The sequence below is a fragment of the Plectropomus leopardus genome, chromosome 22 (genome assembly GCF_008729295.1).
Source record: "Plectropomus leopardus isolate mb chromosome 22, YSFRI_Pleo_2.0, whole genome shotgun sequence".
NCBI classification, from domain to species: Eukaryota; Metazoa; Chordata; class Actinopteri; order Perciformes; family Serranidae; genus Plectropomus; species Plectropomus leopardus.
In genome coordinates this window covers 7289813-7415486 of record NC_056484.1, presented here as the reverse complement: position 1 = coordinate 7415486, position 125674 = coordinate 7289813, and the positions used below count along the sequence as shown (strand labels likewise).

At 38.4% G+C, this 125674-nt stretch overlaps 11 protein-coding genes across 14 annotated transcripts in view; 8 read left to right on the top strand and 3 right to left on the bottom strand.

Annotated features, from left to right (window-relative positions):
• Window positions 1–9032: 9032 nt before the first annotated feature.
• Window positions 9033–12600, top strand: lum (lumican). The gene is made up of 3 exons (XM_042511309.1): window positions 9033–9111; window positions 10073–10951; window positions 11214–12600. The coding sequence occupies exons 2-3, from the start codon at window positions 10078–10080 to the stop codon at window positions 11366–11368; spliced, it is 1029 nt and encodes a 342-aa protein (XP_042367243.1). The 5' UTR covers window positions 9033–9111; window positions 10073–10077; the 3' UTR covers window positions 11369–12600.
• A 5295-nt stretch (window positions 12601–17895) lies between these two features.
• On the top strand, window positions 17896–26016 carry kera (keratocan). Its single transcript, XM_042511758.1, has 4 exons — window positions 17896–17899; window positions 18979–19210; window positions 24804–25678; window positions 25812–26016. The coding sequence occupies exons 1-4, from the start codon at window positions 17896–17898 to the stop codon at window positions 25979–25981; spliced, it is 1281 nt and encodes a 426-aa protein (XP_042367692.1). The 3' UTR covers window positions 25982–26016.
• Window positions 26017–32856: 6840 nt separating this feature from the next.
• Window positions 32857–48457, top strand: epyc (epiphycan). The gene is made up of 9 exons (XM_042511721.1): window positions 32857–33042; window positions 41891–42080; window positions 42448–42885; window positions 43194–43388; window positions 44926–45042; window positions 45238–45396; window positions 45498–45700; window positions 46356–46451; window positions 48242–48457. The coding sequence occupies exons 1-9, from the start codon at window positions 32857–32859 to the stop codon at window positions 48410–48412; spliced, it is 1755 nt and encodes a 584-aa protein (XP_042367655.1). The 3' UTR covers window positions 48413–48457.
• Window positions 48458–48912: 455 nt separating this feature from the next.
• On the bottom strand, window positions 48913–53253 carry si:dkeyp-38g8.5 (uncharacterized protein LOC568385 homolog). The gene is made up of 6 exons (XM_042511757.1): window positions 53148–53253; window positions 52078–52171; window positions 51593–51680; window positions 51484–51514; window positions 51237–51361; window positions 48913–51195 (listed from the first exon to the last, which is right to left on the bottom strand). The coding sequence occupies exons 1-6, from the start codon at window positions 53218–53220 to the stop codon at window positions 50824–50826; spliced, it is 783 nt and encodes a 260-aa protein (XP_042367691.1). The 5' UTR covers window positions 53221–53253; the 3' UTR covers window positions 48913–50823.
• Window positions 53254–56651: 3398 nt separating this feature from the next.
• si:ch211-244b2.4 (uncharacterized protein LOC541512 homolog) lies at window positions 56652–59999 on the top strand. The gene is made up of 7 exons (XM_042511431.1): window positions 56652–56768; window positions 57518–57650; window positions 57734–57854; window positions 57961–58039; window positions 58136–58238; window positions 58724–58847; window positions 59197–59999. The coding sequence occupies exons 2-7, from the start codon at window positions 57543–57545 to the stop codon at window positions 59256–59258; spliced, it is 597 nt and encodes a 198-aa protein (XP_042367365.1). The 5' UTR covers window positions 56652–56768; window positions 57518–57542; the 3' UTR covers window positions 59259–59999.
• An 831-nt stretch (window positions 60000–60830) lies between these two features.
• si:ch211-244b2.3 (uncharacterized protein LOC557230 homolog) lies at window positions 60831–68076 on the top strand. Of its 2 annotated transcripts, XM_042511631.1 has the most exons (12): window positions 60831–60983; window positions 61067–61106; window positions 61993–62122; window positions 62551–62695; window positions 62770–62890; window positions 62979–63057; window positions 63533–63646; window positions 63908–64007; window positions 64271–64376; window positions 64476–64557; window positions 65211–65383; window positions 65466–68076. In XM_042511631.1, exons 1-12 carry the CDS (start codon window positions 60981–60983, stop codon window positions 65525–65527), a joined length of 1155 nt encoding a protein of 384 aa, XP_042367565.1. In that variant the 5' UTR covers window positions 60831–60980; the 3' UTR covers window positions 65528–68076. The 2 variants fall into 2 exon arrangements, with proteins under 2 accessions (XP_042367565.1, XP_042367566.1); XM_042511632.1 differs by lacking the exon at window positions 63533–63646.
• Window positions 68077–70172: 2096 nt separating this feature from the next.
• Window positions 70173–83140, bottom strand: scyl2 (SCY1 like pseudokinase 2). Of its 2 annotated transcripts, XM_042511468.1 has the most exons (19): window positions 83007–83140; window positions 80079–80275; window positions 79506–79663; window positions 78949–79093; window positions 78044–78193; window positions 77717–77938; window positions 77170–77286; window positions 76283–76408; window positions 75588–75764; window positions 75302–75313; window positions 74980–75102; window positions 74595–74708; window positions 74248–74380; window positions 72961–73079; window positions 72673–72773; window positions 72360–72429; window positions 72136–72213; window positions 71613–71735; window positions 70173–71525 (listed from the first exon to the last, which is right to left on the bottom strand). In XM_042511468.1, exons 2-19 carry the CDS (start codon window positions 80253–80255, stop codon window positions 70887–70889), a joined length of 2784 nt encoding a protein of 927 aa, XP_042367402.1. In that variant the 5' UTR covers window positions 80256–80275; window positions 83007–83140; the 3' UTR covers window positions 70173–70886. The 2 variants fall into 2 exon arrangements, with proteins under 2 accessions (XP_042367402.1, XP_042367403.1); XM_042511469.1 differs by lacking the exon at window positions 75302–75313.
• A 2853-nt stretch (window positions 83141–85993) lies between these two features.
• On the bottom strand, window positions 85994–90807 carry depdc4 (DEP domain containing 4). Its single transcript, XM_042511545.1, has 9 exons — window positions 90705–90807; window positions 88807–89230; window positions 88193–88347; window positions 87894–88089; window positions 87440–87690; window positions 87107–87249; window positions 86811–86936; window positions 86410–86488; window positions 85994–86260 (listed from the first exon to the last, which is right to left on the bottom strand). The coding sequence occupies exons 1-9, from the start codon at window positions 90805–90807 to the stop codon at window positions 86061–86063; spliced, it is 1677 nt and encodes a 558-aa protein (XP_042367479.1). The 3' UTR covers window positions 85994–86060.
• Window positions 90808–96472: 5665 nt separating this feature from the next.
• On the top strand, window positions 96473–102894 carry LOC121961113 (4-galactosyl-N-acetylglucosaminide 3-alpha-L-fucosyltransferase 9-like). The gene is made up of 2 exons (XM_042510977.1): window positions 96473–96620; window positions 99927–102894. The coding sequence occupies exon 2, from the start codon at window positions 99935–99937 to the stop codon at window positions 101045–101047; it is 1113 nt and encodes a 370-aa protein (XP_042366911.1). The 5' UTR covers window positions 96473–96620; window positions 99927–99934; the 3' UTR covers window positions 101048–102894.
• Window positions 102895–103801: 907 nt separating this feature from the next.
• tcp11l2 (t-complex 11, testis-specific-like 2) lies at window positions 103802–113697 on the top strand. Its single transcript, XM_042511788.1, has 10 exons — window positions 103802–103898; window positions 107012–107192; window positions 107496–107628; window positions 108234–108354; window positions 108570–108793; window positions 108942–109078; window positions 110341–110516; window positions 110671–110852; window positions 112043–112215; window positions 112366–113697. Exons 2-10 carry the CDS (start codon window positions 107024–107026, stop codon window positions 112626–112628), a joined length of 1578 nt encoding a protein of 525 aa, XP_042367722.1. The 5' UTR covers window positions 103802–103898; window positions 107012–107023; the 3' UTR covers window positions 112629–113697.
• A 1524-nt stretch (window positions 113698–115221) lies between these two features.
• Window positions 115222–125674, top strand: part of apaf1 (apoptotic peptidase activating factor 1) — a 50803-nt gene continuing 40350 nt past the window's right edge. The window contains exons 1-14 of one of the 2 annotated variants that reach the window (XM_042511054.1): window positions 115222–115340; window positions 116716–116896; window positions 117425–117614; window positions 117906–118103; window positions 118908–119100; window positions 120302–120414; window positions 120572–120697; window positions 121517–121755; window positions 121898–122065; window positions 122179–122310; window positions 123350–123463; window positions 124321–124505; window positions 124886–125012; window positions 125646–125674. The exon at window positions 125646–125674 is cut by the window's right edge and continues 97 nt beyond it. In XM_042511054.1, coding sequence (XP_042366988.1) covers window positions 116753–116896; window positions 117425–117614; window positions 117906–118103; window positions 118908–119100; window positions 120302–120414; window positions 120572–120697; window positions 121517–121755; window positions 121898–122065; window positions 122179–122310; window positions 123350–123463; window positions 124321–124505; window positions 124886–125012; window positions 125646–125674 — 1958 coding nt within the window. In that variant the 5' untranslated portion in view covers window positions 115222–115340; window positions 116716–116752. Of the gene's footprint in view, window positions 115341–116715; window positions 116897–117424; window positions 117615–117905; window positions 118104–118907; window positions 119101–120301; window positions 120415–120571; window positions 120704–121516; window positions 121756–121897; window positions 122066–122178; window positions 122311–123349; window positions 123464–124320; window positions 124506–124885; window positions 125013–125645 lie in introns of both variants that reach the window. The other variant, XM_042511053.1, reaches the window with a different exon arrangement.

The window sequence follows — 125674 nt, the reverse complement described above, 5'->3', positions numbered from 1 at the left end:
ATTTTTATAATCTATGACACAATAATTTTTTTAAATCACCTTTCAGGACTTTAGGGCCTCTGTATGACACTTAATGTGTGTGTGTGTGTGTGTGTGTTTTGTTTTTTATTATTATTTTTATTTCTTTTTTCATTTTTTAACAAAGTGATGGTTTTTCATCATCTGGCAACAATAAGTCACATTACAGATGTTAAAGCGCACTATTGAGACTCCTGTCATAGGTTGATTCTTCTTCTACATATGTAACATGGGACCAATTCATCAAGTTCATTCACCCCAGACATTAAGCAATCAGTCTTGTAGGAATAGGTGTGTCATAGCTACTTTTTTGGCTTTGATTAAAACAGTATTGTAAATTAGATCAATGACTGTTTCCTATTATAGACCAAAGATTTGCAAAATACACTGAAAAATAAAGCCTTTTAACAGTTAATTTAGTCCCATTGAGCCTTGAGAGCTATTTTTTATATAAAAGAATAAATAATATTGCCAGTAGGTGACAAAATACATTACTTTTTCCAAGTGCAGCCTCCTTATTTCTTTTCTGTATTCCCTAATCCTGTACAGGGCTCAGGGGGGTGGAGTCATTCCCAGCATGCACTGGCCAAGAGTCAGGGTACATCACAGAATGTACTGTATACATTTACAGGACATATATGCATCTATATATACAAATAGACAGACAACGCATTCAATTTAGAGTCTCCGGTCCACCGTGTCCATGGTTTGTGGGGGGGAAACTGGAGCTCCCTGAGGAAATCAAACTGACAGAATATGTACACAGGTTTGAGAGGCTAATAGACTTACTTGCTGTGGGGAGACAATGTGGATCACTGAGCAATCTTATCAACAACTCCAGGTCTCCTGGGAGGTGAAAACAGCTGGGTGGAAGGTCTAGAGAAAGTTTAAAAATCAAACTTTTGGTGGAATAATTTGCTAAACTGCCTCTGCAGCCTCTAACTCATGTTGATGGGTTTTGTGGTCTGAGGTATAAAATAAAAATATTTGCACATGGGCCATTTCTGGCCTCTGAGTCACCAGTGATTTATAATCCTTCAGTCATTTAAGAGACTGCAATGGGAATATTTAGGTTAAAGAAAAGAAATGGAACTCCCTTGAGATGTGGTGGTTGAGACTGCCGCCACTCAGGTTGTATGGTGTCAAATGATCAATGCTCAGTTTGCGATTATTAAGTAACCAATTTTTCATTGTAGTGCATCACTTTTGTGGAGTCCCAAAAGTGACAATAACATTTATTTTCAATTTAACCTGAAAAAAACAACATTTTTTTAATTCAGCAGTTGGTAGAAAAAGTGTCAGTACATTCTTGCCAAAAACTGTTTATTTTCAACACATTTTTTTTCCTTTTTCCTGTTTTATCATTCCCAGCTAATCTGCGGCACACACCCAGACTAATCAATTCTCATTATCATACAAGGAACAACAAAAATATAAAGTTTGAGATAAGTTTGAGAGAGTTTCAGAGAAAAATGCATACTTAAATAGAATACTTTGAGGTGAAATAAAGTATAATAATAATAATAGTAATAATATAATTTGATTTATTTTACCAACAAAAATAATAAAACAAACTGTGGAAAGTTGTCACCTTTAGGCCTCCACAGAAAATGTCTTCCCTCACTCAAAATGCTAGCTGTATGGCAAACAGCCATACCTCAAAAAAGAAGCTATTAAAAAACAACAAGTAAAACAATTCTTATTATCTTATAAGCAATGACTAAAATGAAAATTTGTTTTATAAACTTTATTGATTTTTTTTTATTGAAAACTTTTTGGCCTCCGTAGTAACATAGCAATAATAAAATTTAATAATAATAATTACTTAACATAATACACTGTAGCTGTATGTTTTTCATTTATGTTATCAACTTTACTGATTAAACGATTAAACAATCAAATTAAATTAAATTAAATTAAATAGTGTGAGTAGAAGTAAATATATGATCAAATGTGTGTTAGTACATATACAATTTAATAATAATAATTAGTTATAATAATACAGTTTTCCCTTTCACAACTTTACTGAAAAATAAACAGTTAATATTGTCATTTTTGGGCCTCCATACAAACCACCTCCCTTACTTAAAATGCAAACTGTGGGGCATTAAATTACAAATAATGCAAACAGCCTTCCCCCAAAATAAGAAGCTATGAAAATGGTATGCTATGATTGGCCCCACTGATACGACTTTTTTTTTTTTTTCAGACAAGGACAGACTGAAAAGCATCAGTGTTTGAGTGCTGGCTCTCATCCCAGCACCTCAGAGTCAGTTTTAAATAGCAACGTGAATCAATCTGTTGCCCCCATGTGGTGGATATTAGCACAGCATTTTCTCGTCTTTGTCTCTCCTCCAGTAAAACACACACATGCAGTGCAACTTGATCTTCTCAACAGACGTCTATCTTCTCGACCATAAGAACTTAGACTTATTGCTTTAGGCCCGTTGCCAGTATTTATATGTGCTGTGGACTGAGTTATCTGCGAGGTTTCAGTTCATTTGTAAAAAGCTTGAGAAGAAGTGCTTTGGAGAAACTCAGTTGTGTTCAAATATGTTTCCATTGACTTAATTCAGAGCATATTTGCGCATACCGCACACTCATTGCTTAGTGTTTTCACATGCACATGTGAGTGTGTGTAGGTGAAGTGCCTGTCTTGTGGCGCTTATGCAACCAAAGTAAGCTGAGCTGCTTCACCGTGTGGAAAGCAAAGAGAAGCAAGATCCTGCCAGAGAGCAGATGTGTCACAGATTTATACAGAGGGTTGTTTCAATCTGCAAGCTACATTAATCAATTGTAGGCTGGGTTTATACCTGTCTGACCTGCAATATGATACTAAATTCCTCAATCAAATCTTGCTATCAACACCACATCAATGTCTTAAACCCTATTATTACAGTGCATGAGATTTTAAATGAAAACAATAGCTATATCCCTTAATTTTGGGGCTGTAAGAGAATGGGATTTGTGTGATACAGGTAATTTAAACACAAAAATACAGAGGTGTGTTGTGTAAAGCAGATTTTCGATTTTACTCCTGCAGCACATGTGAGTCCATGAGAGACTAAGGTGAGAGAATCACTTGGCCTGCCTCGGGATGAGTGTCTCTGGTTTTAAGCGCAGCGCTTATACCACGAGGACACATGGTAGGAACAGAAGGTGGTGTCTGGGCGCTGTCTGAGATTTTATTAGCCTCTGTGTGTCTGTGCCAAGAAGTCCAAGAATATCCCTGTTTGCTAATATGCTTGCTTGGATCTCCATCTGTGTACCTCTGTCTGAATGTGTGTGTGTGTATCTTAGTTGTAAAGTTTTTTGTTTACTCATGTGCTTGTGTGCATGAATCTGTGAATGTGTCTGTGTGAGGTGTTGACAAGGAAGACAAATTCAGAGAAGGTATTTTGCAGTGCACTTTAACACGTGCCAGATTTTTTTAATTAACATCTCAGTTTTTATCTGTTATGTTTTATCTATATATAAATCCAGTGCTGATTTGTGAGATCTGCAAATCAATCATGCAAAGAGGCGGACGTTTTTTTACACAAAAAGATCAGGCCAAGTTAAAATTGTAGAGTAACATTATTTAACCCTTTGAAACCTGGAGCAACATTGTTTTTCTTGTGCTGCTTTCAGATGTCTTTCACAAGTATTTAAACCTTTGAACCCTGAACAAATTGGTGCAGTTTTTTACGACAAACATGGAGGCAATGGCAATGAGCAACTTGGTAAGAAATGCTCCATAAATTGTAAGAAATTAGTAGATGTATAAAATTATTCTTAAAAGGTTAGGGGAAAATGTCAAGTTAAAAGAAAACCTGGAGAAAAAACTATATTTATAATTGTCATAATTACAAAATTAAAATAACGTTTTCAAATATTAATTTTTCAAGCATTTTTTCTGCTCTTTTGTTAAGCTCTATTCCTTCTTTTATTTTTGTTTTATTTTAAGATTTTTTAAAACTTTTTATTAATTTCTTACTAATTTTTAGCTTTTTTCATCTCTCGTTGCTGCTTGCCTTCTGCACATGATTTTGAAAGACATCAAGCCAATTAGCTCTGTTTTCAAAGTGTTAAAGAATCCCTCCTAACAGAAAAGATGAAGGTGCATGCTGACATAGAGCTGTATTCCTTATGACTTAAGATTGATCAGATAAGATGATAGGTTTGCAAATATTTATTGGAGAATAACAAAACTGTATTACTGTTCACACAACTCAATATTTGTGCAGAAAGGAGAGCAATAATCAGAGGTTTGGGGTTTGTGAAGTTTTAGACCCACTCATGTTTCAAGCCTCTTATGTTTTTGTTCAAGGGTGTCATCCATACTTGGCGTTATTACAAGGAACTCTTCAAAATTACTATAACGGGATGAATAAATTTTGCGAAAAACAGTGAGAAAAACTTAGTCAAACGGGATGACTAAGCGAGATGTCAGAGTGTGTTTTCCAGCTTCCAATAAGATCAGTTTGGAACAGCTTCACTCTGGTTCACAAAAACACTGCCAGGAACACAGTTAAAGGCCACCAACCCTCAGAGAAACAAACACTCTGGGCAAGTTACAGATGAAGGGCACAATGTGGACTGTGTGTACATGAGTGGAAAGAACTCTCTTTTCTTTGTTATCTGAGGGTTTTGCTACAGTTTACCTTTTTTTTAAAAGAACTACAGAAACAACTCTACAGATAAGCATTTACAAAAACAAGACAATACATGGAAAAAATGTTTTTTTTTTATAATTTTAGACCAGAAAATTATGACTGAAAGCAGTCAAAAGCTGCACAATGCTGCAGATTGAGATGTGGATTCTCAGTCTCTTTTTGCTGTTACTGGAAGTAAATTAATTCTATATGGAAAATATTATTTAACGTATCTTAAAATGATGTCAGTAACATAGCAAGGCCTTTATTTTACTTACAATTGCAACTTAACAATAAACATGTTAAAGTTTAAAGAAAGTGCAAATGAGGCAATGATGATTAACTGATTTTAGTGAATATTACTTTACTTCTTTGACTTTTAAAAGACAAAATACAAATTATTTTTAAACAAAAATCTGGTTCAGCCTCTCAAATTTTTCATGGGTGGCAGTTGTATCAATGTTATGTTGTTGCATGAATTTATGTTCTAACACAATTCATTACTTGGCATTACTGCAGGGAAATTAAACAAGTTACAGTTGAGTACATACAAAAGTATTAGGAAAACAGCACTGGAAGCCAATGTCTGCCATCTGGCCTAATGGAAAGGATATGAGAGCATAAAGCAGACATCAATACAGTGGAGGAGAAGAAGCACAGTGACTAAGCAAAATGACAAAATGTCTGTTTTCCAGCTTCCACTCTGCGAACAGTCTGGAACAACTTAAGTCTGGGCTCACACAAAAACACTGCCAGTAACACCAGCCTCAAAGAAATAAATATTTTGAGCAATTTCCCGATGAAGGGCACAAATACGAACTGTGTCTTCTGTGTCTTTATTCAGTGAGAGGGGGTTTGTCTATTCTTTGCTGTACCAAGTATCAAGGGTTAGTTTTTGATCATGTGTGCACATGAAGTAGTGATTTCTGTACTTCTGTACTGATTTCTGGCTCAAATCAATGGTTTTGTGGAAATAAATATTTAATGTAAAAGGTGATGCTTATAGTGTGAAATGGGCTAAACATGTTGTAGTGCATGGGGAGAAAAGAGAGAGAGAATCATTAGGAACGTTAAAGATGCACCTGGGTTTTGTGGGCCTGTGACACCAGGTGCAGCTCGTTACCCACAATGTAAAAGACCAGCACACTTCACTTGGCCTTCTGTTCTGCACTGGGTAGGCAGCACGTTGTAGGTGTGTGTCAGGAGTTGAATCTTTGAAAGAGCAGCCTTATTTTTCCTGAATTTAGAGGAAATAAATTAAACAACAATGCATCCTTTGCAGCCCTCTGCATCCCACAGTTCACTGCGCACCTATTGGTTGTTTAAACTCCTTGAAACCTACGCAAACCTGTTTGATTTCTTTTAAGAGCTTGGGAAGATGTCAGGGAGCAACTCAAGAGCAAATGACCCAAATATTTGCTTAAAACTTAGTAATCCATTATTTGTTCTTGACATACAAACACAGCATTGGTTTTGGGTCCAGAACTACAGGAAAGCCTAACTTCCAGTTTCCAGCTTATGGTTTTATCGGCCTTTTTTTTTACAGGAGACATTTTTACATGTCACTTTTGGTGTAATTAATCATATTAATGCTGAAAATCCACTTAGCTTCTTTGATTTCAGGATCTTTGTATTCTGCATGCTGGCTCACTGAATGCATTTACAAAGTAGTCGTACAAAGTAGACAAAACAGTCCACTTTTTGCCCTTATTCCAAAAAAGAAAATTATCCCACTAAGCTGTTTACATGGCTAATGAAAAAGGACATTCCACTCATACTCCCATTTACATGCAGGTGTGCATACTTTGATTAACATATCCTAACTTGCCATTTATCATGTAAAAATCAGAAAAATGGAATGACTGGAGTCCTTTTGCTTCTTTCCTTAGCTTTCAAAATGGCTTTTATTTTGTGCATGCATTCTACCCCACAGCCTTGCACACTGTTGGCAAGTTGGTTTGCGTAAAATAGACAGAGCTGGCCATAAAGAAGCAGAGGCCTTGTACCACACACTGCAGTAAAAACCCTAATTGAGATGTATATTCCAAATGCACTGTATATTTGCCCAAGTATTGCTGTTAAAACCCAAATAATATCAACATATCCCTTGTTTAAATCAGAAAATGCTAAAGTTGTAAAAAGTAGTATGTAATACACTGACTGTGGATGAACACTTCATACAACCCCACTTCAAAAAATCCAAACTATACCTTAAGAGACTTTAAGGACTCTGGCTGCGTGTAGGTTTGTTGTTAGGTTTGGTTTAATTTGTTCAAATGAAACCAGAAAACAATTCAAGAATATGATAATACAACACACTCACTGGTTCGCAGCTGATTGTGCATACATGTGTTAATTGCCCTTAAGGGGGTTTGAACTGTTGACCCAACAACACTAATGACTTGCTCACATGGCGTTTGAGGCATTTACTGTGACTCTAAAGTCATCTATCACTAAATGTCAATGGAGACACACAAGAGAGAATAAAAAGAGGGATTTTTTCTTCAGAAACAAAGAGGCAAATGAGTCAGATGAGGAGAAATTCACATAGATTAAAAGAAAGAAAAAACTGAAATGTAACGTTCGCTGAATGGGTCAAAATTGGCTACAGAGAGAGGAAATGCTTATAGGTCATTTTTCACCAAACAGCAAAAATCTGAGATGCATTAAGTTTGCTTAGATGACTAACTGTTGCAAATTACTTCTTGCTTTCTCATTGTGCAAGTTTTGAAATGCTTTGTGTACTTAAATGACAAACTGTTTGTTTTGGTCTTCATACAGTTTCCATTCACTTTTCCCATGTTTGAAAAGCACGGCGTCTACTTAAAGTAACTTTGCATTCTTTCTCAACCTCACAGTTTGTGCAACGTTACTCATTGATGCATGAACAGTCTGCAAAAGCATCCATTGGGCCAACCAACACAAGCCTAACCCTTCCCTTCATGCCTCATTCTTCTTTCCTTTTGCTGAACTTTATCTGCGTATTCAAGTTAAAGTAAGTGTGGGAGGCGATGAAAACGAGATGACTCACATAGTTCCTTGCAGTGCTGTATTAGATTATGAACCACTGCTCCACTTTTACTAAGATTTCAAACTTGTAGACCCAATTGTAGAACTAGTATGTACTAGTAAATTAGTACTAGTATACACTAGTATTAGTGTATTAGTACTAGTAAAAAAGTAGTACTAACATGTTTTTCAAAGCCAATACTATCAAAAACTTTATTTCTTCTAAATAAACATCTCAAAATGGTGTTTTCAACATCAATGAGAATGAGGGTGTAATTTCTTATGACTGCACGAGTCAATAAAAAAGATGATTTATTGGGTCAAACAGGGCTCCAGATGCAACCGAAGACAAAAGGATTTATAAAATTTTGTTAAACTGATTTACTGGTGGGGGAGAAATATCTTGGGAAATCAGATATGTTGAGCTAGAATTTGAAGTATGAAAGTTTTCCACACACGAGCAATGCGTCCAAGATGGATTGTGAGTAGAGTAACAGACCGCACTGCGACCAATTAAATCCAGGCGTCAATTCCCGGCATGTTGTGATGGACGTCCACCAACAAATGGGAGAAACATTTGGCCATTTATCTCCTCCACCCCCCAACCTCAATTGCACCTATCAGGTGATCTACTGTGGTCGTATGTATAGCAATACAGATTGGAGGGCTGGTGGAGAAGAAAAATGTTGAGCTAAAGGAATGAAAATAATTTATAGCAAAGACATATGGGATGAATTTGATCCTACTTTACCTACCCTCACCCCTTACAGAACCATGCCATTGGTCAAAAACAAAGGCAGGAGAAGAAATGTTTGCGTCAAGTGTTATGCAAGTCCTCTCTGGCCGTCTCATAACCTTTTTGTCAGATTTTCCAAAGCCTTATTCACAGCTTGAGAGGTACGGCTGAATTTATTCCTCTTCACAAGCGGCGTCTGGGTTAAATGGCTGCCAGAGATCGTTTTCACATTTTTCCACCCATAGCGTCTCCTACTCTTTTCCACAAACAGACTCCCCAACTTTGAGTTTCTGCTTGCACACATTTGGGTTTTGTTTTGTTTGCAAGATAATTACCAAAACTCTGTAAAGCTGATTAACGTTGGAAAAGGTGGAGGTAATATTAAAAACATCCTACATTTTTTAGCTTTTTTTGAGGTGTATTTGCACCTGCTGTTGGTTAGTTTACCACAGTTTTTGGATGATGCTCCTCTAGACATTCAAACGAATGACACCTTGAATTTATATGACGACCTGACTCCATCCAGTTTGCTAAAGAAGCCTCCCCTCCTCCCTCTTTGTCTCTCCTTCTACCCCCTCTCTCTCTCTCTCTCTCCTCCCCCTCTCTCCTTCTTTCTCCTCTGTGTTTTTCTCCAGAGACCTCCAGTTTTTGAACACCACACTGTTCTTACCTACTGGCCCTCTACCCCACGCACACGAGGAGAGAGAACCACAGGTAAGCCTTGCATGTGGAGGCATGGATTTGTGATTTCCTGTTTGATTATTCCTCTTTAATTTCTGTTTTCCGGATGGGATTATCAGCTGTCACTGCAAGGCTTTTGGGCAGTGGCTAGTGCTGCAGAGAGAAGACAAGAATACCAGGACAAAGAACAAAAAATAGTGATAGAACTTTGATGTTCTAAGGAAATCCTTGTATTAGCCTAAATCTTACATGTTTATGCAGATCTGCAGTGCCTTTTTGAGACTGTTTCGTAGATTTCGGGGATTTAGGACTATGGAAATAATAGTGTTGCATTTGGATCCAGCTTCTGTCTGCATTTTTCATGTGTCTGGAATTAATTATTGTGGTTTTGCATTGTCTGCAGGGTTGATGTTGTACAGTCATGATCCTAAACTGACTGGTTTTAGTTATTTGGTCAATGTGCTTGCTTAATCATTTTAACAAAAGACGAAATAACACTTTTTTAGGGTTTCAAACACATGTTAAAAATTGGTGTAACACTGACGTACCGGTATGTATACATAAACTATTGTGTACTCTTGGAACATCTGTGTTGCATTATGGCTCCCATTGCTGGTTTATGTAGGAATGAAGCTGATAGATTAAGTGGGAGTTTGTTTGAAGCAACAGCTGTATTGATGTGGCTTGACACAGATTTAGAATCAAGAGTTGAATCAAGGAATCTAGGACTCATGGGTCTCCATTCGGTTGACGTGAACTCTTGACCGATTATATAATACTCTGGGGAGTGGGTGTGGTGATATGGTGCATGTATGAGAGCGGCAATAGTGAGTAAGATTGACATCTTTTGAGCATAATAGCTCAAAAAAGTTGTTTTATAGTTATTTTTCCCTTCAGTTTTCTTTATTTTAGAATTAAATTACATTTTTGTTGCTCTTGACCCCTCTAAACTTATTTTTTGCCTCCTCTCCTTTCTTGTCTGTTGGATCTCCAGAAGTCATGTTCCCTCTTCGTCTACCCTTGCTGGCCGTATTGGTCAGTATGGCCCTGTGCCAATATTATGACTACGACTACCAGCCCGTATCCATGCTAGGACCCTCAGGGCCAAACTGTAATCAAGAGTGCGATTGCCCAGTCCTGTTCCCCACCGCCATGTACTGCGACAACCGCAAGCTCAAGTCTGTTCCCTTTGTCCCAACGGGAATCAAGTACCTGTACCTCCAAAACAACCAGATAGAAGAGATCAAGGCCGGAGTGTTTGATAATGTTACCGATGGACTTCGTTGGCTGGTCCTTGACAACAATCAGATCACCAGTGGTAAGATAGCAAAGGGTACAATCGACAAACTCACAGCTCTTGAGAAGCTATTCTTTAGCAACAACAACCTAACAGAGCCAGTCATCCCTCCCTCAAAGTCTCTCGAAGAGCTGAAGATGATGCACAACCAGTTGTCCAAGTTTCCCTCTGGGCTTTTGAACGACAAGGAGAACTTGACCTCCATCAGCCTTCAGCACAATCAGCTGAGCTCAGACGGTATCAGCGGTGCATTCAAAGGGCTGAAGAAGCTGCTGTCCCTGGATGTCAGCCACAACAAGCTGAAGAAGCTGCCAGCCGGAGTCCCCAGTTCACTGGAGATCCTCTATGCTGACTACAACGACATCGACAGTGTCTCAGCGGGATACCTGAATAAGGTGCCTGCACTGCAGTACCTGAGGATCTCCCACAACAAACTGGTGGACTCTGGACTCCCTGCAGGAGTGTTCAACGTGTCATCGCTGGTGGAGCTGGACCTGTCTTTCAACAAACTGCAGTCCATCCCCGAGATCAACCAGCAGCTGGAGCAACTCTACCTCCAGGCCAACGAGATCAACAGTGAGTGGTCACCAGGACTCTTTATTCTCTTAGAAGCATTTACAAAGCTTACTTTTTAAAATTTTTCAAATCATGCTTTGTTTCCATCCATATTTGCTAGCTTGAAGTCTAGTCTATTGAAGTACTACACTTCTTTGTGCATTATTGCTAGAAAGTTTTGTACATAGAATAACGTGAAACCACAGAAATGTGTATCACATGCATCCTTCTACCAGTGGTCAAACACTTCACTTACTTTGTCTCCATTTTTGATTCTCCGCAGAGTTCAACCTGGAAAGCCTCTGCAAGTACGTTGATGTCCTCCACTTCTCTCACCTGAAGCACCTGCGTCTGGACGCCAACAACGTCACACACACCGACATGCCCCCTGAATACACCAACTGCCTGCGCCAAGCTTCAGATATCATGTTTGAATAAGGACCTCCCTCATTACTTCCATGACACAGCTCAGCCCAAAGCCTTCAGGAATTAAAGGGCAAAATATCCCTCCTGTCATAGCGGTCACATGTCCATGCACATAATCAGTATGCAAATCTGAAGTACTGAGATGGCATCTTCATCAATTAAAGATATATCTTAAATAAATCACGAGCTGTGCAAATTTGAGACAAAAATGGATGGCAAGACAACAATTTCACCAAACATGCAATCAGAAATAACAGATTCTCTAAAGATTCTCATTGCTCAAATATATATGAAGGCAAAAATGGGGGGAAACTCTAAAAAAACATATATAAAAAGGACCAAAAGCAATATGAATAGAAATGAATTCATATGCTTTGATTAACAACACACACTTTAAACATTCCAAACTTGCATTTGATGGCATTGATTATAGACACAATGGAGTAAACAGCGGCTCCAATGTCTCAATTCAGTTGTCTTTTTGTTGTCTGTCTTGTTTGTCCCAATGTTTAGCATGTATAATAATTAATCCATTGCTGTGCAAAGGACCAGCAAATAAGGACTGCGTAGTCCGATGTCAGTGTAAAATGCCTAATGTGAGAAATGTAAAGTAGCAGTTACATAGCAGTCATATTTTTCAACATCTTGGTCAAAGTAGTATCAAAGTGGTTTTATGGTAAATACCAATGCCTACAAAACACCAAATTGTGCCTTGATTGACTTGAAAAATAATAATACTGAGAGAATAACTTCCCAGTACTTTCCAGTACTTATTTTTAGAGAGTAACAGAAACAATACATGATTAAAAGACATTGGTATTCTCCTTTAAACTACTTTCAATTAAGCCTTGAGATGATATGATGTTTTCCAGAAATCACGAGTCAAATTGTTTCTTTTCCTAATTCCTAGCTGTCATGCGCATTGCTGATTTGTATACATTTGCATTACTTGCATGCAACCAATGGTACCATTCTTTGATAATAAACTACAGCTTTTGCAGTTAAGGTGCTCTCATTGTTACGTTGTTGTTCACCATGTTTGATGAATGCTTCTCACCGGTACAAAGTCAGTGTGGCAGCAGTGCCATGTTGACTGAAGTTTTGTTATTAGAATATCACATATTGTTCAGGTAATTTTTTTTTATTATATCGTGATTTCTTTTGTGGCCTTTGACTCGGTAACTGCTCTTGGATTTGCTGTGAGGAAACTAAACACAGTTGAATAAACTAATGTTTCCAACTTATTTGTATGATATCGCTTTTTAAGCCTGCTGCAATTAATTTTGAGCGTAAATGTAATCAAAGGGGACCTATTAAGCTTTTCTATATAATGTTGCAGTATTGGATGTTCGTGTCAATTATGGCCAAAGCTTTAAATAACGAAGGAAACGGATGTAAAAGTAATCCTGATGTGAAAAAAATCTCAGGCTTCAGACCGTTCAATAATCTGTGTGAAAGGTTGGTTTTTTTTCTACTTTTCTGCTTTTTCTACAAGTTGACATATTTCTTTATATGGTCATCTGCTCCAGGCACGCTACCCCAAGTGTTTACATACAGCGCTACATGTAGCTACATGCTAACGTCAGGAATACATTTAAACTTAGTTGCCAATGTTGATCATTTCTCCCCATTTTCAGATCATATTCCTGTTGGAACATGTCTGGTTCTGAAGATTTTGATTAATACACTTTTTTTTAAAAATTTCTTTTAGTGTTTTGGGGTTTGTTTGTTTTTTGGGTTTGTTTGTTGGTTTTTTTTGCAGTAGAAAGTGCAGCTGTAGTCCTTTCCAGTTATTCCCCAGCTACAATGACGGTGCAGATGGAAGACCAGGATACACTGACACAAAGGGGGCTTGAGGAGACAAGCGCTAAAACTGAGTGTTTCAGACAGAGGGTGAATGCAAGTGTTCCAGTACAGACAGTATGAGAAAATAATGTAATTTTTTAACACTAAAGCATGTCAACATGTTTTAGTAAATATAAGTTTGAACCTAGCATAATAGGTCCCCTTGAAGGATGGCCTTGTATACTGAATTTATATGCTGACAGAGACTTTGTGCTATACCACTTGTTGGAGGAGAATCCTATAATAATTCTATATACATTCATAACTAATAAAGACAACTTTGGGGTTGGAAAAATAATACATTTAGCTGATACACTGTATACAGTTTTATAAAGCATGCATTATTGAGACATATCTGTAAAGGTATGCTGTCAAAGAAACAATCAAATTTGGGTGTTATCTTCCAATCTCTGAAGTTAATACTTAAATACAAATACAAATAAGAATCTAATCAATCTCAACCCTCATAGTCTGGTTTTATTAACAAGTTAAAGCCAAGTAAAAGGACCCAAAAAATAAAACAACACAATCTACAGTCAGTCCTGTCCCAAAAGATAATACAGTATAACAAGCCGTTAAGAAGTGCTGTATCAGATTTAAACTGAACATTCAGACAGAGCATGATTAGTTGCAGATTACTTCTTATTCTGTGGAGTTATGCTGTCATTTTTGGCTGTTACCGTCCTCCTTTTTGGCCTAAATCTTCAGAATGAAGTCACCATGATTTACAAAAGGGGGAAAAAGGGTTGTTTTTTTGTTTTAAGATTGCTGTAAGATGCCTGTATTTATTCTCCAAAGGCTTTTTAGTATGTTTCAGATATACTGTTTACATTCATGGCCCAGATGTTTTCAAGGAGCCGTACATTGTGGTCTCCATCTGTATCTTGAATTCCCCAGGTTTCACTTTGTGTCTCTCCAGTCATTAATCTACCGTAGTTACATACAGAACCTATCATCTTTGCTCAATGTTTCAATGTAGCTGTAGAGTCAAACAAAAAACTGCTGGTCCTGGAGGGATGCAGGGGTTGTAGGGTTTTGTTTAACACCACAGCTTTAAGATATTTTCAGTGTAAAAATACTCTTCCAGCTCTCTCAGACAGAAACCACAACTATCCCATGATGATTTCAAAGTGCTTTATTTTTTTTTTTAGGAATGCTTCCCCGTGGAGCTTCAATACAAACAGTTAATGTATTCTTAAAAGAGGACTTTCCTGGTGTATTGTTTCCAGTAGTCTGCATATTCGGCTTTTTAGGCTTGTTGCCACCACTTGTGGTTAAAAGTGATTTAATGTTATCATTTCTCAAAAAGTCTCTGCCTCAAGTTTTCTTGTACAGCCCATACTGAATCATTTTTAGAGGTATACTATGCAGGACGTCCCTAAAGATCAATATATATAGTAGGGCTGTCAAACGATTACTTTTTTTAATTGCTGAATATCAGAAGTTAATTGCAATTAATCACGTTCCATTATTTTGGATTTCAAAACAGTTTTGAAGTTCTTATCACAAGGTGAAGCAGTTCTTGACAGCATTTGCACTTTTCAGGACTTCGAGCTTAGTTGCTTTCTCTGACTCATACAGGTCCTGTATGCATCAAACTATTGTTCCCCATGACGGTAAGACACATGACTGGTTACAACATGCCGACCTACCTGAAGATGTCACTTAGACCTGGAGTCTTCCATGCCAGCATGTGCGTTTGACGACAGTCTAGCATTAGCTGCCACATGCTCCTGTTGTCTAAGCATAACCAAATGCTGCATCATCCCACCATGTGCATTTGTTTTCATCACAGTAGCGGCATCCTAGGGCATAAACAGCAGATGCAAAAGGATACCTTGAGCGTGATAAATAGACACGGAAGTCCACTGACTAAGCAGAAACATATGACGAGTTGGGATGAAAATGTGTTGGTATTTATCTGCAGAGACCCCACCCTCTGCGTGTATTTTCTTAAATTCTCTTCATTTTGCCATGACTTTTATGGGCATGCACCCTCAGCTAATACAAGTGTGCAGGTGAAGTCAGGTAAAACAGATATATGTTCAGTTACATTGTGCAAGTAGACAGAAAAAGACAAGAACAATAACTGTCATCACTGAAGTGACAAAGAAAAATATGCTCTTTTGAAACTATTACAATACGCTTTTAAATGTCCCTTGTGATATATGAATGCACCGACACTGTGGACAATAAATCAGGAGCAAAGATTCATTGTCACTGTCTTTTTTTTTTTACTTGACATTCACTTGTCATTCCTCTTTACAGTATCAATGGCGCCTTTGCAGAGCTCTGCACTAACAGCACCACTAATCCTGGCTGATGTGAACCACATGTGCTGGAACCACTGGTTTCTTCTGAAAGTATTAGTCAAGAGTTCCTTATTAGAGCAGACACCATTAAAAGTTGGTAGGTTAGTTGATTAGAATCGTGGCATTTACAGTTATTATGTAAATAGCTTCCAGATGTCCCATTTGATTCCTGCTAGGTGTTTGTAATTATATCCATCTGCCAAGTCCAGTTAGATTCACAGTTTGACCCACTTATGTAAATGATTGTCAGGAGCCTGTCTCTCACTAGCTGCTGGGACTTTATATACCAAGCAGTCGATTGTAATTAAGTACATTTACTATTACACTACTACAACTACTTACTACTAGATTTAGTACTGTACTTGGGTATGAATTCAAAGTACTTGTGCTTTACTTGTGTATTTTATTTTCATGCTATTTAATACTTTTACTCAATTATATTTCAGAGGGAAATAATATACTTTTTACTCCACTACATTCATCTGACAGCTTTAGTTGCTTTACAATTTGAGATTTTTGCACAAAGAAACAAACTTAACAGTTTATATAAATACAGCTGCAACAGTTAGTTGATAAATCATTTGATTCATGGAATATTAATCGCAAATTATTTTTGATAAACATTTAAGCCTATCTGGGTTTTTTTTTTATTTGATTTGAGGTTTGGGGGATGTTTTTTTCTTCTTCTTTTTATGTTTTTAAATTTTTTGTTTTTTGGTGGATGGATTTTTTCTTTTTTATAACTCTGAGCTTTTTGGTAGGTTTTTTTAAAATGTGTATATATATATAAATGTATATATAATTTGGAGGTTTGGGTTTTGTTTATATATTTTGAGTTGTTTAGATCTGACTTTTTTCTTGAAAAGTTTTATGTATTGGGTACTTTTACCTCTGGACCTTTAAATAGTTTTTCCTGATTTTACTTACTTACTTTTACGTAAGTATTATTTTCATTTCAGGACTGTTACCCAGCACTTCTTTGTGCCATCCAATAAAAGTGAGGAGGTAAAAACATTAGCGGTCTACTCACTACCACTGCCATTACAATGTCTTACATGTTTGTTTTAACAGCTTTTTTCACATTCTGCATGTTTTCATACGATCATTTGTACCAATTCCCAATCTAGGACAATTTCCTCCTCTTCCTCCTGGGTCGCTCTTATTTAAATCCTGAGTGGAGCTCCTGCTGCCCGTGTCTAGACAATAAAGTCCTTTTATAAAGCCTTAAGCTTCACATCCTCCTGCTGGAGACGGTGAGTGAAAGTATAATCAGCTGTTGCAGCCTGGCGGCCCAACTCCAAAGATCACCCCGCTGACCAGACCGTCTCCAGCTGCTCTACCTCCTTATCTCTGTTGTTTTTCCTGTTCTGTGTCTCTGACTTTTCTCTACAGATTGTAGTTCAACTGACACTTTTCAGTTCTCTCCTATTTGCTGCTGAATAGCTCCTGACTTTCTTTTATTTTATTGTCTTTCCTCATTTCTCTTTTTCTCAACCTTGTCTCCCAAAGTGTAGACATGGCCTCCAGATGTCCCATCTGTGGCCTTAACGTAGACATGCACACGGCTGAAATAAGAAAGAGGGCAAGAAGATGGGGAGGGTTGACAGCAGGAAAGACTGCAGCATTAACCCAATCCACCTTCAAAGGTTTGTCTTTGGATGTTGTGAAAGTAAATCTGTGTCGAGGCTCTTTACATCAACTAATATTTTAAGATTTTCCAAACCAGTGGTTCCCAACTGGTGGTTCATGGCTCCGCTCTAAAAAAACGGCCGCAAGTGACTCATGAACAAGATAAGTTTGTAAAAAAAACATGCTCTATTTAGAAGTACAGTGAATCCCAGCACAGAGCTATGATTTTGAAGTGCCATGTGTGTTTATTCATGCAATATGTTTTATTTCTTTGTGTTCTTCGCCAACGTGTTGTTCATATTTTGTGAAATAAAATTGAATATGTGGTAAGTTATATAATGTCTGGACCCTGAACTAATGACCAAGGAGAAATCTGGACCCCGTGACTGGAACCGCTGTTCTAAACAAAACCCCATTCACATATTTTTGGAGCAGTAATGGCTGAGTTAAACCGACTTTAATATTTATAATCATACATCTGCATATGTTAGCACAATCTGTAGGCAATGGGACAAGATTTTGGTATTGGAAGCGTTCTGGTTTCCGTTTGTAGTGGCATTGACCAATCATGTTCGAGCAGACTTTAGTTGCATGCCGTTAAACTGTGGATCCAGAACTTTGAATTTGACCACTCCACTGAGTTTGAGTTTTGATTCAGGTTTAGCATCATGAAATGAAAAAGCAGTTTCTCGGTTAAAATAAAAAACAGCCAATGAGCACCGCAGAGGGATTAACAATAATCCAACCAGCACCATGGGTAGGACTACTGCTTATGTTAAATTGTTGTCAGACAACACATTCTCATCCCAAATCGTCACATGTTGCCGCTTTGTCACTGAACTTCCTCATTACATTTACTTTTGAGGTATCCTTCTACATGTGCTATTCATGGTCTGGGATGCCGTTACCATGACGTCAACAAATGCACATGTTGGGATGACGCTGTACATGCTTATGTTTAGGCAGCAACAGCACATGATGGAATGTCAACAAATGCTGGCACAGATACTTAAGATTGGGCTAAAGAGGCATATGGTAAGGTGCAGAAAATAAACATATTACATTCAGACAGGAAGTGAACACCGGACGCTGCATGAAGGTCCGAGATTTGTTCACTACCATCCCACCTGGACAGCGTCTCTTCACTTTCGGTTTGGATGTATTTGGATAAAAATGAACAAACATCAAACAAGATGCACAAAATTACTTTTTTTAGTTGGATAAAAGGTTATTCACAGAGCAAGATTTACTAGAATTACAATTTTCCATTATTTTTCCATGAGTGAGCCACTTTAATTCCCATAAACTTTAACTTTTACCTCCAAGTCTTTAAAAGTGGTCTGGGGCTCCTGTTCTACCACAACAGACGGTGTTATACAGAAAAGCTGCTTCTAGCAATAACCAGGTGTAAAAATTCTCTACAGTGACGTCAGTGAGTAATATATTACCCCTAATAGCCATGATGGGAAAAACTACAAAAAGAAGACTTGGTTTGTAGTAAAAGTGGGAATTTTCCTGTAAAAGGTTGGGTGTGAACGTCTGGGTGCAAACCCCTCTAAGCTCCCCTCTAACCTCACCTGGCAGGAACACACCCCAGGCCTGTGAGCTGAAATGAGCCATTAAATGGTCGAGCACCCATCCCCCATGAGTAATGGGTGAAGAGCAAATCCTGTATTGCAGACCAAATGGTTAAGTTGGGTGGAGTGACAGCCGTTTCACCCTTAACACCAAGCTGATGACTTAAATTTCAACAAAAAAAAAAAGAGGAGACAAAACGAAAAAGAGGCGGAAAAAAGTGCTGGGCTGGCAAAAAGTAGGCAACACAAACTCTCAAAGGACATCCCAACTCACACACAATCGTCCTCCCACCATCAACACATGCTCCATCCCCTCGGTTCAACCGGTGTCCAAGGTGCAGCCCTTGGGAGACAAACCAACAACAACCGGGTTCAGCCACATCACAGTCTCTGACACTGTTGGACAATCATCAGAGTAATTCATTGGAGAAGAAGAAGAACCACACCACACCTGGCTGCATGCAAACTACTCTCGCCAGTTGGATGAGCAGGTAAACATGATCTTATATTTCTTTAGCAGCCTAATAAATCTACATGAGAGAGGGGGGAGTGAGAGGCTTGGACTGTGCATTTCTCAGGTGTTTTTCATCTGATTGTTTTCATCTTTCCCTTTGATGTTGTGCACCTTGCCAATATCTGTTTCAGATCTTGCAAGCGTGAAGTAACCTTGTAATTAAAAAGAGGCTTTAAAAGTATTGCATGTATTTTTATTTCATGAATTAGGATGCTTAACATCAGGAAGATAAATGGATTTTATGCACTTTTGCAATCAATCAATTTACAATCAAGCCTGGAAGTAAATGAGCAAGAGAGAAACAACTGCAAATGACATCTTGGAAAGTCACTTCTACTGCCAAACCTGTTTTTTCCACGTTATAATTATCCATAAACACGGTTACTTTCTCAGCTCTGGATGCAGTAAGCCATGCAAACTCTTCCAAATGTTTCAAAGTCATGAAGTGGATTTTCGGCAAAGCCATCAACTGGAACTGATCCCGCAAAAACCAATGCAGTGCAAATACAACCCGTTGTATAATTAACATAGCTGGCTCTGACACAAAGCCCCTGGCAGGAAATGAGCATTATCATATTCCTCTGCATGTGTTTCTCCTTAGTCTGTCAGGCAGATTGTAGCCAGCATTTGTTTTCAGTAATATATGTTCCATTTTGCAGAGATCTGTGAAGCCCTGCATCCCCATTTTTAACATTTTGGGGTATTCAATTGTAAATCTTGACACACATTATTACTATTACTATTGTAATTAGTAATGAGACTGGATGGTCAAACAGTTTCTATCAAATCACACCCAGTGTCAGTTACATTTGGAGGGAAAAAAGGCTATTTACACCTCATTAATTGTATTTTAAAACTTTATTGACATTTCTGTTAGCTTGAATAAGTGTTTAATCACTCAGTTTTAAAATGGCTGTAAAAAGACAGATGTGTCCAACTTTGGTCTGTTGAATGAAATACTTATCAAATGGACTGATTATTGATTTAATCCCAAACCATTTTATAAGGCTGCTGGTCGGCCATTGTAGTAGGAAGCCTGAGTGGAAGCACATTTGGGTTGTTACCAGCTGGCTGTCCTGTTGCTGAATAGACTGAGTTGCATGCCAAGTAACTTTAAGGGCTCTTTTATGCTCAGCGTTAGATACAGAGACAGATGAAGCCTTCTGTCTGTATTGACTGCATTTACTTTGTCCATATTTATGCACGATTTCTGAAAACTTACAGATACAGATAAAACAAAGCATACCATGGGGCAATGTAGCGTGAAAAAAGTGAACTTAGGAAACGAAGACATTTCGCAGAACGGAACAAGTCATTAATATGTGAAAAGAATTTTATACCAACATGTCACAATGTATTTAAGGACAGCACAGCCTCCATTAAAAGGTACATTATGACGACCTCCTCCACAGTCGCCTTGTTTGTTATTGTCTGAAACTTCTGACTCCGCCCCTATAGTGCCATCTATTGGCTGTATCTATCTCGTCATATAGGACGCATGGAAGTATGAGGGCCATGGCTACAGATAATTTAGTCAACTGAACAGATACAAATAATAGTTTTCTTGCTCATCCCTACTCATTTTATTTATTTTATATGCTACTGGGTAGCTTAACCTATAATAATACATCATAATTAAAAAGCTGATTCATAATTTTAATTAAATATGTAATTTTGAAAAATAACTAGTAACTAAAATTGTAAATGTAGTGGCGTAAAAAGTATTATATAGTGTAAAGTATAAGTATAAAGAAGCATGAGATGGAAATACTCAACTAAAGTACAAGTACCTCAGTACTTGAGTAAATGAACTTGGTAACATTTCACCACTGGTCAGCCGCCTCTGCAGCCTGACTGCAAACTGCCTCATGCTCAGAGATATGCAAGGACATTTGTCTTCTTTAATCTATAAGCTTAAAAACCCATTATATGCCTTTTACTTTAAGAAGAAGGATTAGGCATATCTGTAAATAGCTACACACGCTTTCATTAAAAGATAAAGCTATAGAGAATGGCGTGCAAATAAGTAAATTCACTTCAGGCTAACCAGCCAAGCTTCTTAAGACCGTACAGTGACTCAGCTAACATGTGTCCATTCATGTAGATTGTAATTTGTCTTTGACGCACTGTACCTATACCTGTCCTGATGTCTGGATGTTATCTGATCAAGATTACAAACATTTGGAGAGGAATAATCACCGTCCCCAAGCACACCTCGGCAAACAGAGGAGGAGCTCTGATGGGATTGCATGGCTGATCATGGATAAGTGTTGCCCCTATCCTCACACAACTCAGCTGGGATTATCCTGCTGCATTCAAGCCTCTGCCGTCATCACTGGAAATTAGCGCAATCTCACGCTGGCATGTTGAAAGGTCACCAAGCCTCACGCTGGCTAGTCTGTACAAAAACAATTTGCCTGACCAGCGTGCTGTAAAATCCCCCCCCAGATTAAGCTTGACCTCCCTCCCATAACAACATCACTTATCATGTCTGCAGCCGATGTTAAAGCACAGTGCGTCATCTGCGTCCTGTAGCAGTATAGCCTGAACACTGCAGCCAGTATATAATCAATGTAAGCTAAGGTATTTGTCAAAAACCTTATGATTTGTCATAAAACAGAAATACATTGAATTTAATAGGCAATTACACTTACTGCACAGCACTTAATTTCCTTTGTCCGGCACAGAATTCCCACGAGGACTACCTTGAAAACTGCATCAATGCTCTATGCCAACTTCACAGCATCTTGCAGTTACTGTAGGTTTTTTGGTCCATGTTAGTGACGCATCTCAAATGTGTTTTGGAGTCAGTTGAAGCTACTGAGTCCATCAAGCTGCCTCCAACCTGCTTCATGACATAGTAAGTATTCAAGTAAGTTTATCCAGGGGCATGATGAGACACACGCCCAGATATAAGACTTAAGGCCAAGACACACCAAACCGACATCAATGAACTAGCTGCGACAAAGGCAGACTGTTGTGCGTCTTCATGTCGCTTGTATCTCGGCCAAAAAGTTGCTCTTAAACACACCGGAAAGACTACATCCAACAGTTAACAAGCATGTACATTCTGTGCCTGCGTGAGAGGACATAACTCTCTATAGCAGCAGGCGGCAGCAGTCTTTGTTCGTCATTCAAAAAAGGGGAAATGGGACGGATTCAAGACGCTATTTAGCCAGTTAGCACAATAATAACATGATCGGATTTTTAAAGAGCAAGCATGAAATTTACCGTTTGCTACTTATATAAATATCACAAAGAATTACGAATCATTTCTTCTAAGGAGCTTAATGGCATACCTTATGGAACTTTTTTTTCCAATCTCATGTCCTCTTGACTTAAGTTGTTAGTTAGCTTTTCTCACTTCCGTCTCTCTTCTCATGCACTGAGCTGAACTGCGGACGCTGATTCAACCTTCTGAACTGGCCGGAAAACAGCTAACAAGGGCTGACTACCTTAGTAGTAGTGGCATCCTTATGGGACACACTGCAAAAACCAGGGTGACAAACACTCCCCAATGGTGTCAGGGCCCTTAAATATACTGTGGCATTCAAATTATGGTCAGTATAATGTTTGTTAAGACAACACAAAGTTTCTCCACCTCCACTAGTCTGTCCATTTGGTGTGAGACAGGATGGTGATTGTATACATTTATAGCAAATCCCAAGATTTATCAGACTAAAGCCACATCCTGCCACATAAAAATAGTCGAATTTAGTGATCATGTGTTTACAGTCTTCGTAGACAGGCTTGATGACCTCCTGCTGGTATTTTGAGATCATCTGTACATTACAATTACAGTGATCTGTTCTTTTGGACATTGTGTTTATCCTATATTCTCTGTTGACTGCAAACACTGTAAGGCTGTATAATTTGAATAAAGAAGATTAATGTATCCCGATCGCACCTTGGACAGCAGCCGCACAAAATCAGCGCAAAAGGTCGGCAAAAGGACTCTTAGGGATTTGTGAGTGGAGTTAAAAAGAGATCAAGCATGTGAACCAAGGGAGGACGGATTGTACATGGGGAAGCCAGCAAACAAAGAACAGGTAGGCTTGTATTAGCCTGTTTGTAAGTGGGCCATGTCTCAAGCGCTGAGAAGGTTTAGCACACTACACCAACATAGGATTATGACCTTTGATCCTGGGAGAATCTCATTGGACAAGAGAGGCTTAGTTGTCATCTTGAGTGACAGATTGGCACGGGTTGAATGAAAAAACTAGTAGTACAAATACAGGGAAGTGAGAGGTACAGCATCACCATTTGGGACTACGCTTGGTAACTTGCTAACGAAGGACATCAGCAAGAAGGAACTCTGAGAGTTTAAGGTAAGATGCATTTCTGAAGGCAAAGACATTGATACGAAGGCAAAGACATTGATACGATGACAGCGTTGGTAGTTCGGTAGATGTTTGTCTTTAGTGAATTGGGTTATATCTTTGTAGAAGCAGGATCATGCTTTTATCATCTGGGCCATGCCTGATATTCCAAAGATGGGTCAAGAAGCTTTGACCCCTGTACAGCGAAAGCAGGAGCACATCTTTTAAAACAGGTGTGCCTGCTTTGCCTTTGAAGTGCATCCATCCGTGGAAAAGCGTGGCCTACCCAAAATGAGTTCCAGACAAATGTGGAGTGCATCAAGAATTTAAACAAGCACCATATGGCAGCTGAGCAGAAGTTATGTTAAGTCAAGTTAAGGCTTAGGAGATGAGCGGATAGAAAGTGGTCCAGCTGTCTTCAGATTTTGGTCACTTCTCTTCTCTTTTTTGTTTCTGTGCTTCTTCGTTACATAGCATTCTTCGTTACATAGCATTTCCCTGATGAGAGAAAATTGTGAATATGTACAGTGCTTGCATATGTGGGTATTGCATGCATCATTCTGTTGCCTTTACAAACCAAAGCAAGGAGATGTAGAGATGTGTGGCGGGCTTTGCCATATGTGTTGCAAACTAAGTCTGCTGAACAGTGCATATCACAGCTGGCATGCAAAGTCTTCAAGTCTAAGCTTCAAGATTGTCCTAATGCAATTTAAGTTGACCTGGCCCGGCATCCTGCCTTGGAGCTTTCCGTGTCATTGGCAGTAAAGAAATGACCCGGAAAGAGCAGGTTACCCTTCTCCGTTGGCAGCTGCCATTGGAATTTAATGATAATGACATTAGTGGTATAGTAGGTGACATACGCTGGTGGTAGCTAATTTGGGCCAGAGTTTAAACGAGCGTACATTTGTGAACACTTAGTTGAGTGGTATGTGATGGTAGCCACATGATTTGCAGTATTTAAAGTGACGGTTTGATGTGGGAAAGACCAAAAATGTTGTTTATCTAGGATCACGAAACAGAAACAGGTTCTCAAATGCAGCCATTTATTAAACTAATAAGTTACATTGTAGTCCTAATTCCTCAAAGTACCAAATAATGTGCAGTTAAAACATCTTTTCAGATCCTCTTTACGTTGGATATATAGTTCATTTAGATGTCTTTTTGCCTTATTCTCTCTTAAAGCCTATATAACACTGTGTAGCACATTATTCTACTCCTTATAATATTGTTTTGTCTTCTTCTCCATCACAGGTTGGGAAGCAAAATGGCACTTCTCCTGAGCTTTCTCTGCACCTTGTGTCTGGTTGGGCAAGTTCTCAGCCAGGACATGCCTTACGAGGATTTTTTGGCCCAGATTCAGGCCTGCCCTAAAGAGTGTCGCTGCCCCTCCAACTTCCCTCGTGCTGTCTACTGCGACAATAAAGGCCTGAAGAGCGTCCCAAACATCCCTCCTCACACATGGTATCTTTACCTGCAGAATAATCTAATCGAAGTCCTGTCAGCAGATGCCCTGCGTAACGCCACTCAGTTGCGCTGGCTGAATCTAAACCACAACAAAATCACCAGTGAGGGACTGGAAGCAGGTGTCCTAAGTGGAATGGCTCACCTGGCGCACCTCTACATGGATGACAACCTCTTGTCCTCTGTGCCATCTTCCTTGCCACCCACCCTGGAGCATCTACGTCTTTCTCGTAATCGCATCTCTAAGATCCCTGCTGGTGTCTTCATTGGTCTAGATAAACTCAACCTCTTGGACCTCCAGGGGAACAAGCTGATGGATGATGCTGTGACTGAAGTGAGCCTGAAGGGACTGAACAATTTGGTGCAGATCAACCTAGCCAAGAACCAGCTGAGTAACATGCCTCTCGGCTTACCACCCACCACTACCCAGCTTTACCTTGATGGCAACAACATTGAGAAGATCCCAGCCGGCTACTTCAAAGGTTTACCAAAAGTGGCATTTCTGAGGCTCAACCACAACAAGCTTGGCAGCAGCGGTGTTCCCAAAAATGTGTTTAATGTCTCCAGCATTTTGGACTTGCAGCTGTCCCACAACCAGCTGACCGAGGTTCCCCTCATCCCTTCAGGCCTTGAACAACTTCACCTCGACCACAACAATATCAAAAGTAAGTCTGGAACATTTTCCCAAAGCAGCTAAAGATAAATCTTTCTGCTATGCATCAATTAAAAAGCATTGTTTATCAGAGATGTATAATAGATAGCTTTTGTAAGTCATGTATGTCCTTTGTGTATTTACAGCTGTAAGTGGCTCCAATGTCTGTCCTGTTGCCGTCGAATCCGTGGACGACTCCGTCAACGACAGCGTTCCTCGACTGCGCTACCTCAGATTGGACGGCAACGATATTAAGCCACCAATTCCCAGGGATGTCATTCTGTGCTTCCGTCTCCTGAGATCCATTGTCATATAAAAAATAGAAACATCATCAGCATGTTGAAGACGAATTTCCCACAACTGAAGATGATCTGTGAATGTATGCAACAAATGGTGACATGAGTACTATTTGCATGTTTCTGAAGCTAAAATATTGACACTAGTTGGCATCGACTTGTTTGATTGCTTTGATTTAAGGATTTAAAGTTCCTTTCTAAAGAAAACTAAATTGACACGGAACTGACAAGTTAGAGGTTGATTTTTTTTAACGCTTTATTGATTGTATTGACCACAAGTTGTGCCTTATGTTTGTGTAAACATTTGCATGTACAATTCAGAGTGAAAACCTGAATATAATTTAGCATAACAGTGATTTAGACAGATAGGTGATCAAAATGTGTTAATGGTATGTTTAGGACTCATTGTCATCATGCTTCTTGGAGCAGGAGGCAAAGCTTATGTATGCGTAGGCAGAAAATCCCTTTTTTCTATTATTTCAGGAAAACCTTTGCTTTACACTTGTAGACTTGAAGCCAAATGAATGGTCTTGTGCTGTAGGTTTGTGGTCTTATTTACTTCTGAAAATTACTCTATTCTACAAATATACATATTTACTGTAGGTAATTTATTTTTATTTAATACTGGAGGGCAAATAAGTAGAATCATGTGAATATTCATGGCCAATATTCCTTAATGTTTTGTATACAAAAGAAATGTGAGAACTGTTTTTAAAGAATGCCAACACACTTTTTAATCCTGGTCATTATTTTTCTGAATAAACTGAGCAAGAGATTTCATTTTAATTGTCTTCAATTTGAATAAAACACCTAAAAAATTAACATGTGCCCCCTTGTGTATTTTTGTCTTTCTTTATTTCTTTTTTTTACAACTCCAGCATTTAGATTGCATTTTAATGCAACCTAAATTTAAACGTACATACACAAATAACAATTATACTACTTGTGGTATATAGCAGATGAAGTGAACATTCAGTAGATCATCATCTGCATAATGTTTGCAATCAATCAACCAAGTAACAATAGCCCTACATTAAGCGAACAGTGTAGCCAGGGCTGCCAACGAGGGGGAACACCGGGTCAGTTGTCCTGAGACTTGAGTCAAGAGAGGGCCCAAAGTGGGTCAGGCAGGCTTTGAAGATCATATTGTCCTGGGCACGTACAAGACACACGGTAATATAACATAAACCTTTTGTGCGTCAGTCTCAAAAGACTCAATGCCCTGAAATTACATTACTGTGAAATAACATTCATGGATCAGTGCTTCCTACTCGCAGTCATTTGTTGCCCTCCCCAAACATTTGAAGGCTCCACATAGAGCTTGGTGATTTGGCAAACATGTACCATCTAATTTTCTGGGCAAAATGAATATTTTCCTGTATATTTTGGCTTTTCATCCACATGCAAACAGAGTTTTAGGTAACTAAAATGGAGATTTTTTAAAATGCCTTCTATGGTGCAAATACAACATTTCAAAACTCTGATGAGACAATAAATTATGCCCCTGTATGCCCCATGTTGCTTTGTCTAATCAGCATGCACTAAAACAATAAAAAAGCACTGCCTGGTCTAATGACAGTTTAAAGTCCGGCAGAAACAGTGGTTTTGGATCAGGCCAGAATATGGTAGGACAGTTTTGAGAGATTGTTATCGATGAGGAATGGTAGTAAAACTTTCATCTGTCAAAAGCTTCTTCTTCCTTAAACTGAAGGGGAAATCAGCGTTGTTGATATTTCCAATTGGTGTTTTGCTATCATGAATAATTTATCTGTGTCAGACCGCTGAAGACTGCTGGTGAGGGTTTTTGTTTTTTGCATTCTAGTTAGGATAGAAATATTTTGCAAAACAAAAGTCACATGGACAGATTTTTTTTTTTAATGTAGGGGGAAAATATCAGTTTTCTGCATACATGTTGACATGCACTGGTCATAGTTTGCAGCTGTTGTAACTTAGACAGCTATCATGTATGTACAATTTTGAAAAAAAAATATTATAAATATTATAAATAAATATTTTCTACACATTTTAATAACTTCATTTTCACAATGTAAACATTTTTCATGACATCGTACAAAATTTTTTAAAAAATCTGATTCAAGTAGTTATTTGATACATGTCTGACTCTGTGGCTCCAGAATTAACGCTCAGCGTAAATAATCCATGTTTTTTTGCATAAAATATTCACCTCACTGTCAATTACTCTAAGAATGATTGAACAGAGTGAACCAGCTCTGCGGGACTTCCCAGACTCTTTACAATGAACTGTGTCATACACTATGGACATCAATCATTGTGTCAGGATATTTTGGGTAATATTTCATTCAGTTTGAGAATACTTGGCAGCACAGAAGCCCTGAATATAAATCCTTGCCTATATGGCAGGTGCGGAAGGATTTCTGGCATTGACGCTACGTCCTTTTCCCCTCACTCATCAAACGGTCTAGAGTTACCATGGGAGTGAGAGAGACAGGGGGGCAGCTTGAGACAAAACTGTGGCCAAATAAAGCTGAAAGAGTAGCCAGAAGCTTCCTGTGTGTGTCTTATTTTGTAAGACAGTCGAAGAGTGTATGTAGCATCAGTACAGAGCAGCAAAGAACCACTTCCCCTTGGTGTCTTCGGCGCTCACCTCAGATCAGCTCACTCTCCGTCATGTCATATCATCCCACGACTGGACTCAAATCTGTAGTTAAAGGCGGGAGGTTTAGCGAGCGACGGTGCAAAGAGAAAGCAACCAAAAAGGGAGGGCAGAGGCCTTCCTCCAAGCAGGGACTTCCTCTCAGCACCATGCTAACAGGGGCTCCTCACAGAGCTCCCATTGTGTACAAGGACCCCGTAGATCCCCCCCATACATGAAAGCAACACATGCCAGAGTTTCACCTCAGGAAAAGGCGGACAAATATTTCAGTCTGATTGAGCCACACTCTTAGAAAAATAAAGGATACTCATGTAGAGGATAAAAAGCTACTTTAGCCATTGGGGGGCCTTTTGCTCTCTCTTTCTGTGTGTGTGTGTGTGTGTGTTTGAGAGGGTCCTGCATGAGGGTGTACGGTGTGGGGTGGGTGCACTACGACTGACCAAAAGCAATCTGCTCTTGTCCAATCAGTCTCAGTGCCTACCTTCACACATAAGCGGCAGGGCACTCAGGTCTGCCAGAGCGCACAGACCTTACACATACACACACACTCTTGTCACATACACACACACACATACCTTTTCACACACTCCACACACCCTCCCCTCTTCAAGGCACCCTGCACGACCTCTCACCATTGGCCAAGTCCCGGAGCCCTCAGCATCTCCATCACGGCTGAAGGGACCATTCGGGAAAGCAGGAGACAGAGGTAAGCGTTCTTGGTGCTATCTTCATGGCTGGCTCAATGGCTCTTTGGTGCGGGGGGGATTAGGCTCAACTTGCACATCCAAAAACACTGCTATTCAGGGTTTGCATAAGAGATGCTTTGGCTAATTGGTTGGTGGTGCAGCTGCTTTATTTCCAATCAGGGATTTGTTTTAGTGAATGATATGTTGAGGTCTTTTGGCAATCTAAGGGGCTGTTGGCTGGTAGTTTTTTAATCTTCAGTAGATGTGATTCAGGTGTCTGACAGGTGTTTTTTGGATTTGTGACAACCTTGATGTAATAATTTATTTTGCAGATTTGACAGCAGTGTTTTCTTTGGATGCAATATTTAATCATGCAAGATGAATTTTGCCACGAAAGATTAAACAAATCTTGAACTTTTTTGTCAATTGTTTTTGCAAAAAAAGCCCCCCAAAACTTTCAAATAATCTTATATGTTGCTGATATCATTTCTACGCATTCTAAACTATGTGCATATATAATTTTTCTTACATTTTGGTCAAATTCCAAAACACAAAGTTGCAAGTTTGTTGTCCAGCCTGCAGCAAAGGGACGTCTGTCGAGTTTGTTTAAACGCAAAGATGCTAGAATCACTGGATATCAGGAATGCCCAACACGGAGCCAAACATAACACGGAGGTAGTCTGGAGGCTACACACATACACAGTTTCCACACACTGTACACTGTGATGGCCTGTATAAGCACACCTCTGTCTCTAGTATAGTCCCTCTTTCAGTGTGACCATGCAGGATTTCTTAGCCTCGTGACACAAAGTCTATTTCTGTGAGGATGCTGACCCTCACCTTTTCTGCACAGGGTGCACTCAGTTCATTTATCCGAGAGATAATGAGGGATTTATTTGCATAATAATCCTTCTGATATCAACAAAGGTTTGATTCATGGCTTAAATAACCCGTGAAGGTGTTTTGTTTTATATCTGTCCTCAAACCAAAAATAGCAGCAGAGGTTTCTCAATTTTCTCTCTCTGAGAAATTAAGACAGAGCGTGCATCTGTGAGAGGATGTGTCTCTCCAAGTGTGTGTGTGCATAAATGTGTGTTGGTGTGTGTGTGTGTTTGTGTGTGCGCGTGTGTGTGTGTGTTTGTGTGTGTGTGTGTGTGTGTGTGTTTGAGCACCCTGAATGAAGCTTTTCCTTGCAGCTGTAACTCGCTGCCATCCTGTCCACAAACCTCGGTGGAATTTGGAGTTTGAGTGCTGAGACAGGCAGCGAGCGGGCCTCATAAAGGCCCTCTGTAAAGGGCGAGGGGTCGAGTTAGCTTAGAAACCTGTCTCTCTCTCTCTCTCTCTCTCTCTCTCTCTCTCTCTCTCACTCTCTCCATCTAACCCTGAGGGCCAACATCTTGTCCACGTCTCTCTCCCTTCTCTTCTTCCCTCGCTCTCCATTTCTCTGCCCCGGCCTTGAGGACTCTCTTCAAACTCTTTTCTCTGATTTCACGTCATCTGTCTCCGGCCTGCTGACATGTGGCTACACCTGCTATTAGTGTGCTATGAAATTACTTCCACTGACATATGATTAATTCCTACACCTAATGTCTGCGGTGCAATTAAGCGGTGATTAACGTAATCTTATTAGGACTTCCCACCTAGAATTCACATTTATGATATTAACCAACCTCATTAAGTTTCGCAATCTGTGCTGTGAAGGAAATGAATGAGATTATGAACAGCAGGTATCTGGGTCAAGGCAGCGCATCATGGATCTTCACCCAAAATCATACATGCTAATTTTATATTCAGATAGAAAAGAGCCTCTTGTCTGCAAACTCATTTCAAGTTTGAAGCCAAGAATTTTTGCAACAAGCCTTTTTGGATGTGAATGGAGAAACTAATTCAAGTCAAAAACAGAAAATGCAGCTTTAATAGTTTTTTATTGGAAAAGAAGCAACCCAGAATCTGCTTTAACTACATTTAAATCCAAAAATCCTTCAAGCGGAAACTAGATTTCTCAGAAGTGTTCAACATTGCAGACTGATGAAAACTTACCCATGGTTCCTTATCAGATCAACTCTGACTTCTGACCTTTGACACGCCACAGACGAGCACTGATTTGAGCCAAGATGGCTGCTTCCTTTAACGGTGAGCCTCTGGCCGCAGCGAGGCAAGGGGCCCTCATATTTCGGTCCCTCGAGCTGTCTGCACCTCAGTAATGAAATCACTGACCTTAGTGATGTGACACAATGTCAAACCCTGGTCGCTACTACTGTATGCTCATTATACAGCCGATATCATGAAGACATGCCTTGTTGAACTGCACCTACAGTATGCTGAACTATGTATTAACACATAGCTGGTCCTAAATTCTGGCCCATAGATGCACAATTATAACTAGATACCGGGTGACAGGATGCTGCCTGTTCATTCGAATGGATTTGCTCGCTTGGCACATACGCCAAAAAAGTCTCTTTGGGGCTCACATCACGTTATGCGACCTACTGAATATGCACAGTGGTGTTTCTCCCGCTGGCCCATTGATTGCCCGCTCGGCTTATAGACTTTAAATTGTGATGACGTCATTTTATTTTTTTTTTAATTGCTTTTTTTTGTTTTTCAGCCTAGGAAAGTTTTAGAAATATAAAACCTCTATGCATTAAAAAGCAATAACTGACCTAGTTTCGAGGTGTCCTGTTGACAGTTTTACAGACACATCTTTTACAACGATGGCCTATAGAGATTTTTTTTTCTGCAACACTACAAGTGTCCACCGTAAAAAATAAAATTGGAAGCGAGGCATTTGAGGACACTGTGGGCAAAGCCTGGACCTCTGTCTTTCCGCGAGTTCACTTTTTTGATGAACAAGCTCTAATTTGATGTTTTTCACCCTCTTTATTCACATTAAAGGTACACATCTTAATCATCAAAAAGTACTAAGTAAAAGTACAAAAACTGTTTTCTAACTTTTCAGATTAACTATCAGTTGTGATGTTAAAAATATTAGTGGTTTTGAGTAATTAACAACATATGCATTGGCACTGGAGTAGTATAATAATTCAACTTTATCTTTATCGCACCTCTCATACTAACATGCAGCACAGTTCTTCGCATAGCAAAATTGAAACAACACAGACACAATTTAAAGGATAACATAAACAATTATACATAAGTTTTGCAAGACTCAAAAAAATACAATTAAAAAAATTAAGAAAAGTCAGTAGAATATTTTTTTAAAAAGCAGGAAATAAATAAGGTAAAAGCAGTGATTAAAACTCAAAATTAAGACTGAGATATCTCAAAATTAAAAACCAGATTAAAAAGATTGGTCTTTAATGTATTTTTAAAATACCGAGAGAACTTGCCATGCTAAAAACAAAAACAAAAATGCCCATGTCTAAATGTTCCTTTTTCATTTTAGCATTTTATTTGTTACATGGGACAAACAACAATAAAATACACAATAAAAAACGACAGAGAACAAGTGAAAACTTACCTTACGGAGGATTAGCTTTCATGCAATGTCCTGTACTACATCTCTGACTGAACGTCTCTGTGTGTCCGTGTCAAGGTGGACGACAGTATGAGGATGCTCGTGCGGCTCATGTTGGGACTCTTCGTCCTCAAAGCGGTGGTGGCGAGCCCCAGGTTTTCCCGACAAGCGGAATTGGACACATACGACAGCGCCAATTATGATGTGGATCTAGACAATTTAACCTTGGAGAACCAGGATATGTATGACTATGAAGACGGGCTGACGATTGATGATCCTCAGGTAAGAAACTGCATCGGTCAAAAAAAAACAAGTTTCGCCAAAACATTCACATACCCTGGCCTTTAATCGTACAACTCCAACTGTCATTACAAAGGAAAGCCTAATATAGTATGACATTTTGATTATTATTATTATTATTATCATTATTACAGTTATTTAAATACTTAAACCAATGATTTAGAGATCTAGATCATAATGATTCAGTTTGTATTTGGTCACCTTTAATTGACAGTTCAGGTAAATCAGGCGGATCATGCCAATGTGATTGATATAGAACATTTACTTTTATCAGTGTGCTGGTGTAATATAGTCTATTGTATAAAACACTTGTTTCAACCATTAGAAGTTGGGTGATCGCTGAAAAAAGACTAAAATATTGGTAAATGTTATGTTACATTCGTGCTTTTCATACATATGACATAATTCAGATTACATATATTTGAGCTGGGTTTCTCATCATTTGGAGGAGGGGATGTTGGATGCCGTAACACCTAGGTGAGACAGCGTCCAAGCAGCAGACAGCAGCTGACCACTGTTCAAACCCAACAAATGGGATTTTTTAAAGAGAGTTTGGGAAATGTCCAGCCATTTTTGTTGCTGCCAAACTGGGTATTTCAAGCCAAAAAAAATAGATTTTTCTAACCCTAACCGAGTAGTTTTTGTGCCTAAACATAACAAATTTAAAATTGAAACAAAAAGAAACATAAAGTTTTTATATATTCGCAGTATAAAGCATACCAATGTTACATATCTGTGGTTTTTGGAAACATACAGTGCAACATTTATTCTGGCCACTGGGTTGGGAAAACTTGCAGAGACAGACCAAAAAATATATAAATAATATGACATCTACGTGATATTCAACTCGCATTTTAAAACGTGCTGGCTGACACAATTCTCAGAAGTCCATCTTTTCTTCTGAATAAACAAATCACAACCACTACGGTGTAATATTGTCCAATCTGCTTGTTTTGAACTGAGGTCACCAGGTTTATGGAGCACACAGGCATCCTGCTGATACCAGCGCCGCCAATTTGGAAAATGGACAAACAGCTTTCCAGCTTGTGCTCTGTTGTGGCCAAAATATTTTATTTTATACCTTGGCCAGTGACCATTTAAGTTAGATGGAGCAGAGTCTTCACAGGCCTAAATCTTCCGCATCTGGAGATGTTTTTATTCTTGAAATCAAACAATATTTATGCCCCAATGATGGATATGTTTTCATATACGTGCAAAATAGAAGGAGCGACTGAACATTTAGTTTTTTCCATGATATCATCTTGACCTTACATTCAGTCAAAGACAATATATGTATCAGTAACAGGTAAAAAGGAAAAATAAAAGAAGCACTGATGGAGAATCAAATGTTAAAATGTAGCATGGACAGATCTGTTTGTTGCCTTTTTTCCCTTTGTGTATTCAACGTTGGAATTATATGAACTTTGGTTCTGCACCACAAACGAGTACTTATCTTTATGTGCTCAAACTCAAGGACTGCTGTGCCCTCTGTGACTTAAAGGTCCATGTGTGGGATTTGGGGGGATATCTTGGCAGAGATTAAATATAATATAATAACTATGTTTTTTTTTAGTGTATAATCACCTGAAAATAAGAATCATTGTGCTTTTGTTACCTTAGAATGAGCCAGGGACAAGGCCTTTGTCCATGCAGTCCGCCATGTTGCACTGTCATGTTTCTACAGTAGACACTGGCTCACCATAGTTACCAGTCCCTCTGCGACAAGCTGTGTTGGAAAAACACTGACTTTTTCAACATGAAACTGCTTTATTAAGTGTTTTACCGGCTTTAATCTGGGTCTGTTTGTTTTGGAGAGGACCTCGACGAATAATTCATCTCCAGGTAAAAACCTCCTGAATGTCTAGATCTTGAGTTACTGGAGAAAAAAGGTTAGCACACATTAGCAGGTGCTGAGCGAGCAGCCCGTCTCCAGTGTGCCAAACAGTGCAGGAGAAACATTGATTTGTCATGTGAAACTGCTTTATTCATTGTTTTTACCCGAGAGCAATAAATCTCTGCAGATAATTCGGCTTCAGAAAAAATACCACTGGGACTCACAAGACTTAACTTATTTATTTAAGGCAAACGTGGACGAGAGCACATTTAAGCTAACAAGCCATCTTCAGCATGACAAACCAAAAAGAAAGACAGATAATATTATGATAATACAATAATAATATAATTTACTTTAACCTCCACCGTGCATCTTTTTGATGCTGTCATATATACTTTGCAGTTGTGTGCACTGCTGTTTTTTCTGATAAAATACCTCCTGAACATTGAAGAAATTTTAACCTAGAGATGTTTCCACTGGTTGCAATCTGCAATTATCACCACTAGTTGCCACTAAATCCCCTTAAATCTTAAAAACTGCTCCTTTAATACTTTTCTTATTCTGCTCAAACTTTGCAAAGAAGCAAAGCTCTTAAAAGATGACTGGAGAACAGAAGCAGAAAGGGTTACTTGCTGCATGATGGGTTCCAGAAGTGCCCTTTAAATCAGCTCAAGTTGAGTGTGATGTGGCAAGTCTGCAGGGCACACTGGGATGGTAGGCTTTAGTCGTATTTCATGTTCCCGTTTAAACCTCTTTGTAACACGGAAATTAGGCCAAGGCAATGTCAAGATGGCACGACCATCCACATCTGATGCTCAAAAGCTGTCTTCTGAGCCCGATTTAACTTGAAACTGATGTGGATTACGCTCACACCGCTGCAGTTATTTCAGACCAATCCCACAATCCAACACAGATTTAGCAAATATGACAAGATGTAGTAGAACGAACGATATAAGGCAGTTAATTATTTCCATGCACCACTGCAAAAAGGTACATTTTGCCTTAACAGGATTTAATTCTGTTGTGCAAACTTTTACAGCAGAGTGTGACATGTGACAGTGTTCAGTGTGGGAAAGTTTGCAGGGGAATGGCTTTGATGATGTTTAACAAGCCCGGATATGACACAGCACATTGCATAAGTTTTTGTGGGAGTCTATGAAACTGTACAGTTACAATCTTTTCCATCTTGTTGTTCATACTGCAAAGAAAAAAATGGAAAGTTTTGATTCATAATTGCAGCATTGCATGTTGATATATTTTGTTTTGTCGACGACACAGTTAAAGGTGAGAGGGCAGCTCCTCACATAGTCTGGTTACTTAAGAAGAGCGAGGATTAAATGGATTTTATTCACACACACATCAGATGTCAAGGGAGAAATGAAGCGATGATGAGCTCCATGCCTCTGGAATGCTGACTCTTTAGTTTCCACATCCAGCTCTCTGTCGGTATTTCTCCCTTTTCTCCTCAGGGCTTGTCTCTTTTGAGAGGAGCGAAGGCTCATCTATGATGTTATCCAAGCAAATCGTCCTCAGTCTGCTGCGTTCAAAAGTTTCTGCAGATGCTTTAATCACCCATTTTAGATTCATTTAGGCGTCCTCTCAGTTTCACCAGGACCCTAAATCTGTCTTTTGGCATTTTGAACCAAAGACATACATCAGATATTAAACTCAGAGGTATCTTCTGAAGCTGTCTTTTGTGCTGTGGCAGATTTGGATTGTATTATGGAACATAGTAAGTAGATGTTGTGTAAGTCATATCGTCCCTTGAAAATTTAGGGAATTATTTTCCTGTATTTGTCTTTCTGTGAGCTTAATGAGAAGATTTATACCTCTGTCCGCAATGTCTGGGCATTAAATATAAATCTATAGTTAGCTTAGCTTAGTGTAAAGGCTTGAAACAGGGAAAACGATTAGCCGTTCTCTATCCAAAGCATTGGTGCCAACAAGAGGTGGGTGGCCATGTGGGGCCACGGCCACCCTGATACAATGTTGTCACCTTTAAAGAGTTTCTTAAAGGTGTCAAGTTCTTTCGACTTACAGCATTTTTTTAGGGTAGTGGTTGATTCAAATTTCTGACATCAGGTTTGTACCCACTCAAAGGAAACATCCTCCCACTGAGCAGCAAGGTCCTAAAACTAATTTCGCCATTTCCCACAGTGTGTATTACAGTTCAGGAAGACTAAAGTTCAGTATATCATATGTTGTTTATGTGCAGTAGTGGCTGGATTGGATGTCTACATGGAGCAACAAAGTTGTTTCTTAGCCATCAAAAGATGCCTTAAAACAGTTTATATCAGTATGTCATTCCTTAACTCTAATACTGAAAAGTTTTCAACTAGGCTTTACACTACAACCAAATGACAGGATTCCTGAATTTCAGTTATGGCTTTTAGTTTTGGTGTGAAAAAATAGAGATCTGCACACCAGTGGAGCTCACCTTAAAGGATTTTATTTTGCGAAAATAAGTGACGTTTGGCTCAAAACGTCTGAGGAAGAGCGTTTTGGCTCGAAACGTCACTTATTTTCAAGGAATAAAATCCTTTAAGAGGAGCTCCCCGGTGTGCAGACCTCTATTTTTTCACATTTTGGTTTATTTTGGATCCAGCACCCACTAAAGGATGTGCGTGTCTTTTTTTGAATCTCTTTAGTTTTGGTGTGCCATACTTTAGATTTTCAGTGGACCTATCTGGCCACCTCTATGAAAATTTTCTGGGTACACTACTGGCCCAAAGGTAACAAAATCTGTCAATGAGCACCTCTAAATTTCACTAATTAACAGGATATATCTTGTTTGTTTAATCCGTACAAAAAACAAAGTGTAAAACCAACACGGTGGACAAACAGACTTTGGGAAGTTCCTCTGGCTTGTGCATGGATGTATAAAGAAAACTGGAGGTGGGGCCCAATTCACTCTTATGACAGTTTACCTAGCACGTATAAAATTGCCTGGATTATTGGCATTTCTTCCACACTGTTGGTCCCATAAAATAAGACCACTAGTGACTTCCAACGGCTATCTCCCAGTTTGGGGCTCCGTTAACCTGAATGGGGATAAAATGATTCAACACTTTCCAAATATTATCATAATAAACTAATCAAATCCTAATAGTAAAACAAGTAATTTCACAGGGTTTGTCAGTATTAAAAAATGTATCCACTGATTTACAGACGTCTCTTTCACCATGTAAGTCAATGGGCATTTCCTAAGAGCCTGCGCCCACGTTTTTCTTCACTGTACAGACTTAAGTGTTATCAATCTTCTCATCTAACTATTCGCAAGAAAGCAAACAACTGAATTTCTCAAAGTGTTGAACTAAGGGTTAAGTTAGGTGCGGGTTAGGTTTGGGTTAAAACGTTAGGGTTAGGGTTAAAGGGCAGAGATTTTGTTGGCATTCACTCTAACCAGACGTGACTCAAAATTTTTTCACTGGACTTTATGAATTAACTTGATATTGTGCATGCTGTGCAGTATCTGGAGATGAATCATAAGATAGGTGATCAATACTTTAGCAAATAACTCTGTCATTTTGTTTGTTAAGATGCAGCTGGGGAACCACTATAAGGATTTTTTGTAAAGATTTAGTCTGAGACTTTACTGTGCTGAATGCACCTACTGATTGATACACTATATGCTACAGCAGCAACATAACATTTGGCATCGGCTTGATGCTCACATTCAGCGTCTCTCCCTGTGCATTCTGTATTCCCATGCCGTTTCCAGAGCTTTTTTTTCTTCAGTATTTCGGTTGCCAGCCTTTCGCCTCTTCTTTCCCCTCGGGTGTATATGTTTGCTTTGGGGAAAGGGGGAAATGAAGGAAAAAGCTGCAGCGAGCAAACTCTACGTGCAAGACTTTTCAAAGGCCGACCTTGTTGTATCCCAAACTCTGTCTCTGCCAGGCTTTAAAATGTGACTGGGCAGTTCTTCTTTGCTGCATTTTAAGTTTCTGCATGACCTTTGCTCAGTTACAGTTCTTCTAACTAACTTAAAGCCTTTTGACTTGATTTATTGTGCTGGAAAATGTTCATTTCTGATACCTCTTTGACATCAGGTTACTGTAGCTGAAAGAAGCTGAAAGTATAGATTCTTGCAGCTACCATGTGTGTCTTGGTTCCACAAGGACCATTCCCTTTTTGGAGGGTTGAGTCAGCCGTGTTGGGCGTGAGAGGGTGTCAGGTATTACCTGTGGCAGTGTGTGGAGGTTCATTGCCCTCGTCTGGAGAATGACAGAACTGCACGTTTGATCAAACATGAAACAGCAACTGCAGCAGCTGTATATGCAATTATAATCCCAGATGGATATACCTGAAGCTTTTAATGAAGGAACCACAAAGCACTGTAATTTTTAGTTGGTTTGGCGGAGATTTCTTTTAATTTATTTCCCAACATAAACCTTAAATGCTGCTAAGCCATTGTTTTGAAAGTAATTTGATATTATGAAATGAGGTAGAGAAGTTAGAGTGGTTGTGAGCTTTAGTCCTTGCATGTACCCTCTACATTTTGTCAAAGGCCACAAAACTGAGTACAAACAAGTTGATAACACCATGCAATGTGCTGCAGAAAATATGTAAATTATAAAATGCTATACAATGCAAGTTGGGTTAAAGTTTTTGGAGATTCTCTATAATGTTTTGTTTCAGGTTGGGTTTTTTTATTTCTATTTTTCTGAATCTTCATCACGAATTATGCAAAAATATTGATACCCGATAGACGCAAAAGTATGATTCATACCTAATTCACTTTTATGAAGATACGAGCATCCAACTTTTCTTGTCATTTTACAGTTGTTATTGCTCTTTATTCTTGACAGACATCACTGCCAGTTATTGATTTATTCTTATGGATTTTTTCATTGTAATATTGTGGTTGTTATCAAATATTATCTATCCTTCTAGCCTGTTTGAATATAAATTCAGGGAATTGCTGTAAAGGACCTCAAGGCTCTGTTTTCCCTGAAGAAACAATGGTTAATGATGATGATGATGATGTGCAGACATTAAGCAAGTAGGCCAGCATGTTTGCAGCTGTGAATGTTTCTTTGCAAAACGTCACTGATAGTCCTCTATTGCTCCCTCTAAAGCAATGAGATTAAGAGAGCTCCTTACAGGGTCCATATAAAGTCAAAAAGGAAAGTTACTTTACTTTTGGCACATTAGATGGCACAATTTCTGTCGATTTGTTATGGCAAACACATTTCATATACAGATGTACATTCAGAGAGTGCTAATGGTTGGAGGCAAGTGAAAAAAAAGTTCATCACAGTTATCACTGTGGTCACCAGCAGGCGTCTGCACCACAGAAATGGTTGCATCTGAGTGGTGATTGCTGCCTTTTCTGGATATTTAAATCTGTGCATTTTGCTGTCATCTAGTGGTAGAGATGCTGATTGTCACTATGGCTCTTGCTTTGATCTTTGATCTATGTGGCAGTCGAACCGCGTCACCCTCTCCTGTTGTTGGATTTTCTTTATTCTGTGTTTACCTTTTGACAGTTTTGCATCTGTCACAGTAGAGAGACAAAAAGAAGAACTGGGAAGTGATGATAAACGTTTTGTCTGTGTTAGGTCCATCAATCCGTTCTCTATTTTCTGAATCCAAATGTACTCAACTCACCGGATAACAATGCCAAATTCTACAACTGTAATTCAGGTCTTTTGTTTTCGTTTTTTTACTTAGCACTTAAAATGTCTTGTCCTGCACATCCTTGGCGATTAGACATGTAGACAGAATAGATGAAAGTTGCATAACGGACACGTTTAATACTTTTGCCTGTGATGGACTAAATGGTAAATGGGATATAAAAAGACATTGGTGCTGGTGTTGTGTTATTGTACTTACACAAGCTTTAATTTATTAATGTTTCTGTTGATATGATAGTTGTAACAATAAGATTTGCAGTATTTTTCAGAGTCAGGACTCTGGTTGTTCATTAATGAAATCTGTCATTGCCGTGCTGTTTTGGGCAAATTGCTACTCTCCACACACTCTGTTAAATTACCTGAAAAATATTTGAGTGTGCATCTTGGAGTTAACCAAGCATTGAAATGTCTAGGTTAACTATTTTATTTTGAAAGACCAAAAGGTCTTGGCCTTTACTTTCCGTGTGTCAGGATAAAGGCAGCTTTCATCTTGGAAAATTAGCAATCAGGTTTAGCAAAAAATAATGCCTACATACAGTAAAGTGCTTATTTTGACTAGTTTTGGGTTTTACACAGACTAATACAGACCTTACACTGTGGTTGATGTTTTAATATTTCTTGTAAAATACAGTGTGTTTTTCCGCGACACTTATAGTGCATGCATGTTTGACAGCTAGTGACACCTCAAAACTTATCGTCAATTCATAACCAGTCATGTATACGTGTTTATTAATAAATATGGATTGGCCTTTCAAGCATAGATTCAACGTCCTTCTTTTTTATAGGAAAGTTATGTAAGTTTAATACAATGTTAGAGAAATGTCACTAACCAACGTTGTGTCGTTCTATGAGGGGCAAGACACCCCACTTACTGCCGCAGCCTTGTGCTGGTGTTGGAATAATCTGGGAAAAGAGCTCCAAGTCATGTTTCCTGACTCACCTGATCTATTTTCTTTGATCCTCCTTATCAACATGTTGTATGAGCGCTTCCTCTTTGTAGCATTCATTATGTTTCAACATTACAACTTAAAGTACATGAACACACTGAGGTTGGAAGAATGACAATCCAAGGAGTAAATTAATTCACCATTTTTCTTGGAGGTCTCGTCTCAAATACAATTTAATCACTTCTCATTCACTCAACGTAGCAGGCAGCATAAGAAGTACCCAATGAGTCAGGGATTTAAGTCAAGTTAGGGATTCATGGGCACTTATTGCCCGCCCTGGTACATACCAGACACTTAAAGGAGTCGTTTAATAAGATGTGTTCATTCAGTTTTAACCATCATTATTTTCTGATGCTCAATCTCAATTCAAACTGTCAAAGATTTTTCACTGACTGCTGCTGTCTTTCCCTCAGATAGAGATTGGAACACTGGCCCCACCTGACTACAGCTACCCTGTACCCGAGGCCTCGCTGGAAGAACAAGTAGAAGAAGAGGAGGAGGAGGAAGAAGAGGGAGAAGAGGAAGAGTTGCCCCTAACACCGCAGCTCATCCCTCAGGGTTCAGGGGGATCTGGGGTTCTCATGGGCCCAGACACACAGAAAGGTCTGAAAAAGCACACACCCATAAACATAGAGTCACCTCATATCCAAAGTTCTTTGGGTTTAAGGGAAGGCCTTGCTCTTCTTGGGGCCCGTGGAGCGAGAAAAGCAGCCAAAAAGACGAAAACCATCCTAAACAAAGATAGACTAATCTACTCTCTAAACGTATTGTCTCTAACTTAAACAATCATCTTTTACATGTGCATGTGTTCCATTTAACTCGCTGTTAATGGTTAAATGTGTACTTTTCAACCACTGTGTCCATTTGTCATCGACTACTTAACCCAATCATCACTGTGAGCTCCAAACCAATCAGGTTTTGATCCATTTCATGTGTCTGTTTATTAATACCTAATCTTGTCTCTAACAAGAGGTGGAGCTGCGTCTGACGCCCATTGACATCCTTCATGTGTCCGGGGATTTTGGGGGCTCCGTTGAGTCTGGGGCCTCGGGAGCTTCTGGGGCTTCTGGGTCTGGAGGATCAGGGGACATACTGGTCTCTGGTGGCTCTGGGGGTTCTGGTGATATCATCCTGATCTCTGGAGCCTCTGAGGAGCTCCTCAGCTCTGGGGGATCTGGGGAGTTCTTGTTATCTGGGGATCTCTTGATATCTGGGGATCTCTCGGGATCCGGGGATATTTCTGGAGCCTCCGGGGACATTGGCTCCGGAATTGCTATTGAATTCCCCCTGGGCTCTGGGGACCAGTCTGGTTCTGGGTTCTCTGGAGATCTCTTGATCTCAGGAGCCTCTGGGCTTTCTGGGGACTCTGGTGAGTCCGGTGACTCAGGGATAACATTGATATCTGGAGGTTAGTACAGATGCCACTCTGTGTCTTGGTCTGTGCAGAAATAATCTTATTCTATGTGATTTATGTTGATTCATTGTCTTAATTCCATTTAACTGCATCCTTTTTAAAGTAGTTAAATGTTGATTTTGCTTATAATCTTTGTCCTATTCTGTGCCATTGTATTGTGTTACTCATGATCAATGTTCTCCTAACTTCCTGTCTAATCTAAAATGTGTGAGTGTGATATATTAATGGGTTGACTGATTGTCCATTTCACCCCTCCACCTTCCTAATCTTGTCTCCTAACCTCAACCCTTGGCTCTAACAAGAGGAGGAACTGCCCCTTATTCCCGAGCCTACCCCTAGCGAGGCATCGGGTGCTTCAGGGGAGTTCTCAGGAGCTTCAGGAACCTCAGGGGCCTCTGGAGACTTAGGGTTCTCTGGATCCTCTGGGGCTTCTGGTGTCTCTGGCTCTGGAGACACAGAGGTCCCTGAGGTAACTCTGGTCCCTGACACTGAAGAAGGTCAGTATCTAATCCAGACTTGTGTGAGATATGTTAAAGGCCAAGTAACAAACCAAAGCCCATACCTCACACGTCAAAAAGTATACCAAAAACAAGGTGCCAGTGCCAAAGCTGGGCCAATGAATCTTTTTAGGCTTTTAGCACCCAAGTGTCTATATCCAACAATGCTATTTGCACCCTGGTGTAAATAGCCAATGTGGCAATTTACACTCAAGTGGATATTCCTGAGCGTCCCAGCAACGTTGAAATACGACGTTTCTGTTCACAGTCTGCATTCTTTATCTTTATGCATCCTAAAACTAAGAATAAGTCAACTAAGTTTTAAAATATAAAGCCAATATGAGGCAGGCTTCCATTAACCCTCAAATTGCGCAAATTGAAATTGCAAATATAAAATACGTCTAATGGAAACACATGAGGTGGTATTACAGGTGATTAAAAAAAGGCAAATTTCACAAAACTCCAATGGAAAAAGTTTTTTTGCTTTTATAGGTCACATGATGCTATGGCTATGCGCTTGTTGCTGGCTCCTTTGGGTATGATGCAGCAGGCGCTGCAAGAGGTGTTATTGCATTGCATAACCCCTAAAAGTTGAGCAGATCATCCAGAAGTTTTGATTCCACAATTCCTCTGTAAAATCATGGACTATCACCTCCCAGAAATCCCTCATACGTAACCGCTCCCACGTATAAGGGGCGCCTACGTCACCTTCAATTGGAAATAATGACGGCTAATGCATGGCTGCAATAGAAATAAACCTGCTGATGTTTTGAACATCCATCGCCATGCTTCTTGGAACGTTACCGTGAGAGGAGAAGTTGCCGAACACCTCTCAATGGAAACACAGTCATCTCGCAATTGTGTTTTATCAACATTTCAGAAATATCGCTTAATTTTTGCACAAATCTGTAATGGAAACCCACCTTTTCACTCACACAAGATTTAAACTCAAGTCACCTGTGCGTCAGTCCTGTGCTTAATCTATTTATCCATCATGTTACTCACTCCGTGGACTGTATCCCTCCTTATATTACCTCACCTGACATTTTGCCAGTACATTTTTCCTCATAATTTACCATGGAAGGATCGGTCAAGCAAACACAGGAATCTGACCCAAGAGACCACTGTTTGTGTCTTGTGTGAAATTGAATGTCAGCGTTGAGTTATTTTAGTTATTGTAGTTATTTTTATATGCAGTCCACTGTTGATATTTAGCCTTGAAGCCCACTATTGATAGAACTGAAACCAATTTGAACTGGCTTCCCCAAAAACTGTTTTTTTTTTTTGTTCTTTCCTAACAAGCATATCATTGTGACCCTTCAGCAGCTCACATTTTGTGTTATTAACCACCAAAAAGCCATTTTCATTTAACTCTCATTCATCAGTTAAATGCCATAAACACTTTAGTTAACACTGCTAATATACTGTGTGTGACTTATAACTGCGGCAAACAGTGGCTACTGATTGCCAGACTTTGTGTTCTTCGTCCATGCTGATCTAACCTGTTTCTTTAACACCTAATCTTGTCTCTAACAAGAGGAGGGGCTGCTTCCGACTACACCAGAAACCCCTCAGGAGGGTACTGGCGGTGTAGAAGGGTCAGTGAGCTCTGGCGAACCTGACGAGCCCGATGAGCCTGTGATTGACAGGACAGGTCAGTATTTAATATTCAGAGAGGGGAGTAAGAAATTTCAACAAACCCCAATATCCCCAATCCTGATTTGATAGAACACTGTGGATTTCTAGAGGCTGATTCCATTAACTACCAGCTGTCCTCTGAAGTACTTTGTACCGCTTCCTTTTTATACTTTATTCCCTTCGTCTCCTTCTTCTTATCCATGTGCTCCAGGTATGCCCACTTGCTTGCTGTGCACGTGCCTCGGTGGTTCGGTCTACTGTGACGACTTGAAGCTGGATAGTGTTCCACCTCTTCCCAAAGACACCACTCACTTCTACGCTCGCTACAACAGAATCACCAAGATCAACAAGTCTGACTTCGCAAACATGAGTATGTTTGAATGAAAATGTATAATTATTGGTCCAGAGATATTCGGAGCCAAACAAAAAGTTTTGGTGTTTGATTTTTTTGTTGTTGTTGCTTCCTTCAAGGCAAGCTGAAGAGGATCGACTTAACCGCCAATGAGATAAGGTCCATCGACGACAAAGCATTTATGGGTCTACCTGAGCTGGAGGAGCTGGTGATTCGAGAAAACCATATCTCACAGCTGCCTGCTCTCCCAGAGACCATGAGTCTGATCGATGCCAGCCATAACAACATCGGCACCAAGGGCATTCACAACGAGGCGTTCAAAGTACGTACTGTTACGCACCCAAACCCAACCCAGCTGGCTCCAGATGTCAGTGTGATGTCAGAAGTGTATCTAATGATTGTTTTTTCAATTAGTGGATGAATCTATGACTAAGTTATCGATTATTCTAAAGATTATTAACATTATGATGTAGACGTTGGGTTTTGTTCTCCATATCTTACAACTAAATGTCATTATTTATCATCTAGATGACTTTGGTATGAGACATTAGGAAGACAGTGAATTTTGTTCCCCATACCTTATGACTAAATATTGGTATCCAACGTCAAGATGAAATCAGCATGAGACATTTGGTAGACAATGGATTTTGATACTTAACAACACAACTTCAAACCAACAAAATTATCTGTTGTCAGTAACTGGTTGTTGAGTCTCATTCCCAATATCATCAAAAACACTTTGAGTTGGTAGACAGACCAGACCACCACTACCTTTAATATGAGATTTTTCTTGACAAAATTGTCAAAATGAGCGATTAATTTTGAAATATGATGGATTATCTATCTATCTGTTTTATGTCTAAATGTGGCAAAAGCTTTGACTTTTCAGATTACCATAACATTTAAAATATGTGCCTTAATGTGTTTCCTCAGGCCTGAGCTAATCATAATTTTTATATTCTCTTTTTTTTGTACAGGATATGACGGACCTGCTGTACCTGTACCTAACAGACAACCATATTGACTACATCCCCGTGCCTCTACCAGACAGCCTGCGATCTCTACACCTACAGGTACATCTGCTCTGGCCTCATGTCCTATCACTACACTGGTCAACAGGAAATTGCCCTTTATGGTTTTAATTTGATCCATTGAAAATATATATATAAAAAATAAGGCAACTGAGAGGGAAATCGGGAATAATAAACTGCAGGTGCTGTTCACCACATAGGTGTTTCAACTTTGGTCTGATTAGACCTTTGCTCATGTTGCTCATGTCACCAAACATTGGTGCAACACAGTCAGCACACACACACACACACACACACACACACACACACCAGCAGGCTAATCAGGCCAAGTGATTGATGACACCTGTGTGAGAGGATCATGGGAGTGTGCTCAGCCTTTAAGTAGCTGACTTAGACAGAGAAATCCTTTCTGGTGTTTGCTTGACACAGAAGCTGCACGCTCTCATCACTGAACAGCTCAAGAAACAAAATATATTTATTTATTTCCCCCAAAAAGACACAAATGGGAGTCACCTCTAGCTCATGTGTTAGATTGTATGTCCAATGTAGGGCAAATCATTGGTCGCAGCGTGGTCTGATTCCAGATGGCCCTCTGCTGCGTGCCTCTATGAGCACGCTTTAGCAGCTTTCTTATAAAAACCCTTTAAAGCTTTTAAAAAACACACACTCACAGAAAACACTGAAACCTTATAAAATAGGGTCAGGATTTGTTTTTGCTGACACAGGTTTTCAAACCTATTGATATTGAAGCCCTTCAAAATATACTTTACCTCCTCAGACTTTTGCTTTACTCCATGCACTTTAGAAGTAGATGAATTTCTGCTGGAAATCCCTCAAGAAAAATAAATAAATGTTTCAAATAACAATTGAGAATTAAGACCAGAAGATTCACATTCAGAAATATATCTGATGTACCTATATGCTCTTTTTCACTGGTCCCCAACCTGACGTCCTGACCCCCATGAGGAGTCATCAAAGCTTCAAAGCTTCTGCTTCACAAGAAAAAAGTGGCTGTTTTTTTTTACAGCGACATTGCTGCATTTCTAGGCAGAATTGTGCCCCCAAAAAGGAGCATTTCAAGTCAAAACATGGTCTTTTCCTCATCATAACCAAGTGGTTTTGTGCCACCATCTGCAACATAATAATGTGCAATTGTTACATATCTGATGTGCAGGAATGTACAATGCCAACATTTGGACATTTTAATTTATATAAGAAAACTTTAAAAATCTATACAGTAGGCCCATTTCTCAGCATTTGATTCATTTCTGTGAAGAAAACTAAATGAAATTGTTATTTTTAAGATATAGATATTATATACTATTTAAGATATAGACTTATAAATCTCAGAGGATAAACATAGAGTGAAGACCTGAACAGAAACTACATTCACAGAGCCCTCAGATCTGCTGAACAGCCTCACCTTGCCATTTAAAACAACCAAACAGCTGATAAAAAAGAAAAATGACCAGGTGTCAGGGAAAATAAAACACTCAAGTGGTCAAAAATAGAAGCCTATTAGGTATGATTTATATAAGTATGATCATTGAAATTGAAATAATCTGCTTGGAATTCATCCAAAAGCTAATTTTGCACAAACTTCCTGCAGTTATTGCGTTCACTATTCGGGTTAATTGTAAAGTTTATCAATTGTTCAGTACTGTTATTTTCATATAACAAAGATGGCATTAAAATCCAAAACACATATCACTTATTCAGGGGTCATCAGTTTGTTCAATCCCTTGATTCAGTTTCTCCATTATGATTCATTTTATCAAAGCATATTATGCATGGAGATTTAATTTTGTGTCCTGCTCTATCTCCGGCTGCAGCGTAACAATATTCAAATGATGCACGAGGACACGTTCTGCAACCTGAAAGATTTCAACTACATCAGGAACGCACTGGAGGACATCCGTCTGGACGGCAACCCCATCAACCTCAGCAGGACCCCACAGGCTTACATCTGCCTGCCCCGTATACCCATCGGGGATCTCGTTTAACCACACAGACACATACCTACACTCTTGCACACTGACTCCCACAAATACAACCACATGCACACATCTTTGTACATATTGACACACAAAAGCCACACACGCAGACATGCATACCGTTTATCACAAAACTCTATAAATTACAAACTATCATACATGCTGCTGACATTTACTACGGATCATTAAAACGCTGTGAATGTTTATGTTTCATAAACATCCGCAAACAATTAACTTTCCTAGTCAGATTCTGGTGTTCAAGCACATATACACTGCTAGCTCTACTTCTTCCTGTTTTCTAGATTCTTATGCCAGGTGCAACATGCATACACACTCAAACTGTCACTCTCTTACCTACATAAATGCATGTGCACACACATACAAACACACACACACACACTCACACACTCACACACTCACACACACACACACACACACACACACACACACACTCTCACAAAAGCCAAACTGTTCCGCAACTTGATTGAGAGTAAACAATCGATGGCATTCGGAGAAATCAGTTTATTAAAAACCCTCACATGGCATGCATGTGTCTGTTTAGTGTCTGTTCACAACTGGCAGAGAAATAACAACCAGTAACATTGTTTAAATATGTTTGTTTTGTAAAAATAATAATATTAATTTTAATGACAAATCTAACACTTTTTTTGGAAATGTATACTAGCATAAACTTATTGAAGCTGGAGCTTAATGAAAGGTAAATTGAGTATCTAATGCAATAAAAGACGCATTTTAAACACAATCATTTGTTGTAAAGTCTGTACTGTAATATAAAAAATATATATTCTGAAAAAAAAGATTTTTTACATGAACTGCAATATTTGGTATATTACATTTCACAAGGTGATGTTTTAACCGTGCACAATAGCAAAGACTCTAATGTCTGGAGTCGATCAAATAAAGACTTTTGTTTGATTTGGGAGGGGTGGGTTGTTGATTTTGATTGTGGATGGGGTTAAGAATAATGCTAATAGCTTGCTATTGTCTGCTCTGTATGGAATAACCACAAGTGAATAAAGTTGTTTTGAAGACCTCTCCGAACCCGGAGTGGCTCAACGTTTTCATTGACAACTAATAGGTGAAGCTTAATGTGCATTTTGATATAAATGATAGGCAGTAGAGGTCAACAGATTATACATTTTTTAAGGCCGATATCATAGCAATAGTTTGGAAGGGGGAAAAGCCTATTAATTTGTAGTATTTCTGTTTCATTTTGTGTTTTTGAAATACTTAAAAATACTTTCTCAGTCACTCAATTTATTATATGCTCAAAATACTAGGGTTTATTTATATCAAGCTGTTTACATGGCTAATTAAAACAACTTTTCTACTAATATTCCCCTTTACAGTCAGTCAAGCATAGTCCTGATAAATGTCCCTTTATGCGTCATTTATCATGTCAAAATATGAAACGGTAGAATGGCAAGAGTGACTTTATATTTTTGGAGTTGAAATGTCTATTCGGAGTGATATTGGATACTGTTTTAATATTCATTGCACCATACTTTCGGAGCACAGAGCATAATCTGGGCACAGATGGAGCAGCAGAACATCAGGCACGGTGAAAGTGAAACTTTCTGCAGCAGATGTTCCTCTCATCCATCGATCTGATCTGATCAGCTCTGATTGGATCAAGTGATCAACTATTCAACCCATAACCCAGACTCCTCAAACTGCTGCAGAGGGGGAAAAAACTCATCTACACTGCATTCAGGTCTGAATTTAGAGAGGGGACACAGAATGATATGAATGGGACACACACACAATATTCAAAAATGGTTAGTCTGCTGAACTTTGTCTCCTTTTGACCAAAAATGTGGGATTTTCTTTCGATCATACATCTCTACCGCAGTGCTGCAAACTGTCGCCTAGTTGATCTGTGTACAACATTTCCATGACAACACACAGAGCTGATTGTAAACAGGTGAAAGGCTAAGTGTTGCAAACCGCAGTAAAAACCCAAATTGAGACGCATATTCTGAATGCGCTGTATGCAAGTCCAGATAATACCAATAATAGCAGCTAATTCCTCGTCTTAATGAGAAAATGCTAAATTCAGAAAAGGGCCTAATCTGGAAGACCAAAGTGGAATACACTGTATTAAGAATATTGTCGGATCTTAAAAACAGGATTAGGTCAAAACCTAGTACATGGCTGAACAGTGTATGAAACAGTAGAGGTCTTTATTTTGAAATGGCAGCTTTTAATTTGAAAAAGAAATTGAACTGAACAGCCATAACCCACTTTCGGAGGCTAGTTCTGCGGATAACATCAGTTTGTACAGCGTCCTATCGGCAGAAAATAATCGGTCGACCTCTAATATGCAGATGCAACCAAGCTGGAAACTGCAAAGAACTCTGTTTCTTTGGGGAAGATTTTGTGCAGAAAGAGACAATTAATCAAAAATTTTCAACAAGTTTTTCAAACATAATGAGGAATCGCTCCTTCCTGTCCACTATGTCTGTGTCGCTGTCGTTGTTGCCGTCCTCTGTGACCTCCTCAGTCCTTTCTTTAGGTGCACAAATTCTCTCCAGTCTGGCTCTCTCTCGCTCCAGAGCCAGCCGCTCCCTGTTCACAGCTTCTTTGTCCTTCTCCATCACCGCCCTCTCCCTCTCCATCACCGCCCTTTCTCTCTCTAACATCGCCCGCTCTCTTTCCAGCGGGGCTCGGTCTCGGTCCAGAGCGGCAACCTCTCGATCCAGCACCGCTCTCTCCCTCTGTATCACCAGCCGCTCCCTCTCCATCACCTGTTTCTCCCTCTCCATCACAGTCTTTCGCTGTCAGTCATCCTCCCGTGCTCCTTCTCAAGAACGGTGCGGCCTATTTCCTGGCCTTCCTCCTCGTCCTCATCTTCATTCAGGGAAATCTCAACTTCCGGCCCACCTGCTAACGAAGGCCAGGGCAGTTTATCTCCATGGACACCTTCCTCCTCTTGGGCTGGGAGATGGATGAGATATCGCCGTTGTTGGGGATGGCCTTAAGGATGGGGCGTTGCCTTCCAGCCGACCCGCCATGGCGTCATCCATCAGATTGAAATAAGGCCACACATCAGGGAACACCTTCATCCCATTCTGGAGGGTTCTTTAGGTCCTGATGAAGAAGAGAGAAAACAATGAATCAAGAATGAAAATGTCAAAATGCTTAATAAATGGGATTGATTAAACTGACCTTGTATCTCTTCTTCATGTTTTCCCACTTTTTGGATGCTTGAATATGAGTCATCTTGTGTTGCAAGCCCATATGTTTCAAGATGGCCCTAAAAAAACATAATTATTAAAAGCACACAAAAACATTAAGGTTTAAGTTTTGATTTATTAAGTTAAAGCTGATGTAGGCAGTTTTATTTTGGCGTCATTGGACAAAAATCCCAAATAAATGTCAAGCATATTGTAATTCAAGTGGACTGAAAGCTGCACTACACACACAAACTACACAACTATAAACTACACATTTCAGAGAGAGGCCGTTTCTTTTGACTGCTCTATAAACGCAGACGCACGTGCATGCCCCTCAGACTTGGAAATATGTATATTTATAGCTCTGAGTGCATTATTTTCCAGTATGATACTTCCTATTCATGTACCTGCATATGTAAACATTTTTCTATATTTTCACACAGTAATTTCTCTCAGAGCTTTAACTTGCTGGCATACCTCCATGCACACATGGAAGTATTTCTTTTTCCAGAGAAGAGGTAATTATTTGAAACCCTCAGCTTCACAAACTCTTTAATCTCGCTTGCAGACACTAAAAGAAAACAGGGAGAGAAAAATAATTAGAAAAGAATGCATGGAGGCTGGAGATGACAGTCCACAATTCTCAACATGAATGACATTGCATTTGTCTGCATTTAGTTATTTTTATTGTTGATTTATATGTTGTATACTTTCTCAATTAATCGGTAGTTGTTTGGGTTTTAAAAAGTCTGAAAATGGTGAAAAATATCAATCAGTATTTCCAAAAGCTCAGAATAACATTCTCAAATGTCTTGTTTTGTCCACAACCAAAGATACTCAGTTTAATGTCACAAAGGAGAAAAAAAAAAAACTCATGATTTGATTAATTGCATTGCATTAACAGATTACTTGGTGATTCATTTTGGCTTATTTTTATGAAATAAAAAAATATTTGACGATAATATATTAATAAAAAAAATATATATTATGAATTTCACTACTTCTGAGATGTTGTAAAAGAACTGTAATGGAACATATTACATATTATATCAACTTTTTTCTCTTTCTGTTTTACAAATACCATGAAGAGTGACAACTCAACTATTTGGTACAAGCTTATATTAAAAAAAAAAAACAAAAAAAAAAAAACAAAAACTATGGGGTCTGTTAAACAAATAAATAACTTTAAAATAAATAAATAAATAAATATCAAAAACATTGACCTTCTGCATTATTGCCCCAAGGGAAGAAATGCAACAAAGTTGTCAGTTGTTTTGGTTTGTCACCTGTTGTTGGTTAGTCTGCTCTCATTTAAACAAACACCACACAACAAATATAATCTAACATTTAGTACCAGTGGTGGACGGCTGGAAAAATGTGAGTTAAATAACCTTAAATTGACTTTGTATTGCTGAAAGAAAGTGCTCTTTTTAAGTACTCTCTCTATGGAGTGAAGCCCACTTGCTAGCTTGCTAAGTGTCCAAGCTAACTCCTCTTAATACGTTAGCTAGTTAAATAAAATGGCATTTCTTGCCGCCTATACTTACTTTTATATGTGAACTCAACGGGGCTGACTTTATCATAAGTAGTGCTGGTGTAAGCGTGATCCTCAAAGTCCATTTTTTTTTCGTATTTCCCGTTCTTCTTTTTAGTTTTTTTTATCAAGTGCCCTTCGTTAGAAAAGGCTACTTCCTCCTTCAGAAGGACCCTATATTCTTCTTCGCTTGTTTTTTTTTTTTTTTTTACAGAAGGCGCTTAACAGTGACCTGTGGGCAGGGAGGCGAAAAACGGCTGAATCAGCTCATCATCGCCCTCCAGCGCTGTGGATGTTTAAGCGCATTACAATATATTAGTTGTGTTTTGTTTTGTTTTGTTTTAATATTTTATTAACCGTTTTAAAACTAGTACATTCAATGGCTAATACACAAAATTACAAAAATAATGAAGACAAGTAGGTACAAACCAGACAGACTAAAACATACAAAATAACAAAAATAAAGTAAAAATAAATATATAAAAAATAGAAAATAAAATAGAAGTATGAAACAGACTGGGAGTTTCCTCAAATTAGTTATACAAACAAAGCTGAAAGATTTGTATAAACTAATAGTTGGAAAACTTTTTTTATCATGTATAGGTATCTTGATCTGTTGGTATATGATGGCAGTTTCTTTAAAAAACTTAGTTCTTTATTATAGATTTGTTTTATTATAGATTTGCTTGTTTGTTAAAAGCTTCATATAGATACAATGTGTCACTTTTGTTTTTTGTTTTTGTTTTTTTTTTTAAAGAAATTAATTAATTCTGGGTTGGATTTTGGAGATTGAAGATTCATCTATACACATCTAAATCTGTGCGTTCTGGTGCCTTCATGATATATAACTCATTTTATAATTTATCCGTTGCCTTCACATAAAGCTGACAGTTTGTGGGCAGATGACTTGATATGAATCAGTTCATCACCAGCCTCTTGGCAAAAAAAAAAGATGTGGGTGTGGCTAAATATGAAAAGTGTGGTAATGAAAACGAAACTATTGCAGACCTCAGAATGGCGACTGCCCATGGTAAGAACCCTTTAAACATCAGCTTAATTTATGCAGCCTATTTGTGATTATCTGTGGTTTTAAATGTGTCATTAACTACATGTAGCCACTTTTTATGCCCTCGTGAAACAGCTGTAACCTGTATGGCCACTGCTTGTTTATGGTTATATATATCTATAAATATGAGACATTTTTTAGGTCTTTATCAGACCAAAACCCAATGTGATTACTGGTAAATGCCATTTTATGGTAGATATTTTGGAAAGAAACAAGTATAAACGTTCAGTCGGTGCACAGATTTTATCTAAAGTTGCGTTTATGTTGAAATGGATAGTTTCAGTTTCGTTTTTTGTTATTTTGTGGTTCTTTATGGAGCTTCTTTATTGGGTTTATGTGCAACCGTAGCCCAAATCTTTATAATAAAAATAATGCTTTATATTAATTTCTCAAATAAAAGGCGTTTAATTGAGGCTGGGTTAATTATCTAACTTTAATCCATAAACAGTTTTCCAACGTGTAGATAAAGACCACAGAGCTTTTAATTTTATTTTCCAGCAGGGGGCAGCAGATGAACAACTGTGTGTGTGTGTGTGTGTGTGTGTGTGTGTGTGTGAATTGTAGATTTACACTTAATTTTTTAACTGTTTCCAAATGTATCAAAATAAAAAGAAAATACTCTGTTATTATTTAAAGTATTGTTTGATGTTTGATTTGATTTATTTCAAACACGTAGAAAAGGAAATAGAGAAACAATTATACAAAAGCAGACAGACAAAAAAAAGTAATATTTACAGACAATGAAAAAACATAAAGCAAAAGAAATGGTCAAACACACAATGACTTGGTTTACTTATTCAAAAAGGTGTGAGAAGAGATCAGAAGTTGTTTAATCCCACCCCTTCTCCGTATATCACTGATTTTAATGAAGTTGTTCATGAGAGCTAATAGACAAATAACAAGACAAATAATCAAACATCTACTCAAAAAATGATTGCAACTTTATGTAATAACTTAAAGTGACACCCCAGATAACACCCCTTTAAAACATATTTTTCTTTATTACACTTACGGTTTTGAGCAGTCAAGATTTGTAACACAAACTGTTTTCTTAATGGACCTTGCTTACACACAGGGTCATCGTCATGTAGAAACAGGAAAGGGTCTTCTCTAAACTGCTGCCATAAAATTCAAAGTTAATGATTCATGATGACATATAAATGAATCTTAAATATCACTGTGTGTTGTAACATTAAGAATCTAAATTAAAATGAGTTGGAATAGTTGGAAAAAGCGTGTGTCCTTATACTTTTGGCCATATCATGCATACTCAGACTGTATCTCCACCATGTTCAGCCTTCATCACTGAGCATTATAAATCAGTGTTTGTCAAACGTGTTTTTTCCAGAGTCTGACGAGGAGAATCTGTCAAAAAGTGAGAGTGAATCTGACGTCAGCGACGAGTCGGGCAGTGAAGGATATTCAGATGTGGAAAACGATTGTCAGGTTTGTTTCCGCAACATGTTGGAGTCTTTTCGTTTCTCTAAATACACATAAAGCTGTGAGAAGTGATCCGTTAACCTCAGGGATGTCCCCGTCATGTTGTTTTGGGTTTTTTTTCATGTGATACTGAGTATCTGCTGATACCGAGCCCCAATCCAATACTTGTATTTACCTGGATAACACAGCTGCACAATTCACACGTCAAGTACTTTAAAGTTAATAAAACCAATCCAGTGTTTGTGCTTAAGAGTTCAGCAGCTCTGCAACACAATACAACAAAAAATGTCTGCATCCAAACATTGTCCAAATGTTTTTTTTTTTATTTTATTTTTCTGAAATAACAAAGTAAAACAAATTAAAAATATTTTTTCTATGGCTCTTATCACAATCCCACTTAGAGCAGTGTTTCTTTTTTCAACAAAATAACAAAGTAAACAAACTAAAATGTGTCTTCAGAAATTACTCTCAAATCCATTTAGTGTAGCATTTTGATAAAAGTACAGAACATTATAAATGAGTAATATAATCCCATCCCCAGTTAACCACTTTAAACCCACATATTTAAATGCTGGTGAGAGTTTACTGCCATAACTATACACAACATAACTCGATTCACCTCTCAGCGATGACAAATCTTCTATACTTTAATTTTCAGTTTTATGGGAAAGAGCCCTGCAGGTATTACAACAGCAGCAGCGGCTGTAAGGACGGTGACAGGTGCTCTTATTTGCACTTCTGCAAGTACGCCCTGACCGGACGCTGTCGCAACGGGTCGAAGTGTAAACTCAAACACCCCGAAGGTGGAGGAGAGTCCTCTGGTGCAAGAAACAGAGCCTCGGACCAATCAGCATCCAGCAGTGAGGAGGAGAGAAAAGGTTGCCACAACCTCATTTCATACTTTTTATCCTGTATGCTTAAAGGGATAGTTCAGATATTTTGAAGTGGGGTAAAAGTTGATGTTTTTGTCTTTTATTGAACCAGAGCCAAAGCTCACTGATGGCCGTTCTACCAGTGGCAGCTGAAGGATGGAAACGGCTGGCTGGATGTTGCTAATGATCACATCCTGGAGGCTCAGTACTCGCTGCCACACACCAAGAGTATTAAAATCTACAACACACCATACGGGTAAGAGCTAAACACGGTGCTTAACCCTTTGAAACCTGGAACAGCATCACTTTTTTTACCTTTCACAAGTATATAAACATTTGAAGCCTGAGGAAATTGGTGCAGAATTGTTCAAAACATGAAAAAAGGCAATAAGCAAGCTGGTGAGAAAAATGAACCACTGGTCAGCCTTCTTAATGTTTTTGCCTATTTCATAATAGATGGTGGGTTTTTTTTATTCATTTAAGTAATGATTGACATTTCTTTGTTGGTTTTGTCTTTTTTGTAGTCTAAACTGTTTTTGAGAATGTGAGGAGCACTGTGCTGTTAATTTAAAAATCAATAAAAATGTACTTAAAAAAAAAAGAAATGTTCCACTAATTACAAGAAATTAGTGGATTTATAGAAAAATATTTTTAAAAAGGAAAAAATATTTAGGGACAAAAAGCTAGTGAAAAGCTATGTTTATATTTATCATAATTATATATTTAAAATTATTATAATTTGTAAAGCGCTTTTTCTAGGTCATTTCCTGTTTTTTTTCCATTTTGCTGCTTATTTTTTTAAAGTAATTTTCAGGTCATTTTCTTGCACTTTTTACTAATGTCTTGCTATTTTTTGGGATATTTTTTTCTTTTGTTGCCCATTGCATTCTTCCTATGTTTTTGAAAGAAATCAAGCCAGTTTGCTCAGATTTTTAAAGGGTTAAATATCTTCTAAGCGCAGACACACAGAGCTGGCTCTTGTTTAATCTGTGTGTCTCTCCGCAGGGCCGTCAGTATTGACTTTAAGAGGATGAGAGTGTATGGAAAGAGTCTGAGAGTGAGACGTCTGGATGATGGAAACACTGAGTGGCTCTGGTACTGCATGCTGGGCCACAAGTGGATCAAATATGGAGACAAGGTAGATGGAATTAAACTATTGCATTGATGATTTTTTTTCTTCCTGTTCAGTTCGGTAATAGTTATTGATTATTTTCTGGATAGGATTCAAAGGGAAACCCCAGCCCTGTGAAGAGTGCCGACATAGAGGCGAAGTTCCAGAGTAACCCAGCGAGCTCTTATACTTTCACCATCGGTGCTGATACCTTTGAGATTAGATTCAGAGGTGAAGTAAACTCACGAAACCTTCACAGGATACTAAAAATCCACAAGTAGCACATTGTCAGTCCATTCTCAGATACAATTTTTATTTTCTTTTTGTTGTTTGGTAGGAATGCAACAGGTGACTTCGAAAAGAAAGAGGAAAGTCACTCGTCGACCGCTGTACAGACAACAGACAGCAGGAGCAGCGTGAGTTTGTTTTTTGTTTTCTTTTTATTTACCAGAATGTTAAATTGTACCTTTAAATGTTGTGACAGAATCCAGAATTCCATGTTCTCGTTACAGAGTTTCAGACGTGGCCTCGGATCTGCAGAATCTCTCCGTGGGAACGAAACCTCAGTGGCAGTTTCAGGGGGACAGCGGAGCGTGGCACGTGTTCAAACAAAGGGTGAGTTATTGGGATGCAGTTAGCTAAAAATCTTATCTGTGTTTTTTACAGTACAGTTCAAGCTGCTCCATCATCATTACATCTTTGCACTGTTATTTAAATCTGTTTTAAAATCATTGGAGTGAAACCTTAATGATTACTGTCACCAGTGAATCCTACAGAAGGCACTAACAAGGTCCTTACAGGTGAATTTTCTCTGTTTCCATCAGAGTGTCTTTATGCATTACCTGCCTGCAAAACAAACTGCCATTCAAATGTTTTATCCCACAGGCAGTCAGAATTTTAAATTCCCTGCAGGTGCATGATTTATATTGTATTTTGTGCATTATATCATCTTCTGGAACTTATTCTTATCCTGGTTCTCCGGCTCCTGGTGCACTTGTCTGGTTGTATTTTTTCAACAATGTGTGTTTTGTAGCCTAAACACACATAGTAGTAGTTGAGTTCACTGAATTGTATATGAGTTTGAATTTGAATTGTTTCAGCAGAGCGGCACTCAAACTGAATGCTCAGTAACCAGCGATGACATTGAGAGGAAGTACAAGCAAAACCCCAACGACAGCATGACTTTCAAAGTGAAGGGACACTCCTACAAGCTGGACTTTGGAGGTGAAGTTATGTTTATATACTGTGATGGAAGAAAATGTTAACGCTTTATTTTACAGCTTTACTGTTTCCATAAATTCTTGAAGATTTTCCAAAAAGTTTGGGATAATTTCATGATATATAGAGAATAGAGTTTAGCTTTATGTTGAGTTTATAAGCAGGAATATTTGTGAAAGAACTGCTCCATTTAAACCCAGAAAACTTTAAGAACTTGGGAACAGTCCTGTAGATTAAAGTAATACAGAGAAAATATATCTCTCTCAGCTAAAATACGCTGTAATGTCTTTGAATAGTATTCCTGAAACATGACAGGGCATTTATTTATTTGTTTTATTTCATTTTCTCTCTGCAGCGATGATCCAAACTAACCTCAAAACCAAGCGCACACGCAAGATCAGACGTGTGCTGGTGTGAGAATCAAAGGTGGTTTTCAAGACCACAAGAAGAAAACAACAAGCTACCGTGCAATAATATATTTATACAATCATTCGTCATCATCTGACATATATACATGGCCTCATAATGGGATCTTTAACATTGTGTTACATTAGAAATGAATTCAGGGTAAGATTTAATTATATTTAGGGTGGTTGTGACTTTTTTTGGCTGCCAGAGGGGATTGTTTACCAACACACATCTAAATACAGCCTAATGAACTTGCACTCAGATTGTATACTGTACCAATGTGCCTTTTAAAAAAAATATATATATATTCACAAATGGTTTCCCAATCTGAAGTCAAAAATAACCGACACTCCTGGGATTATCAGAAAAAAAAGTATTTTATGTTGCATTCATGCTGCCATTTATCTTACATACACACTGCCTCTTCTGATATAGACAAACCTAGAGCCAAATCTGATGCAAATGTATGCAAATACTGCCTCTGCAGATTACCTTTTAGGTGTTTTACATGACAAAGGTGGTTACATTATGCAATAAAAATCATTTTGGTGTCTTTTGTTTGTTTTTTGTTTAAGGATGTTATTAATAGTTCTCATAAATGCAGGTAATATTGAATTGTCTGTAATGGTAATTTGGGAATTATTGCAATGATAAAGTGCATCCAGTGTCATTGGTTTTTTTGTTTCAGTGTTTCTTTTTGTTTGTCTCGGTGTCTGTTTTTGAGGCAATAAAACATATCAGTACCTGAAATTCCATTTATCTCTGCCAGTTATTTTAATATTTTGAATATTAACTGATAAACTTGGCACTCAGATTATGTACTGTACCAACTTGCCTTTTACAACAACAAAAAATGACACAGTAGATGCTGCCACACCAGGAGATGCAAGTATAGGACAAACACTCCTGAAATCATATGTTTCATACTTCATTCATGCAGCCACGTCCGTGCACTGCCTCTTCTGATATTATAGAGTCGACTAATTTAAAACCAAATCTAATGCAAATTCATGCAAATCCTTTTGTTATTCTTCATGACAGGTTACATTATGCAACAAAAAAGTAGTTTTTCACTTCAGATCATTATTTTTGCTCAAGATTGGAAATCCAGTCTTGAGGTTTATTCTTTCATACGCATTATACTAATACAGATTGTATTAAATAGTCTGTAATGGTAATTTGGTAATGATTGCATGTAAAAAAAATAATAATAAAATAAAAAGAAATGCCTCCAATGCTGTTTTTTTAGGGGGGAGGGGTTGTTTTGTTTTGTTTTTGTTTGTTTGTTGTCAGTTATACATTTTGAATTACAGGGAATATCCAGATCCCTGTTATCCTAAACAAATCAATAAAAGAACTGAGACAATGACAATAAATATAAACATAAGTCAAGGCAGATAGCCCCCCAAAAATCACAGATTTTCAAATATACTACAAAAACAAATAACTTCCCCAAAAACTTAGCTGCGTGTATCATTATATAACTATTTTAATGACCCATATCCCTGGCTTTGTTGCGTGAGTGATGAACGTGCAGCCCGTGCGTGCTCGCGCCCTGAACCGAAAGTGAAAGAAGAGATTCTCGTGAAATGAAACCTTCACATCGGTGTCTGAGTAAGAGCGAATAAAGGGGATTTAATTCAACTAGAAAGTTCATATAAGTAGATTTTTCGGTGTCTGTACGATTGTTGAACTGCCTTTTCGTCATTATCAGTGTGTTTTCCTCTCAACATGGTGAGTCTTCATCACGGAATCACTTTGGACCAAAAGTTTCTGGGACGTTTAACGTTACTGTGTTTTTATTTATCGTTTAACAGGATACTGAAGAGTCGATGCGCTTTTGTCCTGAGACTCCAGGTCTGTGTGCCTCCACATTTTAAATTCCTGCAGTGCATGTAGGCTATGATTAAATTATGACTTTTTTACTTGAATGTCTGCATTTTAGCCCTTTTGGCTGACTAAGGAAGTTCTCAAGCAACTGAAACTCCGCAGAGAATTAGCCTTAATTTTATTTATTTATTTTAAATAAGTGACAAAGTGTGACTTCAGAAAAGCGTTGTGACATCTGTTTATTGTATACAGTAGCATAGTGGTAATTAGTGTAGCTGTAATTTATTTCGGTCCTTGTTAACAATTTTCCTTAAGGAATGCACATAGGGAAGAAATATAACAAGGTACTGAATTAAAGGGAAAAAACCAAAACCATAAAACCAAAAAATATATAGGCCTTATGCTTATGACCCATTTTACTGAGCGTATTCTCATAAGTAGGTCAAATTCATTTACTAAAAAATAATTAAATAAATGTGATTTAACAAAAAAAACAGAAACAATAAAATCACAGTTGCTAAATTGTATCTGGTATTTTCTTCTTTTTTCTGCTTTATTCATAACTATATTATACAAAGTCATTTTTATTGTCAGTTTTTCAAGTTTCCTTGTTTTGAATTATGTTGCAAGCATGCTTCATTTTTATTGAGAGTTACTACCTCATAATAATTAATCAGTTATTTTTATATTTGTTTTCTGCCTCTTGTGTTGTATAAAGTCAGACATTACAAAAACATCCTTTGACCGCAGGCCAGCAGTGCACCTGGACTAACTTTATTAGCTCCGCACCTGTTTCAGGCAGTAAAGAGATAAACAGTCAGACATTAACCTCGCTTTAACTGGCTTCTGCCTCTGGAATATTTCAGAGAATACACAATTGCATGATAAGGTCACATTTAATTTTGTTTTACAGTTAAAAGGAAACATTATGAGTGGCAGCTGTCAAACGGACATCAGTGGCAGCCGATTGAAAACGACCACGTGATCGAGACCCACTACTGTCAACCCGGAGCTAAAGGAATCACCCTCAACTTTAACCAGTGGTCAGTGTTGTGATTTTCACTGGTCTCATTTTCAGCCCGAAAGAGGGCATCAAACTTTTCTTTAAAGTTTATAATTTGTCTGACAATCACAGAAAAATTGAAGTTCATGTATTTTATTTAGGAATCTAATCTGGAGATTTTTGAATGGAAAGTGGCAAATATTGTTTGACCAATAATGGATTTTGAGACTTGTAGTGAAAGTATGTTAATTTTTTTCATGCCATTAAAAGTTTGGCCTTTGAAACAGCAGTTCGATAATTCTGAGAATAAAATTGTCCATTGAAAGTATGATGACAGAAATGATAATATTAATGAGATAAACAACATCTTTACACAGTACTTGAATGGATGTGTTTTGTTTCTGTGCAATCAAAACAAAATGTCTTGTCAAAGAAGTATATCAAAATGAATCATTTGTGTCTCCACAGGAAGGTTTACATTGACTTTGACAAGTTAGAGACTCTGACTGCAGGTCTGAAGGTGCAGAGAATAAGCTTCTTACTGCCGGGCCAGACAGAGGATGTAGGCTGGTACTTCAGAGATGACCAGCTTTGGTGTGAATATGGATCCCAAGTGAGGAAAATCTCAACCCGAGTTCAATTTATTCTCAAGGTTTTCACACATTAAATTCACGTCCTCTTCCTCAGAGCTCCAGCACGGTGTCCTCTTCAATCAGCAGTGGAGATATCGAGCATCAGTTCCATCAAAACCCTCGAGGAACCTTCAGTTTCACCGTGGGCTCGACGGCATACACACTCAACTTCTCCAGTACGTCATTTTGCATGTGCAAGCTTTTTAATTTCAGTAAATGTGTCTTCATACAGGGAAGTGTAACTGATTTTATTTTTCTCTGCAGCCATGACACAAACAAACTGTGTCACAGGCCTGCAGAGGAATGTAAGAAGGCGTCCAAAATTCACTTCCAACACAGAGAGGTGAGACTTTTCATCTGCTGGATTCCTTTTTTTGTATAGAAGTGTTTATTTCCTGCATTCAGACAGACACATGTTTGTAATGCACAAGTTATTTGGTGTAGTTCTAAACAGTTTTTTCTTTTATTGATCAAACCAGAATTTTTTAAAATCCATTGGTCACAGTCTGTATCCACACTTGCTCTTTTAACCTGTGGGGTACCTCAGGGGTCTATTCTTGGACCTATTTCATTTTCATAGTCAGTGCACCACAAAGGGAACCAGTTCCTAACCTTTTCTTTTTCTGCTTCAGCCAACCTGGTTGCAGTTATTCACAACTCTGCAGCAAGACAATTCGCTAAGACCTCATATTGCTCACACATCACAAACTTTGGATTCAATTCAGGACGCTCCTCTCCATCTATAAAGCTTTGAATGGTCTTGCTCCAGAGTATCTTAGTGAACTACTATCCCCTTATACCTTTGCTCGGCCCCGCAGGTCCACCAAACAATGTCAGCTAGTTGTACCTCGTTTGAGAAAGAAAAATCGTCGGGACAGGACGTTTGCTGTCCTGAGTCGCAGGCTGTGGAACAGTCTCCCTTCAGGAGACAGGTCAGCAAACTGTCTTTGGTGTTTCTTTGGTGTCTTTGGTGTCTCAACTGCAGATCAAATCTTTTTGTGCATGAGCCGTACTCTATTTTGAGTTGGGATCCTTTTTCCTTTCCTTTGTTTTTACTGTGCTATTTTCTCTCATAATGTTTGTGTTGTACTCATCTTCTGTTGAATCCTTAACTGGATTTTTGTTACTTAAGGGCAACTTGAGAGAGAATTTTAGCGCTAAATCCCTGTAAAAAAGTTTGTCTCTCTCTGCAGTGCTGTTTTCCCCGCGGCCTCCTCCTCTCAGCTCACTGATGGAGGCTACAAGTGGGAGTTCATGGGAGAAGAGGAGCAATGGACAGAATACAAAGCACATGTAAGTAGGGCAAGCAGCTATTTCAGGTAGTTGCAGCAAAAGCTTATAATGGAAACCTACCCGAAAAGTTTTCAGTTAAGGTTAAACTCAAAACTTTAACTTCTGATATATTTTTGTTTTTAAAGATATTTAATTTTCATTCTCCAATATTTTTTTCTGGTAAATAATGTCTGAGAGTCATCAGTGGTATCTGGTGGTCAAATTGAAATACATCAAATATGCATTCCTCTTAAAGGTGGGCTTGTTTTTGTATTTCTGTGCAGATATGTTCATTTGACAGCGCTGCCATTGAAAGACAATACCAGCTGAATCCACAGGGCCAGCTGCACTTCAGGATCAAGAGATACTCATATACGCTGGATTTTTCAAGTAACAAACGCATGTGCAGCTACAAAGTCACACTTTGCTTTTGTTGAGGACAGCAGTTTAAATCTGCACTTAAACTCTGTGTACTCTGGTTTATCACAGGAATGTGTCAAGTCAACGACAATATCGGAACTACGAGAGCTGTGAGGAGGACTGCTGACGATGGGAGTCAACAGATCAGCAGGTCAAGACAAACGTTTCCCTTAAAATGCCACAAATGTATCCTTAAAACCCTGAAAACATACGTAACATCTGAATCGAATGGACCAAACCCACTTAATTTGAAAAGCCCTCTTAAATTACACATTCAATTTGAAATAATCTGCCAGCCTCATAATAACCACTTCTTAAAAGGCAAACTCCACGAAACACCTTAACTTAAAAGGCCTTAAATTAAAAACATCTTATAAATCTTTGAAACCTGAGAACATTAGTTTTTTGGAAAACAGAAGAAGTTACCTGAAATTAGCCAAAAAACCTAACAAACTAACAAAAAATAAAAAAAGCTTAAAAAAAGCTATTTTTTTCACAGATAGCAGGACATTACTTCTCAAGTCGTTTATTGCCTTTTTCGAAAGCGATTTCTTTGCTCAGCGTTCACAGGCTTACATACTTGTGAAAGGCGTCCAAAAGCAGCAAAAGAAAAGTTTTGTTGTTCCACTTTTCAAAGGGTTAAATGTTAAGGTCTACATGACTTTGCCTTTATTCTCCTCCCATTTTAGACTAATGTTATTCTACTCTTTTTTGCACTAAATCTGCATTGCAACACCAGCTCAGTTCATTTGGCAGTGATGTGCTACTGTAAGTGTTATAAACTTATATCCTTCTGTTCTTCAGTTCGGGCACACAGCCACGATGGCAGTTTCAGGATATCAATGGGAGATGGAAAGATTATTCCAAAATGAGCAGCAGCGTTTCCAGTCAGGACATCGAGCTCCAGTACCAGCAAAACCCGTCGGGCATCGTGACGTTCACCACCATGCACTTTAGCTATGAGCTAAACTTCTCAGGTGAGCTGGAAACGTGGACACTAACTGCTGTGTAGAACTCCTCTCACACTTATGAAGTGGTAATGTTACATTTCTTTTGCAGCCATGACTCAGAGGAACCTTTCCACAAACACCACCAGATCAGTGCGACGACTGAACCAGTGACTGTGGGACTGAGAAAGATTTGGAGGTCAACAGTTAACTTAATGTTGATCCTCACAGTTTTTCACTGCCTGCTGGAGGTTGTCTCTCTACATTGGAATGATTCAGTACAGTTTTTCACAAGCTGCCTCATCTCTTTGCTGTTGGCGTTACTCAATTGTTATTTAAACATGGGATTTTTTTTAAAAAAAAGGTGTGTTTGGGTACAGTTTCTTATTTATTAATTTCATTTAATTTTAGGTTTAACTTTCCAGGCATCATAAAGATTAAGTTAAGTTAATGTTGGGTTGAAATTTAAGTAGTAGTAGCTCAGTTGATAGAGTGGACACCCCATGTAGATGCTACGTCCTCGCTGCAGTGTCCAACTTTGGCCCCTTTGCTGCATGTCATACCCTCTAAGTTGTCCTATTCAATAAAGAAAGTAATCTTTAAAAAAAGGTCTTAGGGAGTAATATTCTATGTAAAAAAATGTATAAAGTCTTTTGCGGCTCCAGAGGGAGCTGCGTAAAATCTGATAAATTGCCCAATTGACACTGACTCAAGTGATGTTGACATGAGTGACATCACTTGAGTCAGGAATAAAAAATAAAAAAAAACCCAAAACATACCTCTGGTTCTGCAGCATCAACTTTGATCCTTGAATTTAGGCTTAAGGGAGCTGTTAGCTGTTATCTAACATTTGGTCTACCTGGCCTTGCTCTGCAGCCGTGTCGGCTAATGGACATAACTCAGGGCTAAAAGTTGCTGATGTGATACATATTGAAATAAACAAAATAATTTTATAATGTTAGAATAAGTAATGTCTTCCAACTAAAGTTTAACCCCGGGCTCTTAGAAAGCAGGGTCAGTCCTACAGCCTTGGACTCAGGTTAACTGTGTGTGTGACAATAGGAGCTAAGTTAGCTACGGGCTAAGAGTATGCCGTGTCAAAGGCAAAATTATGTGGAAACAGACTCTGAAAAACCTCATTTAACCTTAAAATCAAAGACATGTTCACCAAAGTCTTAAATACCTGCCTGTTCTTGTGCCTATGCATGTTAAAATGTTCATGATTCACGAATACTGCCTTGTAGTCAGAGCACTTTATTATTACATTTTGATTAAAAATCTTTTATCCTAAAACCAAAGAAAGGTTAACTTCAATGTTTCATTTAACACTGCCGACTAGCTGACAATAAATCTTTTCATTAATACTGCCATGTAATCAGTGCGCTTTGTCTTGCTTTTTTAATTAAAGATGATTACCCTTCATTGTCTGATCTAGTGTTTAAAAACCATCACACAAATAATGACCACCCTCTGAGTGTATTAGATTGTGTACTTTCCTTTATATGTACAGATTTTCACTGAACCACCTCAGAGACCAGCACCTTCACACATAAAACAAGGGCCACACGACACATACATCGACAGCAGTGGTATACAAATAATCTTGTAGAAGAATAAGCTTTTAGTTTTCTGCTTTGGGGTTTCTGCCGGGATATGTGACGCAGGCTTCACAGATCACATCCACTTTGTGATGAAGTCGAACTGCACTCCACTGATGAAAAAAAGCTCCAATCACTGACACATTTGTGGTTTTGAGAGACAAAAATTGGGAAATGAACAGAACCTGAACAGTCAAAAAAAAAGCTCACCTCATACAGGCGGCCTTATTACACACAAAAAAATTAATCCGAAAACAGACATTACACTTCAGCATGTTAACAACAATCATTGTCAGCAGAAACACAGTGTGACCAAGGTGCATCTAAAAACCCTAAAACTGTGTAATTCTCTTTAAAAATGTAAGATTTGAATGAGTACAGGTTAATATTCAGCTGTTAAGAAAATCTGACAGATCCACGTAATTATTTTAGGTCAGCGGAGATGAAAGAAAAAGCACATCGACAGCTTCTTGAGCCACTCGATATGCAACCAAAATTGATTATTGCACATGACTCATCTAAGGCCTCTTCACCATTATCACGAGGACATAAAAAATGCCAAGGCCCTCACAGAGCAATCCATCTTTAAATAGCTTTGTATTTACACTTCATAATAACACGTCACCAGCACAGGTCCTCCGACAGCTGAAAAGTGCTGAAATCAAAATATATAGCGCTAATCTTCATCATTGTACAAATTGGTCGACAGAAATTTGCTTTTTGAGACCCTCAAAAACTTCATCCGAGCAAATTCAGCCGGATATGAGAAAAAAAAAGCAGCTGGAATCATCATTAGAAAAGATGCTAAAAGTTAGATCTTTTGTGGTCGAGTTCAGTAACATGCAACAAAGCATTTGAGAAGCCAGACAGCTGATTAAAAGGGAAAATATTAATACTTGAGTAACAGATGAGTGCTGGCTGTCTAGTCCTACACGTGTACCCATGTAAGGCACAATCGCCTACGCAGTGCATACACTCCTTGTTCATCGCTTTTAGCGTTAGCATTTTGTTAAAAGGACACTGCTGTAATAGCTACTCCACTCGTCCTATTCCTCTATAAGACACAGATAAATCATTCATACTGCATTTACAGAAATTGATACATTAGAAAAGGAGGTGAAACGGTCATTGACAAACTTTGACCAGACAAACTGACCCTGTCCTTTTCAACATGCTTGCTTTGATGACAAATTAAAGGGACAGTTCAGATTTTCTTTTTTGTACTTATCCATATTTAGTGTATTAGGCAACATACAGTAGATGTATGTCGATATGTCCTCAGTTTGGAGAAGCAGGCTGGAGTCTGACACGGAAGCTAAGCAATGTAGTGCTGAGGACGGGGGCAAAACACGTTTTTGCGAGCTAAAAAAAGTGTCCAAAAAAAATTAAATCATTAACCGTTTTCACTATATTGAGAGTATTTTTACTGCTTTTACTTTCTGTCAGAGAGCACATTACGATGGGAAACAGCAAAAAAAGCAAGAAATAATTAAAAAGTTACATGAAAACTGCCTGAAAATAAGCACAAATTAAAGCACATTGAAAAAAGGATATATGTGTAATTTTTTTTCTGTAACATAAATTTAAATATGTAATTATAATAAGTCTAAATATATTTTTGGGGATTTTTTGCAAATTTTTTAACTCTCTTTTTCAAAAGAAAAATTCAGGTCTTTTTCTCATCACCTTTTACTAATTTCTTGCAATGTGTGGGACATTTCTTGCTAATTTGCTCACTGCTTTTTCCCCCATGTTTTCGAAGCTAAACAAACAAGTCAGTGGTAGGCCAACAACTCCAGTGTGCTGTGAGGTAAAATTACTGTTTCTGTCAATGGAGTCTGGCTTTGAAGAGAGCGATATAACACGTAATTTTCCTGTGAAAACTGCTGCCTGGCATTAAGGTAAAGCAGTGGAAAAACTCTTAATGTAGCATACACCTAAAGTGATATTATTTTTTTTTTTCAAAGTGGGACTTTTGTGGCCAAAGTGCATTTGCTGCTGACTCCTGCATAGCAGTAGATTGCGTAGCTTCAATTTAGAAGTCCAGCCTGCTTCTCCAAAATGAGGGCATGCCGACTGACATCTACTGTATGTAATATACTCATACAACCCCAGTTAAAAAAAATCTAAACTATCTCTTTAAGCAACGGTTTAAAAAAAAGAAGCAAGCTTTTCAGCCTTGGAACCTGATGATGAAAGATTGAGACAAAATAGTAAAAATAATGACGACCAGAGTCCAATTTGTGCTCACAAAATGGGGGTTACTGGTGCTGCAGAGAAACCGTTACCATGGAGACGGACTGCAGAGGGGCTACTTGGTTTTCCCCCATCTGAGCCACGACTATCAATTTCCAGCACCCCCTTTTCATATACTCTCCACGGACGAGCCTCCTGGACGCAGATCAGTGACTGCAGGCTCATCGGTGCTACACTTCAAGCTGCCTCCCACTGGGCTCACACATTTTGGTGTTTTTGTTTTTAAGCCAACTCTCTGATCACTTTAGACATGCGGCACATCCTAAAATAGTCTGGAGAAGCAATAAAGATACAGAAGCCGATGTGAGGCCACTTTTTCTTTCCTTTTCTGCAAAATTTTAAAGGGAAAGTCTGGTATTTTTTAACCTAGGCCTTATTTTCTAATGTTTTTGTGTCAAAGTGACTAATGGAGACAACTGTATTTGAAATTGTTCCAGTATAGAGAGAGACCTATGCAGCCGCAGCAGTGAAACAAGCTGCGATGTAATCCCTATGGGCAACTGTGCACCATCAATTTACATTCATTTGAAGTGCTTGTTTTTACCACTCAGATTGTTATTAGACAACATTAGAAAAGACCCTGCAGAGAAATTCAACATTTTTCTTTATCTATTGCTGATCCAGTCTGTTTGTTTACCTTTTCCAATCAAAAAAGCATCGTTTTTTAAACTGCTTTCCCACGGCCAGTATTCAAGTGTGCCTATCTGTTATTTTATTCTGCTGTGTCACGTTCAACATCAAAAACAGGCCATAAAACAGGGCAGTAAACAAACTGCTCCATTTTTTGTGTAGAGCATTAGATTGGATTTACAGGTGCACCAAGGAGAAGTCCCATTCTGAAATTTCACTTTTCCACATTGTCAAAATCAGTTTAATATTTATGTATGACATTAAAAATCTTTAAGATAACTCTAAACTACACTGTCAGGACTGAGTGACGCATGGTTGCAATAACAAACAGTTCAGCAAAACGAAAGAAAAAATGTTTAATATCTATATAGTGTCTTTTTCGTAATGTTGTCAGACACCTATATTAACAATATGAGCCTTTCAGTGGCAAAAACCAGCCTGTTTAATGGACGTCAACTGACGGTGCACAGTTGCCCGTAGCGATTACACTGAAGCCTGTTTCGCCGCTGAGGCTGCAGTCTCTCTCAATACTGGACCAATGTCAAATTGACTCCATAAGTCACTTAGACATAAAAACATGGGAAAACAGGGTGCAAGTTGAAAAATACCGCAGTTTCTCTTTAAGGAGTGATTCTGATGCAGCTTGTTCAGGAAGTAAAATCCACTCCATCCGCTCAATCATTCATCATACGAACACAAAACCTTCCTGAATAAACTGAGTTGGGATTCATCGCAACCCACGACATTTGGACTCCCGAAGAATGTCAAGTACAAAACAGTAGGAAACCCCCAGCATTTAAAGAACACAGCATAGAAGAAGTTCCCGCCCCAACCGTTTGTCCTTCTGGTCGAGTAGAAATGGAATTCAGGTTAATTTGCCAGCTGAATGTGAATCAGACTTTATACCAGGTCAGATTAAAAATACAGACAGCAAGGATTTGAAATCTTCACATTCAATCAGCGTCTTGTTCTGTGAGAATTCTAGTCTCGTCTGTCCAGAATTAATAAAAGAATAAACTCAACCTGGCATCTTTTTTTTTTTTGTAAATTTAGCCGAATAAGTCTTTAAGGTCGTTGTTAACAGATGCACTTTGTTTAATTCCACTTTGGTTCATGCTAGCAGCAGCAGCAGGTTGAGAAAAGTTCTGCGGGCTGAAAAAAGGGTTTGCTTGCATCCCAAACCCGCTGGGCACTCCTCCCATGCCGACCGGTGCGCCCTGCATCTGAGTCTGAGCGTTCTGGGCTGAACCAAACTGGCTGATCCAAGGGGTGTTGGTGCCCGCTGTCGGCTTTGGACCCATTTGGTTGAGGGTGACTTTGGGCTGGCTGGGTGAGAAAAGACTGTCCAAGGCTGACATGTCGGGGGCTTTATTCGTCTGCCCGATGGGTCCTTGATTCTGTGTGAGGGCTCCAAAGTTTGGGGTGCTGGTGGTGGTGGCCATGCCGCCGTAGAGGCCGGGGCCTGCGGGCCGCATGCCCATCCCCATGCCCATGCCTCCTGTCTGAAAGCCCATGGTCGGGTTGAAGCCGTTGGAGACCGGAGCGCCCATGGAGCCCACCATGGGGCCAGATGAGGGGAAGGCAGACATGGTGGTGCCCTGCACTGGAGCCGGTCGTGCTGTGTTGGCCAACGACAGGCTGTTTAGAGATGTCATGTTGTTGAGCAGGCTGCTCGTCAGATCCTTAGTCTGCAACATAAGAGGCAATAAAATTACCATCACTGGCCAAAAGTGTGCCAGCATGTGTTTGTGTACAGAGACGTTCTCGGGCGTTACCTTTGTGTTGGTGGTGTTGGCCGGTTTGACGCTCTGTGGTGCTAAAGGCTGCTGGTTCCTCAGTTTGGCTGCCTGCTCCTGCTCCTTAGCCAATCGCTGTTTCTCCTCTAGAGTCAGAGACATCTAGAACGAGGCAAAGGAAGACAGACCATGAACAAATTGGACTGCATGCTACAGAGGAGTATTTAAGCCAAGCATAAAGGGAAAAAAAATTGGAGGATTTTTATTTATTTTGCATTACGAGCAAAGTCGAAATGGCACGAATAAACTCAAACTTTTAGTATTAATGACAGGTATAAGGAAAGAAAGCATTTTGAGAACATACATAGAGTATATGATAGTTTGTATCACAATATGATGCACCAGAGGAGTTGATTTCAAATTAAAATGCAAAAACAACAAAAAAATCTTCCTCCTCTAATGTATTTTTTCTAATGCCTGCTGGCACTAACACTCCTCTGTAAAATGCTAAAAGGACAAAGGTTAAGATTTGTGTAAATGAGGTTTGACGATGTTTCCTCACTCTGTTAGGTTGTGGGGCTGCTGCTGCAGATCCATTCTCTTTTCCATTAACCCCTGAGCTGCCAAAGATATCATCAATCTGAAAGAAAGACAAACGTAGATGGTATTACTCCAGCACAGCGACATAAAATACATTATTTTAAGTCTTTTTCAGGAACTTTTAAGGCAAATAAAAATATTTTTTGAACAGTGCTGTATATATACTCATGTTCTGTGACTTCCCACCTGGTTGCCACTGCTCGGTGGGCTCTTGGTTTCCTCTGCTTGGTGTCCAGGGTTTGAGATGTTTATACTCCTGTTAGAGAAGACATAAAGACCAACATTTAGGAAGCTGAGGGAATTTGAATCAAGGCATTTATACTTATCAGGTTAGTCATACAATTATCATATATATTCAGTATCAAATAGCTCTCTATGACAGATCCAATTACCATCTCTAATGTTCTGGCCAATCTGTATAAAATCCCCATTAATATGCAGAACCATTTAATATTTGATCATAGAGAATAAAAATGAGACAATGGTTCAAAATTGACACCTCTGCTGCTCCTGCATGATGTGCAGCTGCTCCAGCTTGGTCTTGTGTTCATTCTCCATGCGACTCAGCATGTCCCGTATAACCACCATGAACGAGTTAAACTGAAACATAAAAGATATCCGTTAAGATTTTATGTAAAAGAAACAGAGATAGCGTTAAATATAAATTGAGCAGATGCTACAAAATGTGCTATCCTCGAAATAAAAATTGAAAAATTTGATGTCTTTTTCATAGATTTACAATTAAATAATATTTAAACACATGCATGTGTGTTTGGGTGTGTGGTACCTGGTTAAGGTTGAGGTTGTTGTCTATACTAAGAGAGACGAGGTGGGGCAGGCTCTTGGTGGCAAGGTGCTCTTTGGGAATGCCCAACTTCTTGTGACTGAAGGTGCACTTATAAATTCCTAAAACATGGAATTAGAAAATGTCAACCAACCATTTATTGAGCAAACAGAGAGGTTGGCTCAGCTATTTCAGTAACACAAGTAGGACGTGAAGTGAAGTGCGTGTTTTCAAAAATCTTCGTATTTCACCCTCATTTGCGTCCTACATAATGTCAAGCATTGTGTTCCTGATTCGCATTCTAGTTGGCTTGCATGGAGTTGTGTCATTACCTTTTGTATGAGCTAGCAAAACCGTAACCAAAAAGTTGTTTATTAACTTAATCTTTGCGTTAAACCTAAAATTAAACCTACAGGAGACTTGTGCCAAACAGTGACTTCAAACAAAGATGACTTTAGTTTGTCATGATCATCAATTTACGAAGATACGTAAGATTTTGAGAGATTTTGGCTCCTTGTACTGCTGCAAGGATGCAACTGCGACTAGACTTCCCTGCAGATTTTCAAATGACTTTTACCTGACTGCTGATGAATTCTCGAATTGACCATCATAACATTATACTGGATAATATGTGGCACTAAGTAGTGCTAAAATGCATTGACATTCAGATGGCAGCATATAAACTCCTGTCATATATGACTATGTTATGGGTGAAAGTGGTTGTGCCCTTTTTTGTGCCTGTTTTCCTGTGCTGTTTTTTTGGTTGGGTTTTTTTGTGTGTGTGTGTGTGTGTGTGTGTGTGTGTGTGTGTGTGTGTGTGTGTGTGTGTGTGTGTGCCTCTCCAGGTGCCACCCTTCCCTCCTCCTCACCAAGCAAAGAGTGAATGAGCACACCTGTGAGCATACCTGTGCTCAATCTGCTGATCAGGAGCATGCAGTATAAAAACTGCAGAAGCCAAATGCTTGAGTGCCTGAGTTTGTGAGCCAGTGTGGCAGTGTGTGTGGCAGTGTGTGTGAGTGCTTTGTTTTTTAAAAGAAATCACAGCTTTTCTTCATACACTTACTCTGCTGGTCTTTTTACTTTTCCCAACTTAAATTTATTTTTTGTTACTCTGCTCATCCCCTGAACCTAATCAGAGAACCTGACAGTAAATTATTCAGTCAACTCATGAACGTGCACACACAGCACAGGCTGAAACAGTCCAGGTGCTCGCCAAAAGCGTGCACTGCTCTGTCTCGCAAAACAGTGCCCATCCAGGTGAAATACCAAGTTTCCATCCACTTTCTTTACCTAAAATTCCCATGAGCACTGCTGGTTCTCTGGAAGGGATCTGTTGTAGGAAGGGCAGGATCTCATCAATGACATACCACTTGTCGAGATATTCCAAAATTTTTCCTAGACACACCAGAGAGTTCACTCGAACCTACACAGAAACAAAGAAACAAAAATACATTTACACATTCAGACATCTAAGTTGGCTGTAGATTGTGATGAAAGTTAAAAGTATAACAGTGTTAGAGAAAGACAAGGGCAAACCTAAAAAGAAGCATCATTACATGCAGACACATTTTATTCATGCATAGTCAGATAGTCTGAGAGGCAAAAGCTGAGAGCAGAAATGACTGACAGAGACTCACAGCGAGTGAAGAGGTCTGCAGGCAGGCTGATTTGATTCGGGGGATGAGGGAGTTCTTCATGGACGGGTAGTCAATCAGGTTGGCAAACGTCGGGATGATGTTCAGGCACAGCTCCTGCTCGGCCACAGATAAGAGAGATGTTATGAAATGTGACAGCTTTATGATGCCAAGTGCGTTCAATCTGACTGTGCTCTCGAGGTAGCATAGAAAAAAGAACGAAGAGTGCAGCAAGTGGGGGAAAAAAATAAGAAGTTTTTTAAAGTGAAATGCTAAAAATATACTCCAATAAAGTAAAATAGTCACATATTATCACAATGTTTATAAATGTGAATTTATCTAGAAAGCACATTAAATAGGTAACATTTCATTATTCCTCCTCTTGTACCTGAATCTGTACAGAAGGAGCCTCCACAGCTCTGTAGACCATCGGCAGCACGCTGTTTTTGATGTCCTCCGCTGGTGTTTTAGTCAACAGTAGGTCCATCTTCTGCAGGAATATCAGCAGGATCTGCACAGCACATGGACCCAATTAAGAGACAAAAAAGAAAAAAAAATTCTCTGCTATTTCTCTGCCACATATGAGTGAGGTGGTTAGTAGAAGTTAAAAGTGACTGTGCTTTCAGTGGCTTTAGTTTAGGCAGTTAGTACTGCAGACAACATAAATTAGCTGACATGACTGGAGCATATTCACAGCAGAGACCACTCACCATATTACTAGCCTGAAGACGCATGGGAAGAAAAATACAGAAAGAGACAAGTCTTGATAAAGTCACAGATCAAACCCAAACGGAGCATGCTCTTTAGTTGGTTATATTAAACTGATTATTCAAACCTCAAACACAATTGTCAAAAAGGGAGAAAATATCATGCAAAGATTTTAAGAGGGAAAACACACTTTATCTGAGTGTACCAGCCAGTCAGCTTAACAACACATGCTTAGATATAGTGACCAACTTTTGGTTATGTGCATCAGAATACTGTATGTTTGTCTACCTGAACGGGTTCCTGCTGCTTGAAAACAGGCGAGAGGTCAGGCAAGATGAGTCGAACGTACTCCTCCTTGGTGCACTCCTCGGCGATCAGCAGCACGTTGGGCAGCACGAAAGGAACCATGTCCGGGTTTACGAACTCAGACGTCAGCGCCGGCAAGATCCGATACACCACAACTCTCTGGGACAAAGATGATGAACTGTTCATTTAGGGAACACTTTAAACAAATGAGATTATAAAAAAGTACAGAGAAAAAAAGAGTGCAAAATAGGAACAAAAGGAACAGGAAGACAAGAAGTTGTCTCACAATTGCTTGTCTGTGTGAGAGTTCAAACACAACTAAACAGACAGCATGTGAGAGATGTATTCTGATAGCTATGGAAGCGCTGAAAGGTTTTTTGGTCAAAAACATGAGCACTCTGTTATTGAAAAATGAGGACTATCGAAATATTTTACAGAACGTTTACATGTACACTTTATTTCTCTCAAATTGTAAAAAGTCCTAAAATTTTGGAAAATCTGAATAGTAGGGAGAATTTAACTGTCTGTCTTGATTTATATTCTGTACCATAAACTGCTGTCCAGAAAAACAAAAAACAAAAAGGAGGACTAACAAATTATACTAAATTTGCAGTACATATACTTTGACCCTACCTGATATACAGCACATTTCCTACTCAAAATATACGAGCAATTACCTTTGGCAGTTTGGGCAGCACTTTGGGGAGGCCTTTGTAGAACTGGGACTTCTGCAGATTGTCCCTCTGGAAGAGGGAGTCAAAGTACTGCAGGGTCACAGCACCCACGTCATCAAAAAATGGAATCTGAATTTACAAAAAAAACACAACAGAGGTCACCAGACATTATGAGCATACACACGTACTATGAAAATATTTTTATTAAGAAAATATTGTGCCTGAAAAGAGAAAACAATGTCAGAAAACAATGACAATCACAGTTAAATAGAAAAATAGCAATGGTATAATCAAAGTACTGTTTATCTCATTGAAACAAAAGAAACACAAGCCATATATCTTTGCATTTTAAAGTTAAAAATCATACTATTCAAAGTTTAAAGCCACAAAAACAAAGCAAAACAACAGAAAAACCTAAAAAAATAAATAAATGAAATACAAACAATAATCCATCAGTCAGAGGACAGAGACTGAAAAGAGTTGAAAAATCTTTTAAAAAAAGACCGCCACTCATTATAGAACTTATCAGAATAGATTTTCGCTGAATATTTAATCTTCTCTGGTTTTACAAAAGACATGACATGACTGAGAGCTGGAGAAAGTTTTACAAGACTTCTAGTGAAAAAAAGCTAGAATATCAGATTGCTTGGAGGTGTATCTATTTTAGACTTCTGAAAACCCAAATTTGGCACTATGTGGAGAGACTTTTATAGTTATTAAAAGTCTTTTTGACATTGTATTTAAAGTAGCCCTGACAAAACTAAAATAATAATGGACAAGAAAAAGAACATATGGGTTAGACTGCAGGCTGTGTCTGTAATATTAGGAAAAAATTGTGGCAATTGAGCTTTGGAAAAATTAATATTCATGCGTGTCATGACAGTGCAAACCTTGGTCATCTGGTCTGCGTCCGGCCGGACGTTGGGTGTGACGCTGAGTAGCATTTTGACATGCTCCCGAACCTCCTCTGGGATCTTGTTCAGCACGGCAGGACTTATGCTGCTCAGCTACAGTTGAAAGACACAGAAAAAAATTAGCGCAACAGAGCAGAATAAAAGCAGTGTTTGATTAGTAATAGTAACACAAGCTGGATATATTCTTAAAAATCACATCATGCAGCTCAAGTCCAAATTAGCTCGGAGCGTCTGATCCTGGAGAGTGTCCCGTCACAATCATCGGGATTATTTCAAACATGTTTAACCACTCAAATCAAATCAGGACCAGACGTCCGGCTGAACCATGAGCTCAACAATGACACGAATCTGAGAAGACAACTGCAGCTGCCACAGAGATGATGACAAGAAGGATAAAAAAAAAAAAGCACGTGTCTAAAGAAAATAAATGCATGGCTGTGTATGTCATCATTTTCTGAAAGATTTATGTTCTTCTGTTGATCCAGTCACTCATCACGCTCACACGAGGCACACCTCAACCCACCTGATCCAGCTGCCTGCTGAAGCTCTTAAATATGTCGTGCTTGTTGACTTGGAAAACAGGCTTGCCCTCGTTGAAAACGGCGTGCATGACCACGCCCAGAGAGTACATGTCAGAGGCGGAGTCACAGCTGACAGACAGGATGTACTCAGGGGCCAGGTACTCAGGGTTGGGGAGGCAGAGTGGGGGGAGGTTGGGCTCCCACTCTTTACATGTGTATTTAGGCTGAAGAAGATGAGAGAACATGAGAATATAAAGATGTGACGAAACTGCAAGACATTATTTTGTTCGAGCATTTGGAAGGCAGTAAGCTTGAGACTTTAAACACACCTCAGCATCTGACGGGTTGTTGGAGGAGATGCTGAAGTCAAAGCCCATGATCTTCCAGGCTCCGCTTTTATTGAGAATGATGTTTTCTGGACACAAGTTGCCGTGGACCATTTTCACCCCGCTGTGGAGAAACGACAAACCCTCCGATATCTAAAAGGGACAGAAAAATAAAAATGTCAGCTTGAGTTTTGGTATGAAAGGGTGGAAATGTTGCTCTAGGTTTAGTACATGGTTGCCATGCCAGGTATTTTCTCTTCCTATTAGCCATAATGACAACATTGAATCAGGCCAAAGAGTTGTGACCGCACACAAAAACAAGCGGTTGCATCAAAGCCAAAGTGGCTCATTTTTCAATTAATTTAATATATATTTTATTATATCTTAAGTGACAGTAACAGCGACAAAGCTCAGAAAAGTCAAACTTGTTCTGGAAAAAAAAAATTGCTTTTTCACTGCATGTCATCAGCATTCTGTATGACAAAATATTTTGACACACGAATTAATCGCACAAAAGAATATTGTGTGTAGAGGCTTTAACACTGAAAGGTGAGGCATGAAATTGAGCTGGTTCCACTGGCCTTGATAAATGCTGTATTAGCACATGAATGCATATCGGTCTTCAAGATGTAGATGACGTGGTGCTAAAACCTGCCAGACAACTAAGACTTAATGTGCTCAAAAATAACAAACAGACAAGTTTTTATTGAGAAATGTTTAATTATACATCTGACAGCTGGACGACTAAACTGCGACTTATGTACATGTACATAATGTGTACAGAGGTTGATGATTTCCAAGGGAAAAAATAAATAAATAGCAAATAATTGGTAAATAAAATAGGCTCAAATAAAAAATAACAATCCTAAAACTGCAGCCTGAGCATGACAACCCATCTGCTCTCTCACCTGTAGCAGGCCGTACTTGGTCTCCACATCATAAAGTTTGTACTCCTTGATGTCGCTGGGCATGGGGCTGGGCAGGTTGTCCCACTGGCCCAGCACATTGGACAGACTGGCAAACACCGGCTCTGTGCAGAACGCCAAGCAGTCTCTGAGGACCAGACACAGAAATAACATCAAAAACATTTAATGCAACTGCCTTTTAAATGTTGAGTTATTCCTGAACAGACAAACACAAACATGAGCTAAGTCAAAAACAGAGACATGAGAAGTGCTTTGAATTTAGAGCTGCCCTGGGTGAAAGTTTAAGAAAGACAAAGTGGTGAAAAGAAAGTAAGCACAAGACAGCCTCAACCTCAGGGGCCATAAATTATTCAGAGAGCATTCTACAGAGTCGTTTGATGATGACGAGCCCCTGCTCACACATGCACAAATAGACGCAGACAAACAGAATTATTATGCAACTTTTCCCACAAATGTCAAGCTCCTCTTTGAGCTGTTGCTCCTTCCAATTTGTCCTTGGTTTGTCTGTTTGTGTGCCTGCGTGTGTGCATGTTAATCACCGTGACTCTTCCAGAGGGTGCTGCACAGTCAGGAGACGAGGGTGACGCAGTCTGGTTAGCTGTTGCACCCCTCTTTTCAGGGAATCAACAATTTGGTCCTTCTCAAATTTCTGATACTTATCGATCATCTTCTTGTCAAACACAAACACTGCCACTTCCTGGAGGGTCAAAGAAAAACAAAAGACCTCGAAATTAGTTTTATTAAGTCCCAAAACTGATCCTAGTGTGAAAAGTCCTTGTTGACTTGAACAACAGCACAAATATAATCATTTTTGTCCATTTATAGGTCCAGTGTGTAGGATTTAGAGGGATATACTGGCAGAAATGGAGTATAATATACTGAGAATGTTTGTATAATTGCCTAAAAATAAGTGTCTGTTTTTGTTACCTTAATATGAGTAAAAAACCTCTTGAACAATTAACACTGAGGGAATTCTAACTGGGAGATGTTTAAGCAATCTGCAATCCTTGCCCCTACATGTCTAAATGCCCCCAAATTTTCCACATTGTTCATCTATATCTAAAATGTTATTAATTGGAACTTGTCTGGTTAGGAGGCGAAAACACTCTCACCTGTTTTGTAGACTTCTTAGTGCCATTGTAGATCCTCCAGCACAAGCCAGGACCCCCGCTGGCAATATGTCGTCCAACCTCAAACTCCCGTGTCACCGGGTTGCCCATGACAGCACTGGTGACATCCGCCGTCACCTTGGTGACAGTGCTTTTCAGCTTATTCAGCATAGACTCCATGTTCACGGCTGACTTGGCAGCTGAAGGGAGAGAGGTGGGTGACAGACCACCCAGGACAGGTGAGCGTTAAGAGAAAAGTAGTTTTAGAACTAAGAGGTAAAGACGAGTCACTCAAATGTCAACACAACAAAAGTCTGCAATCACTGAAAGAGGCAGTTGAGCGTAAGCCTTTATAGCGAAGCAAAAGCCTCCAATAATCCATTCGACATGCACCTGCTTGAAAATTTGCACATCAAAGTGCCCACCAGCGTCCTGCCTGTGTCGGCTCAGGAGAAAAGCACCACAACAGGCCAAGCTGTCCCCTGAAATCTAAAATGACTCAGAGCAGCCACACCACCTTCAGCCCTTCTTACAAAATACTTCAGAGTGACTTGAAAGCATATTGGGCAACAGGAAGTCAAACAAAAGAACATGGCTGGTGGTTATGCAGCCAAATTATTTCTATGTGAACAGTCAGGGCTTTATGTGTCTTAAGTGGGCTTAGACCTGTTTATTTCACCGCTGCAACAAGGCTGAAAAAGCTTTTGTCTATAAATTGAGATGCACAGGCAGTATGCATAATTAATTCATTCCTGCATGGAAAAAAATGAAGCATCAGTATTAACTGGATCAAAGCAAACTGAATCTTAATCAAAATGTAAAGGCCCTTTGCCAATACTAACCCTGGCCAAAACAGTTAATGAGAATCCCTGCTTGTGCTGTATGAAATGCTGTTATACACTATTACACAGCACCTCCCCTAGGCTCAGTCGCTTATGCTTCCTCAGACAGACCCAAATGCCAAAATGATGGTGCACAAACATATTAAAAAAAATCAAAAAGCATGGCTCGATTTGAAAAGGTCGGTGTGTCATCTTTTTCAGGCCCCCTCATTTTGTAAATATGCTGCAACAGTCAGATCTACTCGAGCCAAATCCAAAACAATACAGCTTCAATAGAGCTTAGATTTTCATTAGCTTAAGGGCTTTTATGGTTAAAATGCCACCTGGTTGGAATAATCTACCTGTAAATATTCGATGCATATCATCTTTCCGCTTGTTTAAAAACGCCCTGTCTTCCTATGATAGTATCAGTTGGACATATCCATAATAGCACCTCTATAATTTTGTCAAATTATGTTTTATAACTCAATAATTTAATGCTATCACAAGCTTTCATACTTTTCTTTAATCTGTGACTGAATTATCTATTTCAAGCTCTGTTGGGAATATGATCTCCTGATTGTGTATGTCTTATTACCAGTACTGAGGAGTAACTGTAATCAGTAACAGTTACTGAGAAAAAATATGCTATTAAATTACAGTTACTAATCAAAATGTTGGCAATTCCAAGGAGATTACATAAGAAAAAATATAATATTCACAGAAAAAAAGTTTACATGCTGAATAAAACATCCATTCTTTTGCTTTACATCTTTTTGCAGAGCAGACTGCTTTATTTTGGCATATTTTTTGAGCACAACATTTATGCATTTGCGTATTTAGCTTTTTCGAGCTTTACTGCCCTGTTTATAACATTTGTTGAAAAAGTCATCAGAAAGTCATCAAATGTAATAAGTTACATTACTTTGATAACATTACTTTTTTAAATGGGTAACAAGCAATTGCAACCCATTGCATTTCAAAAGCTATCTTTCCAACACTGCTTATTACTTAATGTTTATTGTTTTTTTGTCTTTTGTTGCTGTTTGCCTATTATCATTGTTAGTGTCTGTTAGTTTTGTCATATTTAGTACTGTTTCATTAACCTCTTACTTTTGTTTTTTTCTAAATGTGATGTGTAATTGTGTTAATAATGTATTACTTTGGTTGATGATGGTACATCTCAGAGGGTTATTCCTAATAAAGATTTAAAGAAAGGCTATCATTTGAAGATGTGAAGCTTTGCTGGGAGATGCAAAGGAATCATAACACTGCAGCATAAGTGTGTCATAACTCATTATTAACATTGTGATAGATAGGTCCAAGCCAAAAATGCATGCAACACAAATCAATATATACCAGCAGCAGATCTATGACAATAAAGTCTAATTATCAAATATTTCTCATAACATGAAGCTGTTAAAAGCCATTAACTGCAACAGGTTAAAAGGATGTAATAACACTGATATTATAATAACGTAACATTATGATGGCAGTCGATTTACTTTTAAAGAGCCGTAATCAGTCAACATTATAAACTGGTTATTGGCCGGACAAACAAGCAAACTGAGAGCAGCGTTTTAAACACCCACCTGCACAGAGCCCCTTTAGCACAGTCTGTAGCCAGCTAACGTTAGCTAGCCGTCAGGACACCTGACAGTTCATTAACACCAGCGTAATAACACAGTTATAACTCGACAGGCTATTTGTATCAGGTTAAACAATCAATTAAACTATGGTTTGGAGCTTTTTAAATACCATATTTATCCTTTAGTGACATGTCTGATTGTGAAATAGCTTGATGTTAGCTTGTTTAGCCCGCACGCAACAACTAGCACTGTGACACTGTCGTTAGCTGTTTGTAGCTACCTCTCCAGACCTTCTTTTAACCCTTTATCTACCCGTGTAGCTCTAGAGGGCTGACATCATCGTTGTAATCTGTAAGCTGCCTTGAAAGACTTTTTTACAAAAACAAATCACGGTCGCTACCAACCCGAGCTAACTAGCCAACAATGCGCAAGTAGACAGTAACGCGACTGTCATTACAGTCAAACACCGTTTGTTTGTTTAAATCCAAAAACTGTCACTCCGACATCCTCCGGCTACGTACCTTGATATGAAGAGGGCTCTCCGTTGTATTTCTTATTTTAAGTGGGCTTTCGGCTGTGCCGCTGTCAGTAATAGCTGTGAAACACAGCCCCCATGTCTTCCAGTAGCATACGAAATGAAGTAGCTTAGTGCGCTAGTGAGCGAACAGCGAACAGACCTACTTCCGGGTTGTCAGGTGCATCTACGTCATCTGAGGTTTTTTTTAACTACATATACAAATAAACTTTACTTTAATTGTCGTGATTCACAGACTAAACAAACTTTCATGATTTATTTTCAGTGTGTTGCACGTCTTTTTAAGTCTTAATTTTGTACTATTTTCTTCTATTGTATATTCTATGTGTAATAATGTCATTTTTTAAAACTTGTTTGATATGCTAAACATGTATGACAACTTACTCTTTAGGTTATTTTTATTTTTTTTTTTCATATAATGTTGTCTATACATTGATATACAAAATTTTATTTTCACTCCATGCCTTTTCCAGTTGTATGTGAACTTTAAAAACTTGAATAAAAACCGTTGCAAAAAGAAAAAGGGAAATAGACTGGGGAAATGTGAGTCACAATGTGTCTTTTAATAGAAATTTTTACAAAGTTGCCAGTTTAACTGAAGGTTTTAGCGCTATTTGAAGTATAGCATTTGATTAAGGGTCACACAGGACAAGTGTACATACTATGATGTTTTTTGACATACTAACACTTTACAAAAATTAAAACAATAACTAGTGATATAGCCTACATAACACTCATATTACATTCTAGTTTTCAAAACTTCTTTTTACTCCATCGGAAATAATGACACAGAGAGACAGCACATTCTGACATTAATAGCCCACATCGTTTTTATAACAGCTATAAGAGTAAAGCATGTGGTCAAGTATGATTCAGCAGAATCTAACAGAACAGTAACAGAATCTGATGCCACATAATTCAGTATAATATAGAGAGGGATGTCGGGGAAAAAATCACTGTAGTTCTTGGTTACCTTAAATTAAGGTAATCTTAAATCCCTTGAAACCACTCCAAGGACCACTGAAGATCTTCACACTCCACTTACACACATTCACTCAAAAATACGACAGTCTTGTGTGAGAGAACATCAATTAAACATTTATTAGATGTGTTATTCCAACAGAAAATAAAGCACGTTTCAGCATCATAAAGTGCAATCTAACATGATTTCAGTGTATGTAAAAAAACAAAAGATGCTGACTGAATTGAGATTTTCCTGTAAATTACTTCTGCATGACCATGGCTTCATGAGTTAAAAGAACAAGATCCAACTAAGGCATCATGTTAAAACATATTAAATTAGTAACCTAAAATAATATTAATTATGCACCTTTCATATTAAAGGAATAATGTCCACCTTTCAAGTAAAATCCTAAAAAATTACAATTAAAAGACAAAAGTATTCTTAAAACCCCTGAAAATTAAAACGCATTTCATTAACCTGAGCTATGTTTAGCCTAAAACATTATTGTAACCTTTCTGCTTTTATTTCAGAGTAGTTTTAATTTTAAAAAATCTTCACAGGAAGATCTGTCTTCCTCTCTAACAGGAACAAATTAGTGTTAAAACTACAGATACATTAGTGTTGCCTTCACCAGTCGTTTTCCTTCACCACCCTACAGCATGCTACAGTAAAACCATAATATTGTTATTCTTCATTTGACATGTAGAAATGTTAATGCCTGATCAAAGTGCACAGCATTACTTCTGCAAAAACCACACATATCAACCTACTTCAAATAGCTCTTAGGAATAACACATTTGTTTATCCAAAGACAGTATGTATACCTCGACTAAAAAGTACATCAATTAGTACACAAGCTATTCACCGATCACAGCCTCAAAGCAGCAGGATGAATGATCAATCTCAAGAGGGTTTTTTTTCCAGTAATCCCTTTTCAGTTTTTATACTTTGCATAGACTATCATTCTACAGTGGTTTACGTTAATGCTAGGTCAATCTAGCGCACAAATGCCCTCTTTAAACATTATTTATCTCTTCGACCAAAAATCAGTGTCATTAATGCACAATTATATAATGTATCCTCACTTAACACAAAATCAAGTCCAACATCCGAAGCTACCACAGTTCACCCACTGCTTAGGAACCCGATTTCATAGATGGGCTGATATTTCACTCTTTATAAACTAGCATTCACAACTATGATAACAGCTTGGACAAACAGATTTCTCTCTAAAAAAATGCTTCATGAAACTGAGGTGTTGATCAGGTAGATCAATGGTTATCAATCAGTGGCCTTGAGGGAGCTTCAGGGGCTATATTTCCATTATAGAAGTGAACTCATATCCAACAACCAAAATTTTTCAGATGGGGGTTGAGCTGAAATGATTGACCGGCTCTCAACTATCAAGTTAATCGCCAACTAATTTTAATCAGTCATATCAATCAGAGAAACAAAGTCGAAATTCTCTGATTCCAGCTCCTTTTAATGTGAATATTTTCTGGTTTCTTTACTTCTCTATAACGGTAAACCGAATATTTTGGGGTTATAGACAAAACAAACCCTTTGAGGATGTAATTTTGGGCTTTGGGAGACACTGATTTCCCTTTTTTTTATCATTTTAGCCATTTTACAGACCAAACAACTAATCTAAAATAATTAGTAAAAATAATTAGTTGGCGTCTGTGAAGAGAAATCTCATCAAATGGGGGTCTCTGACACAAAAAACGTTGAGAACCACTGTGATAGATGAAGCATGTAGTGCTACATGATATGAAAAAACAAGACTTAGTATATCTATAAATTAAGCCTCAATTATCGTACGCCTCTTGTGAATGGACATTATGTAGGGAAGCTACAGCCATGCTGTTAACATGAAGCAGCACTATTTTTATTAATTCTAAGAATATCTACACTGATAGTCATATAAAGTGTCGCTCCCTAAAGACAGCGTGTTTAATTAGACCAATTAAGTTCATTAAATTATCACCATTCTTCAGTTAAAGCGCTGTACCACTGCAAACCGCCTTTGTGAAGTGCACCTATCAAGTCAAACCAATAAGCCTTGAGTTGTATGTCTCAGAAGGTGCTGGATAAATGCTGGAGGAAGACCACGGGGTGATGTTTTTCAAACTCTTTGAGCAGCCTCCTCCGCTCTTTGACAGATATGGTTTTGCTGGAGGAGATGTCATGAAGAAGCTGTTTGAGGCTCACTAGGGTGGCAGCCTCTCGCTGATCCTCGTACTCCTGTGGCGTCACCTGCTGGCAGAAGGTGAACGCTGCAACACGCAGAGGAGAGGACGACATTAGTGTTTCACTAGAGAATTAGCTCAATGTGGACATGAGAAGTTTGAAGTTTGAAGTATAACTTATGAGTATTGTGTCATGTTATGGTGAAATGTGTAATGTCAGCCAGACTTTGACTTACTGGCAGTTGAGTCTGGGTCTTTTCCCTGCTGCATAGTCCTCAGTGTTCTCCTCACAGCTTCAATCAGGGATGTCGGAGTCTGTATTTATAAGAATAATAGTAATTTTCAAACTGTTTAAACAAACTTTAAAGTAGCATGTTAAAAGTACAGTGTGTACAATTTAGGGGAACATTAAGGCAGAAATGGAGTCAAATACAATATGTATGTTTTCTTTTGTGGATAATCACCTGAAAATAAAAACCTGTGTGTGTTTTTACCTGTTAAAATCACCGGGTCTGTTTGTTTCAGAGAGGAAAAGACCTCTGCAGGTAATTCAGCTCACGATAAAAAACCTCGTGAATCCCCCTAAATCTTACACACTGTTCCTTTAGTGATAACTAAATTAATAAATTAAGCGTACCTTGAAGAGCTCAGTGCAATTGTCCACGAGGAACAGCACCAGGGTTTCACTTTGGGATCGAGTCAGTTCATGATTCTGGATAATCGCTCTTTGAAAAGAGCGGCAGACTGCGGCCCTGTTATCAATCTGAAAGGGAACACAGGAGAAAGTCAACGATAGATTCAGAAGGCTATGAAGACACAAGTATGTCAGACTCTGTCAGTAAACACATACTACGTTTAGAGCTACATTTTATTATTGTATATGTTATTGTGACAAATGTGTATAAAAAGTGAGAGCTGCAAGCAGTTAACTACCTGTTTCTGAAGACGGCAAGAATCTGGGTGAGCTGCTGTTGCCATAAAGGCCAGCAGTCTCCTCAGTTCATCTCTCACGCTTGTCTCCAGCAGTCGAAAACACAACTGAGATGCTCTGATGGCATCCTGCAGCTTTCCTTCATCTGGAAAGAAACAAGACACGAAGTGGAAAAGGATGAAGATCTTCACGTAAAAAATCATGACAGGAACAAAACTGTGCCAGAAAATAAATTAGATTTCCAGAGGAACTGTCGCTTATCACTTCATATTTACACAAACAAGGTATCAAAAATATAAAACCATAAAATCACAGTAACCCTTATCAGGTCTCACCCAGCAAATTCAGAATAGCAGCGTGTATGTCAAGGTGGCGCCCTGATAGAAGCGGCGCTCTCTCTTGTCCATTGTAGTATTTGGCGATGGTGTCAAAAAGCAGCCTCTTTTGGTTTGCCGTCTGCTCTGCCTGGTCCTCTTCTGAAAAGGTGTCAACGCTTTTTTGGTTGAGCTGCTCCCCTGCCACCACAATCAGCTGGTCGGGAAAGAGCTCCAAGCAGTCTGCGGCTGCCGACAGCCACTCATCCAAGCTGGAAACAGAACACAATGTTTTCCTGTCACTGCAGGAAAGGTGGAATACAAAGATTTGTTGCCAACAAAAATGCAAAGTTTACAAGCTATAAGTTATTTTCTCTATATTTTTTTTAAAATGCCAGAGCGAGATCGGTTTTCATAATTCTAGTTTTATGTCTACTGTCTAAAAAAGCTTCAAAGTATTAATCAGAGTGCCTACTGGGGCAGATTAAGGGTGTCGGGCAGCTCTCTCTCCAGGCATGTGTTAGAGATGACCAGGTCCTGAGCGGCCACAGGAGCTCTGCAGGCCTGGAGCTGAACGCTGGCTGGAGAGGTCAAGATGCAGTCCAGCATAGGCAACTCTACTATCTGCAGCAGCTGCAGCAGCGTCTGCTGCTTCCAAACCTCATCCACCACTAGGGAAGAAGGGGAAAAAAATCAAAAAAATATCTCTTAATCATAAACTGTCATGGACTGTTGTCCCCCACAGTAATTGCAAACAGTGACAGATTAGCTCACCAGTTTTGGACAGAAAGGTAGAGGTAGTGGGGGTTGTGTTTAAAGCTGTAGACAAAGTTGGTCGCAGGTTGATGGTCCTCAGCAGCCTCTCGACCCTCCTGTCTGACGGTCCAACAGCAAGAGGATTAGAGATCGTCCTCAGTTCATTCAGCCTCCTGAAACAACAAGAAACATTGTGGTCTCTTTTCAACAGACCTTAACTCGACATCATCAGAGGATGTGGCCCAAACGGAGGAAAAAATCTCTTCACGCGGCAACTTACTGGACTGTATTTCACCTTTGTTACTCAATGGTTCATTATTCTGTGTGTCCATGAAAACGAATCACACATCACGGATATTTAACCAGCAATAAATGAGTGGCATGATAATGAGTGTGTGAACTGGAATCATTATCGTCATCATCATCATCATCATCATCATCATCATCATCATCATTAAGTTAGTTAGTTAGCTCTTACTGGACAACCTGTAGAGATTGTTCACTCATAGAACCAGCACGTAAAGGTTTGATTCATTCATTATCAGTGAGGTCTCACATTGTTATTCGGCAAATCAACACCTCTTTTATATGTTTATTAATCCTAAGCACTGAACATTTAAAGTAAAACCAACCTGGAGCTCTTCTTCCTCTTTAGCCCCTGTTCCTCTGGCACCATGTTCTCTGTGTCACTACTGCACTCCTTCATTGGAGAACTGTGTTCCACTTTATACTCCAGAAAACGGTACAGGCTGCAGCTGCTGTCCTCAAAGGTCACCTCCTTGTCTCTGCAAAACAGCTTCGTACCGACAGGTTCGAACACCTTGGCCTCCATCAGAGCCTGGCACAGTCGAGCAGCTTTGAGGCGAGACACTTCGCTCGTGCAAAACACCACATTCTGCATCAAGTAACTGAGGACGGCGTCCACTGCGTCTGAGCCTGTAAAACATTCAGCATGAAGGCGAAGATGCCTTCGACAGCGGCGCACTTCCACCTGGGTCTGCAGGGCCTGGATGATGTTGTGCCACAACTGGGTGGCACCGAAGGGCCCCGAGAAACCTATTGGGAGAAAAAAAGAGGGAAGGGATCAATACCGGAGTTAAATGTTGTCATGGGCTTTGTATAGTAGATCATTTTAGGGTTTTTAAGTGTTTGGATAAGTCCAATTAAATGTTTAGAAAAACATATTTATACATTTTTCAGATAAACATGATCTGTCACAAATTAAAGGTGAACAAAACACATAAATACTGCGTGGAGAAAAATGTGACATGTAATGACTCATCACCGTCTGGTCCCAAGAGATTTCATGAATGAGCCCCAAATTTTAATGTTTTCCCTTTACAACAAACCTAAATTTCTCCATAGTCAAACATTGCAAAAATTCATCAACTCAAGATTGTTTGCTTGGTCTAGTAATGAGTTTCAATGACAGAGCAATTTTGGTCATAGTTTTAACTTTGTATTGTAAACAAATCTTTTGTCATTCTTCTAATGTAATTTCTTACATTACATTAGAAACCTGTTGGTGTTCAGATTTATTCTGAAATCTCAACACCAAGAAAGTCTATTAGCCTCTGAAGAATTGCTATAATAATTTGGTTAAATTAGGAGATTTGGCCACTTGTTTCATGATGGCATAGGCTGTCTTTTCTGAAGTGTTAAGAGTTTCATGTTTTTGTTATTAGGTTTCTCATTTGGTAACACTGAAAAAGTTCTTTGAATCAATTCCAAACTTTTGTTTTATATCTTCTATTGAGAAGATATAACTCATCTACTATATAAGTAATGTTTAAATGTAGATTTACTCAAGTACTCTACACATGTGCTATTGAGGTGTCATTTACTTGAGTATTTTCAGTAATGCGTCTCTACAATTGTATTCGTCTAAATTTAAGAGGGAAATATATTTAAATATATTTTTTACTCCACTATATTAATCTGACAGTCATAGTTGGTACTACTTATTTACAAATTAGGGGTTATAATGTGCTTATAAACAGCCGGTGCGTTCATATTAACCTACCTACTACTAGTATGTAACTACAAGAGTTAAATGCTCCTTACACATCAATGCATCCGTAATACTCAATAATAGTATATTGTTAATAATATAAGTAATCGAATAATAAACTTTTCCTGAGATAACATCCTTTTTAAAAGTATGTAAAGCAGTACATTTTACTTAAATCATTAACGTACTGGAAAAGTATCACGTACTATTGTTTTTAATACATTTTTACTACTTACAATAGTGTTTTTACCATGTAATACTGCTACTTTTCGTAGGTAAAGACCCCGAATATTCCACCCACTACACCTGTAAACAACATCCATGGACTCTATAACATTTTAGCCAAATCTATTTTTCTGTAATAAACGGCTAACAACACGACCGTTGGGTCTATCTGTCAGCGCTGAACTCGTCTTAGTGTGTATTTATACAGCTGTCCTTTGGTTGCGCGGTCGTTTTTGGATAAAAGGGGGCATAAGCCAACTTAAAACATATTTAGCATTAATATTCAGATCTTACCATGTTGTATATTTTCGCGAAAACTTCTCGTTTGGCTGTTCAACCTTCTGAAACGGGGAGTCAAATCAAGCGCCATCGCGAGCTCTACGTGTGACGTAGGCATCCTCTTCTTCTGCTAAACGTAAACGAAAGGGCGCGCGCTGCTGCCCTCGAGAGGCAACCACACGTACTGCATTTTTTAAAAATATATGTTTCTTACAAAAACGACGCTTAAAACTAGCTTCAGTCATAGGTGGGTTTTTTTTTGTTTGTTTTTTTTAAAAAATAAAACAACGTGTTAAAAGTCAAATAACAAAACGTATAGCGACCATTCACCCATTTCTTGCTTAATTTCCTGTCTTGCCGAAAGGACAATATGTTGCACTTACGGCTCGCATCTGTCTCACTGATTGGAAGCAGTCCACCTCCCCTCCTGGCAGGTACCACAAGTGTGTAATCGTGCTTGCCTGCAGAGTTTGCATGCGCCTCGTGCGCAAAGGGTAAATCAAAAACTACCAGCGATATACTCTTCTTTGCATTGTTCATCAATGTACATAAATGACCTCTGTCAACTCTGACTAAAAAAAAGTCTGGACAGCAAAAAAAAAGGTCCTGTGCGTAAGATTTAAGGAAGTTTATGTGCATCTAGTGTCGAGATGCAAATTGCAACCAGCTGAAACCTGTCCTGGTTAGAATTTCTTCAGTGTTCATTTTGCAGGAGGTTCCCACTGAGAGCCCATAACCCACATAGGGTTAAAATGGATGTTCAGGAGGTTTTTACCATAAACTGAATAATCCAAAGAAGCCTCTTCATCTCCAAAACAATCTAACAAGATGATTAATTAAAGCTTTTAAAAACACTGAATAAAGCAGCTTCACATTTTTAAAAGAATTCGGTGGAGGGAGATATCTAAACACAGGTTAGATGGAAGGAAGTTTACCACAGTTTATGTTCACATACTACCCACATTGTTTTGATACAAAGCCGGCGGAAAATCAGAAAAGTGTTCCTTTAACCTGAACTAGTGCCAAGTCAGGAAGAGAAGTTGGTTGAGTTACATGAAAAGTATTATAGTTCTTCAATCATGCACTGAACTGTCTGACATAGAAGAACAGGTGATAATATTAAAAATGGTCCATCCAGACTCCATCTATCACACATAAACCATCTGGACATTTGCTCATGATTTTCATAAAACCAGGCCACAATGATCCATTTGTAAAGTAAAGGTAACGACATTCTCCCAGCCTTATCTTTTTATTCAAATACACTCCTATAAAGACAAATAACACCAACACTCCCAGTCTTTCAATGATCTATGTCTAATCTAATTTTTCCAGTGGTGGGAGAAGTACCTGAAAGCCATACCTGTGTAAAAGTGCAGAGATATTAACAGAAATTGTCTTAAGTATAAGTTAAAGTCACCTATTAGAATATTATATTGTTGTTGTTATTATTTTGGGTTTTTTTCTCTCTATTTTTCTTTTTTTCCTTTAGTTATCAATTACTATTTTCAATTAGCAAATTATTTAATCTCCTTTTCTTGTTTGCCACTTATTTCACTTTAATTGTATCTTTCTGTCACACAATAAAAAGACTTTTAAAAAATGTGCTGAAACTGTTACTAGAACCACACAAATCCATTTACCACTAAATTAGCTCTGGTACTATCAAGTGAAGCAACCCACATGTCAACCAGTTTTGAGCATAAGCATTGTAATCAAAGATGTGTTATCAATGTAGGGCATTGCACAATGAACAACTGAGGCAATCAGTCCTATCACATTTAATACCTGCAAGGGTTAGGGTTAGGGTTAGGTTAGGGTTAGGGTTAGGGTCTTGTTCAGATATTACAAGTATTTGTTTCTATCCAAAAGCAAGCATGGACCAACTATGAAGGATGTAGAAGACTTATGTATGAGACTCCATCATATCTTTCCAACCTGTGCAATATGACATGTCCAACATGGGATGGGTTCTGTCCCATTTCCAGCAACTAATTTTAAATCAGGCTGATTATTTTGACAAAAAATAGACTGATTGCAATCCCGAAAATTTGATACCCAGCTTAAATAAAAAAATATCAGGTTTTCCTTAACAGGATGTGTGAATTGTGATGACATCAGTGGTGGAAAAGAGGTAACGTTATACTAACTCTTTTCCACCACTGATGTCATCACAATTCACACATCCTGTTAAAAATCCTGTTAAAAAATTAGCATTTGTAGGCAGATTTTTTAAACAGGGGTAAATCTGCTGAAAATAGGTGAGACTCCTTTCCCATTGCCAGTAGACTTGATTGGTGTACACAGCTCTGCAGCAGACAAGTATGCCTGTCTGTGTGTGTGTGTGGCTTTTTTGATTTGTCACGTTCGACATCACAGACAGGTTGGCAAACAGGTTAGAGGTAGAAAACAGTATGGAGAGAGGCCTGTGAAAACTTTAATATCTTACTTATTCAGTCTCTCTTTCAAACTCATCACAGGCTAGTTTAGATTAGGAATTAGTGGTGGCCCGTCATTGCTCATTAAGGGGCTAAAATTAATGCGTTCACCATGGTGTTGTTTCTCCATTAATGCCATTTGAAGCCAAAGGCGATAAATACCTGAGACAACTGCTGAGTCATTTGACTCAGGTGTGAAAGCCATTATAACCTTTCCCATTGCATTAAAAAGCCAGATATCAGCAGGTGTTAACGGGTTTTACGTGCAGTGGAAAAGGGGCTCAAATTTGTGAAAAAATCATGTTGCTCTGCCCTCTTGAATTGCTTCCAATGGCTTTTCAATCCGGACAGACTAATTCTGAGTTAAAAGAATATTTTATTACATGAACACATAAAGAAAGTCTTTTGGCAAATAGACCCCGTCGTGACAAAACTCTGAGTGTGTGGGGCAAGAAAAAACATGTACTATATGTCCTTGAAAAGTTAGGAAAAGAACCTTAGATGAATCCTTTTCATGGATGGTTTAAATAGCCTTTTCCCCAAATGCAAATACTCTTTGGACACTGTGGCACCAAGAGCCCCTATGTTATTCACACTGAATGCATGACATGTGTCTGAAAATGTCACTGGGGCAGTTTCTCACTAAACCCCAGCCTTTTCCCCAAATGCAAATACTCTTTGGACACTGTGGCACCAAGAGCCCCTATGTGATTCACACTGAATGCATGACGTGTCTGAAAATGTCACTGGGGCAGTTTCTCACTAAACCCCAGGTGTGTTATATCAAAATATTGCCAAGGTTATTCTATTGGTGTAAAACATGCCTGCGACACACATTTGTAAGCTGTATATTTATTGTAATAAGATTTTCTTTTAGTTAATGGTTCTATTTTACACCATCTCCTTTACACCTAGACAAGACGTAGGAAAATAAATGGATATTAGGTCCTACCCTAGTTTTGATGGGGGGATTTTCTGAGTTAATTCTTTACTCGTTTTTGCGATCTTTTCCTCATTTCAGACTGAGTTACAGACTTAGGCTGGGTTGCATCAACAATGATTAATTTAATCTAAAATTGGCTCTAATCAGAGTTTAAACATAAGTTCAAAGTGAGTAAACCCAGATTTAAAATTGAATAGAATAGAATTTAATCAACTGGGACAATTTGAAATTAAAATAATACATATATTAATACATGCATAATCAGCATGCTGTCTGAGCTTAATTAGTATAAAAGAGAGGTGGTGATGACTGCTTTACTTATAAGCATACTTATGATGGCTCAGCAGAGAGACTAAAATATTTTACTCCTTTGAGAAAAACTTGACAAAAATGTATTATCATAAAAGCTATGACAATTTTGAAAAAAACAAGTCATAAATTATGATTTTTGTTTAAATCCTAAACAGGGTTTTCATTTGTGAACGCATTGTGTCAACACCGTGAACACGACAGTTTGATAACTGGACTCATTCCTCAACAAAGCTACTGCTTCAATGTTATCTTTGGAGAAAACATTTTCTCACTTTTCCTGCTCTATAAATAGACGTCAGCAGACCAGCAGACACCGAAATCTTTCATCAGTCAAACTCTGACTGCAGAAACAAACTATTGTTTTAAGACTTGGGGGGGGGGAAGTGAACTTATCCTTTAATTTACAATAGGACAAACAGAAATCATATGATAAAGTTTGAAATCAAACAAGGACCTTTTGTAAATGTGAGACTTGTGTGTCTCTCAACTTTCTTCGAGGAACTTATTTTTGCTCAATCCATCTTAGACAGGCAGGCATTGACAAAGTTAAACCACATCAACAGTACGTTTAAAGAGTTCAAAGAATTTAATCTAGGTTTGGAGTCAAAACTAAAGTGAGATTTAAAGAGAGATTTCAATTTAGTCATATTCATTTCAAGCGTGTTTTAAAGTTTGGAGCAAAAGAAATTTTACTTCAACAATGATTTAATCAGGTTGAAAGTTAATCCTTGTTGGTACAATCCAGCCTCATATTAGTTTCCTTTACTGTAATTTAGCAATTTGCACACAGCAAAGCGTCGTTATTTCATCCTGTGGACTACACATGTATACAAAGCTGAAAAATGTTTTTATCTTTGTACCTCTACACACCTTTCTGATAACTATATTTTTATCTCTCTGTAAAAGTGACCTTTGGATTTAGTGATACGTCACTCTTGCTGGCTTCCTCTAATTGTCAATCCACATCCCTTTTCATTCTAGCAAAGGGAGGTCCTTTCTGTTGATCGCTACTGTGCTTTATTCTCTGTTTGTTGTGTTGTTGTCAAATCTGGTAAGAAAGCAGCAGGGCAGAGGGAAAGTGAACAGATGAGTACTCTAACAGTTTACAGATCTAGTAATTGTGCGTTTGCATGTTTCTTATTCAATTACAAACCAAACCAAATCAGTCCAGAAAAAATATTGAATGAAAAATGTCAATGGAATGATAAATCAAATTAGAGGATGCCCACATTTCATGCTACTGTGAAAGGTGGCTTTTGGCTTCAGTGTCTGAGTCAAAATCACTGACAAAGCGATGATACTTGACAACTTCAAAATGAGAATGGGCTGGATTATTTATGGTGGAGGGAGGGGTCAGGCTATTTCCAAGGAAAATAAAAGCTTGGTAAGCTTTGGTGAGCTTTAAAAAGAGTTTGTCTTCACCTAACCTAACCTGTCAACCTTAAATTTTCACAGCCACATTCACATTCAGAAGTACATGAAAACTAGAAAACATAATAATGCATATGACATTAGACAACAGCGGCAAAGGTTTTGTATCAACATTTCAAGTAACAAATTTGAAATAGGAGGTTTCAGGTTCCTCTACCAGGAAATTTTAAGCATCAAACTCTTCATTTCCTGATAATTTTCTGATAAATCTTTATGCAGCCATTTGTACCTTTTTTTGCATCAATGTACGATGCTTTTTGTTTTTGTCAAAATTGAAATCCTCTATTACATTTATCTTTTTATCTCACTCATATGTTAACTTTGAGGCTTCAAACCAGCAGTCCACAAACCAATAAGTGATGTCACAGTAGCTACATCTATAAGTTATACAATCGGTGGTTTTTATTGGGGGGCACAAATGCACGTATTCTAAATACTGTGTCTGTGTCCCCAAAATCCCTGCTGTAATCTACACCCTTGAAAACACACCTGTGAAACCTTGAAAAACAAAATATAAAACTATACTACCCGTAGCACACTGTTATCTGTCCCTACACCCAATCTGTTTATGGTTGCTATCTGAGATCAGCATACTTCATAAAGTCAGGTGACTGTGCCAAAGAGACAGCCTATCCCCACTGTGAAGTGCCGAGCTTTTGCAATAATGATGGACATTTAAGACTAACCCAGGAGAGAGGAGGAGAAAGGAGTTTTTCTTATGAACGTGGCATTTACAGGAGTTGTGCTACCAGGAAAAAATTCTATTTTTTTTATTTTTTATTTTTTCCAGTGTTTATCAACCTAAAGGTGAGATTGTTGCTCTTTGTGTTTTTCTTATTGCAATATTAGACCTCAGTGGCCTCTTATGATGGAATAATTTAAAGCTGTTTAATCAATCTCTAACAGTTGAAAAATTAGAAGTACGTGGTCTGTGTCATGCCTGTGAGTAATTTTAAATATCTTTTTTTCCGCTGTTTAACAAAGACAGACATTAGTGTAACATTTTTATTACAGAAATAAAGCTCCAGTAATTTTGCTCCAGAGTCTGAATGAATGGTATCAGCGGGTCAGTTTAGATAATAATTCACTCGTAGAGGGAAATTGTACCACATATTTTTCATTAATTATTTAGCAAATGGGTGCAAGGACTATTCACCTGCAAAAAAAGGTTTGTCATTGATCACAGCACCACTTTAATTTTCCACTTGACATGGAGACAATTATGTTTAATGTTTTTTTCTAAACTGATTATCTCGACTCTCTGTTTGCCTACTGGGTGGTGTTCACTGTTATGGCGCCTCATTCGCATGGTTGTCTTGGTAATCTCTGTATCTCCCAAACCAGAACAGACATCCTCATCTCTTTTTTGAATTTTTAAGTCTAAATTTAAATTAATTACAAGATTTTACTTCTTTATTTTAAAGCATTTTATACCATTCAAAGCACCCCACTTGTAGGCATTTATGACCATTAAGTAGGCCTACACAAAGTCTGCAACTTCTATAGGTTTTCTCTACTTTATACTCTTACTTCTAGGGATGGGAATTGATGAGATTTTATTGATACCAATTATTGATTCTGCATATCAGTCTGATACTTCATCAGTCCTATTTTTAATTCCTGATCAATTTTCTGCATGAAAAGAAAAAGTCCTCCAGAGGTTTTCATTGTCAGTGCAACTGTTTTATTATCTCTGAGCACAGTTTGGATGAAACAAGAGAATATTTCTGTTTTTTTATGTGTTTTATTTGTGAAAAAAAATCTGCTAATCCTACCTGCATGGCATTTATGTTATATTAATAGAGGATGTTTAACAGACAAGCTGCTCGGTTGAGACACAGTGGAACTCAAGTGTAGACTGTCAAACAGGCAACAGGACATTCCTGATATTCAAGCTCACGTAGCGTTGAGAGATGTTTATCATTTTACATTACCAGTATACTAGTAGCGCTGATGTTATTTCTCCGTAAAATGAAGTCACGCCACCTCCCTCACAAACATGACTCTCCTTCCTTGTTAAAGTTTTAAAGACACATTTCATTCACAGAGTAGGCTACACAACATGCAACCTCTACAAACTTCACCCACTAATACAAGACAAACCCACTGACTTGGCGTTATCTGGAGCCTGCTACAATGGAGTGCCCCCAGAATTAGGTTTTTCTGTAGGCCAACCTAGAGGCTAATGTCGCCCTGGTTCCCTCGTCAGAAAGCCTATGGGATTCTTCCATTTGATTATGAATCACTGCAGAAAATAAACTATGTGAGAAATTAATGTTAATGATACTTGTCTTTTGTTCAGTAAGATAATTTTCAAAATTAAACCCCACTGTCAGAATTTTTGAAGCCTAAACGCAATCGCCAGAAGAAAAACAGCTATTGCTAGGCTTAAACAAACTACATAACAGTCGTGTCGCAACCATTACGAGGCTGTAAAGCCGTGTTTGTCGCAGATCAGGGTGATAGTCTGTATTTTTATTTAGCCACTTGTTTTTTAATTAGATACATAAAAGCTTCAAAGTTTATGAACAGGGTATTTACTGACATATTTTATGTCATAGAACAAAATGTGAAAGTCTCTCACAGAACTTATTTACTAAAAAAAAAAGTTGACTGGATACCCTAGCCTAAATATATCCAATCAATGTGGTCCATATTTGTGGCATTAAATTGTTTATGATTTAAATGATTACTTAATTGCTTTTCTGTTCTACCTGTACAATCTTTCATTTCAATTAATAAATCAAATTAAGACTTGAGACAATGCTGAGCACTTTCAAATCCATGCTAATCTACCTTTTCACCATTGTTTTTTTTTATTAATTCTCTTTTAAATCATAAATATCATCAATAAAATAAGATAAACTTTATTGTCTCTCCCAATCAGTGGCAGAAATTCTCCTTTGACAAGGCTCCAGCAATAAATATAACACATTATTAAACACACTTAAGGCACATTCAAACTCACAAAGTACATATATTAAAATGCAGCAGCAGATAAAATTATGTAGTGGAGTGTCTATTTCATTTTGATCAGGGTGGTTATTGCAGAGGGAATAAAAGATTTTTTGTAGATGTTTTTGCGGGCCAGAGGGACCTTGTAGCATCTGCCTGATGGCAGCAACTGGAAGGAGTGATGGGGGGGTGAGAGGGGTCCTCTGTGATCAGGGTGACTTTCCTGATCACAGAGCAGTTATACAGTTCAGAGAGAGGGGTTTATGGTGAACCAATGATTTTGCTGGCCTGATTAACAATACGGGAGAGTTTAGTTTTGTGTTAGGTGGAGAGGAAGCTGTACCAGGATGAAATGTAAAAGTGAGGATGGATTTAATAAGTGAAACGTAAACCAGGCTTAAAATGTCTGACTTTAAATGTCTGCAGTTTCCTCAGTAGGTGGAGGCACTTTGTTTTTGAGATGTTAATCTTAAATGAGTTGGGCCAAGTTGTCAACTGCCTGTTGATATCAGGTCAGTGCAGTGTTATCATGCAGGTGAGCCACCAGAGCCACATTGTCTGCATATTAAAAAGAATCATTCCTTCACTGCTACATGAGATGTTATTGGTATAAACAGAGAAGAGAACTACCACTACATCCTACCTCCTTACTTGCTTATTTGGGTGCTTTCGGAAATACTCACTCTGAGTGCAGGAGCGCACTTTAGCACAAACTGCGCACTCTGTCTCTGGAGATGGAGCAGCAGAGTGCCCAAAGTAGTGAATTTGTGATTAACTACACCGTTTTTTTATTTCATGTAAGACTAGAATGCTCAATTTCTTCGAACACCACTTTGTTTTGGTGTAGATTGTTAAAAATTACAAATGCACCCCTTGTTTACTATCATTAGAGCATTGGTCATATTATCACAGCCTTTTAAAATACTTGGGATATGTACAAACTTGTAGGAGAATGTACAGTTTCTGAGAACACCTTGAACATGTTGATGTCAGAAATGTAAATAGAATTACAGTGACTTTGTAAAAATGACTTTTTGGGGTTTGGGAAAATCTAGCTGTTAACATTAATTATTGTCCCAAAGCACATCACTTGCTTACAATCAGACAACCCAATGCATTGTCCCATCATCTCCTGTCTACAACCATTCTCTCTCCAAGGGTGAGCCATGAGCATCTCCGCCTGCCAGTGGACTACTCTGCGCCCGATCATCTTCGGCAGCCTAATAGTTTTGTGTTTTCTGGGTCTTCTCTTCACATACTACCAGCCTGATATCAAGTTCCCTAATTTTGGCATTTACCTAGAAAAAGGTCGTCAACTCTGTCCAGCAGTTCTGTGTGCAGAGAGCGCACAGACCCAGAACTCAACCACTGCAGTGGACACTGGGACTGACACCATTGTTTTGATCTGGATGTGGCCATTTGGTTCCAGACATGACCTCAGCTGCAGTATTTACAATATTGAAAGATGCCACTTGACAGACGACAAGACTCTTTACCATAAAGCCCACGGGGTTCTCTTCCACCACAGGGACATACATGGAAATGGGGAAAACTTGCCAAAAGAGCCACGTCCTTATTTCCAGAAGTGGGTGTGGTGGAATATGGAGTCCCCTGCAAACTCAGGTCAAATGTCCAATCTTAATCACTTATTCAACTTGACATGCAATTATCGTCTTGATTCAAATATTCCAGTGCCTTACGGGTATCTGGTTCCAGTGACTCCTCAAGATAAGAGTTTCAAACTGCCAGCGAAGGACAAGCTGGTGTGTTGGATTGTGAGCAACTGGAATGTACGATATCAGAGAGTTCAGTTCTACAATGAACTGAAGAAACACGTCAACATTCATGCCTATGGAAATGCCTTTGGCCAACGCATCAGTAACGAAGACTATTCGAAGATAGTTTCTAGTTGTAAATTCTACCTCTCCTTTGAAAACTCTGTCTACAAAGACTATATCACAGAGAAATTATACAGTCCTATGATGAGGGGAAGTGTACCAGTAGTTCTGGGCCCTTCAAGACAAAATTATGAGGATCATATCCCAGCTGACTCTTTCATTCACATCAATGACTTTTCTACTCCAAAGGAGCTGGCAGAGAGGCTACTCTACCTAGACAAAAATCATTCTGAGTATATGAAATACTTTGATTGGACAAGTAGGTATAAAGTTAAATCTGCTTGGTTCGGAAAAGAACATGCTTGCAAAACTTGTAAATACTTACAAAACCACAGAGGGTACCAAGCTTTTCATGGCCTCAACAAATGGTACTGGGGTTAACAGCACTCTACCAAAAAGGATATTTGCTGAATTACATTTCAGTCTGTGACACAGGCAATAACGAACTCAGGATACCACACTGCCAGTTGTCTACAAACAAAACTGTACTGTATCCAAATAATTTCAAAGGTGTTGTGATCACTCATATAGATGTTCTTTATATTTTGGGTTAAATTTATTTCTTTGCCTGGGCAGTCGCCACAAAAAATACATTGGCATTGTATGTTTCTGCAAATCCCGAATACACTACATTTGAACATTTATCATATAAACGTTTCTAAAATTAGGTAAAAATTAGGCTGAATTTGTCATTGGGAGGTGGGTGGGAATGTGGATTGAATGTCATTGAGGCAAAAGTCCTGCCAAGCTACAGACCACTGTTCAAGACCAACAGACAATAAAATTGGTCCTTGGTGTGTATCCATTATTTGCATCAGCTTATAGTGCCATGAAAAGAGATTGTTTTTTACCAAGACATTGCTGCTTTTTAGTGGGGATTGTTCCCCCAAACTCATGTATTTTAATCCAAAACATGATCTTTTTCTTAACCACAACCAAGTGGTCGGTCAGAAACATATGATGCCAACATATTTTTCTAGTGATTGGGATGCCTTTGCTCAGTGTCATAATGCATGCAGCAGAGACAGTCTGCAGAACCTTGGATTTTGTGAATGTAGTTTCACACAAATCCTTACAATAGTAGACTTTCAGGACTATGGTCTGCCACATGATTATCTGGGCTAACATTATTCTCACAAACGCTGCATCTGACATTTGTTACATAATAATACATTTTAATTGCTTTTCACATATTTTTCCATGGGTGCTTCCAATCCAGTGAAGGTATATGGAATTTAATATCCATTGTTTAGTGTTTTAAAACATTACCTCATCTCAGTGTCTCAGAGATGTGTATCTCAAAACCTGTCTAGAAGTAACAGATAATATATGTATGTATGTATGTATGTTTTCTTTTTTCTGTTTTTCTAATTTGTGCGAACCCAACTGTTAATTGCGATTTATGCAAATGTATATATGCATTTGTGTTTTTCATCAGGAGGTTTTATGTGAAGAATTTTCTAAGTAAAAGTTAAAAAGGTATTTTCTCATATCAAAAATCTAATTTCTCATAAACAATTGCCACTCTTTAATATCAGAAATTTAAAATGTCAACTTTGAATATATAAATTATGCTTCAATGCCAGTTGTTCATGTGATATCAAAAGTTGAAGCTGCAATTATGAACTAACTTTGACCTAATGCTAAAAAGGTTTCTTTCCATGGACAAAAACATAGAGGTCATTTGGTATATTTACTTTGCTGATACAAAACAGTTCTTCTGTTCTCTTCCTGTTTTACGAGCAGCGACAAAAGGACTTTATTCTTTACAGAAAGCCAATAAAACAGCATTTTATAGCCATCACCAAGTCAATGATTTACGTTATGACTGCTGTTGGTAGTTTCTGGCACTCTCAGTGGACTTCCTTTTATTTGGACATTCAGAAAATCTTGTTTCATAATAAGAAGTATGTTGACCTGTTTATCCATTTTTTTAGCCGGGGGGGACAAAGGTGGTCAGTGGGAAATATTTTCCCCTAAAAAGTCTTTTATGAAGACACTGAGGGGCCCAATTTGGCTGTTGGGAAAAATTATGATACACTGTTTTTATGAATACAGTAGTCATGGTAGTCATAAAACATCCAAACACCTTACATATCTGCTTCAACAGGTTCTACTTCAGTGTCAGCATTTTCTTTAACATAGATCCTCATGGTTGTCTATGCAATCTTCATCTTTGTCTCTGCAAGGTCTGCAAGTTTTCACTAATAAAGAACAAAGAGAAGAACCATAAACTCTGTTAATATTGCATCACATGTGCTTGACTTTCCCTGTTCACGTTTTTCTCTGTTCATTTGTAACAAATTGTTAATTGTCTAGAGAGAATGATGAGAACTACATTTGTCAAATACAACAAACCACAATATAAGCATTTGTTTGGTAAAAATATATAGAAAATTTCCTCAGATTCAACTTCTGCGCACACTATGCACTCTTACAGTACATCTCTACCTCCATCTAGTGGCCGCCCCACGTATAAGATGGAGCCACAATCTTTTGTTTTTAAGGGTAAATACTAAACATCACTTTTTGTTTTACAATACAATAATACTAAAATGATAAATTATGTTGTTATTTATACCACGGGAGATTATTGTTCTTTTAATTATTATTATTATTATTATTATAACAATAAGAAATACTATAATAATAATAATAGCATTATTTTATACTGTGTAATATATACTAGTATTAAATATTATTATATTATGCTATAAATATCATACCAAAAAAGACCTACAAGATAAAACAACACCCATAATTGTTTATTCTTTTATGCATTTGGTTTAGGCCTATGTCCCCATAATGTTTTTCAAACAGACAATACTCGCACAGCTGTGAACTCACTGAGGTCACGTCACATCCGTAAACAAAGACGGCCCACGTGAAGCAGAACAGAGCGTACCATTTCAACCAAGGGTGATACTATGCAGAGTATTGTATCAGAATTATTTTACGGGGCTATATGTGAGCATTTACTTTCATACATGCAATTTTAAGATCTATATGTTTATGGAAAGACTTGAATGTCCAATCATAAACCTTGTATTCGCCTTCAATCAGCCGTTGTTCACCCCTATGTATGAAATGGTTTCGTCGGTTTGTCCTAAGAGCTAGCTGGGGTAACAAGGACCTTTAAACAGATACACGAGCGTTTCCGTACGACGACGAATCCTCCCTTAAGAGTTGAGCTATTTTGGGAATCAGTCTCCCATCCGGAGACTTGAATGAGGTAAAGGTCACTTTTGTTTCGGATATTTTACTTAATTTGAAATTGTGAATCATTCGGCTGGTTCTGTTAGCAACTTTTACCATCGTGTTGGCTTTGAGTTTGGCTTTGTTGTGGAGCGGAAACTTGGATACAGTCGTCGAAAGAACTAGCAAGCTAAAGTCAAAATATAGCTGCCGTGTTAAATTAACCAATGTCATGATTTGTATTCGGCTGTTATCGCCAGAGCGTTTGGTAAAGTAACAAAGACAGTCGTGCAAACACTACCATCATGTAAACAACACTCGTGAAATCCACGATAGTAACAACAAATGTCGTCTGCAGTAAGCGTGTTTTTGTTTTTTTTTTTTGTACGAGCTCTGGTGTCAGCATAGAGACAAAATGTACTGTTAAATGTGCATGGGGTTCTTGTTTTGGTCTGTTGTTGAGATCACGTGTACCCACTCCTTACGCGTGTGTGGATAATTTTTTTCCATGTGCATAGCAGTGTAACCAAAGATTTTCCATACAGGGGTGAGAGACAGAGAGCTGCAGCCAATAACAAGAGTCCCCGTGTAGTTAGACCTGCCTCCCCGATTCAGTGCTTTGTTTACATTATACTGCAGCAGAATCTGGATCCCAGAAGACTGTCTTTGTTCTTGCAGGAGTTACTGTAACAGCGTGGAGCCTATATGGACCTCTACTGCGTAGATCCAAAACACCTGGGCACGTTATTGGGTTGTTGACAGACATGTCAGCACACTGCATTCCTGTGCTGGAGCTTACAGTCTACATTAGACACTTTATTAAGGCATTGTTGGTTATTTATGCAGGGGAAGAGGTGGTGCAAAAAGAGAGAGACATGTCAAATACTGTTTAAGCACTGGGGAGGGAGTTATGTGTTTTATTTTGGTTTATGGGAGGGGCATACGACTTTAAATGGTGGTATGTTGTATTTATTACAGAGCTTACACCTAAATTACACCATTTTTAAGAGACAGAAACTGTAATAATTGAAAATATTACATTTTTTGACAGTCCTTGGACACATCATGTGCAACAAACAGTTATATTTTTAAAAAAATTTTAAGCCTAAAATAATGAGATTTAATCCAAATCACCTTTTTCTACGTCTCATGTAAAACAACATTAACCGTTTGCTCTAACTAACCAGCATGCACAACAAGAGTGAAGGCTGTTTTTTCCAACTCCAGGATTTTGTTTTCAATTTTTAATTTTCAAAGTTTTAAGTCAAGTAACTAATTAGGGAATAAGGAAGGGTCATATATTTTCCCCAAGACATTCAGGGAGGCTCAAGGAAAAGTATTTGTGGCTTCAGTGAGCTTCAAAATAAAAAAAATAAATAAAAAGGTCACATCTCAGCCCACCCCCTCCTCTGATAAATAAAGAACAGTTCCTAATTCAGCTCACGTGTCTACACACATGCCAAATGTTTAGGTTTTATCTCTCAGTTTTTGCATGCTGTATTTTATTTTACCTAGTATGCAGACTACTTTAAGAGGATTGCTTATAATGAAGCAGCAGATGACAGAGGAGACCTAATCCGTAATCAGTTTTCTGGACTGTACCATTCCCATCACTCTGGATAATCTCTGAAAATTGGCCTGCTGCGTTGCTGTGACCTAGCTGTCAAGTCTAGCAGATGATGTAATGAATGAGCTGCGGATACAGCAGGGGGAACATAGAAGTCACACACTCACCCTGCGCACCCACCCACCCTCACCCCTTGAGCTATCTTTAAACCAAAAGAGCAGCGAGAGGGAGTGTGCATTCATTTTTAGGAGCAGATAACTGAGACCGGGGACAGGAACACCCAAGGGTCACCCTGCCAGCACTGTATGCCTGATACAGTGCTGTAAGATAATATTAGAAAGGCAGAGGTCTGACTAATTAAAGGCGTTGCAGTATGTATTTGTGTGTATTTATTTGTGGCTATTTGTTTATGTGTTTGTAAGAAAAATACAAGCTAAAGACACACATACAAACATAAACAATCCCTTTTTCTTATGCAAATGTGTTTTTATTTGCATGTAAAGGACAGACAACACAGGGACAGGTGTAACAGGATCGTTTCAGCAGTTGAGAAGCCCTCTGTTGTCTCCGTGTTGCCCTGGAGACACAAATGATCTCAGATAGCTCCGGACACAGCGTCCCTTTTGTCCTCAAGCAATACAAGCTTTTGTTTAAACCTAGTTATGGAGATTTGTTCTGTTTGTATCCTGACTTTGGAGAGTGTTGTCAACCTCTGTGACAGTTAACGCACACTGTGTTTTCTCAAAGAATTACCTCATGCACCATCAGATCAAGATGTTGATACTTAGAATTGGGCAACAAAGCAGCTATCTCTGTTTCCGTAGAGACTGGGCTGCCAGCTGTTTTATTAAGTGTGACTGGTGTTTTTGTTACAGTGCTTTAACTGCTTTGGCAACGCCAACTGCTGCTAAAGTGAAAATAAATTCTGTCATTCACTGACAGTTACAGACTTTCTGCCTTTGAGACAAGCACAAGAAAAACGATGGTAAAAGCTCTCTTAAAGGGGTTATGTGTCATAACAATGTGAGTAGTATGTGTAGGTGAACTGTTGTAAAATTTCCTCCATCTTACCAGAGCACAGATCTCCCCGCCCGAACCTGCTGGCTGTACGGCTGTTGCTAGAACTGAAGATCGCAATTAAAAAAAAAACAAGGCAAAGTAAACCAATAAAATAGCTGAGCACTCTAGTTTTAGCAGATGTTACCCAAAAAGTTAATGTTGTGACAATTTTTATCTGCGTAATTATACATTTTTTGTTTTAGGTTATTATTTCTAATTTATTTTGGACAAGAATGAAGCTCTATGTCACAAAAAAAAACTTACAACAGGCTTTGGCAACACAGATTATACTTGTAAGGAAATTTAAGGTGTGAAATGTCCAAAGTATTTTACTGAAGCACTTAGAAGAGCAAACAAACAGTCAAGAAATGATAAACTTTTAACTTCAAATTCCAAACCTGTTGCTGTTTCTGTAAAAGTCTTCAGATACCCATCAATCTATGACCCGCTGAACAGGTTCAGTCAGACATAAAGGCCTCCTGTTGAAGATGCAGTCAAAAAGCTAACCAATTTCACATGTGCAGCTGTAACCCAAGATGCCTCTAAACGATGAGCGACCCGCCTCCACATCCAGCGGCGAGGACCAGGGCAGTGATGTGGAGTCGTCGTCGGAGCGCTGTGACAGCATGACGTCGACCAGCGACCTGGACTGTTCCCGCGAAAGCTTCACCAGCGACTGCTCCAGCAAACACTGTACACCCTCCTGTGAGTTTGCCACCTCGCCCTTTTCTGGTTTTCTGGTTTTCTGTTTCTGCACTGTCTCAGACCAAACATCAAGAATTTATGATTTACTACAAGCCTGAGATAGGGAAAAACAATTAAAAAACAAATGGACAGCGTTTAATTTGACAAAACAATTTAAAGCAGAATTATGTTGTAGTTTCAGTCTGTATTTAACCTCACCACTCTCATCATGCTGCTTCAATCATCAGTTTTATGCTCCCTCTTTTTTTGTTTAAGCTCTTATTCATCATTTTATTAAGCTTGTTCACTATTTGGTTCCCACAGCAAGTCCACCCAAAACCTTAACCCTGGATGAAGTCATGGAGTCTGCCAGGGACATGTCCAATCTCAGCATCGCCCATGAGATCATTGTGAACCGCAACTTCCATCTGGAGCCAGACACCCTACCCCAGGGCAGGTATAATGTGAAAAAAATATCTTGGCTCTTCATTTGTTGTCAACCTGATCATGTTTTGTGTATTTTGAATTAACATAAATGCCAGTTTTTCAGGTAAGGGTTTAGAGAAATATAGAAGTAGGTGCACATGAGCTGAATTACACTGAGCATCCTCGAACCTCTCTCACTTTGCAAATTAGGACCACCATTTTAGAGCCACAACCAAATACGCCACTTTTCTTTCCTTTTGGTCATATTTCGTCTTTTTGACAGCCCAAAATTGCACAGTGTGCTCCTCCACAGTTCCACCCTCTCGTCCAAATATGGTCACTTCTTAATTGAAAGAAATCAAGATGACAACGGCCAAAATGTTGCACTCAAGGCTTCATAACAGCAGTCCACAAACCAAAGGGGGGACGTCTCGCAGTCTATGTGCTTGCTGTTGTCTCTCACTCCTCACACTCCAGTGTCTGCTGTTTATTCCCTGCATTGTGGAATAAGATGCTGTTAGTTATATAGTACTTTATGCACCATCCCTACTAAAGCCCTTTTTTATTAAATAGTCATTTTTCCTACAGGAAATCTACTCAGCTAATTTAAATGCTCCATTTGGTTTTTTTTTTAAGTTTATGGAAGGCAGTTAGAGATAATCTCCACAAGGCCTTTTGGGACATCCTGGAGTCTGAGCTCAACGACGACCCGCCTGAGTATGGGCAAGCCATCAGATTACTGGAGGACATCAGAGAGGTCAGCACACAAAATGTTATAATAACGGCTCCACTAGATTTGTTGAAAGAACTTTATTGATTAAGATTTTTCTTAAATTCATTGGCTTCCCTTTGTTACTGTTATATTTAGGGGTCGACAAAACCAATATCAGTCGACCCCTCATTATATGAAAAATCACTTAATCACTGATTACTCAAGTTATAAATAATGCTTGCCATAATTTTCCTCTTCAGACTTTACTGTCATTCCTTAATCCGGGTGCCAATCGGATGCGGACCCAGATCATGGAAGTGCTGGACATGGACCTGATCCGTCAGCAGGCTGACAACGATGCTGTTGACATCCAGGGGCTTGCCTCGTACATTATCACCACCATGGGCAAGATTTGTGCCCCAGTTAGGGATGAAGAGATCAAGAAGCTCCGTGGAAGCTCAGAAAACATCGTGACACTATTCAGGTAAACACACACACAGGGTTTAAAGCATTTGAAAACATTTGTTTATGATCAGAGATTGTGTTGTCTGTCTGAGAGAAAACATGAATTTGACTGTTTAATAAGAAGCAACAGAATCACAGTGGCTCCTCTTTTTTTTTTGACACACCAGGGAGATCTTCCGTGTGCTGGACCTGATGAAGGTGGACATAGTCAACTTCACAATCGATAATCTGAGGCCTGTGCTGCAGAGGCAGAGTGTTGAATATGAGAGGGCAAAGTTTCAGAGCATCCTTGACAAAACACCCAGTAAGTGAACAAGTGCACCATTTTTTTCTATAGCTTTTTATGCTGATATTTATCATTTCAATTGCAATTAATTCACAGTTTACCCTGACACAATACAATATGTTACATGTCAAAAACAAATACAAATAAACAAATAAACAGCGGAGGTCGGTGAAGGACAACAAGATAAAAATAACTAAAATAAATAGCATTAAAAATGTCATTTAAAATGACCACTGTCAGACTTTAGTAACCTGTTAGCAGAGGGAATGAAAGAATTGGAGTTGCCAGGTAATTATAAAATAATGAGTGGAATAAACATATTTTTCAAAATTATTCTAATTTATTGACATAAAAGGTATTAAAGGGATAGTTTGGATTTTTTGAAGTGGGTTGTATGAGGTACTTAACCACAGTCAGTGTATAAAATACAGCATATGTATGATATCAGACATCTGACATCCTTCATCTGTCAGTTTTAATATACAAAGTAATTTTCATTCCATTTTATTTATTTATTTGCACCTTTTAAAAACAGTAACAGAAAACGCGTCAAAAAGAATACAGAAAAACAGGGTGCCAGGACAGGTTAGAAACCCAATGAGCTTATAGAAATATCTCACCAAAGGTTAAACAATAAATTACAAGTAATACAATAAATTACAGTACTTTGATGCAAGCAATATACAATGGGGTCAACAAAAAATGCCTAAAAGATCGAGACAATTTATGAGTGTGAGTGTGTATATATGTAGTGGGGGCACCCTGCTCTGTGTTTCTTTCAGCTAAGCGGTCCTTGGACTTAAAAAGATTGAAGACACCTGATTTAAGACACCAGCATCACACAATGACAAAAACATATTAAGCAGTGGAGGCAGGGATAGACAGCAACTCCCATATTCTGTGAGGTAAAATTACTGTTTTTGTCTGTGGAGTTTGGTGACTTGAAGAGGGCGACATAACGGTGTCTCTTTCCCCATGGAAAAAACTGTCTGGCAAAAATGTAAAGCAGTAAAAATGTTCTGAATATAATGTACACTTAATCTGATATTGAATTTTTTGGTGGCTAATAACTTTTTTGCCGCTGCCCCCGTCCATAGCAGTATATTGCTTAGCTTCTGTATATCTGGCTGCTTCTCCACAGTGGTGACATGCTGACCATTATCTACAGTACATAATACACTGAATATGGATTAATACTTCATACAAACCCAAAAAAACATCCAGACTATCCCTTTAAGAACAAACTCCTCAGTCGGTAATTCTGTGATAAACTTCATCAGATGCTCTGAAACACACCACCTCGTGGATCAAGTCAACACTGGAGGAGCTGTCGGCCATCACCCCCAAAGACAATCCAGGGAAAGGAGAGCAACTGGTGCCTGGGCCCTTTCAGGTCATCAACGCTGCAAACCTTCGCATCCTTACGTGGGACTACGATAAGAGCCAACTGCCTGAGGTGAGCGAGTTTTTGAATTTGTGTATGTAACTGACAGAGAGAGGTTTTACATTTTTGTGTAGCGCAAAACAATCAAGTTACCTAAAGGTGTGTCATGTGGACTGCCTCCTAGTTTCATGAAGGTAAATTCATTTTCCAAATTGACTGTTTTTAGACGTGGATGACTGATGAGACCCGTCTGCAAGAGATTCAGTGGCAGCTCCAGCGGTGTCAGGCGGTGAACGAGGTGCTGCTCATTATCTACAACACGGTTGGAGGGCCCATCCAGGGTCTGCCCTCGCTGTCTGACCGCCTGAAGAGGATGATCAGTGTGCTGCTGGACGGGATGCACAGGCCGTCAGTTGACTTTTCTTCATCCATCTCAAATCAGCAATCTGTAGTTAAACATTTATCGCTGCAATGAAATGAAGTCATTTTTTTTTAGATACTGAGTCATAATTTAAGATATTTAGTCATAATTTTCAGAAAATTCCCCATTATTTTGAGCAAGTTACTGATTATTTGTCATTATTTTAAATACCAACTCATTATTTTGAGATCCCAGGTCATTATTTTATCATACTTACAATTTTAGGATATTGAGTCATTATTTAAGATCATGACTTAATATTATTTTGAGTAAAATGAAATTATAACTAATTATTTAGAGCCACTAACTTCTTATTTACATTCATTATTTTGAGATAAGTAAATATACTTTGGGAAAAGTTTACCCTTTTCTATGTACTAAATTATTATTTTGAGAACGTTTCTCTTTTGGAGACGTTATGTCATTATTTTTGGAACAAGTGAGTAATTTTTGAGAAAGTTTCTCTTTTGGAGACGTTATGTCATTATTTTTGGAACAAGTGAGTAATTTTTGAGAAAGTTTCTTGTTATTTTGAGACAAGTAAATATTATTTTTGGGAAAAGTGTCCCATTATGTTGAGATAGATACTCATTATTTTGAGGAGGATTTAAGATATTAACTAATGATGAAATCAAGTCATCATTTTTGACATATTTGTTATAAGATACAAATTATTTTGTGATAATAGCTTCTTAATTATTAATTCCTATTTTTTGAAGATGCTAGGTCATTATTTGGGAAATGTTTCCCATTATTTTGAAATGGTAACTCATTTTGAGAAAGTATGTTATTTTTTTTTAAGATGCCAACTCATTATTTTGAAATACGCATCATTTCTGAGAAAGTTTCTCATTATTTTAAGATACTAACTTTTTTTATGGTTCTTATTATTTTGAGAATGTTTCTAATTCATTTTGAGAAAAGTCATTATTTTTAAGAAAAATTCCTATTATAACACACAACTCATTATCTGGCGAAGGTTTGTCATGTTGAAATGATATGAACGCTTTTTTTTTAAAGTAACTTATAATAATGAGACACTTCTCATGATAATGACTTATTCTACTTAATCTCTTTTTTTTCATCATATCAGGGAAAATGGGCTTCCGTAGTTACTGACTCTCCACTTTACATAAAATAGGCTCAAACCAGACCTCTCCTCTCCTTCTATCTGTAGGGACTTTAACCTAGAAGAGGCACTAGAGGGCGTCAGTGCTCAGATCTGCTGTGAGCTCAACAAGTCTTTAACAGAGAGAAACTACCCCACGCTGACCCCGGCGCTGCAGGCCACACTCACAGGCCAAATCTGCAATATCACTCAGGAGGACAATCCCATCCGCACTCTCGTTGGTAAGAATGTGTGCTTATATGAGCCTTGTGCTTGATCGTCAAAATGTTTTCGTACCATTTATTGGAAAGAGAAATATGCATTTGTGAGTGCACCAAATTCATTTTTACTCACTGGCATTTTCTAACCCGACATTCTCTGTTTCTTTGCAGAGGATCGCGTGCAGCAGTACTTCATGGCCCTCATGTGTGATCCTAAACCCCAGGTCAAACTTGAACAAGTACCAGCTGGCTTGACTGCTATCAAGCCCGAACTTGCACTGATAGGAGCAAAGTTCGTCTCCCTTGTTAACTACAACAAGGTTGTCTATGGACCTTTCTACGCGGATATCATCAGGAAGCTGATGTTCAGCAGCAGCCCACCAGCAGCGAGTCCTCCTCAGGACACTGCTCAGGACTCTGTCACCTCCAAATAAACAAAATTTTGACCCGTGCAGTCTTCTTCTTGCTAGTAGACACAGAAAAAGCAAAGGAGGTCCTACAGTAGCTAGGCAGTGCATCTGCTCCGCTCAAGCCAGTGTACTCCAGTAGTTGGAGTTACCTTCATTATATTGTAAATGTAGTTTTTATCACTACATTTAGCAGTGAAGGCGCTGCAGTGTAGGTGCCATGCAGTAGACATTAAATGTAACCTGCATCCTTTGTGATTAAACATGCTCTCCTTTTAATAATTACAGCTTCAAACAGAGAAACCAGTATTACAGCGATCCATGTCTGAACCTAATAGTGATTCCTACATTTTGGATTTGTCTCCAGTCATGTTATACGTACAGAGGGATGGAGGAAGTCCACAGGGAGGAAAAGGGCAAAACCTTAGTGTGTCTAAGGCATAAAGCTTTATGAAGAAAAGAGGAAGAAGCTTATATATTTAGAATTGTAGCAGAGTAGCATCCTTATGTATAACTACATAGTTAACTATGACCACCTTTTAACATATTAATGCAAATCCTGAGAGCCCTTTTCCTATGGAATAAGTCTTTTTCATTGTTCTCCCTTTAACTTCTTTATCAGCCAGAGAACTTAACTTTGTGTATTTTTTTAATCTACTACTATACAGCAAAAAAAAGGCACAAAAAAAGGAAATGCTTTGGATATTGACTTTGCAAAAAAAGAAGAAGAAATAACTGTTGTCTGCATGAGTAGCTTTGTGTTGGGGTTAAAACATTTTAGTTTTGTTGTCACATGTTGTTTGTTCTATACTTTTACTCACACTCTGCCAGTGAAATACTTGTTATATTGATTTAGTTGCTCTGTTTGTTACATTTTTGAGGTACTGTTGTTGTTACAGTATTGCTGCGTTGGGTGTGGGGAAATGAAAGGTGCTGAACTCAAAAGAGATTTTGTGTCCAAAGTTTCCAATGGACCCAACGATGCACAAAGAAAAAGCAGTTGTGCACTTTTACAAAGGTTTACATGAAAATGTGGGAAGTTGTTGTTCTTTTCTTCTGTACCACAGTTAATATAATAAAACTTGAGAAAAACTGATCACGTCTACATTTGTTTAAGGACAGATTTGAAGTGCTTTGATGAAATGATATGTGTGTGCTACCAAAACCAAAATCCATGTTTAACATACAGTAAATAGTGTTGTATGTTGGCTTGTCAGTGCTCATGTAGAATCCTACATTTTATTTCAGTTACATATAGCATGTGGGTGAAATTTAGTTTTGTACACGGCCTTCATTGCACATTAACAGAAATATCATAATCGCAACTAAAGCACAAAGCCAAAACTGTATGCACTGACTCAGAGTACATTAAATATTTGTTTAACAATATGTAAAAGACCATGTTGTCATGTGCATAAGGTCAATAAACTCCATGACGAGAAAATTACCCATTAACTCTAACAAAAATTCACAAAATAAATTTGGAATACAGCCATGCTGTTCTACTTCATCTTAAAAGTCATATAATAATGAAGGCATGTTAATCTAAATGTGTTTTTCATGATTCATAATATTGTGTTTTTTAAGATACCTTTAACTCAATGGTTGTTTTTCACTAGCTCTAAGGCTAATAAATTAAATGTATATTGTAAAACAGACATTAAGCCGTGAGGTATATGTAGGTATACAAAATTAAACCATAATATATCATTTTAATGCAGAGGGTATATTTTCCTTCCCATGAAATAAATAAAACAATCAGAATTTTTTAAATAGTAATTTTTGCTATAAACATCCCTAATTGGATGCTAATGCTGGCATTTAGCTCTTTCATTCTTCATTTGTTCATATGACAAAGAAAGAGAAACAGTAACATGAGAAAATGCACAGGTGGTATAAAAACAAAACATGTAAAAGCACCCAATATAAAATTGAACTTAAAGACAGGTGTGCATGCTTATTACAAATTTACAAAAAGAAAGAGTCCAAATTCCAAAAGTAATACTAATGATGCTAAAGATACAGAGATGGTATTTTAAATCATAGACTTTTAATTATGCAATTACTATAGCGCTTTTCAGGTCTGTCAACAAGCTAATTTATTTTCTGTATTATTGTATGTATTGTATACAGTTTATTTATGGCTTCTTATAATTGCATTATCAGCACTTCCTTGTTCTGCGGAATAAACAAGATGCTCTCATCGCTTGTTGTCACCAGGCAGCAATGTTACCTTCATAATAGTCCGAAAATCTCTAAATTCAGGAATTCAGCAAACACGGATAGACACTTTTTCGGTTACCAAGAGCTGTAAAATTTAGCAAAAATATTTAGATAGTAGTGCTTTACACAGAAACTTTCAGTTAAATAAATAACGGATTGATACATGACTAAAGTAATGCAAAAAAAGGCATATAAACACGCTAACACTATTATTTCCGAGTGTATGAGAAGTCATTAAAAGCAGCATCAGTTTGCCCAGTTACAGATTCCTGAGATGATGACCTCACCCATCACGTGGTTCAAATCCCACCACGCGATTGGCTGATTCCCCGCGGGGTAGTTGTTTTTGTTGTGAATCCGGAAGCTCTCCTCTTTCAAAATTGGGTGTGTAGTGAACGGCAACCAACAGAGGAATAAATCGCCTTTTAATTCACTGGATTCTTTAAAACGGGACTTCAATTTACAGCCATTTACAGTTCAACACATACCAGCCTCGGTAAAGAGGAGGAAATATTCGTAAGTACCCACCGGCAGTTACTTTCTTTGTTTCATTTTCCAGCAGGTCAGAGTGAGTGAACTTGTCGAGACAAGTAAAGAGCAAAGTGTGTCAGTCAAACGTCAGATAAGTGATAAGAGGAAAGTACGTAATAAAGTAAATAAGCAGAGTTAAGGTTAGCCCAGACTTACAGTATCTATATTAACGTCCACATCCAATATATAATAGTTACAACTGTTAGCATTATATGCTGTGTCGTTACTGGGAAAGCTAACCTTTAAACTTGGTAATAAACAGGTCGGTAATTTATCTAAATGTTGCCTGTGTTACACTAAAACATAATATCATGGTGACTGCTTAAAGTCTGTGAAATGTCACTTCTCTATTGTTGAGTTAGACCTTGGTAAGGCCTCTGTGAACAGCTGGTGAACTCTTGTATTTTCACTTTTAGGAGCTTCCTGTTCCTCTTTCTTTTAAGAGGGATAGTTGGCACACATTTTACTTTATGTCTGGCATAATTTATATTAGAATATTCTAAGTTAAGGTCTCGGTTATAAATGAATATGTTTTATGATACACAAATGTTTACATGGTGGTATCTAGGATTTTGCACTTTGTGTTTGTATGACTTCCCTCCTCTTTTACTATCAGACTTGTTGGTTTTTAGTGGCTCTCTTGAGTTGTTGTTGTTGTTGTTGTTGTTGTTGTTGCTGCAGTGGAGATATGTACTTTTGTTCAATGCCTCTGTCTGGTGATCTAATGTGTGGATTCTGTCTATGTTTTTGTATACATGCTGCATATGTGGTTTTTATTTTATGTCTACGGTGGCAGACCAGCGCCCCCCTCTGAGATCAATAAAGTGAATCCTATCCCGTCCTATCCAATCCTATCCTAATGTTTTCTAAGACTGAGTGATTTGTGATTAAAGTCGTGATTTGTGATTAAAGTCGTGCTTTGCGTTATGGGGTTGGTTCGCACGGTTGACTGTAGTGTATGTAAAAATAGATGACACACATAACTGTGTGACACACCCCACAGTGTGTGACACAACCCAAATTATTAGCACGTGTGGATATAGTTTGGACCTTTCAAATATTATCACGAATCGCAACTGTATCTGTGTAAAGCAGTGGTTTTCCCAGTTTGGTGTTGAATAAGTTGACTGTATAAAAGCCATCAGCGCTCATTAGTAAGGAGAGAGAGAGAGAGAGAATCTCTGCAGCCGGGTCCAAAAATCTTGTGAAAAGTCTTCCCATAAGAATATAGACTGTTACAGAGATTAATTACTGTAGATGGTTTTGGAATTAAATACTGTAATAATGACACATGGCTGTGATGGGTGTCCACAACCTTAAAGTTAATCAAATCTCAGGTATCTCCTCCTTTAATTTGTAGTCTAGCAAGTCCTGCATGGTGGGCGTGTTGCACAGAGATGGCGTTGGAGGAAGGAGCGAGGAGCTGTCTGCTGCGCTTTCGCCACAGACTGGAGGACGACATCAAGCCCTCCTTCCTGATGGACCACATGATCAGTGATGGTGTGCTGACTGTGGATGAGGAGGAGAGGATCAGGACAAAGGTGAGCTGCTGTTTAGGCTGCTGTAAGCCTAAGCCTTGTTGTTGCTATTGCCTCACAGTGACTTAACCACTTGAACGCCACACAAATTGTGTCCATGACGTCCCATGTTGTAACCACAGCTCCCAGCTCCATTGGCATACTAAAAGCCTTATTAATGCAACTTATAAACACTAAGTAGGTCTACCTGTTTTAAAATTACTTTATGAAAGTCATGGAGATGAGGTATTATGGAATAGTGTTGCTATTTTATTAATAAAAAATTGTAGGAACCCTGTATGTATGGCTATACTGACCTATATATCTTGAGGAATATTAAGGAATTTCATGCTTTTATTGTAGGAAATGTAGGGATATTTTTCTACATTGTCATACATGCCATTGAAAAACATATATATACTATATATGTGTGTGTGTTTGCACAATTAAAAGCTGTAAACTGATCATTGTGCTCCAGCCTCCTTCTTCTCCTATGTAAAATGCATATTTTGAAGTCCACGTCTTGTTTTTAATGTCTCTCTCTGTCTTCAGTCCACCAGGAAGGACCAGGCTGCGGCTCTGCTGGAGCTGCTGCTGAGGAAGGACAACCGTGCCTACATCTCCTTCTACAATGCCCTGATCAAGGAGGCATACGATGATTTGGCCAATCTGCTTCACGATGACCTACCACACATGATGCCTGATGCACATAAGAGCTCCTCTAACGGCTGCACACCGTATGGTGAGGAAGCTGGGGGTGTTTTCAGCAGTGGAGAGAATGGAGGCGTTGATGACAGTGTGTGGGAGTCCTTGAGTGTTGGAGAAAAAATCGGTTGCATGTGCTTATTTGGTTAGACGTGTTGGTTTACTGCAGCAGCTTAATGCATCATGAGATAAAAAGTATGCTGACAGGCTGCCCAATATCTTAAAAGCTTATTTTTTAGTTTTCAAATGTCTCATTTTTTGCATGTGGAATGTGTGAAAACTTAAACACTTGTTAAGTTTATTTGCCTTTATTGTTGTAATTCTTCAGTCCAGACAGTGCTGAGTGAAGGCGGCGTGCCACAGAGGCCCGTGGTGTTTGTCAGCAGACCAGAGCTCGTGAACCGGGTCAGGGAGAAACTGTACCGACTACAGAAGGAGCCTGGCTGGGTCACCGTCTTCGGCATGGCTGGCTCTGGGAAATCTGTCCTGGCTGCCGAGGCTGTCAGACACCATGGACTCATTGAGGGTGAATAGCTGCCTAGTCTGATCCTTAAAAAGTCTTAAAAGGCATTCAATTCATTCATCTAAAAATAAGGCCTCAAATATTATTAAAATGTCTTAAATCAATCTTTCAAAAGTCTCAAGTCTAAAGTCTTTTAAGACTCAAAAGTCTTAAAAATCCAAAGACATTGTGAGGAAGATATTATGATTACATTTTCTGATATTGCACAATGAAATCTCAAAATAATTGGTAGTGTCTGTTTTTATATGATTTACTAATTTGAACATCACGCAGGACAAGTTAGAAGAACCAACAGTCACTCAAACATTTACCGCATCTGCTCAAATGATAATTAAACAAACTTTTTTTAAGACAAAACAGATGGATACTTTAATAACACATGATCATTGTTTAACATGTGTTTGACTCTAGAAAGTTTTAATATTTTCAGCATTTTAAGTAGATCGTCTAACTTTTTAACTTGGCCAAAAAGTGATAAGTGAAATAAATATTTCCTAAAAAATTTCAAAAAATTGTTGTGCGTTCCGGTTTTTTTTTTTTTTTTTTTTTTGTGGTTATTGTAAAATTGGTATTAATTTTAACTTGCCATAAGCTGTAGGGACCCTGCTAACACTATTGGCAGACCTTATTTTGAAACTACGTCAAAAAAAACATTCAGAAATTGTACAAATTTTAATCCTGGGCTGATTTTCCCGCTCAATAGTGTTACAGTCTCAAACATGTTTGCCTGATTATCAGTCCTGTGTTACTTCTCACCTCTTGCCTCTCCGGTATGTTGTTTTTCTCCCCCTACTCTTCCCCCTGCAGAGTGCTTCCCTGGAGGGATCCACTGGTTGTCCATCGGCCAGCTGGACAAACCAGACTTGCTGGTGAAGATCCAGTCATTGTGTTTCCGTCTGGAGCAGGGCCTGGATTCCCAGTCGCTCCACCATCGGCCCCCCAATTCTCTGGACGAGGCCAAGGAGCGCCTGCGCTTCCTCATGCTGCGCAGATATCCAAGGTTACTAAATGTTCAGATAAACATGACCCGCTTTGTGCTTTTTAGATGAATATTAATATTTTAAATGGGACTGCAGTGCAAGCCAAATTGACTTGATGATTTCATACATCGACTAATGCCACAACAAAACATTTAAGCAATAAATACAAACATTTCTGGACAATATATTGATATTATTTCAATATCGTGATATGAGACTAGATATTGTCTTAGCTCTTAGGTTTAATATATCATAGATGTTGTCTTTTACTGGTTTTAAAGGCTGCATTACAATGAAGTAATGTATTGTTTTGACTTAACAGACTGCTCTAGCTGTTTTATTATTTATTTTTAACCACTGATGATTATAAATCAAAAATCTTGTTGTGTAAATATTTTGTTAAAGGCATCACTTGTCAACCTTACAATATTGCGACAATATCGACACTGAAGTAATTTCTCAAAAAGATTGTGATAGTTTAAGTTTTCCGTATCGCTCAGCGCTCATGTAAAATCATTTGTCATTGAGTTCTTCATAATTTGCTTAAATAACAAGATAAAAACAAAAACAAAATTGTGATATTAGGACAAAGATATGCAGCCAACAATAAATTAAATCACAATATATGAGAGGTAAAAAGGTTGACTCCACACATTTCTGTTTATGCATAAAGAAAAGCAAGACTTGTTTCTAACGGTAAATCCAAGTAAAAGCTTGAGCTTCTTGTGACATATATATGATAAATATATATATATATATGGATATGAGCCTTAGAAGACAAGTGATCATCAATTAAAAACCTTCTGTATTTAAAAGTAGCTTAATTTATTCTGCAACTTTCTCTTACTTCTCTTGAAGTAGTAAAAAACACAAGTCTTGTTTTTTTCTGCATTTAGAGCAAGTTGCAAGCTGTCTATACTCTATTATTACGTATACTCTATTAAATACATACTGATGATACTCAAAACCCTTAGCAGGAGGTTGGTGTTGTCAGTAAAGAAACTAAAGAGTATGATGAATTTAATTTGATGACACTTTTTTTTTTTTTTTACTATTTTTATACAACTGTGTCATCATTTGGTGCAAATACACTCTATAAAAACGTTTAAAGCCTGATGTGTGTTGATCTTCTGTAACACCAGCCACTGTAGATGCTCTGGTAACCACTGTTTCTTAGTTTTCATGTCTCTGATCACTTGTCTGTTTCTGTTTTGGCCTCAGATCTTTGCTAATTCTAGATGACATCTGGGACAGCACAGTGCTGAAGGCGTTTGATATTCACTGTCGGATACTTTTGACCACCAGAAACAGAAGCCTGACTGACTCCGTTAGTGGTATGTGCCCTACTTCTTTTATTTATTTATTTTTTTAAATCTGGACACTATACACATGCAAACTTGAGTGATTTAAACCTTGTTTTTTTATTTACACTGGAAAAGACTCGCAATTTCTGCAGCTTTATTAGGATATGTGCTTCTCTTTATTTTGTAGGTGCCAGGTATGAGGTGGGAGTGGAGAGTGGTCTGGATGAAAACAAGGGACTGGAGATCCTCGCTCTGTACACTCAAACTAAACTCCAGGGACTTCCTGAGGAGGCTCGCAGCATCGTCAGAGAGTGTAAAGGTCTGCAAACTTAAACATTATATACATGCAATCTCTGTCTTTTTCACAATATAACAGAGATTGTTAAATCTACAGTTTGGCATACAGATCTTGAATATTTTTATGTATTTTATAGGATTACAAAAATAAGCAATTCAATATCCTGCATTTGCCAATATTTGTTATGTAAATTACTCTTTAACAGCATCAGAACATATCAGTAAGTTATGTTTTATGTGGTTACTTTTTAAAAACTCATGTAAATTTTAGTTTTAGTTTATTTGCTCACAATTAAAAACTGCGTAAAATCCAGATGAATAAAAATAAAAAAGAAATGTGTCAGGTGAGGCCAATAAGCCAGAGGCTTATACAAACGGACCTTACCTCAATTTGAAACAACAAACAAATAACCAAAAAAAGAAGAAAACAAAAATAAACAAACAAAAAATAAACTAACATTTTACAGAAAAATACAATGAAACACAAATGACAAAAAAGAGCACACAGCAGAAAAAGTAACCTTTCAGTAAACATTAATCCAGTAAAAAACAAGGGATACATTGAACACAATGAAAAGAATAAAATCAGAACTAAATTTAATGATTTTAAACTTTTCTAAAGATAAAGTTTAATTTATCACTCCATATCTTTACACTGAAATAATTCTGTAAAACTAAAGAAATGGTTAAAAGATGAAGGTTAAGAAGATGGTAAGAAGATGTATTTACATATAAAAACACATATCTGATAAATATTTATGTCATATAATAAGAGAATGTTCATATTGTGTCTTTAACATCCAGACTTTTCTGCTTCTCTGTGCCATCATCTCAGGTTCGCCTCTGGTTGTGTCTCTGATCGGAGCTCTACTCAAAGAAAAACCCAACCGTTGGCGTTATTACCTTCGCCAGTTACAGCAAAAGCAGTTCAAGCGTATCAGGAAGTCATCGTCTTACGACTACGACGCCCTCGACCAAGCCATGGCTGCAAGCATTGAAGTCCTACCTGAGGAGCATCGAGAGCTCTACAGGGACCTCACTGTGCTGGAGAAGGACATCAAAGTGCCTGCCAAGGTCTGGCTGCAAAACAAGAGCTATGAGTTGCATATAATGTATTATATGTGGACAAATTATCAATTATAGTCTTCCTCTAAACAAAGAAATGGACAGTCACACCAAAGAAACGCACAGGCTACAGTGTTATTCCCTCTTTCAGGTGCTGTCCGTTCTGTGGGAGCTGGAGCCGGAGGAGGTGGAGGACATTCTTGAGGAGTTTGTCAACAAGTCTCTGCTCTTTGTGGACAGTCACAATAAACCCTACCTTTACTACCTCCACGACCTCCAGCTGGACTTCCTGGAGGAGCAGAATCGCACCCAGCTCGAGGTTAGTTTGGACGCTCCCTATAATAGATCAAACAGTAAGACTGTGATCTTTTTGTTAAGTGTGTGGGGAAGAAAGGCCTCCTAGCTATAGACATTTATGTGTGTGTGTTTCAGAGCCTGCACTCTAAAGTGGTGCATCAGTACCAGCAGCACTACAGAGACGGTCCTCCCACCTCAGGAGACGAGGAATGTCTCTACTGGATCAGATTCCTGACATACCACATGGCCAAAGCCAACCTCTCCCAGGTAAAACACACACCTGTTTGTTTTGTAAATGAATGCTGCAGTGTGCACTGCACTGCAATGTAACAGGTATTCATGAAGTATTTTTTATGCCTGAAAACTCACCAGTGAATGGACCCATGAACCCAAAACATGCACTACAACTGTAGTTACTGCACTCTGCCTTTGCATTACTTCTATAACAGTGTAAGGTACTGCAAAGGCAAAGTAAAAAAAGACAATTTTAGTGGGGTATCTTTTACAGTATGAGGAGAAGTGTTTACTTTAGATTCAATATATATTTGTTTCGTTGATAGATGTCTGTTTTAAAAGTAATAACAGACAGAATTTTAAGCAACCCTTAAGTATTATTTGACCAGGTTAGACTTAAATTAAGATTGCTTGACATTATCATCTTCTTCATCACTTATCTTTCTCTCGTCATAGTTACATTATTAGTTATTTTGTCGTTAGCATCATCGTCATTCTCACTTTCACCATTCGCCATAATATGCTTAGAATCCCAAACTCTGGTAACCCAAGGCAGAGCACAGTTACTAAACGAGCAGCTGTTTGTCCTGGTCCTAGGTGGGATTTTGTAGTTACTGCAATTTTTTCACTCTGTTTTCACAAAAACAGAACTACATTGACCCAAGAAAAACACACATACAATAGAACAGATGCCCACAGGTTTAATTTTGGTCACATCTCTGTTTTGGCCAAAGTTGTACTTACTGTGGTTAGCCTTTATAGGACAGAATGAGATGTGATTATTGTGCATAAAAACTAACCAAATGAGATGCATAGTTTTTGTAGGCCCAAAAAGAGCTTTTTCTGATGTATTGCATAACACTAAACATCAGTTTATTTAACAGAACATCGCGCGTGATAATTTTCTGTTATATTTTGCCTGTATTTCGTATTTTTTGGTATGTACAGACATGACAGAAAGTTGACAAGCTTATGTGAATTTCCCAACATCCTTTTCTTTCTTACTCACCATCTTGCTCTCTGTCTTTGTCTCTCTCTGTCTCTGTCTGTCTCTGTCTCTGTCTCTGTCTAGGAGCTCTACTCGCTCATGTTTTCTCTGGACTGGGTCAGCATCAAGTCCCAGATCATGGGTCCGGCTCACCTCATCAACGACTATGTGGAGTACGGACCCATTCTGGACAAAGAGGTCAGCAGACTGAAAAAAGAAACTTAACTATGTGTGAAACTAAGCTAGTGTGGTGACTTTGTGTTTTAGTTGCTGATCTTTCACTGTCACAAGAAAGATTAAAATTCTGGCAGGTGATGGTGAATCCAGTTCTCCTTCATTAAACTCTGAACTGTGCTCAGGTGTGAGTCCCTCTCAGGAAAATGCAGGTTCAGGGGTGCATCTGTCTTTCATGCCCTTGCCCTTCTCAGTCAAACGCGGTGAATTAAATCAAAACAAGGTCCCTCTGTTATCTTTCCCCAAGTTGTTTTTCATTATCTCTTATGAAAACTCAAGTTTATTGCCCTTCCGTGTTTTTGCTGTCCCCTGGTCCCTTTCCAATTTTCATCAGTGCAAGATAAGAGCGTGGATATGATAATTGGCAAATGGTTTATCAGACCCGAGTGGGGAAGCAAGGAGCTATGATCCGTAACTCTCACACCTGTGTTACCAGGACATTCATAGTAAGAGTGCTGGCAGCACTAAGTTATGATTTTCATGCCAAAGTAACAATTAAAAGTTGTGACTGAAAAGTGTGCATAGCAGAAAATGAACATTTCTGACAAGAGTGAGTCACTCTAGCATTTATGTAAAAACAACAACAACAACAAAAATACTGGCACAGAAGAGGATTAGAGCAAAACCCTGAGGGTTAGGGTGACGGTTATGGAAATGGGGACAAACATAGTTATTGTACAAAAATAAAACATCAAGAGATGATTTAAATAAACTCCCCTTTGATTTGTTTGTGCAGAACAGTTGTGCCCTAATGATGAGGGGTCAGTCTCGTGGAGTTTCTTGTTAGTTTGGGCTTAAGTGCTTGTTTTCTGTCTCACCAGAACAGTGAAGTCCGCAGTCACTTCCAGGAGTTTCTCTCTCTGAACGGCCACCAGCTGGAGCAGCGTCCTTTCCCCGACGTGGTGCAGCTAGCTCTGTCTCAGCCGCACACCTCTGAGGTCTACAGGCAGGCTCTGCTGCAAGCGCAGGACCGAGCTGGCACAGGGAAACTCTACTTTGACTGGCTGTAAGCAAGCAAATAATTCATTATGGCATTCAGATGTGTGAATGTTTGTTGTAATGAAGTTATGTGTTGGCCGTTGTGTTCATCTATTCAACAGTTATATTTATGCATACAATTATGCAATTTCTGCAGCTTTATTAGGATAAAAGCTAATTAGATGCAGCTTTTTTTGTGCAAATTGTGGGAGGTTTAGGGAGATAAATGCACTCAATTGGCTTCTTTTGGATTTGATTTATTCAGTGCAAAATAGCTCTCATAAACTGAACAATAACCTGTAAATTAGCTTTATATTACACATTTTTGCAAATATGCAATAAAAAAATGGCGATCCTAGGCTTTGTATCCCATGTTGAATGGATATTTATGTTTTTTTTCTTGCACAGGAATAAGAGCAGTGTAGAGAGTCTGTCCCGTCTGGTGATCCACCCCCACCAGGGCTCCATCTACTCGGCCTGCTTCTCCCACGATGGAACGAAGATCGCCTCCAGCGGAGCCAGCAAGACACTCAAGGTATCAAAGCAGATTTTCTCTCTGCGTCTGTGTTTAGGTGCATGTGATAAAACCATGAAGGGCAAAGTGTTTCCATGGAGACATAATACTGGAAAATATGGAGGGCAATACACTGTTACTGCCAGATGATGTTAGAAAAAAACAAACAAACAAACAAAAGAAAACGCTGCTTAGTGTGTGCATTTATCTTGTGTAACCATTTTTATACTGTTGTGGTCACTACACTGTAGCTTTAGGTATAAAATTTTATCCTTATTATTGTTAGTTTTAAGTTTTTCTGCGCATGTCACTGTATATCAGTTAAGATTTGTCCAAATGTTATAGCAAAAACTGCTCTTACTTAATAGTGTACTTTATTCCTTCTTGGGTATATTACAACAGAGTTTTAGGGCCACATTGAGAAAAACATTTTTTTTGAGACTTAAACTTTTAATATTCTGAGAAATACTACGAGTTTATTCTTGTAATATTAAGACATTTTTCTCATATTAACTTTATTCTTTTAATATTATGACTTTATTCTCAGAATCTAACTTTTTTTTCTTTAACATGACCCTAATCCTCCGTCATAGTTATACAAACATTTCACTGAATATTGTTGGCTAACTGCTGTGATTGTACCTTTATGCTCAGGTGTTTAAGAGCACCTCAGGTGAGAAGCT

What these genes read in the sequence shown, in the direction of transcription:
- lum (XM_042511309.1), top strand. Translation starts at nt 10,078, where the DNA reads ATGTTCCCTCTTCGTCTACCCTTGCTGGCCGTATTGGTCAGTATGGCC. An exon ending in CCAGGCCAACGAGATCAACA is followed by an intron (nt 10,952 to 11,213) that starts GTGAGTGGTCAC and finishes GATTCTCCGCAG; the next exon opens with AGTTCAACCTGGAAAGCCTC.
- kera (XM_042511758.1), top strand. An exon ending in CTCGCCAGTTGGATGAGCAG is followed by an intron (nt 19,211 to 24,803) that starts GTAAACATGATC and finishes TCTCCATCACAG; the next exon opens with GTTGGGAAGCAAAATGGCAC. An exon ending in CGACCACAACAATATCAAAA is followed by an intron (nt 25,679 to 25,811) that starts GTAAGTCTGGAA and finishes GTGTATTTACAG; the next exon opens with CTGTAAGTGGCTCCAATGTC.
- epyc (XM_042511721.1), top strand. Translation starts at nt 32,857, where the DNA reads ATGCTCGTGCGGCTCATGTTGGGACTCTTCGTCCTCAAAGCGGTGGTG. An exon ending in GATAACATTGATATCTGGAG is followed by an intron (nt 42,886 to 43,193) that starts GTTAGTACAGAT and finishes GGCTCTAACAAG; the next exon opens with AGGAGGAACTGCCCCTTATT. An exon ending in GCCTGTGATTGACAGGACAG is followed by an intron (nt 45,043 to 45,237) that starts GTCAGTATTTAA and finishes CATGTGCTCCAG; the next exon opens with GTATGCCCACTTGCTTGCTG.
- si:dkeyp-38g8.5 (XM_042511757.1), bottom strand. Translation starts at nt 53,220, where the DNA reads ATGGACTTTGAGGATCACGCTTACACCAGCACTACTTATGATAAAGTC. An exon ending in ACTTCCATGTGTGCATGGAG is followed by an intron (nt 51,681 to 52,077) that starts GTATGCCAGCAA and finishes ATGTTTTTTTAG; the next exon opens with GGCCATCTTGAAACATATGG. An exon ending in CCCTCCAGAATGGGATGAAG is followed by an intron (nt 51,362 to 51,483) that starts GTGTTCCCTGAT and finishes TCCATCTCCCAG; the next exon opens with CCCAAGAGGAGGAAGGTGTC.
- si:ch211-244b2.4 (XM_042511431.1), top strand. Translation starts at nt 57,543, where the DNA reads ATGAGAGTGTATGGAAAGAGTCTGAGAGTGAGACGTCTGGATGATGGA. An exon ending in CTTTGAGATTAGATTCAGAG is followed by an intron (nt 57,855 to 57,960) that starts GTGAAGTAAACT and finishes GTTGTTTGGTAG; the next exon opens with GAATGCAACAGGTGACTTCG. An exon ending in CAACAGACAGCAGGAGCAGC is followed by an intron (nt 58,040 to 58,135) that starts GTGAGTTTGTTT and finishes TTCTCGTTACAG; the next exon opens with AGTTTCAGACGTGGCCTCGG.
- si:ch211-244b2.3 (XM_042511631.1), top strand. An exon ending in CTTTTGTCCTGAGACTCCAG is followed by an intron (nt 61,107 to 61,992) that starts GTCTGTGTGCCT and finishes TTTGTTTTACAG; the next exon opens with TTAAAAGGAAACATTATGAG. An exon ending in TTCACTTCCAACACAGAGAG is followed by an intron (nt 63,058 to 63,532) that starts GTGAGACTTTTC and finishes TCGGCCCCGCAG; the next exon opens with GTCCACCAAACAATGTCAGC.
- scyl2 (XM_042511468.1), bottom strand. Translation starts at nt 80,255, where the DNA reads ATGGAGTCTATGCTGAATAAGCTGAAAAGCACTGTCACCAAGGTGACG. An exon ending in CACCGAGCAGTGGCAACCAG is followed by an intron (nt 72,214 to 72,359) that starts GTGGGAAGTCAC and finishes TCTTTCTTTCAG; the next exon opens with ATTGATGATATCTTTGGCAG. An exon ending in CAGCCCCACAACCTAACAGA is followed by an intron (nt 71,736 to 72,135) that starts GTGAGGAAACAT and finishes GCCTCGTTCTAG; the next exon opens with ATGTCTCTGACTCTAGAGGA.
- depdc4 (XM_042511545.1), bottom strand. Translation starts at nt 90,807, where the DNA reads ATGCCTACGTCACACGTAGAGCTCGCGATGGCGCTTGATTTGACTCCC. An exon ending in TGCTATTCTGAATTTGCTGG is followed by an intron (nt 87,250 to 87,439) that starts GTGAGACCTGAT and finishes GTTTCTTTCCAG; the next exon opens with ATGAAGGAAAGCTGCAGGAT. An exon ending in CTTGCCGTCTTCAGAAACAG is followed by an intron (nt 86,937 to 87,106) that starts GTAGTTAACTGC and finishes GTTCCCTTTCAG; the next exon opens with ATTGATAACAGGGCCGCAGT.
- LOC121961113 (XM_042510977.1), top strand. Translation starts at nt 99,935, where the DNA reads ATGAGCATCTCCGCCTGCCAGTGGACTACTCTGCGCCCGATCATCTTC.
- tcp11l2 (XM_042511788.1), top strand. Translation starts at nt 107,024, where the DNA reads ATGCCTCTAAACGATGAGCGACCCGCCTCCACATCCAGCGGCGAGGAC. An exon ending in AACATCGTGACACTATTCAG is followed by an intron (nt 108,794 to 108,941) that starts GTAAACACACAC and finishes TTGACACACCAG; the next exon opens with GGAGATCTTCCGTGTGCTGG. An exon ending in TCCCATCCGCACTCTCGTTG is followed by an intron (nt 112,216 to 112,365) that starts GTAAGAATGTGT and finishes GTTTCTTTGCAG; the next exon opens with AGGATCGCGTGCAGCAGTAC.